At 44.3% G+C, this 121896-nt stretch overlaps 3 protein-coding genes across 13 annotated transcripts in view; 2 read left to right on the forward strand and 1 right to left on the reverse strand.

Moving 5' to 3' along the window:
- Nucleotides 1-6826, forward strand: part of CFAP144 (cilia and flagella associated protein 144) — an 8974-nt gene extending 2148 nt beyond the window's left edge. For 3 of the 4 annotated variants that reach the window (XM_017974617.4, XM_078333005.1, XM_002750705.6), the window contains exons 2-4: nt 926-985; nt 3612-3715; nt 6638-6826. In XM_017974617.4, the coding sequence (XP_017830106.2) occupies nt 926-985; nt 3612-3715; nt 6638-6748 (275 nt within the window). In that variant the 3' untranslated portion in view covers nt 6749-6826. The remainder of the gene's footprint in view (nt 1-925; nt 986-3611; nt 3716-6637) is intronic. The other variant, XM_017974619.4, reaches the window with a different exon arrangement.
- Nucleotides 6827-13035: 6209 nt separating this feature from the next.
- On the reverse strand, nt 13036-121626 carry EBNA1BP2 (EBNA1 binding protein 2). 4 transcript variants are annotated; one of them, XM_078331434.1, is made up of 19 exons: nt 121383-121626; nt 66354-66522; nt 65486-65589; nt 63274-63855; nt 62757-62884; nt 57891-58024; nt 55704-55812; nt 55390-55435; nt 31935-32088; nt 23008-23125; nt 21417-21972; nt 21046-21129; nt 20644-20816; nt 19646-19769; nt 17855-17944; nt 16114-16189; nt 15784-15877; nt 13368-13530; nt 13036-13217 (listed from the first exon to the last, which is right to left on the reverse strand). In XM_078331434.1, exons 11-19 carry the CDS (start codon nt 21486-21488, stop codon nt 13167-13169), a joined length of 927 nt encoding a protein of 308 aa, XP_078187560.1. In that variant the 5' UTR covers nt 21489-21972; nt 23008-23125; nt 31935-32088; nt 55390-55435; nt 55704-55812; nt 57891-58024; nt 62757-62884; nt 63274-63855; nt 65486-65589; nt 66354-66522; nt 121383-121626; the 3' UTR covers nt 13036-13166. The 4 variants fall into 4 exon arrangements, with proteins under 4 accessions (XP_078187560.1, XP_078187561.1, XP_078187562.1 ...); XM_078331435.1 differs by lacking the exon at nt 63274-63855; XM_078331436.1 differs by lacking the exons at nt 23008-23125; nt 31935-32088; nt 55390-55435; ... (5 more) ...; nt 66354-66522; nt 121383-121626 and adding an exon at nt 21214-21302 and having other exon boundaries at nt 21417-21462.
- CFAP57 (cilia and flagella associated protein 57) lies at nt 21496-107096 on the forward strand. Of its 5 annotated transcripts, none has more exons than XM_017974620.4 (24): nt 21496-21604; nt 21844-22019; nt 31838-32154; nt 34177-34463; nt 35681-35888; nt 36904-37056; nt 44866-45005; nt 45776-45941; nt 46674-46787; nt 55735-55947; nt 57902-58075; nt 62746-62907; nt 66977-67132; nt 68875-68968; nt 69609-69799; nt 70587-70760; nt 71851-72009; nt 75040-75183; nt 80567-80656; nt 80993-81109; nt 82764-82898; nt 82979-83122; nt 91145-91277; nt 106716-107096. In XM_017974620.4, the coding sequence occupies exons 2-24, from the start codon at nt 21863-21865 to the stop codon at nt 106928-106930; spliced, it is 3843 nt and encodes a 1280-aa protein (XP_017830109.1). In that variant the 5' UTR covers nt 21496-21604; nt 21844-21862; the 3' UTR covers nt 106931-107096. The 5 variants fall into 5 exon arrangements, with proteins under 5 accessions (XP_017830109.1, XP_035106971.1, XP_008999296.1 ...); XM_035251080.3 differs by lacking the exon at nt 80567-80656 and adding an exon at nt 106552-106610; XM_009001048.3 differs by lacking the exon at nt 80567-80656 and having other exon boundaries at nt 21841-22019.
- Nucleotides 121627-121896: the final 270 nt, after the last annotated feature.

The raw sequence follows: 121896 nt of genomic DNA on the forward strand, positions 1-121896 counted from the left end.
GTGCATGCTCTAAAGTTCTTTTACTGGTAGGAGTTTGAGACAAGCAGCATGGAGACCACTGGTTTCTACTGGTGTCTGCTCGTTTCCCACTACTCTCCATCCAGCTCACTCCCCTGGACCCACTCTGGCTTTCTTGATGTTTCTCAAACTCCCCAGGCTCACACTCCTATGTTTCCCACACCACAGCATGTTCCCTCACTTCGTTCAAAACTCTGCTCATATGTATCTCCCTAGAGATACATCGCCCATACCCCAGCCCTGACGCCAACTCTCCATCCCCATAACCTGCTTTACTGTTCTCCATCACACTGATATTTGCCTGGTAATATATACATGTTTATTGTCTGTCACCACAAATTGTGTTAAAAGCTCAGGGGTTACAGGAGCTCTGTCTTGTTTACAGCCTGTTCTCCAGTGCACAGCAATTACGAGCGGAGTGGATGAATATGGGTGCTGCTCCTCTGTTACCACGCGCCCTCCTGAACATAGATCACTGCCTGGCAAACCTCTTTGGCCTTCCTCTTAGGCCAGCACTGTCCAAGATAATTTATCAGTGATGAAAATGTTCTCTATCTTGGCTGCAGTCAGAACTGTAGCTGTTAACCGCATGTGGCCATTGAGCACTTGCAGTGTGACTACTGTGATTAAGGAACTGAAGTGTTCATTGTATTTAACTTTAGTTATTCAAATTCAAGGAGCCACATGTGGCTGGTGACCACTATTCTGGGCAGTTCCACTCTAGATTGTGAGGTTCTTGAGGGCCTTATCAAATTGTGTATTATCCTAGCACCCAGGATAATACCTGGCATGTACCAGAAATTCAGTGAGTGCCAAATGGGTGCCCTGTTTAAGGTGGGTCTTAGAGAGGGCAGGGAATTCATGTGTTAATCTGAATCTGTGATGCTGTTTTTTTTTTTTTTTCTAGTTCATACAGTCACCAGGAAGCCCATGTCTTGGCATGATAACCTGGAGGAACCTGCAGATGGTGAGTCCTGGGGTTTGAAATGCCATTGAGTTAGAGCCCAGAGAGGCAGACTGGCTGGGGAGACTTCTCAGGATAGCGATACTTTGGAGCAAGCATGAGAGTCCTCTGCTTTGATCCTGGAAATGGGACTCTCACTAGCCAAGCTCGAAAAAAGACAGACAGACAGTCAGACAGTCTGTGGCAGATAGAATAAAAAAGAATTTTTTTAAAAAATTAAATAAAATTGTTAAAAGATGGACATATTCAACTATAACTGTCAAGCCAACTAATGTTTCTGCTGGCCTTAACATTGCTTTCATTCATTCATCAAACACATATGTGTTACAAGCACAAGCTCTGAAGCCATACTAACTCAGTTCAGATCCTGGTTCTGCTACCCATTAACTGTAGCACTGAGTAGGTTTTTCACCTCTCTTAGCCCATTTCTCAGGGATTAAACAAGACAATGCCAGTGCACAGAACAGTAGCTGGTACATGGTCCTCAGGAAATATTAGTCCCATGGTTATTTTCATTATTGGATAGTCTCTATGCTGGGGCTGGGTGGGGTGATCTTGTAGAATAACGAAGAAGAGAAGTAGACTTGGAAATAAGTAGACAAGTAAACAGGGACCATGACTGGTGTGAGAACAGCATAGGAGACAAGTGCCTCGGTCAGGCAGTGGAGTTCTGGGGAGACATCTTGGAGGAGGTGACCACAGGGTGAGGTGGAGAAGATTGCAGAAGAACATCCTGAGTTCTATGGAAAGGTACAGAAATGGGAAACACGACTGCAAGTAGTCTGGCATGGCCATAACATACAGGTGGAGAGAGGGCCCTATTTTGGAACGAGGGAGGAGGGATATTTGGTGAAAAACCTGATCCCTCTTGGAAAGCTTTCCTTCTTCCTCTCTACCTTCCTTGAGCAAAATTTGGTGAAGGAAGGATGACCGTGGCTGGGATGGGAAATGGGGGAGCCAAGGATCTCAGAGCATTATGAAGGAGGCAGACAAGTCAATAGACAGATGGAGGGGTCGTCACAGGCAGTAAGGTGCTATCTGTAGTGCACTCTCCTGACTAGGGTAAAGGGTGCAAGCTGAGAACCTGTAGCAATAAGAAATAGAACAGGAAATGAAGGTCCTGAAAGCCAGGCAGGAGTTAGCTGCTCTCTCCCTTACGTACAGGATGTGCCAGCCCAATGGCAGTCCCTTGAGTCACCTTCCTTCATTTCATTCCCAGCCATCTTGCTGAGTAGACATTTTCCTCCCATTTCACAGATGAGTGAAGTGTGGCCCAAAGAAGTGATGCCACCTGATAAGCCAATAGTAGCGCTGACTCCAAAGCCAGGTTCATTCCACTGTCTGCCTGCCTTTCTCTGGTGGAGACTTGATAGGGCAGGAGAACTACGGAGCTGCAAATCCATCTGGTGTCAGCAGCCACGCTTATTTCAATACATAAGGATTTGACCTCACCTTTTTAAAAAAATACTTTAAGTTCTGGGGTACATGTGCAGATCGTGCAGGATTGCTACATAGGTATACATATGCCATGGTGGTTTGCTGCATCCATCCCCCGTCATCTACATTAGGTATTTCTCCTAATGCTATCCTTCTCCAATCCCCCCACCCCCAACAGGCCCCAGTGTGTGATGTTCCCTCCCTGTGTCCATGTGTTCTCATTGTTCAACTCCCGCTTATGAGTGAGAACATGTGATGTTTGATTTTCTGTTCTTGTGTTAGTTTGCTGAGAATAATGGTTTCCAGCTTCATCCATGTCCCTGAAAAAGACATGAACTGATCCTTTGTTATGGCTGCACAGTATTCCATGGTGTATATGTGCCACATTTTCTTTATCCAGCCTATCATTGATGGGCATTTGGGTTGGTTCCAAGTCTTTGCTATTGTAAACAGTGCGGCAATGGATATACATGTGCATGTGTCTTTATAATAGAACAATTTATAATCCTTTGGGTATATACCCAGCAGTAGGATTGCTGGGTCAAATGGATTTCTATTTCCAGATCCTTGAGGAATCACCAGACTGTCTTTCACAATGGTTGAACTAATTTACACTCCCAACAGAACTACGAACCACTGCTCAAGGAAATAAGAGATGACCTCACTTCTTACAACTCTCTGTTGCGCTACACTGGCCAAACTCGCTCATGCCTCGGGGCCTTTGCTCTTGCTGCCTGTGGTGTGCTCTTCCTCCACTTCTTCCCAGGGCTGGCTCCTGCTTGGCCTCTGGAAAGGCCTTCTCTCGCTGCCCCATCTGCAGCAGCTGCCTGCATGTGACCTTTTCCTTTCTTCACAGCGAATATCCCTGTCTGCCACCATCGTGTCATTTTGTAAACCTGCGTACTGTGTCCTCTGCCCCATCTAGACTATGAGCTCTAGGAGAGCAGGGACCATGCTGTCACTCAGTACTGCATTCCCAGCACCCAGAACCATGCCTGGCACAGAGTTTAAGCTCACCACATATTTGTTGACAGATGAGTGGAGGGACCAGACACCCCGGTCTCGAGGCCTAGGCAAACCTCCAAGGCCCAGATGCTCTGCCTGAAAGGAACAATGTGGACGCAGGAAAGGGCACAGACCAACCTCTGGTCCCAAAGCCTGACTCCTTCATAACTCATACCTCGTCTCCCAGCCAGGTTTCTGAATCTCATTCACCATGCTGCCCAGGGACCAAGGAAGAAGTACCCAGAGACACAGACTGAAAACCAGGAAGTTGGATGGTACTTAGAGCCCTTGGTAAGCGTGGCTCCTTCCTCAGAAAACACAAGGAAACACAGTGGCAATGTAGGTGGTGAACATAGAATAGGGCAGGGCCCGACATCCCTGGGCTTGAATCTGGCTACTCTTACCAGCTGGGCGAGTTACTAAGCTTTCTTATGATTCAGTTTAATTGTTGTAAAATGGAGCTATTACAGTACCTATCTCATAAGCTTGTTATGAGGATGAAATGAGGTGATATTGGTGCAGTACCTGGAACGGTGCCTGGCACATGGTAGACACTGCATCTTTGCTGTTTAAATAAAGGTGTTCATGACAGATACCTGAGTCAGCTCGATCAGGTATCAGCAAGGTGGTCTTGGGTGTGCCACTCAATATCTCTGAGTTCTGCTTCCTTATCCATCAAAAATGGACAGATGGCTGGGCACAGTGGCTCATGCCTGTAATCCCAGTGCTTTGGGAGGCCGAGGCAGACAGATCACCTGAGGTCAGGAGTTCGAGAGCAGCCTGGCCAACATAGTGAAACCCCGTCTCTACTAAAAATACAAAATTAGCTGGGCAATGGTGGCCCATGCCTGTAATCTCAACTACTGGGGAGGTTGAGGCCAGAGAATCACTTGAACCCAGGAGGCGGAGTTTGTAGTGAGCCAAGATCGCACCATTGCATTCCAGCCTGGGCAACAGAGTGAGACTCTGTCTCAAAAAAAAATTAATTAATTAAAAAAATATAAATACCATTTAAAAATTTAAAAACATAAAAAATGGACAAGTGAGTAAGGGTCCTCTCCTTGTTCGATTGGAAGGGCACAATTAGCCACTTTAGCACACAATTACCCCGAGGAATACAGGGCTTCTGTTTCTAAGGGAGAAATGTACCATATGGAATAGACAAGTCAAAGAAGTTTCTGCCATATGTTGGACAAGTCTTTAAATCGTATGACTTTGATCATGCAGAAGGTTTTTATTTTTACGTCCTCAAATTCATCACTCATTTTCATTATGGTTTCTGAGTTTTGTGCCTTGCTTAGGAAAATCTTCAACACTGACATTACCAAGCAACTATTCTATATTTTTCCCTAGCTTTTTTTCCTTACTTCTTCTTCTCTCTTTTTTTCTGTATTTACCTATATATGTGCATATACACACCTACAAGGAGGACCTTGGTACAAAGGGAGAGATGTGGTTAGAGAGCTGTAGAAGATAACCACTCAAAGAGAAAGAGGAGGTGGGGAGGTCTAACATGAATAAAAGGATTAAAACATGTATTCAATGACAGTTATTGAATATAAATATGAATAATGGACCAATGGTCAATGATTATTAAAAACCAGAAGGAATAGTACTGGAAGTGCTAGTGGAAAAAAATAAATTTTAAATTTAAAAACCAGAAAGAAGACTTTTTCAAGTGGGGAAACTACTGTGAAAGGCATCGGCATCACTATAGGGTTTTGCAGTGAGGGAGAAAGGGAGACTGGCCTCAACCCTGATAACAGCATGCGCAACTGTGAGTGTGTAGCCAAGGAGCAAGGTCAGGGTCGGTGATGGAAAAATACTAGGAGGAAACACCAGGGGGAGGGGCAGATTCTGGCTAACTTCCACCTAACAGGGTGCTTGCTGAAAGCAGGCCAGCAGGATCAGACATCACCTGGAGAGTGGTGGAGAATGAGGAACCCAATCAGATATCGATGGTGATCAGATATTAAAGGTTGGGGGGCTCTGGTTAAATCACCTTAGCAGGATTTTTGCTAGAATTGGACAATGCAGAGGAAATGGAAATCCCAACATCAGACCTAGTTGAAAAGTACTTCAGGGCGCCTGAGTAGAGTTTGTTCAAGGAAAGAATCTTTGCTGGGGAGAAGAAAGATTGTGAAGGAAGGAGTGTTGGCGTGAAGATAGAAATCAGCCAAGATAGATCATGAAGCAACTTAGAAAAATACTGCAACACACAAGTAAATTAACTCACCATTCTTCACTTTGTTAAAGAGTAAAGACCTGGCTCACACAAGTACGAAGTGTGCATGTGGAGATGTTGCATTTTGACCCTCCAGGACACATCTCATGCTTACGATGACAGGAAAGACAAGTGTGGCCTGCCCTGCTGGGACCTTCGTAGGCTCTGCAGATCACAGACTGCATGTGTGTCCAGATCAGGGGGCACTCTGGAGTTGCAAAGGGTCTGCAGATACTCCTGCTGTTCATCATTATAAACCTGGGGACACTGCCATCAAAGGGCACTGCTAGCATAGTAAGAAAGTGTACCCCAAAACCCATTAGATGCAGGTGTTGCACAACCAAAAGAGGTAATTGAGTTGGGGCTACAGAATGAAGTAGTTGGGGCAGAAGAGGCTTGATCAGCCACAACCTGAAGCTCCCTGCTCACCTTGGATAAAAAAGATACCTCCATCCTCAGTACTGGCACACTGGCAAAACCAGATTCAATGACCATCACTCAGCCTCTCGCCTCCTGGTAACATTTTCTGGAAATACATTTTTTAAATTATTTGCATGGTGTAACTTCTATAAGACTGATGTGTCAGAGTGCTGACTTTTACTCAGGTTCTACGTGACTCCTTCAACAAATTCATTCTTTCAACAAATATACATTGAATACCTAGTGTGCGCTGGGTGTTGCTCTAGGCGCTGCGGATACACTAAGGCAGGTACAGCACCTCCCCTCATGTAGTGTTCATTCTAATGGGGAAAACAGTCCGCAGGTGTGGCCTCCAAGTCGGGCAGTGGGACAGGAGGGGGTCATAGCTGTGCGCAGGTTATTCTCCTCCCACTTCACAACTCTTCTGATGAACATGTGGCCATCTCCCCCCACAATGCAACAACAGGTTGGGAGGGTGGAGCCTGATAGAAGCCAGGTCTGTCGACTCCAAACCCAGGTCCTCCTGCGTCGTCACAGGCTTCATTCTGAAGCTACATCCTTCTTTCTAGGTCAACCCAGAACGCCATGACCGCAGGCTGAATCACTTCAGGGTCTGCAGTGACATCATTCTGTACAAAGCAAAAATGTGGGGCTTCCGAGAAGATGATCGCCACAAGTAGCATCCCAGCTGAGGAGCCCATCTGTGGATCTAACGCCCTAAGTGTGCACAGCCCAGAGAAATAAAATATTACTTTAAAGCCGAGTCTCACTTTTCTCATTTCCGGTGGAGTCCACTGGTTGAAATCCTTGTGGTGTAAAGCAATGTGAGAAATCAGATAAAGATGGGGAGCTAATTGCATACAATTGTTTGCTCTGCCTTCCTAATACTAATAGAGGATCACAAAGGGATACAAAACCCACCACTGAGAGAGTGGAAGGAAAATGTTACCAATAGATACACACTGGAAGTGTGTTTAGGTGATAGAAAGTTGATAGAAAAGGATGGCAGGAACCAAAAAATGCAAGCTGATGGAATGCCTCTGAGCACGGGGTTTTCCAGAACTCTAGATAGAGGTTCAGGACTCTGAGACAGAGTGGGATGTGAAGCAGAGAACTGAAATTGGGCATGGGTAGGACTAATCCCACCCACACACACACCAGGAGCCAGGTTTATAACATCTACCCCGCACTAGGGGCTGGGGGGTTATTCCTGGGGGAAGAGGAGAATCCCAGGGCTCAGAGATACCAAAACACAAGGTATGAGTCAGGCATGGAGCTGAAAACAATCTGTAAAAATCTACAAAAAGAAGGCTGAGCGCCTAGCCCAGGTGCCCACCCACGCACATACTACATTATTACCCTAGGTTTCAAGATGGAGTGTTCCCCTCTGGAAAAATAATAAAACTTCTTTAGAGACCCCCCCGACCATAGTACCATCTGAGAGACCTTTAGGGAATGAGACAGGGAAGTCAGTTTCCGTTTCCCCTTCCTGCCGTGAACCATTCTTCCTAGACCTCAACCTGCTGAGCCAGCACCTGCTTCAGAGCTGCAGCCATCTCAGCTTCTGCTTAGCCTCTGCATCTTCTGTCCCACCTCTGCATAGCCACATGGGTCACAGAACTCTGTAGAGTGAGCAAACGACTGGGTGGGGCTATGTTAGCAGAAAACTGGTCTCCTGCACCCCTAAGTGCTGCACGTCCCTAAGGAAAGGGTAGAGGGTACGAGGAATCCAATACCATCTCTTCCTCACGGAGCCTTAGCTTCTTAAAGAGAATGCCAGGAAGGGGTGGGGGTGGAAGGAAGGAAGTCAAAGGAGTCCTTACAGAAGAGCCAGCAGGTAAGGAAAGTGATCTAGGAACTGATCATAAAGATGTCATTGAGCCAGGCACTGCAGCTCAAAAAGAGGAGAAATAGTCACAGAGGCCACTCACAAGATAACGGAGCAGGCAAATGAAAAGAAGCATGCTGCCTCTGAAGCACCAAATGATGAGTTCCAGAAAGTGAGACTTGTTCCCAGCTGCCATCAAGCTAGATCCTTTGTTGGCCATTCTGTATGCCAAGGGAGTTCTTACCTTTGTAAAACTGCAGAGGCCAGTGTTGTCGTCCTACATTGCTATTTAAACCACAGAAAACCAGAACATGAGCATTTTGGCATTTTTTTAAAGCTAAAAACTTAGAGAAACTAAAAGTTAATGTCTAAATTTTAATATATAGTGACCACTTTGGCTTTTTCTTTGACCTGGGTGGATAAAGAAGAAACTGTTGAAGATCCCTTATTCCTGGCTGGGCACAGTGGCTCACACCTGTAATCCCAGCACTTTAGAAGGCTGAGGCAGGCGGCTCACAAGGTCAGGAAATCAAGACCATCCTGGCCAACATGGTGAAACCCCATTTCTACCAAAATACAAATAAATAGCCAGGTGTGGTGGTGCACGCCTCTAGTCCCAGCTACTCAGGAGGCTGAGCCCGGGGAATCACTTGAACCTGAGAGGCGGAGATTGCAGTGAGCCAAGACTGCGCCACTGCACTCTGGCCTCGCAACAGAGCAAGCCTCCCTCTAAAAATAAATGAATAAATAAATTAACTAATTAAATATCTCTTATTCCTGAGTGAGGGAGAATGCATCTAATGACAATAAATCATTGCTCATTATTTAAAAAGAGTTAGGTATATTTTGTGTTGGGATGTTGATGTTTATTTTAATTCTTTGTTTTGCAAAGAAAGGCCACGGACCCTCCAATATATAATAGGGTTTGGTTAAGGATGGAAACCCTGAGGGCAAGTTTCAGCAAATTCACCCCATTTTATATCACAGAAGCACAGATACAGAAATTCAGAGTACATTGGTGGGGAGCAGTGAAATCCTGCATTGTGATACAAGGTAAGATACTTGTAAATGCTGCATATGATCTTGATTCTGTTTTTTAAAATGCAAGTGAAATACTGTGCACCATTTTTATGTCAGAATAGAACAGGTTCATTTTCCTTTTACACATCAGTTGGAAATTGCCTTTCTATGAGCAGATGCATAACTCTTATGTATCCATTCTGCTTGTTTTCAACGTTCTTTTAAAATTTTTCTTGGGCTAAAAAGAGCCTTTTCTCTGGTGTCATCGTAGCTACCATCATCTACAACAAAACCATATATCTAGTACTGAGAGTAATTCAACCAGCAATGTGTAAGTAATATACAGTATAATGATCAGATATAATTTCTGATTGGCCAGAAGAGTTAGTTTACATGTGTGCAGTTGAGATCCAATGACTTCCAATTAAACATCTTAGACCAGGCACGGTAGCTCACATCTGTGGTCCCAGCACTTTGGGAGGCTGAGGCGAGTGGATCACCTGAGGTCAGGACTTCAAGACCAGTCTGGCCAACATGGTGAAAACCCATCTCTACTAAAACTACAAAAATTAGTTGGGTATAGTGGCACACAGCTGTAATCGCAGCTACTTGGGAAGCTGAGGCAGGAGAATCAATTGAATCCAGGAGGAATTGAAGGGAGCAGAGATTGCACCATTCAATTTTTATTTTTCGAGATGGAGTAAAACTCGAAAAATAAAAAACAAACAAAAAACCATCTTATACCAAAAGATTCTGGAACATTATTTGACATCTAGTTTTCAATGTGAAAAATGTACCTATTGTAATTATACTTGAATTCATCATAATGAATAAATTTTCACAACAGCATAAAAAGTGGATTCGTTGAGGCCAGGCGCAGTGGCTCACTCCTGTAATCCCAGCACTTTGGGAGGCCGAGGTGGGCAGATCACGAGGTCAAGAGATCGAGATCATCCTGGCCAACATGGTGAAACCCTGTCTCTATTAAAAATAATAAAAAAATAATAAATTTTTAAGTAGATTCATTGATATGAATAAAGGGTGAGTCTAGTTTTATAATCTGGTATAAATTATAAAATAGATTAAATGCCTGAATGTTTTCATCACAAGGTTGTGCTCTGAAAGCAATCAACGTGCTTCCGCAGCTCTGCTCCTGCAAAGCGAGCAACCACATTTTCTGCTTTCATCTTCTTCCCAACTCTGCCCAAAAAAGAGAAAGCTGTTACTTTGTACACTCAACTAAAAAAGTGCATGTAGTCAAGTCTTCACTTTGCACAGTAGTGCAGGACCACAAAAATGTCCTGCTTGCTGAAACTATGCAAAGTGATCTTAATAATCGTTGGGGGAAAATTACAATTGTTCTGTGACCTTTAAAAAATGTGTCCAAAAGTCCTTTTAAAGAGTATGAATCTTTAAGCCTTAGAAACAAAAACTGAACAATGAAAAAAATTGTGTGAAAGTATTAAAAACTCTGTTCAATGCATAACAAAAAATACTAATATTTAGTAGACTAAGACAGTAGAAACATTGAGAATCAAGGGTTTTGTTTCTGAATGAAAAAATATGCTTCTTTTTCTCCTTCTCTAACTTACGATATAGAACAAGCATCTTTTCCATTCCTTGGCAAATTGTCTTTACTCCTAAGTTTGGATTCGGTTCTAGCATTTTATCACTTGATCTTCCAATGTCATTAGGTATCTCCAAGAGTCCCTTTAATGTGAAGTTTTTCATTAGTGTCACTCCCTGGAGACATCTTCATCCTTTCCATCTCTTTCCTCATTTGTAAGTTTGCCTTCACAAGGTTTACCTGGCTATATATCTAGTCTCTAGAATGGCAACAGCACTCACAGTCCAACATCAGCTATTTCACCTACAATTCCATTTCCATTGCACTCAAATTTTACTTCCAGCCTTATAATTTAAAAAAAAAAATTTTTTTTAAGACAGGTTCTCACTCTATCACCCAGGCTGGAGTGCAGAGCCAAACATGGCTCACTGCAGCCTCAAACTCCCAGGCTCAAGAGATTGTCCCACCTCAGCCTCCCCAGTAGCTTGGACTACAAGCGCGTACCATCAATGCCCGGCCAAGTTTTAAAAAGTTTTTGTAGACAGGTTTCACTGTGCTGCCTAGGCTGGTCTCAAACTCCTGGGCTCAACTGGTCTCCCAAAGTGCTGGGATTACAAGCATGAGCCACTGTGCCTATTCTTTTGTTTCTTTGGTATACATTCATCCCTGGTGGTCAGTTCCCTCTCAGGTATCTACTTCTGTAAAATGCCCATCAGTTTATTGCTAAAGACAAAGAAGCCACACAACTACACACTTTGCTGTGAATGTGCGAAATAACATATTATTCTCTTTGTTCTACATCACAATCTTAGCAAATGAATCCAGAAATATCCTTTTTTATGTGCCAATAATGCTACAAGAAGAAAATGTGAAAATAAGTTATCCTTTCTGCTTAAGATACTATATGGCTCTCAAGCATTTCTAACTACCTTAAAAATAAAGTATGGTTTCTAAACTGGAACGGAGAGAGAATGGGCAGGTAAAACGGCTTACCATCCTAACAACACAGAGTAAAAGCCCAACAATCAATATGGCCTGCCTACACAATGTACCACCTACACAGAGCTTCCATTGATGCTAGTACTTCTCAAATATGAACAACCAAGGCTCGCCAGATATTAAGAAACCCCAGCAAGATAACCCTAATCAAAGGAATATGAGAGGATTATCAGATTACACCACATTAAGATAATGTTCTAATTATATGGCAGGCAATGTTCTAAATGTTTTACGTTGATTAACTTAATGCTGATGGGAACCCAATGAAGTAGATACATCTATATTTATGCCAGAGATGACAAAGCAAATGTTAAAATCCCTACGGTCAAACAGCAAGTAAGTAACAGAGTCAGGCCCCAGAATCCACGCTTCTTAACTTTTACAATACTTTACTGTTCAAACATGGGAAAGGCGAGATCAAAATGCATGGGCTGCAGAAACAGAGGGTAACTTTATCAAAAAATTAAAACTATAATCATATCCTGAGAGATATAAGATACTGCATCCAGACAATGAGTAAAATATGAAAAATGACCAATTAGAGAATAAGGAACTCTTGGGGGATAAATGAAAGCTAAAATACATATTCAATAAAATGAATGTAGGCTGGGCGCAGTGGCTCACGCCTGTAACCCCCGCACTTTGGGAAGCAGAGGCAGGTGGATCAGTTGAGGTCAGGAGTTCAACACCAGGCTGGCCAACATGGCGAAACCCTGTAGCTACTAAAAATACAAAAATTAGCCGGGCATGGTGGCACATGCCTGTAATCCCAGCTACTCAGGAGGCTGAGGCAGAATCACTTGAACCCAGGAAGCGGAGGTTCTAGTGAGCCAAGATTGTGTCACTGTATTCCAGCCTGGGCGATGGAGTAAGACTATGTCTCAAAAAATATATAAGTAAATAAATATTTTAAAAAATAAAGAAATCTCTCTCCCCCAAATTAGAACTGAAAAAAACCTAGAAACAGTGCCTGCAAAATTCTAAGGAGGAAATTCCTATCAGCCAAATTAAAGGCAATTTCAGAAATGCAAGGAGATAAAAAGTTTACCTCTCATCTTCCTTTTCTTAGTAAGATACTAAAAAATGGTACACAGAAAAAGCAGCATATGCCAAGATGGGAAAATATGGGATTCTGGAAATAATGATGCCAACTTAGAAGGTCCAGAAAAAAGGTGACAGTTGTGTGGCATATCTAGGTTATAGGAGAAAAATTATACAGTGGGTAAAATGACAAAGCATCTGGAAAGAACGAAGAATATAAGAATACAGAAGGAAGATTAGGCAAGCAGAAGAATGCAAGGTGAAGATTAACTGGAGGAAAAGCCAAAAGCTGTACCACAAAGGAAATCTTACCACAATGCACTGAGCTCTACAGGGACTGACTGTAATATCACTATTTAGAAGGATGAGGCAAAGGAAATGAGGGAGGTGTCAGTTAAATCATCATTTATCATAACATAAAGGCAATCTGAACTCAATGTCTAAATAGATAGCAATGTCATTTAATATCTAAATCTTTTAGTCTGGACTATTTTACCAAAAGGTATGTGTTCGTTTAGTAATTTTTTTTAGTTTATTGAAAGAAACGTTTACAACATGATACCAACAGAAGGGATAAAAATGTGCTGTGAAACTGCAAAGTCTTCATTCCTTTTTCTTGGTTCTTTGTATTCAAAGATGCTGTTCAGTGCGTTCTGTTCTTCATCTTCTCTCTTGTTCGTTTTCCAGGTCTCTTCTACAAAAAAAGAAATACCACATCTGGTCACATAGCAGCTTGCCTTCTGCCCGAGGGTGAGGATGAACAGAAGAGAAGGGAAAGGGGAGGGTTGGAAGTGGGATGGGGAGGCTGAGCCTGCTCTTCACCCAGGCACCTGGGCTCACTTACATTTGATCCTTTCTTGCCAGGCCTCTTGAGGCCTCTGCCATGAGCTGTCTTGGCCCGGAAGCTAGATATATCATCATAGCTCTCCCGAGTGTTCCACTTTGAGCCTTTCTTCTTTCCACCAAAACCAAACTTCTGGTTTTTATACCGTCGTTTAGCACTGGGCCTGGAAAAGAATGTTCGTAGACATCACCCGCAGCACTGTTAAGTCTGATGAATCTGATGGCCCAGCAATACTCTTAGTTTTCTTTCTATGAGCAAAGCCCCTTAGGCACTACTGTGACCCAGAATCTCATCCTTGGCCCCACAATCCTATGCTACAGCCCCTCGAGATACACTCGTCTAGCTCAACTATTTACAGTTCTAACCACCAGGGCAGGAAAATAAAGCAAGAAGCAGGGAAGGCTCCACATGCATCATGTGGCTTCCTAGTGTCTTTGGAAAGCTTTCTATTTTAACTAAATCTTGTTAAATCATCCTCAGTTGTGTCTATTCCTCTTAAGGGTAAATATATGCAGTTAACATTAAATGTAATACAGGTCATCCAATAGGGATCTCAAATTCAGCATCCCCAAATTCACATCACCTCCTGCACTGGCTCTACTTCCTGTATATATGAGCTCACTTGAGACTGGCACAGGTCCTGCCAACCCAGACACACAGGCTAACATGTGGGAGTCTGCCTTGGTTCTTCTCTCACTTTATACCCAATTCAATTGCTGAGTCCTGCTCATTTCACCTCTTAAATGTTCCTGCAGTCCATCTTCTCTTCTCCCTCAGTTGCCACTTTCAGGTTATTATCATTGCACATCTGGACTAGTCTCCTTGTCAATTTCCCAGCTTCCCTCAAGTCCCTCACTTATACAAAATCCACTGTAATCTTTTTAAAAGCATGACTATGACTTGCTCATTATTGTCAGTACAACCTATAACCTAGTCTCCCCACTGCCTTCTGGACAAACCCCAAGCTCCTCAACAAGGCAAACCAACAGCGCAGGTCTCCCAAGCCACATCGCACCCCTCCTTGCCTTGCACTGTAGTCCCAGTGACACCAAGGGCTTACTGTTCCTCACAAAACCCTGAGGTTTCACATCTCTATGGCTTTGCTCTTTCAAGCTCTTCCTTCTTCCCAAACCCAGCTTCTCTCCTATTCTTGTGGTTAATTCTTACTCACGCTTCAGGCAATGCTCAAGTCAAACCCTCCTCCAGAAATCCAGAAATCCATCTCCAGACCCTGTCAGGTATTTTTTTTTTTTTTTTTTTGAGGCAGAGTTTCCCTCTTGTTGCCCAGGCTAGAGTGCAATGGCATGATCTTGGCTCACTGCAACCTTCTCCTCCTGGGTTCAAGCGATTCTCCTGCCTTGGCCTCCTTAGTAGCTGAGATTACAAGTGCCCACCACACACCTGGCTAATTTTTTGTATTTTTAGTAGAGACAGAGTTTCGCTATATTGGCCAAGCTGGTCTCCAACTCTTGACCTCAGGTGATCTGCCCACCTCAGACTCCCAAAGTGCTGGGATTATAGGCATGAGCCACCATGCCCAGCCCATATCAGGTATTTCTAAAAGCTGCCTCAATACTACTCCCCAAATGCCTCTATCATAGATAGCACTTACTACCTTACACGGAAATGATCATTTCCCCTAGGCCTGGTATCCAGGTATGCAAAACACTGAAGAGCCTGCATTCTTCTTTCAATCTTCATACTATGAGGCAGATACTCTTTCCTCAACTTAGCAGATGAGGCAATTAGCACTTAGAAAGGTATGGTAACTTGTTCAAAACTGCCCTACTACTAAGTGGCAGAGCCAGGGTCTGAGTCCTAGGCCTGAACTCTCAACCATCACACCGTGTGATGGGGACTCAACTTTTACTCAGCATCTACTTAAAGAGTACCACATACTTAAATGTACCTTCTTAGGCTGGGTGCAGTGGTCACGCCTATAATCTCAGCACTTTGGGAGGCTGAGGTAGGCAAATCACTTGAGCCCAGGAGTTCAAGACCAGCCTGGCCAACGTGGTGAAATCCTGTCTCTACTAAAAATACAAAAATTAGCTGGGTGTGGTGGTGGGCGCCTGTAGTCCCTGATACTCAGGAGGCTGAGGCACAAGAATCACTTAAACCCAGGTGGCAGAGGTTGCAGTGAGCCAAGACTGTACCACTGCACTGCAGCCCAGGTGACAGAGTTAAACTCTGTCTTAAAAAAAAACAAGTTTAAAAAGGGCCTTCTTTTATGCCTCAAAGACTGACATGGCTAAAATTACCCATCACACAGTGCTAGGAGTCTTGGCCACAGGCAGCAGCTGCATTCTCTGGACTCACAGCTGAGCCAGTAGGGGTGCTACGCCTGTCATCTTCGTGACCTATGGCCCCACAGCACCTCCCAGAACCAAAGAAACCATACCAAAATACTTCTCACCCCTTCTTCATCTGCTGGCCTTTGGCTCCTGCCTTCTTGCCCTGTGTTGGGGGTTTCTGATCTCCCTCAAGGAAATCCAGTTTATCAGAGAAGCCTGTAAGTGAAGAAGCAGTTCTGATCAGCACCATTGTATTTTAAAAGTTGAAACCACCATATAAAGCTGTTATTTGCCACACTGATTTTAAAAGTGACATCCTGCTCCCCAACACCATTTCCAAAACTTAGATCCGATAGGTCCACATCAACCAAGAAGGCTCCAAAGCACTAAGTGCTCAGATCAACTCTAAAGTACCTGCTACCCTTGTTCCCCCAGCAGAGAGAGGTACCAACCTTTCTGATATTTCTTAATAGCGTTCATCATATGTGCTTTCTCCTGCTGCCTCTTCTGAAGAACCTCTGTTTGCACCTGTGATATGAACACCAGGACAGTTACAGCCATTCCACACCATTACTCCAGTGTCCACATTCTCTTAATAGCAACACCATGATTAATACTGCTACCCTTTGACATTTACTATGTGCCAAAAACTATGTTAAGGGCTCTAAGTATATTCTCAGATCTAGGTATATTCTTCATAGACGAAGATATATCTATTTCATAACAATCCAGTGAAGTTGAAATTTGTGTTATCCCCTAAACTGAAACACGCAGAATTTAACCTGCCCAAGTTGCACAGTGAAAAAGTGCACAGCTGAGATGACCCAAGCTGTTTGCCTCCAAAGCCAGCATTCACTCTATTATAGAATCCTCCCTACTAAACTGCAGCAAATCATGTTTAAGCCGACATCCAATTTTTCCCATCATATTTGGACAGATTAACTATCTAACTTACTGTTACTAGGCATGAAAGTACCAAAAGGAAGAGAAAAAAACAATGTCCCCAGGTAAAGAAAAGAAAAAGGTTTTAAGAATAAAAGGAGAAACTTTATAATACTCTAACAGAGTTTCTCAATCTTGATACTGCTACACTGTGGACAGACTGCTGGGGGGAGGGGCCTGTCCTGCACTGTGGGACATTCAGCAGCACCCTTGCCCTCTACCTGTAGATGCCAGTAGCACCCTCCCTCCCACATTTGACAACTAAACATACCTTCAGGCAGTGACAGAAAACTCCTGGGGAGCAAATTCACCCCAGCTGACAATCTCTTCCTCAATGTTTCCTCAAAGTAGAAACAGTGAACTAATAGGCCCAAGTGAGTTTGTCTTTGCTTTTAATAACTTTGGTTAGGTTAAATTAATTATTGGTGTCTTTAAGATAATCTCAGCCATCTGCCTCCAGATCAAAGAAATAATAAATCCGTGGCAGGCCCTTTGTAGAGACAGGATCCCGGCCTATTCTTACTTTGTTCAGAATGCATCAGTGAAACGACCCCACATGTGGACAAGAGTTCTGCAGCCCAGATCACAAATGCTTATGTCCGAATGCTGACAAAGTCTCAACACCCACGCCCATCTTCCTCACATTCATTTCTTCCCATAATTCTAACTTTAAAACCCATCATCTTCTTTCTTAGATGACCATGAAATAAAAAAGGAAAACCAAGAAAAGTATGCCTGATCTGGTGTTACATAAGAACTCAGACGTTCATAGTTCAAACACACAGGCAATCTTTCAGATTGGGTGACAATCATTAAAATAACCTCTTCAGGGACTGATTATCACACAGGCCAGTGAATCCCAAACCGGGATGCATTTCAGAATCACCTGGAAAGTTTTCGGGGAAGAGGGGGAAACATGCACAGATTCCCAGGGATTGTGAAGTCTAGAATTCTGTTTTGAAAAATTTGCCCTGGTGATTTTGCTATAAAGTCAGGTTTGGAAACCGCTCATCTGAAAATTTAAATTAAAGCCCAGAGAAGTGAATGGCTCGCCTGCAGTCACCATGCTACTCCTGGTGAAGCGCTCATGTCCAGGCAAGATGGTGCTCATGAATACCAGCACATACACCGAGAGATGGTAAACACATGATCAACACACAGTTCAGTTCAGGGGACCAAGTCAGAGCACAGCAATCTCATCAAACACACAGGCTCCGCCTCTTCCTATTCCCTGCACACTTTCCTTCTCACCTTCTTCCCGTATTTCCTAAGTGCTCGCAGCTGCTTAGCCTTTTCAGACTTCTCCATGGCAGCCTGTTTAGTCTGCAGCTTCTGTCGAATCTACAACACAAAATGCTGTCAGTTTATGGTATTTGAATCTGGAATGACCACTGCTTAGGATGCACTAGAGCAGGGAACAGATATTCCCTAAAACTGTGGAACTCATAAATCATTGATTCCAACCCCTGAGGACAACGTGGCCCAAAGGTTGAACACTTTACCAAAAGTGTCACAGTGAAGCCAGAGATGGAAAGTCACCTTCCCACTCCCAGTGTGCTGTCTGTTTCATTATACAAACTGCCTATTTGAAGTCCAGGAAAGAAGACAAATTTCTCCTCACTTCTACTGTCAGTAGACTGAAGCTGGAAACCAGTATGCAGCCTGAGCACTCTTTTGTGGTATACCACATATACAATAAAAACCCAGGCAGATTATCAGGTACCTAGCCTTTTCAGTCAAACATACACATTTTAGTTAAAGGATGAGAAGTTGTCAGTGAGAACGAATACAGAGTTCACAGCGAGAAGGGGAACTACTACCAAGACAAAAGCTCCCTAAAATCCAGCATGAGACCCAAGGGTACTAATTAAATACAGTCATCCCTCAGTATCCGTAGAGGATTAGTTACAGGATCCACTATGGACAACAAAATTTACAGATGCTCAAGTCCCTTATATAGAAATGGTGTAGCATTTGCATACAACCTACACTTACCTCCAGTATACTTTAAATCAGGGGACCTCAATCCCTGGACCACAGACTGCTATGAATGTGCTATGAATCTGTGGCCTGTTAGGAACTGGGCTGCACTGGAGGAAGTGACTCGTGGGCAAGCAAGCACTACCACCTGAGCTCCACCTCCTGCCAGATCAGTGGCAGCATTACATTCTTATAAGAGCATGAACTCTAATGTGAACTGTGCATGCAAGGGATCTAGGTTGCATGCTCCTTATGAGAATCTAATGCCTGATGATCTAAGGTGGAACAGTTTCATCCTGAAACCATCCCCTCCTCCAGACCAGTTTCATCCACAAAACCAGTCCTTGGTTGCCAGACTCTGCTTTAAATAGTCTCTAGATTACTTATCATACCGAATACAATGCTACGCATCACCTCATTCTCATGGATTCAATGTAGTTCTCAGCACATGGCAAATTCAAGTTTTCTTTTTGAAACATTTTCAATTTTTTTACCAAATATTTTTGATCCGAGTTTGGTTGAATTCACAGATGCAAACCCATGGCTATGGAGGGCCGAGTATATCTTGGATTACATTTTGGCAATCCCCTCCTCCAAAGTTAAATGAGGTCCAAGTTCTACCCAACTCTTTACTGTACTACATCTGAGCATCTAAGAATCCCTCATTTTATAGAGGAGAAAACTGAGGCCCAGAGAAAAGTAATTGTCTACAAGTTCTAGCACTGTCAGTGGCAAAGGTACAACAAGAATGTTGTCTTCTCTGCACACCATGCCATGACCAAGCCAGCTAGGAAATGCAATGGGCCATCTTTATCTCAGGAACCACACTTCTCACAGTACTGTTCCGCTCCATAATTGCTGATTTTAGAAAAAATGTCATTCTTATATGCATCTAATTGGTGGTAACTGGCATGACTCTGAAGTAGCCCATCTCTGGAAGAGGTAATAATTGTTCTCTGACAACGGCTCCCCATTATTGGACCCATACCTATCTTTCTAAGCCAGCTGAATATGCTTAAGTACAAAATTTTGGCTTTCTAGAGGAAAATTTCTATTTCTTACCTTCTGCATCTGCAGATCAGACTTGGCCATTTCTGCAAAATAATCAGTGGGCCGCTTGGTAGGAACTTTGAGCTGATGGAGGCGGGGTAAGACTGCAAGCACTGCAGCCTGGGCTTGGCGGTAGCTGAGAATTGTAGGACAAAAGGTGTAATGAAGTGAAGGAAAAGGGCCTTACGTTCCTTTTCACCGGACTCTCAAAATCTGACCTCCATCAGCAAGAACAAACAAACAAAAACCGTAACCAAACTTCACTAATTTAGTATCTAAAAGAAACATAGGCCGGGCACGGTGGCTCATGCCTGTGATCCCAGCACTTTGGGAGGCTGAGGCGGGTAGACAACGAGGCCAGCAGTTCGAGACAACCCTGACCAACATGGTGAAACACCGTTCCTACTAAAAATACAAAAATTAGCCAGGCGTGGTGGTGGGCACCTGTAATCCCAGCAACTCAGGAAGCTGAGGCAGGAGAATTGCTTGAACCTGGGAGGCAGAGGTTGCAGTGAGCCAAGATTACACCACTGCACTCAAGGCTGGGCGACAGAGCGAGACTCTATCTCGAAAGAAATAAATGTAGCCATATACCATTTTTTAAAAAGGGGACGGATGTTGCTAAAAATAAATTAGTTTTAGAGAATGACTACTCTAAAGGTACCCATTAACAAACTAATGTCAACTATGGATTCTTAATGTAATTACTAAAGCAATTCCACACAAGAACATCCCATAAGCAATGGTTTTTTTTTTCTAATAACTGAAGCATGCACAAAAAACTTTAACATGAGTATTTCAAATTAGCCCATAAACTGGACTTTGAATCGTGACCATGGACCAAGGAGCTCTTTTCTCAAACAGGGAGAATCTCCTAGCTACTCTCAGTCAAAAGAAGCCATTCTCCCTACTCTTCTGCCTCTTCTGAGTGCAGGTTTATTAATTTCTCCTCTTTCTCACTCTCCTGCGTAAGAATACTCAACTTCTCCAACATTTTAAAACAAACATACAAACTCATCTCCCGCTGGAAGTCGTCTTCTGGATCAACAGCTTTCTGGTCCTTGTTCTGAAGTGTTGGCGCCTCAGATTCACCGATCTCCGGCACCGGACCCAGTGTCACATCGAGCCTTTCAACCCATTCCAGATCCCGCTTGAACTCTGCCAAACACTGCTTCAGGCCATTCTAGGAAATCCAGACACTGAACTCATAAGAAGGGAAACTCTTGAGTTTGTCTTTGACAAGCACAGGGTGCAAGGCCAAGGGACAAACCGCTAATCCCCAATACCCGGACAGGTAATTGACCCTCTTGGCAAGGTGCAGGGTGCGTCTTTCCTGGGACAAGAATCGGTCTCCCAAGCCCAACAGCGCCTGGTGCGCATCCCATATCCGAGTACCCAGCACCCCAGCTCACCACGTCGTTCACTGCCTTCTTCGGCCCCTCTAGCACGACGTTGAGGCCTGGCTTCAGAAGCCCTCGGGAAAACGCATCCTGCAACTGCAGGACAGAAGCACGGTCACTCCCAGGGGGGTAAGGCCCCCTCTCCCACGCCCACCCACCGCGAGCTCGGCTCACACCTACCTCTCTGTCTGTGACTAGGGAATCATCGGACTCCGACTCCGAACCCGAGAGCGGGGGAGTGTCCATCTAGCCGCACGCCCGTCCCACACCTACCGGAAGAAGCCGGGTATCCCAAGCGGCTAGCAGAGGGCGGCCCTGGCCGCTGTTGCCTGCCTTCAGCCCCCTACTCCCACGGCTTGGCTCCACGTGCCACCAAGTCTCACCAGCGCCAGTAACTCAAAGCTACTGCTCAACTCTTTGATTGGGACTTCCGCTTCCGGCGGCAGACCATACATCCGGTTTGTCGTTGCTATAGGAACCGCTAAGGCGTTTGAGCGTTCCCAGGTCGCTTCGGATCCGTTCAGGTAGAGCCTCTGGATACCTGGTCTGCTGACCCAGAGAGAAGCTAAAGGTAGGAGGGGGTACCTGAGGGTCGCCAGAAGGAGCTGATAGCAGTGAGCGTACAAGGAAAAGGGAGAAAAAGGAGCCGCGGGGGCAGGGGTGGCTCGGAGGAGGACTTCGGGGGCGGGAAGGGGAGGAGCAAGGGGCGGGAAGGGGCGTGTCCTGGAGGCCGGGTCGCTTCCCGGCCGGGGGCGGGGCCGAGGCGTGGCGATGCTCTCCACTCTCAAGCTCTGCCCCGATCTTCAGCAGAGCTCTTTGGCGCGAAACCATGTCAGCCGTGGTAGCTCAGTCGCTGCATGTTTTTGGTCTTCGATCCCACGTGGCCAACAATATCTTCTACTTCGATGAACAGATCATTATATTTCCTTCAGGAAATTACTGTGTGAAGTACAATGTGGATCAGAAATGGCAAAAATTCATTCCAGGTAAAACCCTTTCCATTCTAACATATACAGGAATGGTATGTGCCACATATAACCCCATAATCCCAACAAGATGACTGGAAAGAAAGATTTTGGCCAATTTGAATATATATGCAGTTTTATAAATGTAGAGGAAATAAATGGCAACTTGTATTATGAAACTAGATTAATCAGTCACGTGTGCGTAGTTAAAAATCACATGTAAAATATTAATTTAAAAGTACTTTTTTCACTGTAATTTCATGAAAATGTTTTATGATATTTTGATATTTTCATGAAAATATTCCTCTTTTCGTATCTTCAGTATCATTGTCTTTGTCATCACCAGAGCCACTTTTTGAGTTGTCTAACAGTTTTCGAGCACACCACCTTCATTACATCACCTTTTGAATCCATGTATGAGGAAGACACTGTAAACTTTATCCCAAGTCGCAAATAACCATTTGTATAATATTACAGCCCTTATTTTTGTTCATATTGGTCCTGTTGATAATGTAAATGATTTCAACAACGGAATCCATTTTCCCATTCTTGATTGCATTGACACCTTCTATTGTAACATATACATACAAAAGAATATGCCCTACATATATGTAATATTTAAAGAATTACAATAGAATGTAGATCTGTGAACCCAGCCACCCAGCATAGGAAATAGAATATTACCAGTTCTAGTGTTTCTCCCTGTATTCTGTATCTTGCTGCATCAGTTCAATATCATGCTTTTGAGATTCATGCATCTTGATACATACAACCAAGTTCATTTTATTGCTATGCAGTGTTCCCTCATATGAATGTAATGTCTCAAATATATGTATTCATTCTAGTGTTGAGGGACATTTGGGAAACAACAGCCATTTTCTATTACAAACTATACTACTATGAATATTCTTGCATGCATATACATTCATCTATTTGTGCAGATTCTCTAGGGCACACAGACAGGACTAAAATTACTAAGCAATATGATAGTACCAATTTACACTCTTACCAGGAGTGCTTAAGAGTTCTCATTCCGGGGTCCAAAGTGGCTCCGGCCGGAGGTCGTGGCGCTTGCAAAGGTGAGGTCATGAGTTCAAGGCTAACCTGAGCAACCTTATAAGCTCAAACTGATTGGGAAAAAAAAAAAAAAAAGAGTTCTCATTCCTCGCCAACCATGCCAACCCTTGGTATTGTCTAATTTCCTAATTTTTTGCTAATCTGGTGGTTGAGAAAAAGAATTGTGGTTTTCGTTTGCATTTCTCTATCATTAGTGATGATGAGTATCTGTTTATGTGTTTACGGGCTATTCCTATTGGGTCATATGTTAAATGCCTGTTCAAGTCTTTTACTTGTTTTTTATAGTTTTTTTGTGCAGGGTATTTTTGGGCAGTTCTATTGATTTACCTGCACAATTTATTCTCTATACCAATAATTTGTCAGATATATGTCTTGCAAATAAGTTTGGGGCATTTTCTCCCTTCTTACGGTATCTTTTGATGGACAAAAATTCTTAGTTTTAATAAAGTCAGAGTTATCAACCACATAATATTCTGTTGGAATAAACTGTATTAAATACAATTGACTTATTTATTTATGTTTGTTTCCAGCATATTTGGTAACTTATTAATTCTAATGATTTATCTATAGATTATGCAGGGATTTCTACATAGACTATCATATTATCTACAAATATCAATGGTTTTCTTTCTTTTTCTTGTGTTACCTGTGCTGGTAACCACTTCCAGACAGTGTTGAATACGGGCAATAAAAATGGACATCCTGTTGCATGTTTCTGATCTCAAAGAGAATTCTTTTAACATTTCCTTAGAAAGAAGGATGTTTGTCGCAGGCATTTGTTAATGTCCGTTATCAGGTTAAGGAAATTCTTTCTTTTTCTAATTTGCTGTGCCTCATCCCCTGCCCCCGAATAAATACAAAATTTTATTGCTGCATATTCTGAGTTTTATGTAAGATTATATGACTGGCCAGCCATGGTGGCTTGCGCCTGTAATTCCAGCACTTTGGGAGGCTAAAGTGGAAGGATTGCTTGAGCCCAGGAGTTCAAGGCCAGCCTCGGCAACATGGAGAGACTCCATCTCTACAAAAAAATTTAAAAATTAGCCAGACGTGGTGGCAGATACCTGTGGTCCAGCTACTTGGAAGGGTAAGGCACTCCAGCCTGGGCAACAGAGCAAGAACTTGTCTCAAAAACAAAAATGAAAACAAAAAAGAACATATGACTTTCCAATATCAATTAAATGATGGTTTTATGCAGACAACATTAATTTATATTTGCTCTCATACTTACTAAACTCTTTGCCTACCATTACTCTTTGCAAATCAGATATTCCTGATAGGATCATTTTCCTTCTGCATTTACTGATAATATGTTGATAAACTCTCCCAGTTTTTGTCTGAAAATGACTTTGTTTTATCCTCACTTCTGAAAGATAGTTACAACAGGTATACAGTTTTTATTCAGCACATTATAGATCAGAGTCCATTGTAGTTTTTTGGCTTCCATTTTGTTGCCATGGTTAAAAAATTAGCTTATCACCGTCGTCTGTCTACAGATGATCTTTTTTTCTGGATGTTTAATATCTTCTCTGTCTATGTGTATATATGATGTGTATATACATATACATATATATGTATAATATACACATCATATATACACATACCATATACGTATATGTATTTGTATATACACCATATATACATGTGTATATACATATGTGTGTGTATATATATATAAATATATATACACACACACACACACACACACACACACACACAGAATATAGTGGGGTGTTTTTTTTTTTCATTTTTTATCCTCCTAGGGATTCTTTGAGATTCCTGCATCTAAGGACAGGTATCTTTTTTGTTCTGTCATCTCCTTCTGGAATTCCAAACCATCTCAGCTCCATACTCCACAGTTTTTTTCTTTGTTTCTTTTCTTTTCTTTTTCTTTTTCTTTTCTTTGAGATGGAGTCTCGCTCTGTTGTGCAGGCTGGAGTTCAGTGGCGCAACCTCGGCTCACTGCAACCTCCACCTCCTGGGTTCAAGCGATTCTCCTGCCTCAGCCTCCCGAGTAGCTAGTATTACAGGCACCTGCCACCATGCCTGGCTGGTTTTTGTATTTTTAGTAGAAACGGGCTTTCACCATATTGGCCAGGATGGTCTTGAACTGTGACCTCATGATCTGCCTGCCTCGCCTCCCAAAGTGCTGGGATTAAAGACATAAGCCACCATGCCCGGCCTCTTTTTTTTCTTAAGAAACCAGGTCTTGCTCTGTCACCCAGGCTAGAGTGCAGTGGCACATTCATAGCTCACAGCAGTCTCAAACTCCTGGGCTCAAGCCATTCTCCCCACCTTAACCTCCTGAATAGCTAGGAATACAGGCATGCACCACCTTGATCAGCTAATTTTTTTAATGGAGATGGGGTCTGGCTGTGTTACCCAGGCTGGTCTTTAACCCTGGACTCAAGCCTCCCAAGTAGCTGGGATTACAGGTGCAAGCCACCACACCTGAAGTTCATGTTTTGTTTTGTTTTGAACTCTGACTTGGATTTTTTATGTTAGTCTCTCTGTATTGCATTCCAGATAATTCCTTTGGTTTATCTCTCAATCTAAATTTATCTCAGTGCTTCTCTTTCCTGCTGCATCTAACTTAATGTTTAATGTATCCATTGAGATTTTAATTTCATTTCTTATACTCATATTCTAACACCTCTGACTTGTACCACTTCTCTTCTGCTCCTAACTCCATCTTATATCACCAGGGGCCTTGTACACATGTGGGTGGATCCTCGCAGCCCATATTTTCAAATTCTATCCATGTATTCTATAAACAACCACCCTGTGCCCATCCTGCAGGTCCAGGTTGAGTAGAGGCAGCCTGGGAAGAAACCAATGTTGGTCTTGTCAGCAGGCTCAGGACCATCTGGGCACGGAACTCCAGAGTCCTGTGAACTTAGAACATGATCTAGAGGAGGCAGCACAAACTCCAGGCAGCCCCTGTATCCCACATAATGGTAAGGGGTACAGCCAGAGAAGCATGCTCTAAAATTTGAGGCCCAAGGTAGGCTCTCCACTGACCAAGTCTAAGGATATTACTGGTAAAGGGAAAAATATAAAGTTCATGACATTGGGAGATCTGGATTTGATCTGGCTTTCCATTTTATAAGCTCACAGAACCTCAGTCTCCTCATCTGTACGAGGGAGATGATGCTCAGCTTGCTCAGCTCACAATCATGATAAGGCTTGACATATTCATTTGTTCATTCAACAAAAATATATTGAATACCCCTTGTGTTCCAGGCACAAAATAGACACACACACGTGCACACAAAACACTGTCCTCACAGTGCATCCATTCTAGGAGGGGAGAATGACAAACAAAAAGACGTACTTAATGGTATGTCTACATGTTAGATAGCCAAGAAAAAAATGAAGCAGGAAGGTGAAACTGTCGGGGGAGTGTGAAATTGTAGATAGGGAAACTGGGGAGGGCTCACTGAGCAGTGATTTTTGAGTGAAGACTGAAGGAAGGGAAGGAGCCAGCCATGCTGAAGTGGGAGGGGCAGGGGAAGTAGCAGAGAATAGCAAAGGCTCGGGTTAGGATGGTGCTTATTGTGTTGGAGGAATAGCTGGGAGGCCAGTGTGGCTGGAATGGTAAGAACTAGAGGGTGAGGAGCAAGAGGGGAGGCAGAGAAAGAATGGGGAGCAACACCACAGAGGGCCTTGCAGCTCATGAGCTCTTACTCGGAGTCAAATGAGAAGCTATGCAGGGTGCAGTCTGAGCAGTAACATGATCTGTGTTTCCCCAGGTTCATTCTGGCTTCTGTACAGTGGACAGATTTAAGGAGGGGTGAGAAAGGAAGCAGGGAGACCAGCTGAGGGATGATTGCTGTAATCCAAGTGAGAGGAAATGGCACTTAGAGCAGGTAGAGGCAGGCAACAGGGTGGTGTGAAGAGACCAATCCTGGATCTGCTTTGAAGGTAGAGGGGACAGATTTCTTCATAGACCCCATGTGGGGAGGAAGCAGAACGGAAGAAGCAAGATTTTGGGCCTGAGCATGGAAAGGATGGAGTTGCTGTTGATTGTGATGCAAAGGACTAACAAAGGAGCAGGTTGGTTTTGGACCTCTTAAGATTGAGGTGCCTGCTAGATATTTAGATGGAGATGCTCAGTAAGCAGGTTGATTTCAGGTCTGGATTTAAGGGAAGGGAAGTCCAGGCTAGTAATAGGAATTTGAGGGTCATCAGCCTAGAGGTAAAATTTAAAGCTGTTAGAGTGGATGAGGCTTCCCTAGGGCAGTGGTCCCCAACCTTTATGGCAACAGGGGTAGGTTTTATGGAAGACAGTTTTTCCATGAACGCGATGGAGAGGGCACAGGGAATGGTGTCAGGATGAAACTGTTCCACCTCAGATCATCAGGCATTAAATTCTCACAGAGAGCATACAACCTAGATCCCTCACATGCACAGTTCACATTCGGGTTTGTGCTCCTATGAGAATCTAATGCTGCCACTGATCTGAGCTCAGGCAGTAATGCTTGCTCACCTCCTGCTGTGTGGCCAGGTACCATCAGTGGCTCAGGGGTTCAGGACCCCTGCCCTAGAGCGTGAATATATTTATAAAAGGGAAGAAGCTGAAAGAGTGAGCTCTGAGCACTACTGCATTTAGTGCTGGGGAAGTGAGGAAGAATCAGCAAAAGAGGCTTTGGAGGAGTGGCCAAAAAATCACAGGATATCTATGTGAGAAGTGAAAATATTTCAAGGAGGAGAAGAGAGGCATCAGCTGGGTCGAAACAATGCAAAAGCGTTTTATAAACTCTAAAATCAGTCAGCATATATCAAGAACATACTGTATACCAGACATTGGTGATTGAATGAATGAACGAATGAATGAGCAAGATAGTCATGGCCTCTGCCCTCCAGGAGCTCTTAGTATTGTAGTGGAGGCAGGTGTGTATTCAAACGAGTAGGACTGTGTAAATGAGCAGGACAAATGCTATGCCAGGTAGGAGCCTGGCACAAAAGCACAATAGGAGTGAGCAGTGTGCCTTTGCCTCCTCTAGGCTTTACATTATACTTTTTAACCTCAATTCTGTATTTTCAGCTTCAACCCTCCCCTAGCTTTAGAACCATATCCAACTGCTGGACCTCCATACCCAACTGTTCCACAATGTGTACCTCACACACATATTTATGAGATTGATTTATCTTTTCCTTTCTTCTCCCTCTCTTTCCTTAAGACACTACCTTACTAGATATTTAAGCACATGATAAAGATATGATTACGAAAACAATGTGGTCCTGCCAGGCATGTTGGCTCATACCTGTAATCCCAACAATTTGGGAGTCAGAGGCTGGAGGATCACTTGAGCCCAGGAGTTTGAGGCAAGCATGGCAACATAGTAAGACCCCATATCTACAAAAGACTTAAAATGTTGGCTTGGTATGGTGGTGTGTGCCTGTAGTTCATAAATATCGCAGAAACCCAATAATATGTCTATAAATATGTAACTTCAGTATCTTTTTTTTTTGAGATGGAGTCTCACTCTGTTACCCAGGATGGAGTGCAGTGGTGCAATCTCAGTTCACTGCAACCTCCACCTCCGGGTTCAAATGATTCTCCTGCCTCAGGCTCCCAAGTAGCTGGGATTACAGGCACCTGCCACCACACTTGCCTAATTTTTGTACTTTTAGTAGAGAGAGTGTTTCACCATGTTGATCAGGCTAGTCTTGAACTTCTGACCTCAAGTGATCCACCTGCTTTGGCCTCCCAAAGTGCTGGGATTATAAGTGTGAGCCACCATGCCTGGCCTAGTAACTTTGATATCATAAAGATGGCCTTACTTGTCAGTCCTGGGAAAACCAGTCAGGTATTTGGGAAATGGAAATCAATTTAGATCCTCACTTCATGCTTTATATCTTTTACCATCATAAACCCTAGCTGGACTAAAGATGGAAGTATAAAAATTTCATAAACAAATATCAAATACTTGGATGGGCTATTTTAAGCAAAAGATGATGGACATACTTTCCCCCATCACTCCTAACTTTCTGAGCCTATGTTCCCTCACAGGTGTCCCAGTACCCCCAGTCACCTAAACTAGCACCCTGAGTGTCATTCACTCCTCATTTCTCCCCCTCACCCAGGTGGTCACTGAGTCCTACTGATGTTACCTCTTAGCATCTCTCTAACCTCCCCTCCTCCCCATTCCTATTGCCCCTGCTGCCTTCTCATTGCATCTTTCTGCCATCCCCTTTCAGTTTTGAAATAATCTACTGACCAGTTTCCTTCCCTCCAAGATTGTATTCCAGACAGCTGCCAGAAGGATCTACAACACACATGTCACCCTTCCTAAAATTTTTCAGTGACCTCCCAGGTGAAGTCCAACCTCTTGTGCAAGGCTCTCGGTGACCTAAAACCTGGGATCTTCTCTGAGCCACAGCTATTCTCTGCATCCCTTCCGGAGAATTCCCATGGGCTGGGCACACACGCCTGCTGAGCAACTTGCTGCATCTCTCCTTGGCATGTTGTGAAGCAGCAGCAGGGGGACCCATCACATGGGGACCCATCACAGCACTCTCTAGCTCATCTTCCCTTGCCTCACTCATGCTCCCTGCCCTGGGCCTGTATCCACCGTCCACTTATCCACTAGACACAGTGCCCAGGACCCACAATACTTTTGAGGACCTAAGAAAATGTTTTACTATTTTTTTTGAATATCAGAAAAAACATGAATATGTAATAGTGAATCCAGTCTGGATTATATTTCTCTTTATACCAATACAGTCATAAAGTATATTACTGTATATATTTTAAAATAATATCTAAATATATTTTTAAACATTTTTTAATGAGGAAGGGGGCCATGAAATCAGAAGTACCTATAGCCCATAAAAATCATAACGTGTCCCTGACTGCACTTCCCAAATAAAGCATTTGCACTTTAATCTTCGCCTGAGGATCACAGCTTTCATTTTCATTCTTACTCACAGTTGCAGGATGAGTGCTCTGTCTCCACACATCACCTCTAGATTTCAGGGAAAAGGGGATAGAATGCATCTGTCTCGTTTTCAGGGAAGCACTGGCTTTATCATAAAGCCACTCCAGAAGACCTCTGCATCCATCTCATGGCCAGAATGTCACACACGTCACCTAACTGCAAGGGAGGCCAAGGAATCTAGTAGTTGGCATCCCAGCCTCTGGAGTAGAGGAGGAGTGGTAAGCTAGCCACTCACGGAATAAAGGCCTCTATGATCTGACCCTGTTCCACCCCTTTAAGCCCATCTTTGGTCACCTCGTCTCAAATGCTCTAGCAGCATCCACTGCCTGCCATTCTCTCACCATGCTGTACACTTCATCACATCCACCCCTTGGCTCAAGCTCTTCCTGCCACCTTCCGCCCAGCCCCCATCTCACCTTGCCCCCTGCCCTCCTTCAGGAATGTTTCCCTGACTTCTCCTCCCACCTCATCCTCAGAGGCACCTGCCCTAGTCCTTTTCTTTTTGAGACAGAGTCTCGCTCTGTCTCCCAGGCTGGAGTGCAGTGGCACGATCTCAGCTCACTGCAACCTCCACGCTTCCAGGTTCAAGCAGTTCTCCTGCCTCAGCCTTCTGATCTCAAGTGATCCACTCACCTTGGCCTCCCAAAGTGCTGAGATTACAGGTATGAGCCACCACACCTGGCCCCTAGTCATTTTCATAATGCCCAAACACAGCTATACCAAGGCCGCCTTTCTTCTTTGTGTCTACCACTGTCCACTACAGTGCCCACTACTGTAGGGTCCACTGCCACGTTGGGCACCAGATATAGGGTCCAGCCCTACAGGGTTCTGTGAGCCGCTCCCTGCTGGTGCAGAGACAAGAAATTGTAGAAATAAGAGACACGAGATACAGAAATCAAGAAAAGAGAGTTTGGGCCCAGGGGTCCACTGCTACCCAAATCACAGAAACCAGCAGTGGCCCTAAATGCTGGGATGCTCTCACTTTTATTGAGTTGCAAATCTGGGGGTAGGTAGGGCGTGGTCATGGTGGTCAGAGACTGGGGGTACATCACGTGTCACTCAGGTAGGGGCTCAGGAATTTCTGGCACCCGAAGTGAAGTAAGGAGCATGATGCATCAGCACCTTTTCCATACTTACCAAGAAAGAACAAAAACATTAACATTTCTATTACTATTACTGATTATCTTTTCCAAGAAAAAAGGAACCAGATCCAGAAGCAGAACATGAGAGTCGACATGGAACGTGACCGCTGAAGCACAGCATCACATAGAGACAGTTAAGCCCCGGATGTCTGTGGGTTTACCTGACAGCCATCAGGTCTTGCCACAAGAGCTTGGAGAAGCGGAGTTTTCTCCTAACTCCTCCAGGGAAGGAGACGTCTCAGCTATTTGGCACGTCTTCTTCCCTAGCTGGCTGAACAGCGGGCGCTTTCACAGCACTGGCGCTGCTGCACAGCCAAGGTGCCCTCCAGCAGCCCTTATGTGGGCGTGACAGAGGGCTTAGAGCATCTTGCCTTAGTGTCATTGATTTCACAATGTCACCCTAGGTTCACACTTCCGACCTGAGAGGCATTAGAAAAAGAATTAAGATCACCTATGAATAACTAAGATCATATATAAATAACTAGTAACTACTATGGATATATTTCTAGTTACCTTCTTCTTCATTATTTATATGGAAACAGGCCGAGGCTTTTTGCTCCTGCCTGGGCACTTATGGGATCTCCCCGCTACACATTACCGTGCCTTTTTCCTGTTAAATCCTGGTGAAAGTGTGACCTCCCCTCATTATTTCCCTTTTCCTTTCCTCTGTTTGCAGGCTCAGACAGGAGTCAGGCCATGTTGGCCTTGTCCATCAGCCCCAATCGGCGGTACCTCGCTATCTCTGAGACTGTGCAGGAAAAACCTGTCATTACCATTTATGAACTGTCATCCATCCCTTGCCGGAAGCGAAGAGTTCTTAATAATTTTGATTTCCAAGTTCAGAAATTCATTAGCATGGCTTTTTCTCCAGACTCCAAATACCTGTTGGCCCAGACATCCCCTCCAGAGTCAAATCTTGTCTACTGGCTGTGGGAAAAACAGAAAGTAATGGCCATTGTTAGAACTGACACTCAGAACAACCCTGTCTACCAGGTACCTAGTAGCTCGACAAGTATCGTGAAAATGTTTAAAAAATAGAACTACTTTTTATTGAATGCTTTCTATGTACCACAGTTCTGATTTCCTCTATGCATTTTAAAATTTAATCTTATAGTAACCATACAAGGTATGCACAATCATTATCCCCATTTTACAGATGAGAGAACTGAGGCTCCAAGAGGTTAAGTAATTCGCTCAAGATCACAGAGGTAGTGAGTAGCAGAGCTAAGAGTTCCCCGACTCAGCTCCTGTTTTCTTTTCTCTGGCCCAGAACCGCATTCTGGTCACTGGTTTAGCCCAGAAGTAGATGCTGGCCAGGCAGGGTGGCTCACACCTGTAAAGCCAGCACTTTGGGAGGCCGAGGCAGGTGGATCACGAGGTCAGGAGATTGAGACCATCCTGGCTAACACAGTGAAACCCTATCTCTACTAAAAACACACAAAAATAATAATAATAAGCCAGGCATGGTGGCGGGCACCTGTAGTCCCAGCTACTCGGAAGGCTGAGGCAGAAGAATCACTTGAACCCAGACGGCAGAGGTTGGAGTGAGCCGAGATTGCACCACTGCACTACAGCCTGCACAACAGAGTGAGATTCTGTCTCAAAAAAAAAAAAAAAAAAAAATACCTGCCTTCTCTCCCTGGTCCTAGTCTCTTTCCAGCAGCATTGCTGGGCAGTAGGAAGATTTCAGAAACGTGATTTAAAGTGGTAGCTCTTTAAGGAAACTGTGGATGAAGTTGCAGTTATTTAAGGAGCAGAACCTTCCATTGTGGCTTGAGGGCAAACAGAAGATTCCTCAGGAACCTGATTGATGGCTCAGGCAGGGGGTCCCAAAGAGGTTTGATCTTGGATCAGTCACCCTAGTCTAGGATCTAGCACTCAATTCCACAAGTTCAACGACTCAGTTGTGTTCATGTTTAGAGATTCCAGCTAATCAGTGTCTCTGACATAGACTCAGCTATTCATCTCACAAGACACATGTGAAAGCCAGCATATTACAACCAGAACGCTTACATCATTTATCCAGTGTATTCCCTTCCTAGTAATAGAGAAGTTGAGAGGTGAGATTATAATAGTAATCAGAAAGCTGATTATTCCAGAATCAGACCAAAGGCAGGTATAACCAGAAGGGTATTTCAACCAGGCCACAGTGAGACCTGACCAAACACCTCCTGCTCTGAATAAGTAGATTCAGCAACTATTTATTGGGTGCCCATGATGAATCACCACTGGGAAAACAGAGACGAAAAAGTCATAGCCCCTCAAGTTCCTCACTCTCCAGCCAGGACAGCAGGTTGACTGCCTATTACTATACAGGTAGTCCTCAGCTTACTATGGTTCAACTTAAAATTTTTGTCTTTACAATGGTACAAGAGCGATATGCACTCAGGAGAAAGAGACCAAGCAATACGCTTTCATGGTGCTGGGCAGCAGCCGCAGACACAGCCCCAGTCAGCCACTCAGTCACGAGGGTAACAACCACAGTACTGTACAGTGTGGTGCTGTGTGGCCACATGGCTTTGCCCATTTTCAACTTACACTGTTTCAGCTTATGATGGATTTATCAGGACACAATCCCATTGTAAGTAGAGGAGCACGTGTGCATTGGGATAAGAGCTGTGGTGGAAGGATATTCAGTCGGCAGTGGACAACATAGCATCCCTTGATGTGCTTTCTTTCCTCCTGGACAGAGTTATGTAAACCTGACAGACCCTCATTTTTTCTGTTTCCAGCTGAGCTTTATTCCATTTTGTTGGCACTGGATGTGGCTGTTGTCAAAAGCTGCTCCTTCTGCTCTTTGGACTTTATAGATTTCCTAGTTTGACTCATATCCCTATAAATATAATGGATTATAGATGCGTGCCCTTATCAAATGCAGCATAAAATTACATGATTTTATGATGTTCAAGAGATATTCTGAGCAGCCTGAGATAAATATTAATGTGTAAAATGGAAAGTAATTCCATCTGGATTAGTTTTATAAATCCTTTTCTTCAATTCTTTCCCACTTTACAGGTGAGCTTCAGTCCCCAGGATAACACTCAGGTGTGTGTGACTGGAAATGGGATGTTTAAGCTTCTCCGTTTTACGGAGGGAACCCTGAAGCAAACCAATTTTCAGAGGGGAGAACTCCAAAACTATCTAGCGCACACCTGGGTGGCCGATGACAAGATTATCGTTGGCACCGACACAGGCAAACTCTTCCTCTTTGAATCTGGAGATCAGCGTTGGGAGACCAGCATCGTGGTCAAGGAACCCACCCTTGGCTCAAAGAGCCTGGATGTCATCCAGGAATCAGAGAGGTAATGGTGCTCCCACATTCATTCTACTGACAGTATTATACAGAAGACAGCATTCTCTAGAAACCACTCAGAACCCCTCTACCATAAAAGTCAACTATGCCCATTTTCCCTCTTCCTTTGTAGTTTTCATCTGTATTCAAGCACAGAATTTAACAGTTATAACTGTAGGCTAGATATAATGCTTTTCATTTTTTTATACCTAACCTCATTATGTAAGCATTATATTATGACTAGTCTTCAAAACCATAGTTTTTAGAAAATATATTTTCCAGGGGCTAATTTAATGAATTGATTCATGTCCACCAAGCCCTTGCAGTGTACAAAAGCATCTCTTGCTAAATGCTGGGGACACAAGTCCTCAAGGAACTTACAGTTCAGCAGAAGGCAACAGACCAACAAGTGCAAGGAAATGTTTTAGGTAAATCTGACAGAGGATATGGGTAAAGTACGGTCTCAGGAAGGAGTGGCTATTGACCACTGTAATAGAGATGCCATGTTACCTCTATGACAACCAGTAAAAATCATATCCCCTGTGTATTGGGATGTACCATTGCATGCACCAGACACTGCTTTATACACCTTATAAATACTTCCATTTGATTCTTACCTTATATCATTCATACTATTACCATGCCCATTTTGTAGACAAGGAAACTGAGGATCAGAGAGGTAAGTGGGCTACCCAAGATCATTGTGCTGATAAGTGGCAGGCTCAGGAGTCAAACCCAGATCTCTCTGATGCCAGAGCCTGAGCCCTCAACCCCAGTGGCATCCTGTAGATTCTTCTTCCTCAGTAACCTTCAGTCCTCCCATTTTCACCACCATTTCCCCCCATGCCAATGGCATATCCTTTTTCGTTGTTGTAATTATGTAGGAGCCTCCTAAAAAGTCCCCCACAGCCCTTCAGCCCTGGGGTCCAGGCCTCCCAGAACAAAGCCCAGACTCCTTGGCTTGGCCTAAGCATACCTGCGGCTCTCTTCCTCTACAACTCTCGCCTTCATCTACTCCACATGCCCCAAGCACTCTCTTGCTTCTAGGCTTGGCTATGTGCAGTTTGTGTACAGTTCCCAGGCCAAAGGGTAGCATTTGGCTCTGGAAAAGGGGATCATTGGGTGGTTTCTCGCACAGCCAGTGACAGCCTTCTTTCTCCTGCCTAGCAGAATTCATCTCCTTGAGATTGTCTCTGTATATTGCGTATGCTGTTTCTTTGTTTCCAGCCTGATTGAATTTCCACCGGTCAGTTCCCCACTCCCTTCCTATGAACAGATGGTGGCGGCCAGTAGCCACAGCCAGATGTCCATGCCCCAGGTGTTTGCCATTGCAGCCTATTCAAAGGGATTTGCCTGTTCTGCGGGGCCAGGGAGAGTTCTGCTGTTTGAGAAGATGGAGGAAAAGGATGTTTACCGTGAGAGCAGAGAAATCAGGGTAAGGAGGGAAGAAAAAAGCAAAACGGGTGTCCTGTTGGCATTTGTTCCCCAGCAGCAGTGCTCTGAGAAGGCATCTGATGGGGAGGGATGGGATGGGATTGCTGAGCAGAAATGGCGAAATGATGACTTACCTGTCCCGAAAGAGGTTTTGAATGAGGTGAACAGAATTGGAGTTTAAAATAGGAAAGCTGACCAGTCATGTTGGCTTATGCCTCTAATACCAGCACTTTGGGAGGTGAAGGAGGTGTATCTCTTGAACCCAGGAGTTTTAGACTAGCCTGGGCAACATGGTGAAACCCCATCTCTACAAATAAAATACAAAAATTATGAGTTCAGGAGTTTGAGACCGACCTGGCTAACATGGCAAAACCCCATCTCTACTAAAAATACAAAAATTAGCTGCGCATGTTGGCATATGCCTGTAGTCCCAGCTCAGGCAGGAGAATAGCGTGAACCCTGGAGGTGGAGGTTGCAGTGAGGCAAGATCATGCCACTGCACTCTAGCCTGGGCAACAGAGTGAGACTCCATCTCAAAATACACACACACACACACACACACACACGTAGCCAGGCATGGTGGCACGAGTCTGTAATCCCAGCTAGAATTGCTTGAACCATGGAGGTGGAGGTTACAGTGAGCCAAGAGGTTGGTGTACCCTGCACTCCAGCCTGGGTGACAGAGCAGGAATCTGTCTCAAAAAAAAAAAAAAAAAAATAGTGGGGCATGGAGTTGTGCACCTATAGTCCCAGTTACTTGGGAGGCTGAGGTGAGAGGATGGCTTGAGCCTGGCAGGTGGAAGCTGAATTGAGCCAAGATCATGCCACTATATTCCAGTCTGGGTGACAGAGCCAGCCCCTCTCTCAAAAAACAAACAAACAAACAATAGGGGGATCCCAGGAAGCAGCCTAGTCTGAGAGTCTGTATGCTAAAGTTATCCAAGAAAACTCTGAAAGCCTGAGGACACACTGACACCACGGGAACATTACTGATAGCTGTTTTGCATCTTGAGCAGCTTCCTGTGGACCCACAGAGCAGTGACCCAAGTCAGTCTGACAACCAGGACATTCTCTGCCTGTGCTTCAGCCCCTCAGAGGAAACTCTGGTCGCCAGCACCAGTAAGAACCAGCTCTACAGCATCACCATGTCCCTGACAGAGATCAGCAAGGTGAGTCTTCCCAGCAGGGGTCCTTCCAGACCAGGTTCCGTGTGCTTGGCTGGGGTTCTGGTCACCATGTGGACAAATTTTAATCCAAATAAGTTAGCATAAACTCATGTACCCTCTTCATACAAAGCAAAACAAAATTCTAATTTTAAGATGTCCACACAGAAGCATGCAGATAGACTCAGTGGGACTGAGATTGCTACCGTAACTTTGGAGGACACAGTGGCATTGTCTATCAGATTTAAATCCCACATATCCTTTTACCCAGAAATTGAATTTCAAGGCACCTAATCTACTGCTCTCTTTGCTCACGTACACAAATACGTATATATAAAAATGTTTCTTTTTCCTTTTTATTGTTTTAGAATAACAAAGAAGCTTGATATAAATACACTGCAGACATTACAACAAAAAAGCGCTGTTAAAGACAGAGATCATATTGTACTTAAAATGGCTCAGTACCAAGAAGATACTACATTTTAAGTCTGCATGTACCTAATATCATGGATTCAAAACATATAAAGCAAAACTGGACAGAACAATAAGGAAAATAGACCATCCCACAATCACAGTAGAAGATTTTAATGTATCTGTCTCAGTAATGGTGCTCTTTAAATAACAGCTTAATTGAATTATAATTCACATACAAATTGCCTATTCAAAGTATACAATTCGGTGGTTTTTATATATTCAAAGTGTTATGCAACCATTATCATAGTCAACCTTGGAGCATTTTTATCACCTCAAAAAAAAAAAGCCCAAACCCCATAGCTATTACTATTCCTCCATCTTCCCAGTTTCACCCCTCTCCATCCCAGCCCTAGGCAACCACTTACCTACTGTATGTCTCTCTATGTAGATTTGCCTATTCTATTTTATACAAACAGAATCATAAAATTTGTGGACTTTTATGACTGGCTTCTTGGACTTAGCATAATGGTTTTTGTTGTTCTGAGACAGGGGCTCTCTCTGTCACCCAGGTGGGAGTACAGTGGTGCAATCATGGCTCACTCCAGCTTTGACCTCCTGGGCTCAAGCAATCTTCCCACCTCAGCCTCCCAAGTAGTTAGGACTACAGGTGCACGCCACCACACCCAGCTAGTTTTTGTATTTTTAGTAGAGACAGGGTTTTGCCATGTTGCCCAGGCTGGTCTTGAGCTCCTGAGCTCAAGCAATCCACCTGCTTTGTCCCCCCCAAAGTGTGGGGATTACAGTTGTGAGCTACCACACCTGGCCAGCATAATGTTTTCAGTGTTCATGTTATAGTATGTATCAGTACTTCATCCCTTTTTTATGGCCAAATAATATTTAATTATATGGATATAATATATTTTATTCACCAAATTTGCACATTTGGGTTGTTTCTACCTTTTAGCTTTTATGAATAATGCAACTAGTTTTTATGTGGACGTGTTTTCCTTTCTCTTCCTAGAAGTGGAACTCTGCTGAGTCATATGGTAACTTCACATTCAACTATTTGAGGAACTGCTATACTGTTTTCCAAAGTGGCTGGACCATTTTATATTTCCATAAGCAGTGCATGAGCATTCTGATTTCTCTCTATCCTTGCCAAAACTTGTTATTATCTTTTTTATTGTAGCCATCTTAGTGGGTAAGAAGTGGCATTTCATTGTGGTTTTGATCTGCATTTACCTGGTGATTCATGATGAACATCTTTTCATGTGGATTTGATCATTCATAATTCTTCTTTGAAGCAATGTCTATTCAGATTTTTTTTGCCCATTTTAAAAATTGAGTCATATGTCTTTTTATTATTGAGTTGTAACAGTTGTTTATATATTCTAGATATAAGTCCTTTACCAGATATGTGATTTGCAATTTCTCTCTCCCATTCTGTGGGTTGTCTTTTCACTTTCTTGATGTTGTCCTTTGATGAACAGTTTTCAATTTTGATGAAATCTAATTTTTCTATTTTTCTTTTTGTTGGCTGTGCTTTCGGTGTTATATTTAAGAAGCCAGTGCCCTCGCTGAGGCCATGAAGATTTACCTCTATATTTCTTCTAAGAGTTTCATAGTGCTAGCTCTTACATTTAGGTCTTTAATCCATTCTGAATTCATTTGTGTATATGGCATGGTATAGGGGTCCAACTGTATTCTTTAGCATGTAGATTTCCAGTCATCACAGCATCATTTGTTGAAAAAGCTAGTCTTTCTCCATTGAGTAGTCTTGGCATCTTGTTGGAAATCAGTTGACACATGGGTTTGTTTCAGGACTCCCAATTCTGTTCCGTTGATCTATCTATCTATCTTTATGCCAGTACCACACTGTCTTGATTACTGCTGCTTTGTAGCAAGTTTTAAATTTGGGAATTGTAAATCTTGCAACTTTATTCTTCTTTTTAGAGATTGTTGTGGATAGTTTGTGTCCCTTACAATTCCATATGGATTTTACAGTCAGCTTTGCAATTTGTACAAGAAGCCATCTGGGATCCTCATAGGGATTGCATCAAATTTGTAGATCAATTTGGGGACTGTTGCCGTCTGAACAATGTTAAACCTTTCAATTCTAGAGCATGAGATATTTTCCATTTATTTAGATAGTTTTTATCTAAATACTTTAGTCTTTCAAGAATGTTTTATAGTTTTCAGAGTATAACTTTTGCACTTCTTTTGTTAAATATATTATGAAAAATTTTCTTCTCTTTGATGCTATTGTAATTTTCTGAATTTCATTTTTGGATTGTCCATTCCAGATGTATAGAAATATAATCCATTTTTGCATACTGATCTTGTCTCCTGCAACTTTGCCAAACTCACTTATTAGTTTCAGTAGTTTTTGTATTAGGTTATTTTGGCATTGCTATAAAGAATACCTGAGACCAAGTAATTTATAAAGAAAAGAGGTTTAGAACGATCCAAGATGGCTGATTGCTAACATCTCAGGATTGCAGCTCTCAGTAAAAGCGCAGAGAACTAGAGGATGCCACACTTTCAGACAAATTCTGGTCGCTCACGGAGCAGAAGATCCCAGTGGAGGGGTCACACGGGTCGCCAGCGCGACTCTTGTGGCCGGCTCAGTGGTTTCGGCAGCACCTTGGCGCGGCAGCTCTTGGAGCAGAGTAAACAGGGCTGGCTCCCCTTCTGACCGAGGTTTGGAGGACCCACACGGGTCCCCAGCATGACTCCTGAGGCCGGCGCAGCGGCTGTGATGGCACCTCGGCCTGGCAGCTCTCGGCGCAGAGTAAACGAGACTGGTTCCCCTTCTGACCGAGGTTTGGAGCCCCAGGAAGGCAGAGTCGCCTATTATGGACACAGGAAGGAAGCCAGACAGGAGAATCCTGGGCAGAAAAGCACCATCAGTCTTAACGCCGCTGATCTGGCCCTGGGAACTAACAACTTGGACGTCCACTCAAGAGACCTAATCTGAAAGTTGGTAATTTCAAAGACGACAGGAGGATAAATTTACAATGACGGGAAGAAACCAGCGTAAAAAGGCTGAGAATACTCAAAATCAGAACGCCTCTCCCTCTAAAGATGATCACAGTTCCACATCAACAATGGAACAAGGCTTGACGGAGAATGAACGCATCCCAATAACAGAATCACGCTTCAGGGAATGGATAATAAGAAACTTCTGTGAGTTAAAAGAACATGTTGTAGCCCAATGTAAAGAAACTAAGAACTTTGAAAAAAGTTTTGATGAAATCCTATTGAGAATAGACAACTTAGAGAGGAATATAAGTGAATTAATGGAACTGAAGAATACAATACAGGAACTCCGAGAAGTATGCACAGGTTTAAACACTCGAATTGTTCAAGCAGAAGAAAGGATATCAGAGGTCAAAGTCCAACTTAATGAAATAAAACAAGAAGACAAGATTAGAGAAAAAAGGATAAAAAGGACTGAGCAAAGTCTCCAAGAAATGTGGGACTATGTGAAAAGACCAAATTTACGTTTGATAGGTGTACCTGAATGCGACGGAGAGAATGATTCCAAGCTGGAAAATACCCTTCAGGATATTATTCAGGAAAATTTTCCTAAACTAGCAAAGCAGGTCAATATTCAACCCCAGGTAATAGAGAGAACACCACAAAGATATTCCTCAAGAAGAGCAACCCCAAGGCACATAATTGTTAGATTCACCAGGGTTGAAACGAAGGAGAAAATACTAAGGGCAGCCAGAGAGAAAGGTCAGGTTACCCACAAAGGCAAGCCTATCAGACTTACAGCAGATCTCTCAGCAGAAACTCTACAAGCCAGAAGAGAATGGGGGCCAATATTCAACATCCTCAAAGAACAGAACCTTCAGCCCAGAATTTCATATCCAGCCAAACTAAGCTTCACAACGGAAGGAAAAATAAAATCTTTTATGAAAGCAAGTACTCCAGAGATTTTATTGCCACCAGGCCTGCTCTGTAAGAGCTTCTGAAAGAAGCATTACACACAGAAAGAAACAACCAGTATTAGCCTTTCTAAAAATATACCAAAAAGTAAAGAGCACCAACATAAAGAAGAATTTACATCAACGAATGGATCAAACAGCCAGTTAACATCAAATGGCAGTAACCCTAAATTTAAATCGACTAAATTCCCCCAATCAAAAGACACAGCCAAAACCCAATGGCATGTTACATCCAGACCTGTTTCACATGCAAGGATACACAAAGACTCAAAACAAAGGGATGGAGAAAGATTTACCAACCAAATGGAGAGCAAAAATAAATAAATAAATAAATGAAAAGCAGGAGTTGCAATTCTCGTATCAGATAAAATAGATTTTAAAGCAACAAAGATATAGTGGTAAAAGGATCAATGCAACAAGAAGAGCTAACGATCCTAACACCCAGATACATAGAGACTTAGACTCAATGAGACAGAAAATTAATAAGGATATTAAGGACTTGAACTCAGATCCAGAACAAGTAAACTTAATAAATATTTATAGAGCTCTCCACTTCAAATACACAAAATATACATTCTTGTCAATACCACATCACACCTACTCATAGGTTTAAATGAAACATTGATTGGCCATTATTAATACCCATTTTTTTTTTCAGAATAAAGCAATATTTTCGTTCACCCTCCCTCTTTCTCTTCCTCTTTCTTCCTCTCTTTTACTCATTTTTTTTTCTTTCCTTAAAAAGAAAAGAAAAGAGGTTTAATTGGCTCATGCTTCTGCAGGGTGTACAGGAAGCATGGTGCTGACATCTGCTTCTGGTAGAGATTCAGGAAGCTTACAATCATGGTGGAAGATGAAGGGGGAGTGGGCACATCACATGGCAAAAGCAGGAGCAAGAGAGGGAGATGAGGTTCCACACACTGTTAAACAACCAGATCTCTCATGAATCACTCATCACCCAGGGGATGTCACTAAGCCATTCATGAAAGATATGCCCCAATGATCCATGCACCTCCCACCAGGTCCCACCTTCAACACTGGGGATTACATTTCAACATGAGATTTGGAGGAGAGAAATATCCAAATTTTATTAGTTTTTTAGTGAATTCCTTAGGATTTTCTTTATATAAGATCCATTATGAATTAGTTGGTATGCTTAATGGTATCTCACATTTTTCTGAGGCTCTGTAAATTTTTAATTCTTTTTCCTCTCTGTTCTTCAAATTGCTTAATCTTTATTGATCTATAAAGTTCACTAATTCTTCTGCCAGTTCAGATCTACTCTTGAGCACCTCTACTGGATTTTTCATTTCAGTTGTACTTTTCAACTCCAGAATTTCTGTTCTCTTATAGTTCTATCCCTGTATTGATGAGATCCTTATATTCTTCTCTATTTGATGCACATCATTTCTCTCTTTACTGCTTTATATATGGTTTCCTTTGATTTTTTAAAACGCACTTGGAATGGCTAATTTCAAGCCTTTGGGTGCTGTCATAGGGAATTTTGTTGCCTAAGAACAGAAAAATGCAAATTAAAACAACTCTGAGATGCTTCTTTACAAGAAATTTCATGATTATATTGTCAAAAATTAAAAATCCAGTTATCACCATAGATGTCTAAGGATGGGGAGAATGACAATCCTAGCATGGTGATAATGGGAGTGTAAACTGATACAGCGATTCTAGCAAGGAATCTGATAGTTCTTGGTCAAATAGAGAATGCATGTACCTTGTCATCTAGTAGTCTGCACTGGATACATACCAGGAGTCTGATCCTACAGAGCCATTAAAGAACATGGACAAAGATATTCACTGTAGTGTTTGTAGCAATGGGGTGAAGATAATCCACATGTTCATCCCTAGTGGTAATGGAGAAGTAAAGTAGCTGGATGCGTACTGTAGAATATAAAACACCAGTTAGAAGCAATAAATTATACATACCGCAACATAGGCAATTCCTTAAAAATATAGTGATGAGAAGAAAGTAAAAAAGTACAGAATGAGATCTGAAGCACAGTGTCATTTATAGAAATATAAAACACATATGTATATAGTCAATGACATACATGAAATCCATTTGTTGATGCCTACTTATAGTAGGGAGGAACAGAAGTGAAAACTGAGAAAGAAAGGAGTGAAATAAAATAAAATTTGTCTTATATGAATTTATGATGAATCTCCGCAAGTCTGCTTCTGAGATGCAAAATAAAGCAAACAAAGACACAGAAACCAAGGAAATAAGAGATAATGTCATCAGATGAGATTCAGGATTGGAAGAAAAAGGTTGGAACGTTTGAAAACAGAGAATAAATAGTATGAAATACTTATCTTGGATGTTTAGAGTGTGAACTTATTGAAAAATATGGTAGAGTTACCAGGCAGGGTTAAATGCCCACTGGAGGTTTGTGGTCATGCGTTTGCAATGAAACCAGTAAGTCTGCTTGTGTGATTCCCCATCATTACATGACTCCTCAGGCAGAGGGGTAAGAGAGAGCATTCCTTTTGTTTTTAAGACAACAGAGATCTGAGTGTATAAAAGCTCATAGGAATGTGCTCATAGAGACAGGCAGGTTGAAGATATTGGAGAAAGAAAGGGTAACAGATGGAGAAGGATAACAATAACCTGTGCCTGCCCCCCATCCAGGATAGCATCTCTTTATTTGAGGTAGTAGGGTCTATAGCCTACCATCCTGAGTGCACCTGATCTTGTCTGATCTCAGAAGCTAAGCGGGGTTGGGCCTGGTTAGTACTTGGATGGGAGACACTAGGGTAGGACTGAGTGGATGCAGATAAATTTATAAGTGGCAGAGGGCCAGGATTTGAAAAAAATCTTAGCCTTTATCTTGGCTTGTGAACAGACCTAAATATGTACATCTCATTAAATTTCCCAACTGTCATTCCTCATTCAGGTGTTCCAAAAACAATGCCTCTGAAGACAGACATCTGTAACCTACATAATCAGTGCAGCAGGATGCATGTCAACTTAAAATCATCCATCCAACTCTCATTTGCTACTGGTGATAATTAGTACAGTCTCTCCAGGGAGAAACTCGGCATTACTTATCCAGATCCTTGAAAATCATTCATACAATTTTTCCCAGTTTTCCACTTCTAGAAATGTGTGCTAAGGAAGTAATGAGAGAGAGACACAAATACTCATGCAAGGATATTTAGTCTAGTATCATTCCTATAATAAATAACAAAAATTGGAAGCCACTTAAATGTTCCTACGGTAGAGGAAGAGCTAAATTAAATTCTAAGATATCCATAGAAGAAAATATTTTACTGGCATTAAAATAATGTTAAAAATAATATTGGCTCAGGAAAATATGCATAATAGTCACACAGTTTACAGCCTGATTCCTGTGCACCCAGTCTAATTAATGTTTATGGGAACCAATTAGAGCTGACATTGCTTACTCTGTGGATCTTGTTATGCTTTCTCTAGAGGGAGGCTGCTCACTTTGAGTATTTGACATGTCCATTACACTCAGCACCCATCACCGGTCTAGCTACCTGCATCCGAAAACCCTTCATAGCCACCTGTTCTCTGGATCAATCCGTCCGCGTTTGGAATTATGAAACAAAGTAAGGAGTGAGAGGCTTGCCTACTTTCATATGCAAGATTCCAGATGTTAATTTGTTTATGTGAATTATTTTAATTATAGTGTTCCAAAATTTAATTACTTAAAAGCTTTCAGTTGGAAAGGAGTTTTTAAAAATCAAGTCAGCCTACCTGTTTCTCACTCTCGCATGGGCTAGAAAACTACTTTGTGGTTTATTTAATGCTTACCACATGCCAGACACGAAGGGGACATGAAGATAACACTCAGTCTCTCACCTTCTTACATAAACTCCTGTGTCCCTCCAGCTCTCCTATCCCCTTGTTTCCCACAGGAACTGCGCTTTGCTTCATGGAGCCTTTCTTCCTCCTCTTTCTCTGAGGACATCACTATCCCAACCACCCCCAGCTCCTTCTGATTTTGCCTTTTGGCACAGCTTTCCTGGGAATCTCCAACCCTAGAGAGACCCCCAGCCCCCACTGTTTCCTTTGTTCTTATGTACAACTTCTGGGGCTTCTGGGGAAAAAATACTTAGACAATATTCATGAATTTTGGAATCTAAACAGAGCTTTGTCTTCAGTATTGCTAGACAACACCTTGGCCAGTCTCCCTACCCACCAAACTCCATGCTGGACATTATCCCCTAATAACCAAAATCTAGAAAAGAGAGGAACCAATCATTGCAAACAGTAGTATATTTCAAATACTCTGATGACAGTATATATCAGATACAGTGGATGACTGGAGGGATTTAGTGAGCTAGGTTTATAATTCAGTAATTGATCTTTTTCACAGCACTCTGGAACTATATAAGGGATACCAAGAAGAGGCATATTCCATCAGCCTTCATCCATCTGGACACTTTATTGCAGTAGGGTTTGCTGACAAACTACGCCTCATGAATCTACTCCTTGATGATATACGTTCTTTCAAAGAATACTCTGTTAGGGGATCCAGAGAGGTAAAAAATCCGCTGGAGACAAAGTCCAGTTTCTTAGAAAGCCATAGCTGAAAAATTAGGAACTAACATGATCTGGGGAGGTGGGACCAAAATCTGTCTTGGAGAACTATAGTGGCTTAAAAAGACAGGGAGGGGAAATCCAGTTCTTTTCCCAGCGACCTTATTGAGTATATGGTTCCATCCCCATTTCTTATGTCTGCCAGAATATTTCACCGAACCTAAAACCTTGTGAGATCCCCCATGATAAGTCCTGTGTAACTGTGGAGCATTAACAAATATTTTAAAGGAAAAGTAATTTCAGAATCAGTCACAACTGGGGAGGTGAGGTTGGAGATTGGGAGGAGCCAGGGCAAACGAAGCATGAATGGTGGGAGGCAGTGAAGAGCTCAGGAACTTTCCCCGAGATGACTTGCAGAAACAAGGCAATGATTTCAGGAATTACTTCCCCAGCTCTGAAATGTGCTTCTACAGGCGAAATGATTGCTTGTGGTCCAAACAGCTTCATGATTTGTGGGCCTGGCAGCGTCAGCATCTGGCCACTATGAATTGCAGGAATAGTGAAAGTGTCTGAAATTGTCAGCCACCCCTCAGTCTCATTTGTACCTTACCCCCCACTCCCACCCCTCACACATAGTCTCAGCCTGAACTCATTAGGAAAAGCGACTCTTGACTGTAGCTTCTAATTAGACTGCTCACTTCCCACTTGCTTGCTCTCTTGCTGTCTTTCCCTAGTGTTCCTTTAGCAACGGAGGTCACCTGTTTGCTGCAGTCAATGGAAATGTGATTCACATTTACACCACCACGAACCTAGAGAACATCTTAAGCCTGAAAGGACACACAGGGAAGGTAAGTAACTGAACAGTGTCCGGGGAAACAAGGGGCACAGGGCCAAGCATCCAGCCAGCCAGTGGGATACAGGTGAACAAAAGAGGTGGTTCCTTTCCTCATGGGTTCACTGTCTGTTTGGGGAAAGAGACATTAAAACAAATGCACAGACAAATGTAATTACTAATTGCAGTTCCACTGAAAGAAAAACCTGGTGTTGTTATATGAGAAATAATGGGCCGGGCGCAGTGGCCCATGCCTGTAATCCCAGCACTTTGGAAGGTTGAGGCAGGTGGATCACCTGAGGTCAGGAGTTCAAGACCAGCCTGACCAACATGGAGAAACCCCATCTCTACTAAAAATTCAAAATCAGCTGAGTGTGGTGGTGCATGCCTTTAATCCCAGCTACTCAGGAGGCTGAGGCAGGAGAATCACTTGAACCCTGGAGGTGGAGGTTGCAATGAGCCGAGATCACGCCATTGCACTCCAGCCTGGGCAACGAGAGCAAAACTCCATCTCAAAAAAAAAAAAAAAAAAAATAGGAAATAATGAAGTGGGTAGCATACTTTAGGTGGCTGTATTTGCAAAGGGTTGGTCCTATAAGAGTGAGTAGGAGTTCATCAGACAAAACTGGTGGGGATAATCACTGTAGATGAGGATCCAAAGACCTGAGATGTGTCAGAGGAAGTGAAAGTCTGTGGGCCTGGAACGTGGAACCAGTATAAACCATAGGGAAAGAGGGACTGAGATTGGAGAGGTCACAGGGGCGCAAATGCATGGAAACTTGTAGGCCTTATGAGGATTTTATACTTTATCCTTCTTGTTCCTTGAAATCATTGAAGACTTTCAGGACAGAGAATGATGTGACCAGATTTGCATTTTAAAGGATTATTTTGGCTGCAGAGTGAACACTATTAGAGGGGGCGAGGGTAGAAATGGTAAGGAGGCTATTGTGGATATCTACACCATAGATAATAGTAGTGGTGGTACAGTTAGGGAGAAGTGGATGGATTCAAATGATTTTAGAAAGTAAAATCATGGTGGCTTATGCCTGTAATCTGAGCACTTTGGGAAGCTGATGCAGGAGGATCACTTGCACTCAGGAGTTCAAGACCAGCCTGAGCAACATGGGGAGACCCTGGCTCTACAAAAAGTAAAAAGTATTAGCCACGTGTGGTGGCACACACCTGTGGTCCCAGTTACTTGGGTGGCTGAGGTGGGAGGATCACTTGGGCCCAGGAGATCAAGGATGCAAGGTCCGTGATCACACCATTGCACTCCAGCCTGGGTGACAGAGTGAGACCCTGTCTGAAAAAAAAAAAAAAAGAACAAAAGAATATAAATCATTAGGTCCTAGAGTCGTAGATTAGATGTGAGGCATGATTAAGAGGGATAGGCGTGAAAAGGGTAAGAAGAAGTCAGCAGATGAATTTGGAGAGAAGAGGCCACTGGAAAAGAGAGACATTCTAGGCAGAAGGACTTGTTGGCGATGATGAAGTGGAGGCATGAAGTAGGATGGTGCTCTTTGGTTCATATGGCTGGAACACTGGACACATTTGAGTGATGATAAAGAGGGAGTAGGAAAGATGGGCTGCATCGTAGAAGGTAGTGTGTGCCATGCCAAGGAATTGGACTTTAGCCTCTAGGTAACGAGAAACAGTGAAAAGGAAAGGATTTAAGCGAGAAAGTAACGAGATCGGAAAAGTAACTCTCTAAACAATACTGAGGAACGATTAGAGTGGAAGAAAATTGGAGTGATGGAGAGCAGCTAGGACATGAAGGTGAAAGTTGGGTTAGGAACTAAACCATGACTTTAGTAGCGGAGGCAGAGAGAAGAAAGAGATTGAGTTCCATTTTGGCCATGTTATATTTGATGTGCCCAGAAGTGTGGTGGTGTGTGTGTGTGTGGCAGTCATGAGAGAAGTCAGGGCTGAATATGAAGATTTGGGGAATTAGAGAGTAGAGGATGTCAGAGGCATACATTAGATCACCAAGGGCCGATGTGGAATCTGAGAAGAACATTGGACAGGAGAGGGGAGACCAACATTTAAGAGACTGATGAAAGAAGAGGAGCCAATGAAAGACTGAAAATGAAGATACAAGGAGAACTTGGAATCAGATAATTGTCTCAAAGAAGCCAAGGAACTAAACAATTTCTGAAAGGTTGAAGTGGTCAGTGGTACTAGATATCAGAGGGAGGTCATGTAAAGTCCAAAACCGACCATTGACTTTAGCAAATAGTAGGTCATTGAGTATATGGTTCCGTCCCCATTTTCATATGTCCACCAGAATATTTCATTGAACTTCAAACCTTGTGAGATCCCCCCATAATAAGGAAAAGTAAACATGTGTGGGAAGTGAAAGTGCTAGGTAAACACAAGCATTCTTGTTTGTTTTTGAGTCGGAGTGTCACTCTGTCACCCAGGCTGGAGTGCAGTGGTGCGATCTCGGCTCACTGCAACCTCCACTTCCTGAGTTCAAGCAATTCTCCTGCCTCCTCTCAAGTAACACAGGCATTATTAATGAAAGCTCCTGAGCCTCCTTCACCTTAAACAGTGTGATTAGTCTTTAAGTGACTGTGGAGATGCAAATGAAAGCCCAGAAAGTGATTCTGATGCCCTACCTCACCAGTCCAGGAAACAGCCATTTGTTTCATCACTTTACAAGTACTTAAAACACTGGTTTCTAATTAGGGGTATGTGTTAGAATTACATGTATAACATTTTTTACAAATACGGATACAGGATGAAGCTAAAGCCGTGCATACAGGGAAATTTATAGCTTTAAATACATATACTGCGTTGGAAATGAAAAAAAGATACATAAGCATCCATCTCAAGAAGTTAGAAAAAAAATAGCAAATTAAATTCAAATAAAATAAAAGGCAGGAAATAGTAAAGATAAGAGCAGAAGTTAATGAAATAGAAAACATACAAAAGGTCATCAGAAAAAAATTTTGATTCTTTAAAAACATGAAATGGACAAACCTTTGGCATGACTGATCAAGAAAAAAGTAAAAGTGAGGAGATACCAATAACCAATAAAAAGGGATATTAATAAAGGTCTTATAGACATTAAGAAGATCTGAAAGGGGGCTGGGCATGGTCACTCACACCTGTAATCTCAGCACTTTGGGAGGCTGAGGCAGGTGGATCACTTGAGATCAGGACTTTGAGACCAGCCTGGCCAACGTGGTGAAACCCCATCTCTACTAAAAATACAAAAATTAGTCAGGTGTGGTGGTGCACATCTGTAACCCCAGCTACTCAGGAGGCTGAGGCAGGAGAATCACTTAAACCTGGGAGGTGGAAGTTGCAGTGAGCTGAGATTGCGCCACTGCACTCCACCCTGGGCTACAGAGTGAAAAAAAAAAAAAAACTGCAAGGCTATTAAAAATAACTTTATGCAAATACAGTTGAATGTATAGATGAAACTGAAAAATTCCTATAAAAATTGAATCTGTAACTTAAAGTGTTTCTACAAAGAAAACTCTAGGCCCAGATCTTATCACTGGAGAATTTTATCAACATTTAAGGAAAAAAAAAAATAACACACTAATCTTGAAAAACACTGTTTTAGAGAATTGGAGAAAGAAGAAATACTTTCCAGTTCTGTTCTATGAGGCCAACATAATTGTAATAACAAAAATCTGTCAAAGATACCACAAGAATAAAACTAATAATAAGTTAGTCTTTTTCATGAACACAGATAGAAAAGTCCTAAATAAAACATCATCAGACCAGTCCAGCAATATGTTAAAAAGATAATACAACATGACGAAGATGGGATTATTTCAGGAATGCAAAGTTGTTTTAGGTTTTGAAATCAATTAATGTACTGTACCGCATAAACATAAAAGAATAATCAGATGCTTACCTCTGTAAATGCAGATACAATAAAAATTGAAAAAAATTAACATTTATTTGCTAAATAAAGTAAAACAAATATTGAAAAAATGTTTTGGAACAATTTTTCAACAAATTTTTGTTCTAAAAAATTTTAAGAACAAATTCTAGTCATATTCATGATGTTTTTAAAAAACACTTAACAAACTAGAGATAATGGGGAACTTTCTAAATTTTATATGAGATATTTACAGAAAACCTACAACAAGTGGTATACTTAATCATGAAATTATGAAAGCATCCCTCTGAGTTGAGAACAATGTGGTGCTTTCTGTGAGCCTTTTACTGAGTCCTAAACGAGTGCACTAAAGTAAGAAAAGGAAATATAAGGTATAAAGATTGGAAGTGAAGAAATTAAACTGTTAACAGACAACATGATTGGGTATGCAGAAAATTCAAAGAATGTTCAGAAACACTAATGAAATCAGTGAATCTAGGAATGTTGTTGGAAATAAGTTCTCTATATTTTTAAAAGTGCATTTTTTATGGAATGGTTACAAACAATTAGAAAATGCCATTTAAGAGGTGGGGATGGGCTGACAAAGGAGCTAAAGACATGGCTGACAGGGTTGGAGTCATGGAGATACCCAAAGGGGTGTCCAGTGGGTTGGGAGATTGGTTATTTATGGGTAGAGTGAGAAAATAAGCAAATATATCAAAGATAATGGGAGGTAGGTCTTTCACAGTTGGAGAAGGGAGTTACAAATATGTAAAGGGGCAGAGGCAACAGTGAACATTGTGGTTGAATTGCAATTGGAAGTATCAATGTGAATTTATGGTTTTTGATACATAGAGATATAGAAAACTACAGATCAATATTCCTCACAAACATAGACTCAAAAATCCTCAGTAAAGTATTAACATATTGAATCCAGCAATAGATGAAAAGAACTAGACCTCACTACCAAATGGGATTTATTCTAGTAATGCAAGGCTGGTTTGCCATTCAAAAAGTATTGTAGTTCACTATATTAACAGGTTAAAGAAGAAAAACAACTTCAAAAAAATGGACTTCAAATATTTACTGACTTAGTTCCAGTGAAATGTAGAAACTTTACTCTTACATAGCTCCATTTAGTCCTACCCTTTGTTGTACTGTTGTTACCCCCGTTACATCTTTATCTGTTACAAACCCAGCAATACATTGTTGATAATTATTAATTTATATAATCTTATTAGGTCTTTTAAAGAAGCTGAGAGAAAACACTGAGAGCAAGTGTACATTTCTAAACCTTCTTGCTTACCCTTTTGGTTCTTTTCATTTCTTCTTGTGGATCTGAGCTACATCTGGTGTCATTTTCTTAACCCAGTAAAGCTTTACTCCTACATCACCTTTGTACTGTTCTGGTCAAATATATTCTATTTATTACATTTCTACATGTTATAAGCCAAATGATAGGCTCTATATATAGTACTTTTGCATATATATGCAGTTGCTTTTTAAATCAGCTTAGGGAATAAAGAAGGTACAATATGCAATTATACTATTTCTTCATTACCTGCATGATTACCTCTACTGTGCTTTGGATTGTTTGATATGAATTCACGGTACTGTCTGGTTATCTGCTTTCAGCATGAAGGACTTTCTTTACTATTTCTTGGAAGGCAGATCTTCTAGTAAAAAATTTTGTAAGATTTTATCTGAGAATATCTTTATGTTCATATTTATCTTCATGTTTAAAATATGAAAATATGGTTTTGCTGGATGTAAGGTTTTTTTTCCTACTCTCAGTACTTTGCATATGTCTCCTACTGCCTTCTGGCCTCCTTTGTTTCTGAGAGAAGCTAGATGTTGTGTGATTAATCATTTTTCTCTTAGGGCTTTTAGTATTTTCTTTTCTTTCTTATTTTTTTTGAGACAGAGTCTTGCTCTTTTGCCAAGCTGGAATGCAGTGGCGCGATCCTGGCTCACTGCAACGTCCACCTCCCAGGTTCAAGTGATTCTCCTGCCTCAGCCTCCCAAGTAGCTGGGACTGCAGGTGCACACCACCATGCCCAGCTAATTTTTGTATTTTTACTAGAAACGGGGTTTCACTATGTTAGCTTGGAGGGTCTTGATCTCTTGATCTCATGATCTGCCCACTTTGGCCTCCCAAAGTGCTGGGATTACTGGTGTGAGCCACTGTGCCCAGCTGGCTTTCAATATTTTATCTTTGGCTTTCAATATTTTATTTTTGATGTGTCTGGATCTAGATTTCTTTGCATTTATCCTACTTGGAGTTTATTGTATTTCTTGGATGTGTAGGTTTATGTTTTTGAACAAATTTGAGATTTTTCAGGATTATGTATCTTAATATTTTTTCAGTTTTTCTTTCCTCTCCTAGTGTTCCCATTACATACCGTACACATATGTGGGTGCATTTAGTGGTTGCCCACATTTCTCTGAACCTCTGTTGATGTTAGTTTTTCTTAATTATTGTTTCTCTTTGTTCTTCAGATATTGCACAATCTCTGTTGATCTATTTCAAGTTTGTCAGCTTAAATGTACTGTTGAGCCCTTCTGGTGAATTTTTCATTTTGGTTATTGTACTTTTCAACTCCAGAATTTCCACTCGATTTTTAAAATATTTTGTCTTCTTATTGATATTCTGTATTTGATGAGACTTGTCATCATACCTTCCTTTAATTATTTAAGCATAGTTTCCTTTAGTTCATTGAACATATTTGTATTAACTACTTTGAAGTCTTTACAAAATCTACCATCTGGGCCCCTTCAAAGGCAATTTCTATTGCCCGAATGCTTTTTTTCTTTCTTTTTCTTACTGGTCACATTTATTTGTTTGTTTATGTTTCAATTTTTTGTAGGCTGAATATTTTAGACAATATGTTGTAGCAGTTCTGATATGTGCCCCCGAAAGAGGTTGTTGTTGGTTAGCTGGCTGATTATCTGTTTAGTGACTTGGCTGAGATAATTCTGTAGTCTGTTTCCCTGTAGTGTGCAGCCTCTCATATCCTTAAACGCAGATATTTTTCATTTTTTTCTTTTGGCCTGGCTACCTAGGGCTGCCCATGAGTTGCCTAAGCTGCTTATTATTTACAGATTGTACATGAACTCCCTCAGCCAATTAGAATTTTACCTTTTTCTACCAGATTTATGTGTGGCTTGGAAATTGCTATCGTAGTTCAGAGAGTTAATGGCTTTTGCATCAAGTTCAGCTAGAGACTGGTAGTTTGGATGTCCCCTCTCTGATTGTACATAAGGGGGTACAGCCTTGGGCATGCACACAGTCTTCCAGGCTGCGAGGGCTGAATATGATTTCATTTTTAAGCCTGACCTCCTAGGAGATGCCCCTGGGTCGGGAGAGCTTACTGCTCAGCGTTTGGTAGGCTGTTGTGTTTGGTAGGCCCATTGTGCCAGTGAGACTCTGCCCTGTGTTAACAGGTCTTTGTGTAAGCTTAGGAGATGCTTTCAAGTTTTCCCCACATCCCACTCTGCACCTGAATCAGTACAACCTAACACATACACAAGGCCTTCCAGCCCCTAGAGTTGTCTGTTATCCCTGAAGAGCTCTTTTTCACTGTCTCTTTTCCATGTTATCTCTGTCAAAATTCCACTGCTCTATATCATTTTGCTTACAGCCTAGAGTTATCAGCCTCCTCTTAATCACTTTCCGCTAAGATCTCCATTGTTTTAGAAAGTGTCCACAGGCATGGACTTTTCCATGTTCTATTCCAAATAAAGTCAGTCCCCTCAAGCAGAGCTCCCTGTCTTAGCACCTGACTTTCCCATGGGCAGAATGTTTGCCTCACTGCACCAGAGCTGATGCAGGGACCTGCTTTTCCAGGAGTAACATCCTCACTTCTGTCAGTGACACTTGAGGTGTGTGTATGTGCGTGTGTGTATGTGCGTGTATATGTGTGCGCACATGCGTGCGCCTGCCTGTGTGTAAGCCCCTGGTCTTTCTGGCTTGCCCTTCATGGCTTGGAACTTTCATCCTTTGAGCAAACTGGGTCAGGAATAATTGGGCCACGGTTATTCTCAGTATGTTGAACTTGGAGTGGAGCTTCTTCCAACAAGTGAGGATGGGCGGTGGGGAAGAGAATCTGGGCTCTCTTGGCCACACCTGCTTGGAATAGAGCTTCTGCCACATGGGGCTAGGGTAAGAATAAGAAATCCCAGCAGTTTGCCTTTCTGGACTGAAACCATAGCCCAAGCTATGGGGAGAAGGAGTCCCTTGCCTTGGCCACACCTGCCCCGTGTGCACAGCAGCAAAGTTTCTGGAGCTAAGGCCGTAACAGAGTAAATCATGGCTCAAATGCTGCAGACTCTGTTCTTACCGGGATTGAGTAGATTTTCTTGAGTAAATGTTTTTCTATTTGCTCTGTTCCCTGAGGACAATTTCTAAAGACATTTTATTTATTTTAGACAGGGTCTTACTCTGTCACTGAGGCCAGAGTGCAGTGGTACTCTCACAGCTCACTGCCACCTCAGCCTCTCCAGCTCAAGCCATCTTCCTGCCTCAGGCACATGCCACCATGCCCAGCTTATTATTTTTGTTTTTATAAAGACAAGGTCTCACTATGTTACCCAGGCTGTTCTCAAACTGCTGGGCTCAAGGGATCCTCCCACCTCAGCCTTCCAAAGTGTGTGAGCTACAGGTGTGAGCCGCTGCACTCAGCCTTCTAGAGACTTTAAATGAGTGTGTGTGTGGTTTTTTTTAATCATATTTACCATTTAACCTACATTGTCGGAGAGAAAGTCAAATTGAGGTCCTTACCCATCCATTCCAGAAGTCCACTCTCTCTGGGCTATTTTCGAAGATTCTGTGAACATATAATTAAATAATTTGTTGGTTCTAGCATTAAGAAACCTGTATGATTCAGTCTTTAACATTCATAAAGTGAAAAAGATTATGGGAGTGTTTCATCTTCAGTAATTTGCAAGCATCATAGAAAACAGAATGTTAGCATTCCCAAGAAGCTACATTTTGTGCTGACAGAAGGTTCTACAGCAGGAAAGGACATTCTGCTCCATCTAGGGGAGCACCTGAGGAGTCTGCACCCTTTTAAATGTTAGGGGGTGTGTGCATACCTTCTGCACTGGGTATCTTTGTCTCCTGCAGATTCGCTCAATTGCGTGGAATGCAGATGATAGCAAACTGATTTCTGGTGGCACAGATGGTGCTGTGTATGAATGGAATCTGTCCACAGGAAAGAGAGAGACAGAATGCGTGCTCAAGTCTTGCAGCTACAACTGTGTTACTATCACCCCCGATGCCAAAATTATCTTAGCTGTTGGAACAGACTACACCCTCAAGGAGATTGCGGATTCTTTGGTGAGTCTGCCCCTGTCCCGCCTCTGGGCTGCTGCATGGATATGCAGGGACAGCCTCCCGTGTTTACAGCAGAAAGTAGGCACGAAACGAGGGCCTCCGCTTACAGGGCCCCTTCTTTCCAGGATAATATCAGGCTCCTTATTCCTTTTGGATTAGCTCAATTATCATCACTTCCTGAATTTCCTGCCCAGTTCCCTTCCTGACTGGGTGAAACTGTAGATTGTGGGGCTCTTTTTCATTTCCATTTTACTTGCTGTCTATAACTTCCACCTTCCAGGCACGGAGGTCATGTCATCTCTAAACTGCACTCTTACCCTTGGTCTGCACTTACTTTCCTGGGGTAAAAACCTAACTACAGCATGCACTGAGTAACACCAGGGACGAACTGCAGAGACTCTAAGATTATAATGCCATGAGATTATAATGCCACATTTTCATTGCACTTTTCTGTTTAGACACACAGATACTTTCCATTGTGCCACGGTTGCCTACAGTATTCAGTATCATCACATGCTGTTCAGTTGCAACCTAGGAGCAGTAGGCCCTACCACATAGCCTAGGTATATAGTAGGCTGTCGCAGCTAGGTTTGTGTAAATACACTCTGATGTTTGCATGACAAAGCAGCCTAACCATGTATCCCATATCAAGCGATGCATGACTGTGCAGTCAGCTGCTATCACCTAGCCTTGCCACTGTATTCTTTTGAAATCCCCAGACTTTGAAACTGTACAGTTATCTTGGGCTCCAAATAGTGAAGGGAAGAGAGAGGAGCTTAGCAAGGATGCATCACATAAACACGGCCTGTGCACTTCTCCAGCTGGCTCCTCCAGCTTTTCCCATGACTGGTGCCTGGGAAAGTGCATAGATACCACAGCAGCAAACCAGCCCAAGCAGGTCTCCCCGTGGTTGGAACACGGCTGAGAGTTTGGTGACTCTCCTATGTACCCCCAAGTATCCCAGTCCTCATTCAATAGCAGCTATCAGTGCTGTGCCAGAATAAAGCCCTTTTAGCTGGCACACTGCGTGGTACACAACGTTCAGTAAATGTGTGTGTAGCTGGGAGGGTGGAGGAGTGCGTGGATGAGCGGCGGAATGAAGTGGTGTCTAAGAGTACGGTAGTCCCCCTTATCCCCAGTTTCAGTTACCTGTGGTCAGCCAAGGTCTAAAGACAGGCAAGCACTATACAGTAAGGTATTTTGAGAGAGAAACCTCATTCACATAGCTTTCATACAGTATTGTTGTAACGGTTCTATTTTATTAGCTATTATTTATCTCTTAACTGTGCCTAATTTATAAATTAAACCATATCGTAGTTATGTATGTACAGAAAAAACATAGTATATATAGGGCTCTGTACTATCTGTGGTTTCAGGCAGCCACTGGAGATCTCAGAACATATCCCTCGAGGATAAGTGGAGACTAACGTATAGTTTTGTTTATGTAATGGGCATTAATAAGTGCTTACTGAATACGTTTATGACCAATATCCCATTCTCATTTTGAAATGCACCCAAGCATAGCAGTCAAAGCAGAGACTGGAGCCCACCTAGGTACATGAGTTGAAGCAAGTCCCTTGTCACACAGATGGTCCATCATCTGTAGACTAGGGGTAACAGTTACTGCCTCGGAGGGCTTTGTGAGGATTGAAGGAGGTGCAACGTGGAGAAGGCACAGAACAGTGCTTGGCACAGAGTCAGTGCAATATGAGGTCTCTCTTTATTACTATTACTCCTAACTCATGAAACTGGTTATTCACCAGCAACACAGCAAGAATATCTAGTTTGTGCCTTTTCTGTGCTTGGCACTATTTCAGATGGCAAAGGGATAGAAAAAGCATTTTTTAAAGACAGGCCCCTAGGGATGCTGTTAGAGGAGAGGAAGGGGGAGAATGGCACCGGGACCCGGGGGCCACAGCTCGGCCCCTCACACTGAGCAGAGCTACCTGTGTCCCAGATCCTTCGAGAGATACCGGCGTTTGACGTCACCTACACAGCCATTGCCATCTCGCATTCCGGACGCATGATGTTTGTGGGCACCTCGGTGGGAACCATTCGTGCCATGAGGTACCCTCTGCCCCTGCAGAAGGAGTTCAATGAGTACCAGGCCCATGCTGGTCCTGTCACCAAGGTGAGCAGGGCCCTGTCCCCAGGAACCCAGTCCCACACCTGCCTGTCATGTGCCTGCTTCATCCCTTCAACTTCCCAATGGCTTTTCTGTGTCCTTCCTCTCTCCTTGTTTATTCACCATCGTTCATCGAAGCAACATCTGTTGACTACGAATAAGCTCTTTGTTTAAACTACTTCCAGGAATTTAGCCTAGGAAGTCCTCAGAGATACACCTAAAAATGTATGTATGGCGTTTTCGCCACAATATCCTGCATACTAAGGGGCCGTTTGGTGGATGCCGTAGCTGCCGTGAGTGTGGGCTGCGCTTGACCACAGCTGCCTCCTTCTCCAGAAAATGACCCCAGGCTGAAAGGAGCCATAACCCAGAAGATTAGCCCCTACCGCTCCCTGAGGGTACAAAAGGCCACCCCGGGGCAATACCATGAGCACACATTTGTAAATTGTCCTTCCACTCCCCCTTCTCATAAAGTCAAGTCTGTGTTCACAACAGTCAAAATGTGGAAGCAACCAAGTATCCATCGAGAGATGAATGGATAAGTAAAATATGGGATGTCTATACAATTGAACCGCATCCTGCCTAAAAAGGAAGGAAATTCTGCAGTGTGCTGCCACACGGATGAACCTTGAGGATGTTATGCTAAATTAAGCAAGGCCCACCACAAAAAGACAAATACGGTGTGATTCCACTTTTAGGAGATACTTAGAGCAGTCAGAATCACAAAGACGGAACACTGTTGGCAGGGGCCGTGAGGAGGGAGGAATGGGGAATGATCATTTCGTAGGTACAGAGTTTGGGTTTTACAAGACGAAAGGGCTATGAGAGTGGTTGGTGGTGATGGTTGCACAGCATTACAGATGCGTTTAATAACTCTGAACTGTACACTTGAAAATGGTTAAGATAGCAAATTTTACAGAATGTGTATTTTACCACGATCTTAAAAATGAAATAAAAAAAGAATGATCTTGCATGCAAAATGGTTGCCAAGATATCATAGCCAATAGTAAATTAAAGGTTATTCATAATCTGAAAAAAAGTAACGTCTGTACCTACACTGACCCGCTGAAAAACAGGTGCTGGGAAAGTGCCTCTTTCCACAGATTGAATGGCACAGCACCTGAGCTTTTTAATTATGTCCCAAACTCTGTAGTGGCTTACCTACAACACTAGCAGTATTAAGAAAAGATTTTCCTTTATAAAACAGAACATTCCTGTATCAAGCCTGGGCCTTGGGTCCAGAGGAAATTCCCACAACATATTCCCCCTCTTCCTTTCAGATCTACCAAGTTTTGTGGATGAGGTATTCATTTTTCCGATTATAAAAACAATGCTATTTATTTTAAAAATAAAAATCCTCATAACAGCATCATCATTATTTTGATGCGTTTCCTTCTACATTTCCATATGGGTGTGTTTTAAACAAAATGAAGATCTTACTGTAAGGCCACTCTCATGACCTGCTTTTGTTTTACTTCATGCTACTGTAAGCATTTGTCCATACAATTAAATATTCCTTAAAAGCATGATTTTAGTAGCTATACAAATATCCTATCATATGGTGGACTGTAACTTACTAACTCTTCTCTTGCTATTAGGCATTTAAATTATCTTATGCTCTATAATGAATAGCCCAGTTTACAAATTCATGTGCGCCTCTCTGATTCTTTCCTAAGACTAAATTCCTAGAGAGGGAGAGAATTCCTTAATGCAAGAGTATTACCATTTTCAAGATTCTTGACACATACTGCTGATTGTAAGAAGACATTTTCATAGTTAACTCTTTGAACTTGTTATATTGAAATACTTACAGATTTCAGAGGAAATTTTAAAGATGGTACAGAGGTCCTATGTATCCTTCACTTAATTTCCCTCAATAATTACATCTTATCAAACTGTAGCAAAATATCAAACCAGAAAATTGACACTGGTACACTGTGTATATCTAGTTCTATGTTATTTCTCACATGCATAGTTTGTGTAGCCACCACTAAAATCACAATATCGAGCCATTCTGTCACTGCAAAGATCTCCATGCTACCCTTTATAGGATACAGTGGCTCACACCTCTAATCCCAGCACTTTGGGAGACCAAGGCAGACAGATCACTTGAGGTCAGGAGTTTGAGACTAGCCTGGCCAACATAGTGAAACCCCCATCTCTACTAAAAATACAAAAATTAGCCAGCCATGGTGCTGCACACCTGTAATCCCAGCTACTCGAGAGGCTGAGGCAGGAGAATTGCTTGAACCTGAGAGGCAGAGGTTGCAGTGAGCTGGGAGATTGTGCCACTGCACTCCAGCCTGGGCAACATAGTGAGACCCTATCTCAAAAAAAAAAATGAAAAGTTATTTCTTCTATCTAATGTTTGTTCCTGTTAACCAGTCTCTCTTTATCATCTCACCCACCCATACACTCATCTCTGGTATCTGTCATGCCACTCTCTACCTCCATGAAATCAACATTTTTTAGCTCCCACATATGAATGAGAATATACAATATTTTTTTCTGCACCTAATTTATTTCACATAACTTCTGGATGGAAGTTCCATCCACGTTGCTGCAAAAACATGATTTCATTCATTTTTGTGGCCAAATAGTATTTCAGTGGGTATATGCACCACATTTTCTTTATTCATTCATCCATTGACGGGCACTTCAGTTGATTCCATAACTTTACTATTGTCAATAGTGGTACAATAAATATGGGGAGAATTCAAGCAATTCTCCTGCCTCAGCCTTTCAAGTAGCTGGGATTACAGGCAGGCACCACCATGCCTGGCTAATTTTTGTATTTTTAGTAGAGATGGGGGTTTCACCATGTTGGCCATGCTGGTGTCAAACTCCTGACCTCAAGTGATCTGTCTGCCTTGGCTTCCCAAAGTGTTGGGATTACAGGCGTGAGCCACTGTGCCAGGTTGAAGAAGAAATGAGTTCTAATGTATCCTTTCAATACACTGATTTCCTTTCCTTTCAATAAATACCCAGTAATGAGATTGCAGAATTGTATGGAAGTTCTATTTTTAGTTTGGTTGAGAAGTCTACATACTGTTTTCCATAGAGGTTGTACTAATTCACCTTCCCACCGACAGTGTCTAAGAGCTCTCTTCTCCACGTCCTCACCATAATCTGTTAGTTGTTGTCTTTTTAATAATATCTATTCTAACTGGGGTAAGATGGTAACTTATTGTGGTTTTGATTTGCATTTCCCTGATGATTAGTGATGTTGAGCATTTTTTCATATACCTGTTGGCCATTTATATGTATTCTTTTGAGAAATGTCTATTCATGTCCTTAGCCCACTTTTTTTTTCTTTTTTTTTTTTTTTAAGAGAGAGCTTCGCTCTTGTCGCCCAGGCTGGAGAGTGCAATGGCACAATCTCGGCTCACTGCAACTTCTGCCTCCCAGATTGAAGCAGTTCTCCTGCCTCAGCCTCCCAAGTAGCTGGGATTACAGGTGCCTATCACCACGCCCAGCTAATTTTTGTATTTTAGAAGAGATGGAGTTTTGCCCTGTTGACCAGGCTGGTCTCAAACTCCTGACCTCAGGTGATCTACCCACCTCGGCCTCCCACAGTGCCGGGATTACAGGCAATGAGCCACCACTCTACACCCCTTAGCTCACTTTTTAATGAGATCTTTAGGATTGTTTGTCTGTTTAATGTTGAGTTGTTTGAGTTCTTTGTGTATTCTGGATATTGGTCTTTTGTCAAAGTAATAATTTGCAAATATTTTCTCCCATTCGACAGGTTGTCTCTTCACTCTGTTAATTGCTTCCTTTGCTGTGGAGAAGCTTTTTAGCTTAATGTCCTGAATGTGGCTTTTTCCATTCAGCTTAATGCCCTTCAAATCTGTCTGAGTTGTGTTGTATATCAAAAATAGTTTATTCCCTTTTATTTCTGAATAGTATTCCATGAAAAACAAATCACAGTTTGGTTAGCCATTCACTATTGTAGGATATTTTTAATTTTTTCCAGTTTTCAGCTATTATAAATAAGGCTGCTGTGACCTATCATATACAGGCTTTTGTGTGGAAATAAGTTTTCATTTCTCTGGGATAAATGCCCAGGAGTATAACTGCTGAGTCATATCGTAGGTGTATATTCAGTTTTTTATTTTTTAAACTGCCAAGCTATTTTCCAGAATGGCTGTACCATTTTACAGTCCCGCCAAGAATGCTGAGACCCAGTTTCTCTGCATCATCGCCAGCACTTGGTGTTGTCACTTTTTTATTTTAGCTGTTCTAACGGGTGTGTAGTGATATCTCATCATGGTCCTAATTTTGTATTTTCCTAAATGACTAATACTGTGGAACATGTCTTCATGTGCTTACTTGCCATCTGTGTAGTTTCCATATCTTTTGTCTACTTTCTGATTGGATTGTTTCGCTTTTTTACTGTTGCGTTTTGAGAGTTCCTTATACACTCTAGATAACAGCTGACTCTTCATATTCCAAATCCACAGGGAACATAGACATAACCTTGCTTCTTCTATTCATTAACAGATGACTGTGAAGGCTCCTGTCTCATTCTCGCCCAGGATCAGGTCTACCTCCCTGTGAGGCTGTGCCCAGGATTGCATGGGGGGAATCCTCAGCTGCCTTGCATGACAGCTGGCTCAGCCCTGATCATCTGTGGCCTTGAAAGCTTCCTTGCCCCATGGCCTTTTTCTCTTCAGATGTTGCTTACCTTTGATGATCAATTCCTGCTGACCACTGCTGAGGACGGCTGCCTATTCACCTGGAAGGTCTTTGATAAGGATGGCCGGGGAATCAAGCGAGAGAGGGAGGTGGGCTTTGCTGAAGAGGTGCTTGTGACTAAAACAGACATGGAAGAAAAGGTAAGAATTGGATCCAATGAAGAGGGACATGGAATTCCTTACCAGTCTACATTCAGTTGGGGGTCCCACACCGGGGCCCTCTACAGTCTGGCTACACCCCGTACCCAGTGCAGACCCCACAGCTCCCTGCACACCCTCTGTCCACAAAACCAAGCTGTCCTCCTCACTGCCACTGCCCACCCTACTCTGCCTGTCTTCCTGCCATGTGATTATCTTTCCTTACACTGTGCTTAGCTTTTATTCTGTGATCTGGTTTTCCTCTTCCTACTCTTTGAAACCAACAACAACGAAACATACAATTCTCTTATATGAACAACAATTTCTAGCACATGCTGGGCACATGGAAGACAATCAATAAATACTTACAGAAGCAAAGTACGTTCTCATTTAAATCTCACAGCATCTCCACGAAGAAGATACTGTCATTCTCCACGTTTCGAAAAACAAGTTAGGAGAGTCTGAGGGACGCGTCCAAAGTCAGTGTGCTGATAAGTAATAGGACTAGAGTTCTAATCCAGATTTAATCTAGAGCCCCTCCCTTAATCACTATACAAAAGGGACGTCCCTTCTTTCCTGTTGATGCAGTAAACATTCCGTAGAGGTGTGTTTTGCAGAGATCTGAGTGCGTAGCTCTGTGCTGCTCCCTAAGGGAGAAGCTGAATGGATGATAAACACACGAGGCTCATGGAGGATCGCAAAGCTACACAGCCATTCTGTTCATCCAAAATCTAAGTGTGTTTATTGAATACCTACCATTTGCCAGGCACTGGGGATGCATGTCTGTCTGAAAAGACAGGCATGGGCCCTGTGACATGACCAGGAAGCTCACAGTCAAGTGAGGGATAGAAAAAAGTAGAGCCACAGAGCAGCAATGCAACAGTACCACGAAGCAGGGTGACAAGTCCCTGGCATTTGCTGGAGATCCCTTCTAGAGCTCCCTAGAATTTTCTGCAGGAAAAGCAAAGAGGGAGAAGAGGATGAGGGAGGGCCCATGAGAGTGGGGGCCTGACCTGCTGCAGAAGGAGGCCTTCCTCCTCTCTCTTATCTCTTCTGTTCTTCCCAGGGGGTAGGAGAAGAGGCCAAATAGGAAACAGCAGGCTGAAGCAAAGGCCTGAAGGTGCCTAAGCTGAGCGCAGCCCCGCATGGACCTGACAGTACTGCTGCCAGGCTGGAGATGACTCACTTCTTGAAGCTCCCTTCTGTCTTACCATCCATGTGACCACACTCTGTCCCCTGTAAACCTTTCTGACTCTTCCTCCCCACTCCTTTGCTGGCTCCTCCTCCACCTGTCCCTAAAAAACATGTTCCCAGAATTCCCAGCTGTCTTTTCCTTTATATTCCATTATAGTCTATGTAACTCTCAGGCCATGCTTTACTCACTTATTATTCATTCTCTGCCTAGGATTTACAGAGGGGTCTGCTATGTACCTGACACTATACTAAGGTCTGGGATTACAGAGATAAAAGACATAGAGCATCCTTTAGCTTATAGCCTGGGAGGAGGGCAGAGTATCATAAAAAAGGGAATTAAGCGTGCAGTGGGATAAAGTGTCATGAAAGAACAATGCTGTGGGAGCCCAGGGGAAGGACCTTGGCTCAGGCCAGGTGGTGCCAGAGGACATGAGTCTTGCCCAGAGCTTTCCAGAACAAATGGACAAGGGCCACTGAGCGATAAGCAGTGAGTGTGTACGAGGGATGAGGGAGTGGTGGTCTGCAAAGCTGCTCCTAGTTAGGGTGTGCCAGAGAGAAGGGATGAAGACAACACTGGAGAGAAACAGATAGGTCGGGGGGCCTTTTACACCATACATGAGGTGCGTAAGGACCGTTCATAGATTTAAGCTGGGGAATAACTTCATATAATTCGCATCTCGGAGAGATTACTCTGCAGCAATGTGGAGAATAGTTGGAGGAAGGATACTGAACGAGGACCTCAAACACAGCATGTCAAAGGCTGGGTCATCCCTCTGGATAAATGTATCCCACAAGCCAAGGCAGACCCCTGGGGTCATTGGTAAGTCTTCATTCAGTGCTGACCAGCTTGCTAGTCTTATTCTAGGTTCTGTGGATAAAACAGCGAAGCAAGACAGGCCAAGCCCCACCCTCAGGTACTGGCCCTTCTACCTGGGAGACAGCCTTCATCCATGATCCTTACCTCTCCACCCCACACCCAATCAGGCACCACTCTCTCTAAATTCAGTCTCTCCAACCTCTCAATTCCTCTCCAGTCCCCTCCCTACCTCATTCCAAACCCTCCATCTCTCACCTGGTCTGTGCAGTTCCCCCCGACCCGCCCCAGCAACTCCTCATCCTGCCTTTGGTCCTTTAATCTAATCCGTGCTGCATACCGGCATTGGAGAGGTGTTTATAACCCCAAAGTCAGCCTGATCGGGTTCAGTGAGGACCTCTGAAGCCCTCTAGGATAAAATCCAAACTTCCCAGCATGGCCTGCCGGGCCCTTGATGGTCTGACGCAGTCTTGGCTGACTCCTCCTGTGCCTCCCACCTGCACCATATCACATACCCTGGCCGGGCATTCGTGCTCCCACCTCTCTGACTCTGCACGTGCAGTTTGCGCTTACCCTTCATCTCAGTACTTCCTGTGCGCCTCATCCACAGTAGTCTGCTGGCCAGGAATGCAGAAATGGACGTAATCCGTTCCTTGACGTCAGGTCGTTCACAGGTACTAGAGGAGACAGACCAGAAACGATGAGATAGGGATGCAAGGGGTGTCCCCATAGATAAGCAAGAATAAAACACTGCATTCGGACCCACTCTGTCGTCAACAGTAACTTTTTTAGGAAATGAAGGGTGTGTGTATTACAGTATTTTCAGAAAACTTTGGCATCAGTGAGTACGATGGGAGAAGACACTAGGCTAGGCACAGTGGTTCAAGCCTGTAATCCCAGCACTTTGGGAGGCTGAGGCAAGAGGATCACTTGAGCCCAGGAGTTTGAGACCAGCCTGGGCAACATCGTGAGACCCCCTATCTCTACAAAAAATATAAGAATTAGCCATGTGTGGTGGGGCATGCCTGTAGTCCCAGGTAGTTGGCAGGCTGAGGTGAGAGGATCACTTGAGCCCAGGAGTTCGAGACCAGCCTGGGCAACATTGTGAGACCCCGTCTCTACAAAAAATATAAAAATTAGCCATGTGTGGTGGGGCATGTCTATAGTCCCAGGTAGTTGGCAGGCTGAGGTGAGAGGATCACTTGAGCCCAGGAGGTCGAGGCTACAGTGAGCCGTGATCACACCACTGCACTCCAGCCTGGGTGATAGAGTGAAACCCTGTCTCAAAAAAAGAAAAGAAAAAAGTTAGAATAAGTAGACACTAGGCATAAAAACCAGCAAGACAGAAGAGTTAGGACATAAAGTAATAAAAGTGAGTCTAAGAAGACATCAAGAGGGACAGATTGGCAGTACCAAGAACTCTCCAGCTTTGGGCACTTACCACGATTTATAATAATGGGTTTATCTGGCTGCCTTGGTAGACTCTAAGTTCCACGGGGACAGGAGTCATTCTTCAGTAAATATCTCCTGAGCTCCTACTCCGTGTTAGACACTGTTCCAGAACTTGGGATATATCAGCAAATAAATCTGGCCAATGTGGAGCTTAAGTTCTAACGGGGAAAGAAGAATAAAAACAATAAACAAAATAATCAGTAAATTATAGAAAGTGCAAGCTCTAAGGAAAGAATAGGTAGAGCAGAGTAAGAGAGGTGCTGCGTCCTGGGAATGGGAAGGGGTTGCAGAATTAGACAGGGTGATCCGAGTCAGCCTCATCAGGCAGGACACATTTAAGCCGACTTGAAAGAGATGAGCGCATTACTAACACAACTATATGTTGTGTTATTTTTATATTTTTTGTAGGATATTTGAGGATAGAGGAGGAAGCTCATCTCTCTTCTTGTTTTTAGCCAGTGTATTGCCTGGGGAAAAGATGACAAGTTCTAGTTGAGACACATTGAGTTTGAAGCTAGGCAGAGCTGCAGGTCTCACGTGAAGGCCACCGGTTTAAATATTCTGATTCACCCTCACTGTCAGTGTTGTTGATTCTCTGTCCTTCTCCCAAAGGCGCAGGTTATGTTGGAGCTAAAGACTCGTGTGGAGGAATTAAAAATGGAGAATGAGTATCAACTCCAACTCAAGGACATGAACCATTCTGAGAAGATGAAGGAGCTAACAGAGAAGTTCCTCCAGGAAATGGAGTCCTTGAAAACAAAAAACCAGGTCTGTTTAAGAGACTGAGCAACAACCACAAATAACCAGAAATTTCCACTTTCGAGACAGGCCTGGCATATGTTGTCCAAGCTATGCTCAAACAGTAAGATAAATGAAAATGTCCAATTTTAAAGCACAGTTGATGATGTCAGAAATGCTTATAACTGGCCAGGCACTGTGGCTGATGCCTGTAATTCCAGCACTTTGGGAGGCAGAGGCAGGTGAATCACTTGAGGTCAGGAGTTCAAGACCAGCCTGGCCAACATGGTTAATCCTCATCTCTAGCCAGGCATGGTGGTGCACGCCCATAGTCCCGGCTACTCGGGAGGCTGAGGTACAAGAATCGGTTGAACCGAGGAGGCGGAGGTTGCAGTGAGCTGAGATCGCTCCACAGCACTCCAGCCTGGGTGACAGAGACTCCATCTCAATAAATAAATAAATAAATAAGCTTACAACCAACTGCTAAGTGAAGAAAAGCAGAATATAAACCTCTTTATGGTGAATGGCATTAACTGGCATTAATGGGATTAAAAGATTAATTTATCTGATCTATAGTAGTAAAAAAGTATAGAAAATAGATAACAGTATAATTACCTCTGGAAGTTGGGATTATAGATAATTTAAATTTTCTTTTTTTAAACTTTTTGTAAATTCTAACTTCTCTAGGAGAAATTTATTTAAAAACAAAATGAAAAGATAGGAAAAACATAAGAATATCAAAGCATAGATGGAGAATAACTAGCAGAATACTGATTTATTGTCAAGAAGTTAAATAAAATCAGTCTACATGGCCTTTACATAGTTAGATTTGGTCCAGGACTCTCCCAGATTCTTTTCTTTGTTCTACACAAATCTGGACTCCTATCTAAACATCCCCGCTGGGCAAGGTGGCTCACCCCTGTAATCCTAACACTTTAGAATGCTTAGGCAGGAGGATCGCTGGCATCTGAGAGCTTGATGCCAGCATGGGTAACATAGTGAGACCCTGTCTCTACATAAAGTGAGTCTGCCATGGTGGCGTATGCCTGTAGTTCTAGCTACTTGGGAGGCTGGGGTGGGAGGATCACTTGAGCCTGGGAGGTGGAGGCTGCAGTGAGTCATGATCTCACCACTGCACTCCAGTCTGGGTGACAGAGTGAAGCCCCATCCCCCACCCCCTAAAAAAAAAATCCCAATTATGTGCTTGAGGGATATTTGTTTCTTTAATGTCTATGGGTCAGAAAATTTGGCTTAAAAAAACAAACCTTGGCTATTAATTGTATTAACTCATCTTGTAATTTTATTCATCTAGGCAACAAACATTTATTTGGTGCTCTATATGAGCACAAAATTAGGTCCTGAAGATGGCACACCACCCCCAACTCTCCCCTACCAAGCCCGAAAGCTTTCCTGCTTAAAGAAAACACTTCCTCAGAAGCTTACACTTGAGCACACCCAAGGATTTCCTTGACAGCAACATGCCGGCAATGGAGGATTCCAATGAATCCCTTTTTCACCCAGAAGTCCTTTTGACATGTGTCCAAAACTGAAGTCATTGACAAACCCATTTGGTAGCAAGAATAGAAATAGGAGAAGTATAGAGCTTTTAGAGCAGAATATAACAAATAAAAAGTGATCATGTGGTTGTGCTTCATAACACGGTACTTGGTACATGTTTGTGAGCAAAGGAGGGTGCTACTTACAAAATCAGTTCTCGCCCTGGAGTGCTTTCCGCAGATGTGTGTAAATGAGGAAATGTGACTCTGTTTTAGGTCTTAAGAACAGAAAAAGAGAAGCAGGATATATCTCACCGTGAGCACATAGAAGCGCTCCTAGACAAGCAGAGCCGGGAACTGCAAGACCTGGGTGAGCCCAGAAGCAGAGGCCTTGTTGGTTAGGGTTGGGAAGAGTCAGGTTATGGGAAAACGCTTGAGAGTCCTCCAGACACAAGTAGAAGTCTCAGGGAATACGGCTTTGTCTAAAGAGAGGCTACATGCATCCCCTGGAACTCACCATGGTTTTTACTTCTGTGTTTTCACTCATTCACTAAACACACATCCATGGCAGGGAAGTAGGAGACAAGGAGAAGTTCAAGTTTGGAACCTGACAGTCTTGCCTTGGGTCCCAGGCTCACCACATACTTACCAGGTATTCTAAGGAGTCGCCTAACCTTACCGAGCCTCACTTTACTCTTCTATAAAGTGGGGGTCCTAATACCTGTGTTTCACACTCAGGACATTCTTCTTGGCCCTGAGTCCCCAAATACCCCTCTAGGCTTTCCTAGAAACTTTTCTTCCCAGAGCAGGCAGGGAGGAGTTTGGCTGCCTGGTGAGATGATGGGATGAGGGGGTGGTGGCGAGGAAGCCAGGCAGGCATTTGAATCTTGGCTCTGGAGGCAGCTGCTCCAGCTGGTGCTGGAAGGGATGGGAAAGTGCCCAAGGCTCCCGGGTGTCCCTGAAGAGGGTGCTGCTCTCCAACCTTAAATACCTTCTTTGTTTCTCTCCAGAAAGTTCCAACAACCAAACGTTGCTTCTAGAATATGAGAAGTACCAGGAGCTACAGCTCAAGTCCCAGAGGATGCAGGAAGAGTATGAAAAACAGCTCCGGGATAACGATGAGACCAAGAGCCAGGCCCTGGAGGAGCTGACTGAGTTTTACGAGGCCAAACTGCAGGAGAAAACCACCCTTCTGGAAGAGGTACTCACAGGAAACCATGCTGTGCCTCCCTTTCACAAAGAAAGGCCACCCGTTCATTCAGATTGTCACTGCATAGCCACTGTACACTGTATGCCAGGATGTCTGTACACTGGGAATTCAACAGTGGCCACAATAGACAAGGTTTCTACCCTCAAGGAACTTATATCTAATGGGAGAGACAGCCACATAAATAAACATTAGGACTGTCACAAGTTTTGTAGAGAATGTAGGAAGCCTGGGTATCCAGTGAAGAAGACCAAAGGAGATCAGGGATGGGGTGTTGGTAAGATCAGAGTTGTAAGGTCAGGAGTTTGAGACCAGCCTGACCAACATGGAGAAACCCCATCTCTACTAAAAATACAAAATTAGCTGGACATGGTGGCGCGTGCCTGTAATCCCAGCTATGTAGGAGGCTGAGGCAGGAGAATCGCTTGAACCCGGGCGGGGCAGAGGTTGCGGTGAGCCAAGATCATGCCACTGCACTCCAGCCTGGGCAACAAGAGTGAAACTCCATCTCAAAGAAAAAAAAAGAAGATTGAGTTTGAAGTGGTGGAGCATGAGGCCTGATTTGGTAGGAAAAGAGGGGAGGCAGGAAGACGGAAGGACAGACGGGAAGAAGGTAGACAGGTCAAGGGCCCCGTGGCCCTGGTCTCCATTTCTGGAATGACACTCATCTCCTATTCCCTGGGTCAGGTCCCCATGCTCATCTCACCTCAAGCCCTGTTGGCACTAAGGTGCGTGAGTCCCTTCTCCCCTCACCACACATCCACTCTCTCCTCCGAGCCAGGCACAGGAAGATGTCAGGCAGCAGCTGCGGGAGTTTGAAGAGACCAAGAAGCAGATTGAAGAAGATGAAGACCGGGAAATCCAAGATATCAAAACCAAGTATGAGAAAAAGCTTCGGGATGAAAAGGAATCAAACCTGCGGCTCAAGGGAGAAACAGGCATCATGAGGAAGAAGGTATCAGGCTGTTCTCTGAGAGCTGGGGGATGGGTGAAGGTGTCTCGGAGGAAGCCAGGGTGGGTGGACTGACCGCCCGGGGGGGCCTGGCCAGCTCCTGCCTGTCCTTGTCTCCAGCGAGCAGGCTGAGAGAAGAGCACTGGCCAGTGCACCTCCAAGCAGATGGACCCTCCCCACCACATCCTCGGAAAGGCAGCTGCACGGGCTTCTCCTTTCCACAGGATGTTGGGGTCCCCATGTGCAGATAGAGGCTTTCTAGTTTTCACTTATTGGCTAGTAGGATTCAGTCAGTGTTTTCAGAGCTAACCCTCAGATGGAAATGGAAGTGGAGATAAGATCTTCTGGGGATGAGACAGATGAAGTCTTAGCCTGGAAGCATCCTTGGGCTCTTGGTCCAGGGAGTCCTGGCTGGCTCCTGTTCAGCGCCAGGGGTGGGAAAGGGAATGGGGGTGTAGGATGCTTAATTTACAAAGTGGGGAAGATGTTTTTAGTTCACTCATTGTCGCAGGTGAGGAAGGCTTCAATTCAGTTTCCTCAAAATATTTAGCCCTGGAGAAGCCAAGTTCAAAGCAAGCTCAAGTTTCTTCCTATTATAAAGCACACCAGTAAATCCAGGGGACAATCAGTCTTCCCTTCTGGCTCATGGCGAAGATGGCTCATCAGTCAGAGCCCACTTTCTGTGACCTTGATGGCAGTGAGGATCATAGCCTTTCCAGATCAGTGTGGTCATGGGAGTCTCTGGTCCACTTGGCATACTGGTCTCTGGAGCCTCCTGTGCGGACAGTCAGTCTTACGCGGGGAATGTGCCCGGCCGTTATGGGACAGGATACTACATCATCCATTTGGCCTGGGAATTTCCTGAACTGTCCCAAATTCTCCAAATATTCACTCCTAAAAGCCCAGAAATGTCAAGTGCTAAGAGTTTTCCATTCATAGAAGGTGGGGCGGTTGGGTTCAACTGGTGGGGAGCCAGCGGTGGGGAGCCCCTCGCAGTTGGCCAGCGGTGGGGAGCCCTTCGCAGGAGAGAGTGGGAGGAATGGAGATGAGTTCTGACATTGGTGGCCTTTGTTGCTGCTGTTCACTCTTCTAGTTCAGCAGCCTACAGAAGGAGATTGAAGAACGGACCAATGACATCGAGACCCTAAAAGGAGAGCAGGTGAAGCTGCAAGGAGTCATTAAGTCTCTGGAGAAGGACATCCAAGGCTTCAAGCGAGAGATCCAGGAAAGAGATGAGACTATTCAAGACAAGGTGACAGCCCTCCTTCTGTCCTCCATCAGCTATGGCCCAATGGGCCAAGGCGAGGAAGACAAAGCTCAGGGGAGAGAGGGTCCCTGGCTTCTCAGGATGCATTGTTTTAACTTGATGGGGGAACCAGCAGTCAGTGAAGTGCCTGTTGTGTGCTTGGCTGTCAACACATCACATTTAGTTCTGCCAACAACCCAGGGGGGCCTGAGCAACCCAGTGTTATGGCTGGGAAGCTGAGCTCCAAGAGGTTGGGTATCTCACCCAGGGTCACATGCTTTAATAGGTGAACCTGAGTCAGCTGACTCCACTGCTCCAGGCATCCTCGGAGACACTTCCCCATGGACTGGGGGCGGCTCACCTGCCACACTGCCCACATGGTCCCCCCATTGCAGAGGATTGGCTCTGTCCAGGAGGCTGCTTCCACTTTTTGGGATGCCTTTCTTGCAGAACACTCAGACAACAGAAACATCACATTCTGTGGGGCAGACACCTCAATACCCAGCATTTAGTATCATCCTCCTGGGGACATCCGGATTCCATGCCGTCTTCTCCATCCCCTCTGCCACTACGGCCTGAGGCCGGCAGAATTCTCCAGGGGCCGAGGACGCAGGCTTCAGTGTTTGGGAACCAGGTCCAGCACAGGTTCTGTTCACTGGCCATTGCACCTTGAGCAACTTCTCTAAGCCTTCATTTTCTCACCTGTAAAATGGGGACGATTGGCCAGGCACGGTGGCTCACGCCTATAATCCCAGCACTTTGGGAGGCCAAGGCGGGCAGATCATGAGGTCAGGAGTTTGAGACCAGCCTGGCCAACATAGTGAAACCCCATCTCTACCAAAAATACAAAAATTAGCTTGGCGGGGTGGTGCACATCTGTAATCCCAGCTACTCAGGAAGCTGAGGCAGGAGAATCACTTGAACCTGGGAAGCAGAGGTTGCAGTGAGCTGAGATCATACCACTGCACTCCAGCCTAGGTGACAGAGCAAGACTCCATCTCAAAAAAAAAAAATGGGGATGATAACCACCTCAAGGGGTCTTGTAAGAATTACGTGGGATCATGCCTGGATGTCATTTCTGCGTGTGAGTGTTGATATACATATCTGGGCTTTTTTTTTTTTTTTTTTTTTTAGGAAGGATCCAAAGGCCTGTTCAGATTCTCAAAGGGGGTTTTGACAAGAAAGAGATGAGGGCCTCCTCGCCTAGACAATGGCAGCAGCCTTCTAAGCAATCTAATGGCCTTGATTCACACCTCCTAACACCATGCACTGGCAGGGTACAGGCGCAGTGCTGCCACTGTCCTGCCCAAAGCCCTTACAGCTGCCATTGCTACAGCAGGGGTCAGCACGCTCTTGCTGTAAAGACCTAGGTAGTAAATATTTTTGGCTTTGCAGGCCATGTGGTCTCTGCCTTAACAAATCAACACCGCTGCCGTAGTGTGAAACCACCCAAAACAAAACACGAATGAAGGAACTTGGCTGTGTTCCAGTAAAGCTTTACAGAAATAGATGGCAGGCCAAATGTGGCCCACAGGCTATAGTTTGCCAACCCCTGGCCTCTGAGATAAATTCTGAACTCGTTCCCCCAACACGAAGACCCTCACTTTCCTCCTCTATTTCCCCAGCCTCGCCTCTCACTTCCCCCATGAACCGCCACATGGCTCTCAAGCCAGTCATTCTCAGCATCCTCTATTGATACTTTGCCTTCTGTGCTTTCCTCTTTTACAACATTTATCACATTTTAGGCTTAGATTTGCTTCTGTATCTTCTTTCCCAGCTAGTATTTTCTTTTAAGGGCAAAGGGACTGTGTTGTATTTATATTTGGAAACTCAATACTTGGCAAAAGATGTTCATTGAGTGAATGCTTGATGGATGGATATACTCACGTTCCAATTACTATCCCCATGCAACAAATTACCTTAAAACTTAGTGACTGAGGCCGGGCGCAGTGGCTCATGCATGCCTGTAATCCCAGTGCTTTGGGAGGCCAAGGCAGGGTGGAAAACTTGAAGTCAGGAGTTCAAGACCAGCCTGGCCAACATGGTGAAACCCCGTCTCTACTAAAAATACAAAATTAGCCAGGAGTGGTGGCACATGCCTGTAATCCCAGCTACTCAGGAGGCTGAGGCAGGAGAATCACTTGAACTTCAGAGGCAGAGGTTGCAGTGAACCAAGATCCTGCCACTACACTCCAGGCTGGGTGACAGAGTGAGACCCTGTCTCAAAAAAAGAAAGTAAAAGAAAAACTTAGTGATTGAAAATAACTATTTTATTCTGCTTACGGGTCCTACAGGCCTGGAATCTGGACAGGGTACAACAGGGTGGCTTATCTCTACCTCCGATATCTGGGGCCTCAGCTGGGATTACTGGAGGTGACTCAAAACAGCTGGAGGACAGAAGATCAACATCCAGTGTGGCTTCTTCAGTCATGTCTGGCACCTTGGCACGGATGTCTGGGAGGCTCGGCTCAGCTGGGTCTTTTGATCAGAGCCCCTAATGTGCCCACCAGCCTGGATGTCTCAGTTCAGTTGGACTTCTTACATAGCAGATGGCCTCCCCCAGAGCGGGCATCCCAAGAGAGCCAGATAAAAGCTGTGTGGCCTTTTTTGGCCTAGCCTTGGAAGCCACACAGCCTCCCTTCTGCTGCAGTATTTGGGTTATGAACAAGTCACAAGTCCAGGCAGATGCAAGGGAAGGGAATTGGCTTCTATCTCCTGATGGAGAAGCAGCAAGGGCATGCCGTAGAAGAGCTGGAATGCGGGGCGGGAGATGCTGTGGGGGCCATCGTTGAAAAATACAGTCGTCCACAACCTAATATGAATGAGTGAGTGAGTGAATGAATGAGAGTCCTGGCACAGAAACTAAGGAGTCTGTGTGGCGGCCCCGTGGGGAGAGTGCCAGCCTCTGTACTGACGACAGGAGAGGAGTCTGCTGGGTGACCTCTTCAACCACAGCCTTGATGCTCTTTGCCCTAAAGGGCTGCAGTATACCAGGGCCTTATAATATCTCTCACTTTTCTCTCATCTCATCCCCAGGAGAAGCGAATTTATGATCTGAAAAAGAAAAATCAAGAACTAGGGAAATTCAAGTTTGTGCTTGACTACAAAATAAAAGAGCTGAAGAAGCAAATAGAACCTCGGGAGAATGAGATCAGGGTGATGAAGGAACAGATTCAGGAGGTGAGATGCCATTTGCAACACTCTGGCCTCTCAGACCCTTTGTCTCTTCTTCCATGATAAGCTAGCTTGCCTCAGGGACTGAGAGGAAGCTCTCCTCGAAGTCCTCTCTGCTCCCAAGGTGTGTGCAGCCTCCAGTCCTCAGGGGTGCAACGGGGAAGGCAGTGGCCCAGCTGCTGGTTCAGTTGTCCAAAAGGAAGTCGCTTGGGAGTTCACTTGCCACAGGACCTGAGGATGAGCTGTGCCACAGTGTGCAGCGCTCTGTGCCCTCCTGAGGGAGATGTGGCTATTGGGCATTTGGCCACCAGAGGGCAGTATGTACTCAGCCAACAGGCTATCCCGCCAGCAAGCACATTTCTTCTCAAACTGGAAATGCTAGCTGCGACCCTAGGTGAGGCCATGGTGTTTGGACTTCATCTGATAAGGAATGAGAAGTCATCAGAGACTCTTGAGCAGAAGAGTGGCATGATTAAGAATATGTTCTGGGAAGCAAACAGGATGAAGGTAGAGAGGTGAGATTAGAAGCAAGATCAACTGGACAAGGGTTTCTGAGTCCTGTGAGGTCCCCCGTGTCCCCCACACCCCACCGTTCCCTGCAACATCTGTTTCCCCGTTAGCCTCCCCTGCTGGGCAGCAAGCGGCCGACAGGGGAGTCCCTGTTGACCTAAAACCGAATTATTGATTTTTCTCTCCCCTTTCCTCTGATTTTCCATTTCTCAGTTAGTGGTCCATGATCCATCCAGTTACTTAATGCAGGAATGTAGAAGTCTTTCTTGATTCTTCACTTCTCTTAACTCCTATATCCACATCATCACCAACATCTATCTGATCAGTTTCCAAAAGATATCTCACATCCAACCCTCCTTTCCTGCTGCTGCTATCACCCCGGTCCACGCAGCCGCCATGTCTTATCTGGACTAGACTCCAGCCTCCAGTCTGGTCTCCACATAGAGGCCTGAGTGAACTCCCCACTGGGGTCCCATCCCACCTACAATAAAATCCAAAGTCCCAATCAGGCCCACAGGGTCCTGCGTGACCCAGCCTCATCTTAAAGTTCCCTCTCCCCGCTCCAGCCCACTGGCTTTCTAATGGTACCCAGAAGTCACACTTTTCCATCTCAGGGCCTCTGCAGTGCTGCTGCCTCTGCCTGGAAGGTTCTTCCCCAGATGGCTACATGGCTGGCTTCTTTGCATCTTTCAGGTCTCAGCCTATATGCCACTTCTGCAAGGAAGCCTTCCCTGACCACCTAGTTAAAATAGGCTTCTGCTCCCCCTCCATCTTCTCTCGTTGTTTGTGCTGAGCCAGGATAACAGATACGAGGGTGTCAGAGAGCACTGATGACCCAACTAGAACTGGATGTGCAAGAGCCATGGTGCTGCCTGTCTCCCCAATGATGCCTTTACTCTGGGAAGCCCAGTGAAAATGCCAGGTCTCCACCCTCCCCATCAGTTCAGGGCCAGGGAGCCCAGGGAGGGCATGTCCTTGTGACAGTGACTTTTTCTGTGGTTCTGAGATGAGAAGGGCCAGGGGAAAAGTCATTATCAGGCCACTTCTGGGCAGCCCTTTCTAATGGGCACATTCTTCAGCTGTGCAAATGCCCACACCCGATGTGTGTCCTCTACAAGGTGGTTCTGCATAGCCACCAGCATCGCCCTCTTAGCTTATGTGCCCCCAGCTGACCACAGACCTGCCTCCATGGGGCCTCCTGCCATTCTTGAGTGACTTCAGGGCCCCCAGATGGCAGCTGTCAGTCATTTGGGGTGCTATAACAAAACGTCATAGAAGGTTTAATTTATAGCCAACAGAAATGTATGCTGAAGGTACTGGAGGCTGGGAAGTCTAGGACCAAGGCTCCAGCGGATTTGGCGTCCAGGCCTGCTCCTCATAGATGGCACCTGCTGTGTGTCCTCATGTGATGGAAAGGCAAAAGTGGGCAGACAAGCTCCCTCCAGCCTCTCGTGCAAGGGCACAAATCCCATTTGTGAGGGCTCTGCCCTTGTGACCTGATCACCTCCTAATCCCATCACTTTGGGGGTTAGGTTTCAGCCTAGGAATTTGGGGTTGGGGGCACCAACGTTCAGACCATAGCAGCCTGAGAAGATGAGAGGAAGAGCAGAGGCCCCACCTACCTGAAGGGCCAGCACACCACAGGACCCTGGAAATCACGGCCCCATTTCTCCCTCCTTATTTGACACATTTATCAGCTGGATTTCAGGTGAGGTCCATTGTTTGCTGATGGTCAGCTTAGGTCCCCCACCAACACACCTGGGGGGACCATTCACCTCTGGCAGTAACAGGGGCCACCCATAGCCTTGATGCTCAGCAGGGAATACACTCGCACCTTGGGAGTGATTCCAGCAGGGCCCCTCCTACCTCCTCCTGCTGCTGCAGGTTGCTGTCAGGGATGATATCTGGGCCTGGGTACTTCCAGGAGCCTCTGACCTTAGGGCTTCCCTCTGGGAATGCACTGGAATACCTTTGGTTCATGCACCGTGGATCTCTTATAAAGATCCTTCTCTCCCAGGAAGCCTCAAGCCCTCAGCTCAACTGTAGAGCTAAACCTCTTGTGACACTCCCCGATTCCGGTGCCTCCCCTCACATGCTTTTCCAGCTTTGCTCTGATGATTCAAGGGTCCCTTTGCCCTGCCTGAGGGAGCGGTCTCCTGAGCCTTGTTGTTTTAGTTCACACTCATTTAGGTACTCATGTAGGGCAGGGTTTCTCGGGCTCAGAGAATTTTTTGAGGTAGGTAACTATCGCGGCGGGCCTGTGCTGTGTGTTGTAGGATGTTCAGCAGTATCCCTGGTCTCCACCCACTAGAGCCCAGTAGCACCCCCTGCCCAAGGTGTTACAACCAAAAAATGCCTTCAGACCTTGCCAGATTTCCCTGGGCGAGTGGTGGGGGAGGGGCAAAACGCTTTCTACCCTCCTCCCTGAGCCCCATGGAGAATCTCTGAGTGTGATGAAAAAGTAGATGGAATTTCCACACTGGGAAAGAGATGCTTGTTTCCACATAATGGGCTAGGCTTCTGGGTGTCCAGCCAGCTACTCACATCTGACATACTTCCCAGTGTTTCTGTAAACAGATTATTTTTATTGTCAGCGTAGTATGAGTCTTTGTTGGGGGGCAAAAATGAATGGAAGTAAATAATATACTCCTGTATGCCCTCCATGCTCACCTAATCTGTCACTGCTGGCCTGAAATTTAGAGAATGAGGACTCAGACATGACCTTTGGGAGCCCCACAAATAGAAGCCCCTTTCTCTCTTCCAGCTGCCATGGCCTTGGCCTAGGACGCCATCATCTGTCTCCTGGGCCACAGTGGCAGCCTCCTGACTGGGCTGCCTGACCCCATCTTGCTCTTTCCAGAAGCACCTCTGCATCAGGCCCTCTAAGATGCAAATTACGTCCTTCCACTCCTGGTCAAGCTCTCTGGCTCTCTGAGCTTTCATGATAAAGGCAAACTTTTCACCGTTTGAGCCTCTGCCCTTGGTTCCTGCATGACCTAGCTCAGCCAGCCTCACCGGTCCCTCCCATCTCCCCCTTCTTCAAATCCCCCCGCCTGCAGCCACCCTGAGCCACTTGTAGCCTGCAGAGATGTGCCAGTCTGCCCGTGCCTCTGGTCCTCTCTGTGCGGGCTGTTCTCTCTTCCTGGAATTCTCTTTCCCCTTTTGTCCGCTAATGCTTATTCTTCCTCCTGAATCCAGTGGACGCATTCCTTCCTTGGGCGCTGCCTGCTCACCTCCTCTGTGTACACACAGTGCTTTCTGCTTTGAGTGCAGTGTTTATCCTGCTCCACCTTAACTTCTGACTGACTTCTTTCTTACCCCTGCAGATGTAAGGCCTCTTGAAGGCAGAAACTACCTCTTCATGAGCTTTATATCCCTAAGTCTACAACAAGCTGGGCGGCCCTTTCCAATGGGCACATTCTTTTTTTTTTTTTTTTTTGAGACGGAGTTTCACTCTTGTTACCCAGGCTGGAGTGCAATGGCACAATCTTGGCTTACCGCAACCTCTGCCTCCTGGGTTCAGGCAATTCTCCTGCCTCAGCCTCCTGAGTAGCTGGGATTACAGGCACGCACCACCATACCCAGCTAATTTTTGTATTTTTAGTAGAGACAGGGTTTCACCATATTGACCAGAATGGTCTCGATCTCTTGACCTCGTGATCCACCCGCCTGGGCCTCCCAAAGTGCTGGGATTACAGGCTTGAGCCAGCATGCCCGGCCCATCCAGTGGGCACATTCTTTAGCTGTGCAAATACCCAAATTCAATGTGTGACCTCTGCAGGGTGGTTCTACATAACTGTGCCAACACCACCTCCTTATCTTATCATTCCTCTTCCAGAAGCAGGTTGTTCCAGGTTCTTCTCATGTCCCTCACTATTGCTCTCCTTTGCCCACCACACTTGCCCTTCATTCATTTGTTCATTCATCAAATATTTGAGTGCCACCTTTATGCCAGACTTTGGGTCAAAGGGCTATTGTGTCTATACAAAATGCTTCCAACAATGAGGAAAACATTATTCTAAAAGCTGCCCCTTTGTGTCTAGAACATGGATATGGTTCATTAGGGCCTCCTGGTACCCCCCAGAAGGTTGCCAAGAGTCTTGAAATTTGACCAAAGGGCCTGAGATAGACTTGGGAGTGGTCTGCTCTACCCAGCCATGAAGGAACCCAGTGAACCATCCCATTCTCCCAAAACAGTCAGAAAACCTCCCTATTAACAGAAACACTAGTGTCCACCAGATTTAGTCCGTAAGTCAAACATCACTTCTTTGCTTTGGGCAGGAATTAGGTCAATGAAAGCTCATGCATAGCTAGTCTCATTCTAATTGGACACTCCAGTTATCGTTCTCATGACTTGGTTAATATAAATGCAACAGTGAATTTTTAAAAAATATTTCAGGCCAGGCGCAGTGGCTCACCCCTGTAATCCCAGCACTTTGGGAAGCTGAGGTGGACAGATCACTTGAGGTCAGGAGTTCAAGACCAGCCTGGGCAACATGGTGAAACTTCATCTCTACTAAAATTACAAAAAAAAAAAAAAAAATTAGTTGGGCGTGGTGGCAGGTGCCCGTAATCCCAGCTACTAAGGAGGCTGAGGCTGGAGGATTGCTTGAACCCAGGAGGCAGAGGTTGCAGTGAGCCAAGATCAAGATCACGCCACTGCACTGCAGCCTGGGCAACAGAGTGAGACTCTGTCTAAAAAAAATATTTCAGAAGCTCATGGTGGTTTTTTATATTTCTTGTGAAGACAGGACAGTACTTTTTAAGACCTTTCGACAGAATGATGAGGCTGAGGCTCCTTCTCAGCTTTCCCCTTGCTGTTTTATGCCTTACATGGGTGGTGCCCACATGTTGGTCCCTCAAAAAAATTCTGCTTTAGAATGACCCGTGGCCCCAGAGGGTCGAGATTGGCTCATACAGCTTCACAAAGCAGGCGAGGAAGGTGCTTCTCTGGGGAACCCTGCATCAGGTTAGAGTTGAGGTTCCGGTACTTGGGTGACATCAATTTATAAGGAATTCAAGGAAATAAAGTAATTGGCATGCATGGTTGAAGGAAAGGGAAAGTGACTCAGAGAGAAACCTTCCCAGCCTGGCCATGGAAACACATGACGCTGGTGTAGCATATCAGTCGGGGTGGGGAGCTGTTAGGAAAGCAAGTAGAAGAAAGGTTTTGATCCAGGGGACGCAGAAGGGAGTGAGAAAAGAGACGCCTGGGAGTCGGGTAGCGTCCCCACAGAAAGAGTACAGTTCTCAGATAGAGTTTTCATTCTCTTTCTTCTTCCTGACTCTTCCCTTGTTCATACAGATGGAAGCTGAACTGGAGCATTTCCATAAGCAGAACACTCAACTGGAGCTGAACATCACAGAGTTGTGGCAGAAACTGAGAGCCACCAATCAGGAGATGCGCAGGGAGAGACAGAAGGTGTGAGGGTTTCAGAGTCTGCCAGTTCTTGGATTCGGGATCTGGCACCTGTCTGCAATGGGCAGCTGGCTTCCAAGAGACAGAGCCAGCCCACTGCGAGGATCTGTTTCCCATTTTAACTCACATTCTTTACTTGCTCCCAGCCCTGCCTGATTTCAGGCCCATGTAGATTTACATCATTGAGCCCATCTGAGACTATAAAATGACTTTGGGTAAGTGATCAAGGAGGTGGGAAGCCAGCGTGGTAGGAATATTCGTAGCATTTAGCTTCTTTGGCAGAGGAAAGTACGTGCTCAGAGAGGCAATTTGTCATCACTGGTTTAAGGCTTTGACTACCCAAAAATTGCTGAGGCCTAGGGAACCTCAAAGATCATCGATTCCCGTTTCTCTACGTTATAAATAAGAAAAATTAGGCCCACAAAATTGGGAGGTTAAGAAACTTCACCCAGCACCCACAACTAGGTAGTACACACAGAGCTGATAATGGAATCTAGGTTTTCTGGACATGGGCCAGGACATGGTTGTGCCCTCCCCTAGCAGAGACCACTCCCTTACATTTATTGAATAGGATTGGAACTTTCCGGCCAGGCACAGTGGCTCACGCCTGTAAGTAATCTCAGCACTTTGGGAGGCCGAGGCAGGTGGATCACGAGGTCAGGAGTTCGAGACCAGGCTGGCCAACATAGTGAAACCCTGTCTCTACTAAAAATACAAAAATTAACCGGGCGTGTGGCACTCACCTGTAGTCCTAGCTACTTGGGAGGCAGAGGCAGGAGAATTGCTTGAACCCAGGAGACGGAGGTTGCAGTGAGCCAAGATGGTGCCACTGCACTCCAGCCTGGGTGACAGAGTGAGACTCTGTCTAAAAGATTGGGACTTCCCCTCCTCTGCAGTAAGCATTAATTAACTTTGTAGTAGGTAACACTAGCAGCTGCAGGGCCATAAACATGAAGCGATACAGACCCTGCCCTTTCCATGCTGAAGAGGCCGATCGGGGATTTACGGCATGTGCATAATCGTTATATCAAGAGGTAGAAAACGACAGAATGTGTAGAAAGGGCCATGGGGAAAAGAAGAAAGGAGAGACTTTCTCCAGGTCAGGGTTGGGGAAGAGACAGGCAAAAGCATGATGAAGATGAAGAGGGGACGCTAGCCCAGGTGTGAGGATGAACCAGCCTGCCCATTCACAGCAGCACTCCTGGCCATCGGGAAGGGTACACCCTGGGTGAGCTAATGTGGGGGACATGGAAGCCCAGGCCAGGGATCTGCGAGAGAGAAATGATGCCACTCACCTTGGCTCTAAAGGGATATGGGTGGCCATGTGAGCCTCCTTTCATCGTTTAAGGCCTGTGGTCCTGAAAGGAATCCAGAGCCAATAAAGGAGCCCTATGTGGCCTCTTGAGGATGAAGCCCCATGTAGGCTGTTGAGGCCGGTGCCCAGCCAAGGGCAGGTACATAAGACTTTCAGTGTCTCCACCTGTTGGCCGTGTGCCTGTCTAGGTCTCTATGCCCAGTGCGGCCCCTGGCAGTCAGCTGTAAGTCCCAGATGAGGTGTCTCTTTTCCCTTTCTGGTCCATTAGCCTCTGCCTACAGCCCCTGCCCCTCCACCTGGTAGGTACCCCATAGCACCAGAAGGAAATGTCTCTGGTTGCAGGAGCGGGACTTGGAAGCGCTGGTCAAGAGGTTTAAGACAGACCTCCACGACTGCGTGGCCTATATTCAGGAGCCGCGGCTGCTGAAGGAGAAGGTCCGAGGTCTCTTTGAGAAGTACGTGCAGCGAGCAGACATGGTGAGCTCAGCCTCCCCTCCTGCCACGCCCTGCCCTCCCAGGGTCTCCTTCCCCTCGCTGACAGTCTCCTGGTCTGTCAGGTGGAGATCGCAGGGCTGAACACAGACCTGCAGCAGGAGTATTCCCGGCAGCGGGAGCACCTGGAGAGGAACCTGGCCACCCTCAAGAAGAAGGTGGTCAAGGAGGGCGAGCTGCACCGCACCGACTACGTCCGCATCATGCAGGTACCTGCGCTTTCCCTCCACCCCGGGTCCCAGACGAGAGATCCCATCAAGGCTCCCTCTGGGACCACCTGTCTTTAGGGCTCCCCAGGCATCTGGGCACCCAGTAGCTCCCCCTAGTCTTATTTTGACCCCTCTCCTCTGACCTCCCAGAGCTCATCCTTACTGTGACTGTGGCTGAGAGCTCACCTAGGAGGTTTGCTAGGCACTTCCGTGCTGCACCCTGCCCTCTGCCCCACCAATGCCCACCTCCCTTCCCCAGGCACCCCGTTCCTTTTTTCTACCCAACCTTTATCCAGAGCACACCTGTGTCCTGCCTCGCTCCTCTCGTCAGCGCTGGGCCCTCTAGACCCTCATCCACATCATCTTAGCTCTCCTGAGCACTCCCTTCTCTCTTCTGTTCCCAACTCTCATTTTGCCTGACTTGGTTTTGCTCTTTTATTCTGCTACTGGTATCTCCTGGCCCTGCCTCATCTGATTTCTCTGGTACCTCAGGTCCCTACCATTATCTCTTGGGTCCCAAGTTAGCCACACCCCCAGAGCTGGCCTCACTCTGATATAATACACGCCTCACACCCACCTCCCTGGATCCTTCATAGGCTCGGGTTCAGAGCACCTGACCGCATTACTGCCGCCTCCACCCAGGCACGTTATCAGGACTGCCAGTCGGGATTCTTCTGCCAGATTTCTGTTTGGCTATCAGTATTGTCTGAGGCAATTAATGTGCATTAGTATCAAAAGGGAACATCAGAATCGCATTTATAAAGCACGTACCTTTTTATGTTCACATTTCTTTAATGCCATAATTAAAATACTGGAATGAGAATAGGTGGCAGTTAGATTGAAACAAAGCAGTTCCCAGCTTGGCCAGTTCATGCACAGCTGGGCAGAGCACACTGTGATTCAGGCCAGGCCCAGGCATGGCTGATCTCATGACATCTTACAACCAGTCCCCGCTGAAAAGCAGCCAGGTCCATCTACCCATTGCCCTACTCCTGGGCCAGGAAAGCCGTCGGAGTCCCAGAGATAGAAGTGCTTCCAGCTGATGGAGCCCTGAGACACCAGCAGCCGCACACTGAGCCGCTGCTAAGGGCCTGGAGTGCAGCAAGCAGGAAGGGGAACCAGGGTGATGGCAGAAGCAGTTGTCAGCTGCTGACATCGCTGAGACCCCTCTGTGCCCTGTCACCAGAGCACAGGCCTGAGGGGTCCCACACGGACTGGGTCCCTCTCTCCATCCCAAGCAGCCAAAGCAAACATTGGTATAGGAGGAGGAGGACCACAGGCTAGCCAGAGGGTGCGAGTGTCAGCATGAGGCTGCTGGGCGGGCATCCTGTCTTGTTCTGCTTCCCCATACTCTGGAGGATGCTGGGCCAGCATGGGGTGGAAAGCAGAGGAGACCCAAGCAGGGCTCCTGCTCAGCCCTGCCACTCCGAGATGGCTGGCAGAGGGAGCCATCAACAAGCGAAGACCCTCTAAGAATGTTTTCTCCAGCAGTACTGTAATCTATGTGCTGGGGAGTCCCGTGGATCCAAACAAGTAACTCCAGCAACTGCAGGGAGCCCATGGGGCCCACGGCAAGGGGGTGTGGAAGTGGCAGGGGTGCAGGTCTCCGGGTCCCCACTCCTTCAACCAGAGACTGCTTGCTGATAACAGTGGGGCTCTTTTTATTGGCAAAAAGTTTGGAAGTGTTTTTTAAAAAACAAGTTTTCAAAACCACTATGCCAACCCTGGTTTACCTTGGCACTCTTTTGCCAGGAGACCTTGGGTAAAGTGCCTAACTGAAGGAACCACCCTCCCTCTCTGCAAAATAGGGAAGAAAACACCAACTTGAAGGGGGGATGTTTCTGCAAGATCGAATGGGATAACTATATAAGGCACTAGGTACTGGCCTGGTACAGAATAAGTAAATGCTCAAAAAGGCAATTTCCATCCTCATCGTCCAAGCAAAGGACCTATTCAAGAACCAAGGTAGAAATCCGGTGGGAGAGCCTAGGAGCCTGTCACGGGATGGGCCACAGGCACCTATGGACTGCAGGTGGCGGGGGTGGAGGGTGGATGGCATAACCGATTCCAGACCCTCAGCTGGTGGCCTTGGTGTGTGCTGGTCAGGAGCTGGCTGGACCTCATCTTCAGGTTGCCAGGGCCCTGGCACTTCAATCCAAAAAAGCTGAGGAAGGTCGTGGCAAACATGGCCTCTAAGAGTAACTCGTTAGAAAAGAACAGAAAATGAGGTCACTATCTCATTTGCATATTCAGACAGGAGCTCAGCCTCCCCACTCCATTCCTCAGCACACTGGCAGATATGAAAATAAGAGTTGCTATGAGATACAAACATCTAGGACACACATTTTATTCATTCAGTACACATTTTTTGAGGGCTTCTTGTGCAGCAAGCTCTCTGTCAGTCACGGAGAATTCTAAGATGAATGTGATAGTGTTCCCGCCCTTGAGGAGTTCATCATTGGGAACCTGGACCAGATACAACTCATTACTGCCCAGTTCATTGTATGCCGTGTGTGTGGGCTCATCCTGGAAATGGGGTTCAGTGATGCCTCAGGACTTATGGGAGGTTTCTGAGGGCAAAGGGAATTTGAGCCAGGCCTTGAAGGGTGAGTAGAGGGTCATCATGGAACAAGTGGGGGAAGAGCCTTCCAGGCCGAGGGAACGACCTGAGAAAAAGCAGAGAAGAGTGAGGCCTGTGGGGTGCTTGGAGACCCCGAGTCCAAGAGAAGAGAGAGCAGAAGAACCCATAGAAATGGCTGGTGGCTGAGGGTCATGTTGAAAAGGGCCTCCATGTCATGCCAAAAAGTACAGTTTGTCCTGTAAACAGGCTCCACCCGAGGTATCTTAGGTAGGGCTGTCTTTGTTTTGAAAAGACAAAACGCTCCATTGGCAGGGAGGGAAGACTGGTGGGGAAAGAGGCAGGTGACAGAAAAAATCCATTAGGAAATGACTGTCATGTCAAGGGTGATGAGAAGGACTTGGAAAGGGGAAAGCTGTGGTGTCCAAAGGCATTTCAGAGTAGGAACGACAACTAAAAATGTCAGGTTAGTCATGGGAGGGAGGTTGGAAGAACGGAGAAGGATTCCAGGATGGCTCATTTGTGCAGTTAGGCAGATGGTGAGCCCACTAACTGTGGGTTCCAGAAAGATGTCACTGATGCAAGGATTCCAAGTCCATGGAATAAATCTGTTGCCTGCTTTTTCCAGGCTGTGAGGTGCTGCCATATTCTAAAGGTATCGACTCAGGCCATGCCATTAGGGGGCGCTGTAGCCATTCCCTTCCCTTCTCTGCTCAGTACGGAGGTCGGAAACACCTGCCAGGCCCATCAGTCAGTTCCAAAGGCCAAAGGTGACTGCACTCCTCGGCAGAGCCCCTTTGCTTAAAAAGCTTTTTACATAAACAGCCTCACATCTCCCAAGATTTGGCACTGGTACCCCAGATCAGAGTTCCTCTGCAGCTGAATAGACCTGGGTGGGAGCCTGGAGGACTGGAGGCGCTTTGGGAGGCCAATTTGACCAGTGAGAGATCAGGAAGAGAAGGCTCAGCAAACCCATTGCCTTCACATTTTTAATTCACAAAGCCACCCAGAGCATTTTAATTCAGTTGACCTCAGTGTGACCTCGGGACCCCTCAGAACACCGGCCATCCCAGAAAACATTTTGCGGGAAGCCCAACACTTATGGGAGGGCCCTTCACCATCATACTATATGAAGTATTAGAATGGAGGTGACGTAAATGCAAGGGGGGAAAGCAGAGCCTGGAAAGCAGTAGCCATGGAGGAACAGGGCACTCTGGATGGAGGCTGTACCGCTGAGGTACGGCCTCAGTTTCCTCATGAGGCTGGTGTAAGGATGAACTGGGGGACTGTATGTGCGGTGCACTGTTTGATACACTGCAGTGATCCAGTCAACCCTTGCAATTGTGGTTACTCTTATTACTGTTAATGATCAAGCTCTTGCTGCCTTACATTCTGCTTGCTGCCTCCAGGCTCCAGGCCTGGAACACTTCTCTGTCTCCCCGGGAGCCCTCCTCACACTGGGTTGGGCCCCTGCTTCAACCTCTTATGGCAGCAGCTCTGCACTGAAACTGAGCGGGACCTCCCACGTCTGGCACAGTGAGCAGTGTAAGCTTTCAGGAACTGGTTCTTAGATGACTTTTCTTAAATGAGTAAGTGAACGAATGAATGAACAGAACAAGAGAGTCAAGCTGCACTGAGTGGTGGGCCTCAATCATACTCCAGCAAGGATCGAGCCCTGGAGACCCGTTTAGGTGAGGGAGCATCATGAGGATGTCAGAGGTTGGCAGGGGGGTGCTGGGAACCAGAAATCCCAATCACAGTGACAGGGCTGTAGAGGGTGGAGGGGTAGGGAGAAGCCAGGGCAGGGCTCCACTTTGGGCGGGCCTTTATAGCAGAACAGGGGAGAGCACTGAGAGCTGGTGACAGACCAGAAAGAAGCATGAACAGCAGAATCAGCTCAGACACAAAATCAACAGGACTCAGTGACAGAATGAATGGAGATGACCAAAAAGAGGAAGCAACTAAAGATGCAAACTGAGAGAACTTGAATTGTGCTTTCAGTTTCTAGTGCTTATTCTGATGATTGATGCATTATTTAATGAGGATCGGGAGAAGTGAAGCTTAGCGAAGCCTAATGAAAGGAGAAGTGGAGAGACACCTCAAGTGAGCAAGCTTGCCCCTGTGGCTCTAAGACCCTCCCTCCCTTCTGTTCTGGTCTCTTTCACTGGCCCTTACCCCTTGGCTTGTAACTTCCTTATTAGTAAGAATCTCATCTTACTCGATTTGGCATCCACTGCATTAGTTATTCATTTGCTCATCCATTTCACAGATGTTTACTGAGCACCTCTAACATGCAAGGCAGGGTCCAAGGTCTATAACTTGATAAATATGTATTGAATTGATCGTGTCATGATATAAAGTCTGCAAGGAGAAGGTCCATGGGAGGATCTAGCAGTTTTACCAGGCAGCATCTGGAAGGGGAATGTGGGAAATCCATCACTGTTACGAGAAAATTTGGGACTGTAATGTTCCCCACTTTTCCTCCCAAACTGGGGAGCCCAAAGAATGTTAAGTCCAGCTTGATGAGCAGATGAGTTTATTTAGGTCTTCCACGTGGGGCACTCCTGAGCAGCAGCGGGACAGCTGTAGAGATCTGCATTGCCTCACATCTCTAAGCTGCTTTTAAGCTAATTGCCTGGCTCTTTGCCTAGCGAAGATATTTGCCATGGGGCTGTTTTCCTTGGTAGGTTATCAGTTATCTTTCAGGATGTTTGGGTTATCATGGACACCTACTCCTCAGTTGAGCACTATGGTCTTGGCTAACTGCCTGGCCTTGAGGGTTAAGACAGTGAATATACACCATTAAGTAACCTGGTGGGGGACCCATCACACTGAGATCACCAAGGCCTGGGTTGGCTAAAAGGGTCAAACATTCAATGGAGAGAACATCTGACTCATAGAAACACAAGTACAAATGCTAGCATGGAGAATGAGGGGTTGACAGTGAGGACTGGGCATTTCATCCAAGAGAGAGAATTTCACTGCTATCCAGGAATACCTGAGGCTGGCTAATTCATAAGGAAAACAAGTTTATTTGGCTGACAGTTCTGCAGGCTGTATAGGAAGCATGGCACCAGCATTGCTTCTGGTCAAGAACTCAGAAAGCTTTTACTCATGATGAAAGGTGCAAGAGGAACAGGCACGTCACATGGCGAGAGAGGGAGCGGGAGAGGAGAAGGTGCCAGGTTCTTTTAAAGCAATTAGTTCTTGCATTAACGAATAGAACAAGCACTCCGAGGGAATCTGCTCCCATGACCCAAATACCTTCCTCTAGGCCCCACCTCCAACACTGGGGATCCGTTTTGAGCATGAGATTTTGAGGAGACAAATATCCAAACTGTATTGTAATGAATACTGAAATTAAGTAATATACTGGAAGTCTGAAGGTATAGATCTGTGCTTTAGATGAAGTATCTCTGGGGGAAAAGAATCTGTTGCAGTGTCTCTAGCTCGACCCCTGCTCCCTCTTGGGCTCCACAGGTACCTCCCCACAGCAGAGAACTGTTAGTCACAGATCAGGGAGAACAGTGCTTAAGACCATCCTGTTCAAGGCCAGGCGCAGTGGCTCATGCCTGTAATCCAGCACTTTGGGAGGCCAAGGCAGAGACAGATCATGAGGTCAGAAGTTCAAGACCAGCCTGGCCAGCAAGGTGAAACCCCGACTCTACTAAAAATACAAAAAAATTAGCTGGGCATGGTGGCAGGCACCTGTAATCCCAGCTACTCAGAAGGCTGAGGCAGGAGAATCACTTGAACCTGGGAGGCGGAGATTGCAGTGAGCCTAGATCACGCCATTGCACTCCAGCCTGGGCAACAGTGTGAGACTCCATCTCAAAAAAAAAAAGACCATCCTGTTCTCTGGGCTCAGACTCCATAGCTACCACTCCTGAGATAATGTCCCAAGTAGAAGCACAGTTTGTTCCTGGCACAGGTCCACTTTGTGTAGATTTGGCCTGCAGTTGCCTTTTCTGGTATGCAGACCGTCAAGGGCTTTGCAACTGAAAGTGTGGTCTGGCCTGCAGACCCGCAGCAGCATTTCTTAGGACTCCAGTGCAGGATTTCAGGGCCCATTCCAGACCTATGAGTCAGAGTGGCATCTAACAAGGTATTTAGGTGATGTATTTGTATGGTCATACACAAGGCACTACTGTGGACAAGTTGACTGCTGTGGCTGTGGGCTCTATGAGCAAAGTGGCCAGTCTCTTTGGGCCCTTAGGGATGGGCCTCCTCCTTGGGGTACTTGTGCTGGGTATGAAATGGAAGGCAGAGATTTGAGGTGTGGGGAAAGAGGAGAGAAGAGACTGTGTGGATCCTGCACCACCAGGCCTCCAGCAAGTCTCATCATCACTCCTGTCGACTCCCCTCCTCACTCTGCATTCCAGTGATGCAGAACTGCTGCAGTCTCCCCCACCCCCATCAGCTGTGTCATATCCTGTGCCTTTGCTCCTGCTGTTCTAGTTGTCTGAGACACCCTTTACCCTCTCTTTGGTGACTCCTTCAAGCCTCAGCCCAGGGGTCAATTCCTAGGAATCTACCCTGGTCATTCAGGCAGAACTAAGCATCTTTCCTCTAGGCCCTATCCTCCATCACAGCAAGGTGGCCACCACACTAAACTGCCCACTCCCCTCACTAAACTGTAAACTCCTCAAGAGCAGAAGCTAAGGTCTATTCTCTATACCCTAGAATCAACACAGTAGCTCCATAATACTGGATGACTACATTATAGATACTCAAAAAACATTTATTAGATGGATGGTTGAATGGATGGATGGATGGGTATTTTATTTGTCAAACACAAATAAAATAAGTGCATTCCCAATGGATGCAGCAGATATTAATTATCCATTTACTTTTCTGTTTTACTCACTAAACAACAGCATGCTGAGAGCAGACCATGTCCTATTCCTGTTTGCATTCCATGGACTTACCAGATAGCCTATAAATGTGGTTTCAGCAAATGAATGAAAAATGAGTAAAATATAGCACAGTGCTTATGAGCTCTGGAGCCACACTGTTGGGGTTGGACTCCTGGCTCTATCACTTGCTAGTTATGTAACTGAGCAAGTTGCATACCTCTCTCTGTTCCTCACTTTCCTCCTCTGTAAAATTGAGATTGTAATAAGAACCCAGCCACAGGGTTATTTTGATGCATTTAAACTCATATAAAAAGTGCTAAAAGCATTGTTGTTGCTGTTGACTTTGCAACAAGCATGGATGGATGGATGGGAATGGTGCTGAGTCCACCTGAAGGTAAGTTAGCTGGTTCCTTAACTGAACAATAGGCTGGAATAAAGGCTCAGGCCCCAATAGAGGATCCAGAGTTCTGGATACAGACCTAACCCTGCCCATTCCCCACCTACTCAGCCCCAGGAGGGCATGTGCTATGCCCACTAACCACTCATCCATCCACTCCACGCTCCCTCTCTCTTCCTTCTTTTCTGCAGGAAAATGTCTCTCTGATCACGGAAATCAATGAGCTCCGCAGGGAGCTGAAGTTCACTCGGTCCCAAGTCTATGACCTTGAAGCAGCTCTGAAACTGACCAAGAAAGTCCAACCACAAGAAGTTTCAGAGGGAGGTAATGTCACCAGTGGCCAGGGGAGATGGGCACTGGGATTAAGGAATGGATGGCAGCCGCAGGCAGGTCTCCCTTTGGCTTACTTCTGTATCAGGTCACATCTACATATGGCCCTCTGGGATCCTCTCCAGGCCACATGCCTACCATCTGAGGAATCTGTGAGGGCTTTCGCACATTCATATACACACAGATCCACAGTCCCCCAGCTGACATCCTTGAGGTTAGCTACAGTTCAGGATGTAGAATCTTTCAGATTGTAGAAAGTGAACACTTTATATAACATTCCCAGAGGGGTCTGGGGCAGTGCCCTGAAATCAAGCATTTTAGTTTTTCTGTAGTGACGTATGAATATTCACACTAAGCTTCCTGAATTTAAAAAAGCACTCCGTTTTTAGCTCTTCTTGCATTTTGGAATACTGAATAAGGGATTGTGAACCTGTACAATTAAAATGAAGACAAAAAGAAAGATGAGAAGCTATTTAAAGGGAGAGGGGAAATAATTACATAAATATTAAATGAGTCAGTTACTGCAATTATATCCTAAAGTTCCTCTAAATTTCTTTGACAGCCAAGGCAAAAAGAGAAACAAAAAAATATGACAGTTTATATCATTCTCATTGTATGGCAAAAGGGAGCTTTTTCTCTGGAGAAACAAACGTTTCCCTGACAATAAGTTCTCTGAGAAACTTACCACATGGATCCTTAGGAAAGGAATGTGGAGTAACAATGGGCGGCCTTTAATTATAGATGCAGGCTTTCAGGCCACAAAGAAGCATTTTTAAGTATCTACTGCTTATCTGGACAATCAGTAAAAACCAAGAGACTAAGGCATCTCTATGGCAAATTAAGCCAACATGGTTCAAGTTTTTGTTTTCTGGTGGTTTACATTCAGGAATAAAGATTAGAGGCTTGAACTGAAACATCCCATAGCTATGGATTGGGTGTCTGAAGTGTCAGTTGTCTCTTGCACTGTGGCCACATAAGATTATGATGGGGTAGGGTGGCTGAGAGGTACACAGGAAACTTGTACTATTTTTGCAACTTCTCGTTAGTCTTCAACTATATAACTACATATATTTAATTACAAAATTGAATACATATGCAAGAATATATATTTATATAATTTGCTTGTCTTGTGCATTTTTGGATAGGGTTGAAGTTGAGGTAAGAGTAAACCCTGAGTAGTACTTGAAATGGCAAAATAAGACCTACAGAGTTGATGGGAGAGCATAGCCTGTGTCATAAAGACTGAGATACTTGACTTCTCAGAGGTGAAACCATCTTCTCTTGAAAATTAAGCATAGATGTGAACAATTTCAAAACTTCTGTTTAAAATGTTTCAGGCCAGGCACTGTGACTCACAATTGTAATCCCAGCACTTTGGGAGGCCAAGGCAAGCAGAACACTTGTGCCCAGGAGTTCAAGACCAGCCTGGGTAACATGGTGAAACCCCATCTCTACAAAAAAATAGCTGTAGTCCCAGATACTTGGGAGGCTGAGATGGGAGGATTTTAGAATAAAATTGATGACCTGAGCCTGGGAAGTCAAGGCTGCTGTGAGCCATGATCATTTCACTGCGCTCCAGTCTGGATGACAGAGCAAGACCCTGTCTCAAAAACAAAAAACAGTTTTAAATATGTCCTGGTATCCTAACAAATATTCAGTTGAGACCTCCTCAGGATGCCATATGATATAGCCAGATACTTCATATTACTATCATGGAGATTTCCAGACATAAACAAAAATTGAGAGAGAAGTCTAATGAATTCCTGTGACCCCAGTCCCCAGCTTCAACAAATTTCAACTCCTGTCACTTGTGTTTCATCAGTGTATCCTGATCCCCACCCAGAAGCCAAAGTGGGGAACCTAGAAGAAATCTAATGTATCCCATAAAACCCTCAGAAGGCTCAGGAATGATCAGGAGCAGATATCTCTGTAGGTGGAAGTAAAGGTAGGGCTGAAAATAGAAAAAGTCTGTTTAAGAAGCTGTTAGATCCACCTACCATCCAACACAACAGCTAAAAACAGACGCACATCAAGTCCATCATCTTGAAATTTCAGAATATCAGGGTATAAGGAAAAAATAATGCTCCAGACTTCCAAAGGAGGTAAGGAAAGTTTTTATACAAAGGATCAAAAATCACAATTACAGGATACAAAATCAACACACACAAAAAAGTTGCAACTTTTATGTACTAACCATGTACTATCCAAAAAGGAAATTAAGAAAACAATTGCATTGGCGTGGTGGCTCACGCCTGTAATTCAAGCACTTTGGAAGCCAAGGCGGGTGGATCACCTGAGGTTGGGAGTTCAAGACCAGCCCGAGCAACATGGTGAAACCCTGTCTTTATAGAAAAAGAAAATAATAATAAATAATAATAATAATAAAGAAAACAATTGCATTTACAATTACATCAAAAAGATAAAATACTTGGAAATAAACTTAACCGAAAAGGCCAAAGACTGAAAACTACAAAACATTGCTGAAAGAAAATTAAATACGAATTAGTGGATTGGAAGACTTTTTGTTAATATGTCAATACTACCCAAAATGATCTGCAGATTCATCACAATCCCTATAAAAACCTCAATGGCTCTTTTGAAGAAACAGAAAAATCCATTCTAAAATTCATATGGAATCTCAAGGTACGCTGAATAGCCAAAACAATCTTGAAAAAGAACAAGGAGGTCTCATACTTTCTGATTTCATAACTTGCAGTGAAACTATAGCAATCAAAGCAGTGTGATACTGGCATAAAGACAGACATACAGACCAATGGAATCGAATATAGAGCCCAGATATAAACCCTCAAATATATGGTCAAGTGTTTGTCAACACAGGTACCAACACCATTTGGTGGGAAAAGGACAGTCTTCTCAACGAGTAGTGTTGGGAAAACTGGATATACACATACAAAAGAATTAAGATGGATCCTTACCTTACAGTATATACAACAGTTAACTCATAGTGAATCTAGGATTTAAACAGAAGAGCTAACACTATAAAACTCTTAGAGGAAAGGCTTCATAATGTTGGATTTGGCAATTATTTATTTGGTGAATGACACAAAAAACACAGGCAACAAAATAAAAAACAGATAAATTGGACTACATCAAAAGTTTAAAGTTTCAAGCATTAAAGACCATTATCAATAGCTGGACATGGTGGCACACACCTATTATCCCAGCTACTTGGGAGACTGAGGCAGGAGGATTGATTGAGCCCAGAAGTTTGAGGCCAGCCTGGGCAACATAGCAAGACCCCATCTCTTAAAAAACAGACACAAACATACACACTATCAACAGATTGGAAGGGTAACCCAGCAAATAGGAAAAAAATGTTTGCAAATCATATAGATAAAGGATTTATATCCAGGCTATATAAAAAACTACAACTGAACAACAACATTTTTTTTTTTTGAGATGGAATCTCCCTCTGTCGCCAGGCTGGAGTGCAGTGGCACAATCTCAGCTCACTGCAACCTCCACCTCCTGGGTTCAAGCAATTTTCCTGCCTCTCAGCCTCCCGAGTAGCTGGGACTATGGGCACGTGCCACCACACCCAGCTAATTTTTGTAATTTTAGTAGAGATGGGGTTTCACCATTTTGGCCAGAATGTTCTCGATCTCTTGACCTCATGATCCACCTGCCTTGGCTTCCTGAAGTGCTGGGATTACAGGCGTGAGCCACTGCACCCAGCCAACAAAAATTGTAAATGGGCAAATTACTTGAACAAACATTCCTCTAAAGAAAATTTGTAGATGGCCAATAAGTATATAAAAAGATTCTCAATATCAATAATCAGTAGGAAAATGTAAATCAAAATCACAATGAGATGCTACTTCTCACTCAGTATGGCTATTATAAAAAATAAAAACAGAAGACAGAATATAGCAAGTATAGGCAAAGATATAGAGAAATTGGAACCCTTGTGCACTGCTGGTGGGAATGTAAAATGGTACAGCTGCTATGGAAAATAATATGACAGTTCCTCAAAAAATTAAAAATAGAATCACCATATGATCCAGCAATTCCACTCCTGGATATATATGCAAAAGAACTGAAAGCCAGAAACTCAAAGATGTATGTGTAAATTTTTGTTCATAGCAGCATTATTCACAGTTGCTGAAAGATGAAAGCAGCCCAAGTGTCCATTGATAGATAAGAATAAACAAAAGGTGGCATATACATTCAATAAAATAGTATTTAGCCTTAAAAAGGAAGGAAATTCTGATACATGCTGCAACATGGCTGGACCTTGAAGACAGTATGCGAAATAAGCCAGCCACAAAAGGACAATATTGTATGATTCCATTTAAATAAAATGTCTAGAGTACTCAAGTTCATAGAAAGTAGACTGGTGGCTTCCAGGGGCTGGGGAGTAGAGAGGAATGGGAAGTAAGTGTTTAATGGGTGTACACACTTTTATTTGGACAAGATAAAAGGTTCTAGAAATGGATGGTGGTAATGGTTGTACAACAGTGTGGATGTACTTAAGGTTACAAAACTGTACACTTAGTAGAATGGTAAAATTTTGATATGTATATTTTACCACAATTTAAAAATATTTTTAATTTTAAAAATGATTGTATCATCTACCTATCTATCACCATGAAAAAAATGGTTTCTTCATTTAGCCTTTTGGCAGTAAAGGATCTGAAACTATCAAATGACAGCAAATCCCAATTTCATTAGACTTCTCAACAGTAGCTGCAAGTTAGAGAACAATGAACGTATATCTTTAATTTTCCAAGGTAAAATGATTTTCAATCCAAAATTCTATACCCAGGCAAACATTCAATCAAGGGAGAGGGTAGAATTAAGACATTTTTAGATATACAAGGGTCTCAATAAATTTACCTGCCATGCACTTTCTCAGGAAGCTACAAATGAATGCTCTTTGCCAAATAAAGGAAGTAAACCAAGAAGAAAGGCATAGGATTTAAATAAGACTCAAATAAGAGCAGGAAAAAGAATTCCTACAATGATGGTGAAGGCAGATAGCCAGATAATAGCTTTGCCATAGGCCTAGAGAGTAATCAGTCCAGACTGGGTAGGTCAAAGACACTTGGAGAAGATGAAATTGATATAATATCTAAGTATCTAATGGAAGAACATTTACACAACTGCCAAAGAGTTGATATTGAATTGGTGTTACCAAAATATCTGAGCTTTGGCCTAGGCCCTGCCACTACTCACTGCACAGAAAGCCAGTCACTGAGACAAGTATTGCCAAGGAAGAAGGCTTTAATCGGATGCTGCAGCTGAGGAGATGGAAGTTCAGTCTCAAATCTATCTCTCCAAATGACTAAAACTAGGGGTTTAAATAGCAGGGTAGAAATGTAACAATACGTTAGAAACAGAACTAGGGAGAGGCAAGGGGGCATCTGGTGCCCTGATCTGGTGAGTTTTGGTTTTTGATACTTTTTTTAAGAGAAGTGAAGGTCCTTTCTTGAGGAAGGAACTCAGATAAAACAAATACAAGTTTCAAGCTATAATAGCAGAAGGGTCAATTTCTGTGTTTATCCAAAAACAATGGTCTATGGGAGTACTGGGCCTACTGGGCTGGTTTCAGTACCCCCTTTCTATTTATCAGTTCCTCAATCATGAGGAATCTGGTTGTCGATCTTTCTGGCTGCTTCATGCCGAGGAGGGGTGTTGTAGGCAGCTCCACACCATGGGTGACCATATGGCCACTGAGGAATCAAAAGGTTAATCTAACATAGAGTTTTCTTTTAAAACAGTCTTTCTCTCTCCCGTCCCCCACTTCCACCAAAGACAAATCACAGCAGAACCAGTCTACCGCAAAATTAAGCTTCAGTCCCATGTACTTGGCTTGATTACCCACATAAAGTACAAGAATCATTGTCCATGGCCAGGCACGGCGGCTCAAGCCTGTAATCCCAGCACTTTGGGAGGCCGAGGCAGGTGGATCACGAGGTCAAGAGATCGAGACCATCCTGGTCAACATGGTGAAACCCTGTCTCTACTAAAAATATACAAAATTAGCTGGGCATGGTGGCGTGTGCCTGTAACCCCAGCTACTCCAGAGGCTGAGGCAGGAGAATTGCTTGAACCCAGGAGGCAGAGGTTGTGGTGAGCCGAGATCGCGCCATTGCACTCCAGCCTGGGTAACAAGAGTGAAACTCCATCTAAAAAAAAAAAACATTGTCCATATAGACTCTCCCAAATTGGCTTTGCCGGAGCATCTCGCAAGGCCATTTCAGTCAAAGCCCTGAGAAAATAACCAGTTCCTTCAATTATGTTCCATTACAAAAGAAAACATGGTTATTAACATACGCAAACAAACATATTGCCATGAATTAAGAGTATTCACAAATAGTTTACAGATTCTGGAGAAACTAGGAAGAAAGAGAACTACGACTTAAAATGTGTTATAAAAAGTATACTCAATACACTCAAAGTATATTCCAAAGCTATAAATAGCTCAAAAGAAGATTCTCCAGACTCTTAAAAATGAAACAAAAAGAATCAGCAATATTTCAAACAACAGAAGCCATAAAAAATTATTTATGTCCTCCATTAGTTCAGTCTATACAGTTACCTCCTGCAATGCTTCATACTGGGTTAGCAATCTTTTATGAACACATCAGCCTTTCAATTAGTGCCCTGAAAGTTTTCTCTAATCCAGTAGCACAATGTACAAAGTTATCCAAAACCTGCATTCAAGAGTCTTCTTCATGAACTCCTAACAGACAGGCCTTGGACTGTAGCTAATTATAAGTCACTTCTTTTTTTTTTTTATGAAAGATCAAAGCAAAACATCAATTGTAAATGACAAAAGTCTTAAGATAGCCATAGTGAACTAAAGAGTTGATAAGGTAATTTGGTTATTTCTTGTCGTACAACAATTTAACACAACAGTAATTACTGACAACATACACTAAGACATATCAGAATTGCAGGAATGTCATGGAATACATATTAACAACATATTTACATAAATATAACCCCAATAAAGTTAAATGCCACCTCACATTTGACAGTGCTTCTTGTATAATTCTAACGTAACAAAGAAGCCTAATATAGCTCTCTTGGACTTCAGGGAACCCAGTATCCAAAAAAAATTATTTTGATGTCGAGAAGACTGAATTTAGAACTTGAAATTTTGGTGCTGGAAAGTCTGCTAGATTTCAGAGGTTTAAGACACTTGTTATTGTCCAAGCACAGTGGTCCATGCCTATAATCCCAGCACTTTGGGAGGCCAAGGTGGGCAGATCACTGGAGGTCAGGAATTCAAGACCAGTCTGGCCAACATGGGGAAACCCTGTCTCTACTAAAAATATAAAACTTAGCAAGGTGTGGTGGCACACACCTGTAATCCTAGCTACTTGGGAGGCTGAGGTGGGAGAATTGCTTGAACCTGGAAGGTAGAGGTTACAGTGAGCCAAGATCATGCCATTGCACTCCAGCCTGGGCTACAGAGCAAGACTCTATCCAAAAAAAAAAAAACCAGATACTTGATATCTAAAAAAAAAAAAAAAAACACACACTTGATATCACAAAATAGGATTACAAGATACTATAAAATAGTGATTCTGGTAACTAAAATTATGACACAAAAACATTTACTCTTTGATAGAGAGGAAACAGTTTCCCAAACAAGAAGGCCTAATACTTAAGACAGCATGAGGCCAACTAAATCTGTCCCTTCCCCCTCTGTTTTCTCCCTTGCAGTTTACTCAAAAGGTAAACAAAATCTTTTATCTTTTAATATTTAAAAAAATCTTATTCAAAAGAGAAAATCAAACTTTTAATTCTGTATGGTGTATTACTAATGTTAAAGCTAGTTTTAATAAAATATTATAAACAAATCTATCCAATTTTAATCAGTTTGACCCTAAGGTAAGATTTCTATAAAGTTTTTATATGCTTTTCCAATTTTCTGTTAAAGAGCAGATCAATCCTCCAAGAAAACCCTGTTATTCCAACATATGAGCCCAGATGCTGGCCTTGCATCACTGTCCTTTTTATATTAACGTTTTATTTATAGAAAATATCTGAACTAATCTAATCCTCAAAATCAACCCTTACAGTTTCACACACCCACCTCTTCCGTGATAGTCCCTGAGCCTAGAGGGATTGAGTAATTTTAATTTCTGGCCCAGTGTCTCATGAAAGCCGTTCATTTTGAGTGTCACCTTCTTCCAAGTCTGAAGACAAGGATTCGACTGGTGTCAGTGCTCAAAATTTAGCAAGGATTGGTGCCTTCTTCAGACTGAAGAGTCAAAGCCCTGTAACTTTAACAGCACAAGGATTAGTTAATAGGATATTTATACTACAGAAAGTTTTATCATTCTCTCTAACATGTTACAATTCAAACTGTGTAATTTGGTGTTTAGGAGTTACTGCCTGCCCCACTTTAAACTACTGTATTAAAGTAGTTAGATTATTCATTGCATATGTCTAATTGCTAGTATTGTAGTGACAGAACTGTCACCAAGAGCATCAAAAATGTCATAAGCTGTATGTCAAACTTCTCAAACTAAGACAGCTAACGTTTTTCTCCATTATCGAAAAATGCTAAATGCAAATGTCAATTTTGGAAATTCAATATGAGAAATAATCTCCTTTCACTTATATACTATACAACAAGGACAAAGTAAGAACAAGCACAGAACAATTTCTTTTCAGCTGTTTTTGTTTTGTTTTATTTTTTTGATTGTTGTTTTTGGTTTGGGGGTTTTCTTGAGACAGGGTCCCACTGTGTAAACCAGGCTGGAGTGCAGTGGCGCAATCTCAGCTTACTACAACCTCTGCCTCCTAGGGTCAGGCAGTCCTCCCACCTCTGCCTCCCCAGTAGCTGGGCCTACCAGCTTACGCCAGCACACCTGGCTCATTTTTGTATTTTTTGTAGAGATAGGGCTTTGCCATATTGCCCAGGGTGGTCTCAAACTATTGGACTCAAGTGATTTGCTTGTCTAGGCCTCCCAAAGTGCTAGGATCACAAGATGTGAGCCACTGCATCTAGCCCTCTTTTCAGCTATTCTAAATGCACATCATCATACATTTCCCAGATTGGTTTGTAGACAACTGAGTAGGTAACTTTCGCCACCAAAATCTTCAGACTAGTGTTTGGGAGATTTGCAGTAATGCAAGCAATGCAGGCATGTATGTGAGATTTGACTCCACACTAAATCTGGCATCATGCTTAATTGTATTAAAAACCTGCACATACTTTGTTTTCGAATACACACATGAAGGACCATCAGTGATACACAGCTTGCGATTAAAAATCACTAGAAAGTCTCACCTTTTTTTATTACTACTTAATCCAAGTGAATGCCGCTTTAAATTAGTTTGAGAGAAATTCTTGTCAATATAATGTCCTTAAGGATAAGGCCAATGTTTCCTGAACATTAAAACTTTGTACACATATCACAGTTTTTCTTCATTAAAAGAAAAGATCTAAAACCAACCCAAACTGCTGATTCAAGTGACTCACACTAGAAACAAACACCACTCAGACAGTTCTACTCTCATCCACTCGCCCAGCAACACAATGTATAATGTACTATTTCTGCTCGGCACTTATACCAGCCTTCCAGTAGAAACTAAAGAACATGGATGGTTTTATACAAACGCATACACAAGCAAAACACAAAGGAAAACAAACAGCAAACAAATAAAAATTAGAAGCAAAACAAACAGGAAACCAACCCGAACATTTCCCCACTCAGTCTACTCTGGAGACTACCATGTTACCCAGAGCCCAAAAAAACCACGTGATCAATATTTTATTTCTGATAAGTCCACCAATGTCACCATACATCCTGGGCAATCAAGAAATTCGCTCTAGGCACATGACCAGTAAGTACTCCAGTGCCAGCACTCATGTGTAACAGCAAACATAGTGTGAAGCAGTGCAGGCAGGTATGTGAGATTTGGCTCCACCCTAAATCTGGCATCATGCTTAACTGTATTAAAAAAAAGTTACCGGGCCCGGCGCGGTGGCTCAGGCCTGTAATCCCAGCACTTTGGGAGGCCGAGGCGGGTGGATCACGAGGTCAGGAGATCGAGACCATCCTGGTTAAAATGGTGAAACCCTGTCTCTACAACAAAAAATTAGCTGGGCATGGTGGCGTGTGCCTGTAATCCCAGCTACTTGGGAAGCTGAGGCAGGAGAATTGCCTGAACCTGGGAGGCGGAGGTTGCGGTGAGCCGAGATCGCGCAATTGCACTCCAGCCTGGGTAACAAGAGCGAAACTCCGTCTCAAAAAAAAAAAAACAGTTACCAAACTGGCAATGCATGTCTTTACAATATATCTTATTTTACCTTCATCAAGACTAAGAACTTCATGAAAATGTTAGTTAGCCAGATTTCTCCAATTCCCTATCAGGTTTTAAAGAATATTTTCTTATCTAAAGTTTCTATTTCCTCTGTATGTGCAGAGAAAACAAAAAAATTCCTATGTATGACCTACACAGGCCATGCATCACATCCCTGGGCTTTCCATCCAGTCCCAGATTTTCTTCTTCATTTTTCTTTAAAGAACCAGTCATTTTACTGAGGACAAAAAACTCATCAGACAAAATTCTTTGTCATACGAATGTATTATCTTTTCTTTATAACCTTCCTTACCAAAAATATATCTTCATGTCCATAACTTTCTTCACATCTCTCTCCCCTACCTTGTTTCATAAACAACCATTTTTAAGTCCATAATTTGAATTAACATTTAGATAGCTTCTAAATTAGACAAAATTATTTTTTATCTCACTAATAACATATCCTTTGGCCCATTTTATATACAGAATTATAGGTTAACTATACTTCTTATCCTTAATAACCTTAAATTTTAGTGAAACCCTGAAAAGCAAGAAATCTTGAACTATCAGATATGAGCATTTTATAGAAGAAAACAATTCCACAACTTTTAGAAACATATGTCTCCATATCAAAACCTTTTCTTAATTGAAAATGACTCAGATAGCCAATGAACATCAAAAATGATTTTAAGATTTTAAATTGCACAAAAAAATTTACCTCAAATGTTTATCCCTTGATGTGTATACAGCTTCTTCATTTTAGATTACTTCTGAAAATGGAGGTATTAGGCACAATCATATAAAGTTAGTTATTTCCTTGTTAACCACTTTCTTCATAGCCAGTAAACATCAGGTGCTCACCTAAATAAGCGCCTCAAAGTTAAACACATAGGTATTTTTGCCAGTAACTAAGAAGATTCACCTAACATTAGTCTAATCTGTCAAAGAAGGCATACAAACCAAGATCATTAATAGCTTTATAACCTTCTGTGCCAAACACCGAAACCTCAAAATATCTAGCAAAGACATATATAAAAGCCAAGCAGAAATGTATTCTGACAATTCTGAAGACATCTCTATTTTCATTTTACCAATAATTTTAAAGCCAGCTTGTTTAGTAAAAGTTTACTTAAGTCACGTAAACTTGAAAATTGCTTGGACTTATTTACTTAATATATGAGAGCTCTTTTGCTTATAAGCCAATTTGGTAGACACAATATATAATAATGAGTGTTCATACAAATAAACACATCTAGACATGTAGACACACAAACAATTGAAAATCTAATAGCTTTTACCTTGGAACTCTAGCCATGAAATACCAATACAAGCTCACTGGTTTTACATGGTTATACTTTGTTTGCCTCAATAGTTAATCCAATGAAGGCTGTGAACCAAAATTTTAAGTAATGCAGTTTCCATGGCAGCTTGATTTTTAGAGGCCAAACCTCCACAGACTACAAAGAACACTGGGCTAAACAGCACCAAAGGAAAACATCACATATCAACCAGGCCCAACTTTGCCTAGAACAGCAAAAAAAGCCTGGGTACATGGGTACATGCAGCTCCATCCCACTTTCCCATTCAACAGCAAACTCCAGATTCCAAACAATATTGGGGCCAGACATTATTGCACAAGAATATCAAGTTGGCTGAATTCTGATTTCCCATGACTGTATCAAACACACACAATCACCAAAACTATCCAACTGCTGCAGCAAGAAACAAACCCCTAGAGTGTCCAAACTGAAACATTCAGGGTGCTTCCTCTCTCTACTGGTTGAGCCTGATCGACCTGCAAATGGAAATTCCTTAAGGAATTTACCAAATTGAGAGGAGCTGACCCCACCGTCTGGTACCCAGAAAAGATGCTCACTTGCCGGGACACAACACAGTTACAAACAAGTCCCCAAGAGTGTCCATACTGAAACAGTCAGAGTGCTTCCCTCTCAGTCAATTGGGCTTGTTCCACCTACAAATAGAAATTCCTTTAAAAATTTCCCAAATTGAGAGGAGCAGATCCTGCTGTCTGGACCCACAAAGAACACTCACCTATCTGGGTGCAAATGTTGAATTTCAAAGGCAGTTCTTCTAAGGCAATCAGGAACAAAGTTTGGTCTGGCTATGGCAGGGCCAGAGAGAGACGGAAAGTTACCACCAGTCATAATTGGGTGGGGAGCTACTTAGGAGGGCTTCTGAGACTCCCAGCCCACAGCAGCCAAGCTGCCACAAGCAAGACATTTCTGGTCAGGGAAACAAAATCTATTACTAAATCACCAGGGGTCTGGTCTAAGTCCTGCTGCTCACAGCACAGAAAGCCAATCACTGAGAGGACAAGTACTGCCGAGGAAGAAGGCTTTCATCAGGTGCTGCAGCCAAGGAGATGGGAGCTCAGAATCAAATCCATCTCCTTGACTGACTAAAACGGGTGGTTTATATAGCAGGGAAGAAATGTAACAATGGGTAAGAAAACAAGAACTAAGGAGGGACCAGGGGCCATCTGGTGCAATGATCTGGTGAGTTTCAGTTTGTTGACACTTTTTTTTTGAGGGGCATGAAGGTCCTTTCCTGAGGAAGAAACTCAGATAAAACAAATACAGTTTTCAAGCTTTGACAGCAGAAGGGTCAATTTCTATGCTTATTCAAAAATAACTGTCTATGGGACTATTGAGACAGTTTCATTGGCAATATGGACATAAGAAATTTGACAGATGAAAAAACAAAGCAATTATTAACTTTAAGGAACACAAATTATTGTATGGAAAAGAGAAATGAATTATTGTATACTACATGGCTCAACTGTCACCAGCAGTTATATAAATCATAATTAAATTCTGACTATTGATCTCAAAATTAGGAGGATGAAAGGATGGGAAGTATGTGGGGGTAGGGAGGGTGCTGAAGGAAAGCTAAATCCTCATCTTTCATAGATAGACATCAGTAGATAATGCCTAAAAATGATAAGTCAAAGAAGCAATGTAAGCACATTAATCAAAGCAGACTGTGGAAGTAGATATCAAAAGAATTAGCTAAAATAATTGAAACTGTTGCCTCTGAGGATTGAGAAATGGAGTGAAATATAGAACAAGAGATACTGTTATTTGTAATAAGCCTTAGAGGGTTGACTACAGTCATATATAACTTTGATAAATAAATTAAGAAAATATTAGGAAAAGCATGCTTTCCTTTCAGTTTTCTGTTACAGGCACATTCTTATTTTTCTTCCTTTGTGCATATGGGAAAACTGACAAAGATAATCTTTTTTAAAAGGAGTCAAAGCAAAATAGAATGAATTAGAAAACTAAAGGTCGACTAGAGCAGAAAGCTTACCTTGCATAAGAAGATAGATGAGAAAGTGTTTGTGTCACTCTTGACTCTGGATGAAGGAAAGAAAAATCTGAGACAATGTCTCTGCATGAGAATTTCTAACAAAAAGTCCCCACTCAGACAAGTTTTAGTCTAGAATTTGCATTCGATTTGTGCCTCAAGGCAATCTCAGCTGAAAATTTACCTTAGAAGGACCCCACAGTAGTAGTGCCCTTAGGCCCCAATCAGAAGCAATGCACATTTTCTCTGGAGGAGTAAAGTTTAAATACAGGCTTCGTGGTGGCTCATGCCTGTAATCCTAGCACTTTGGGAGGCCGAGGTGGGTGGATCACATGAGGTCAGGAGTTCAAGACCAGACTGGCCATCATGGTGAAACCCCATCTTTGCATAAAAAAAAAAAATACAGCCTTTAAAGAATTCCCATAGATAGTGTTCTGAGGAACATGAGCTCATAATCAAAAGTCCTAAATACTTGAGAAAATAAACCACCAGGAGTGAAAATCAACAAAAATGTCAAACTACAGAATAAAACCAACAAAGACTCATAGCTAGTACAATTATTAAAATAAGAAAATTTCATGTCTGATAAAATAAAAAAGGAATTTGAAAAATAAGACAAAAAAGCAAAAGTCTTCCAAAACTACACAGGCAAATTTGAAAAAGAACCAAATACTTCTAGAAATGAAAACTATTTTAATTAGAAGCTCAATGGACAGATTGAACAGTAGATTAGACACATCTGAAGGGGGAGTTTGTGAGCTAAAAGAATAAATTGCCCAGATTGCAGCCCAGAGAGATGAAGATATAGTAAAAGACAACGAGGATAGAGTGGGATAATGCAATGTATTGCTTAATTGAAGTTTGAGGAAGAAAGAGGAGAGGCAACATTACACTAAGGAACAGCCAAGAGTTTTTCCAGAATTGATGAAAGATGTCACTTATCAAATCCAGGAAGCCCAGTGGATCCCAAGGAGAGCGCACGGGACAGGAGGGCAAGGCAACTAGAAAACTGAGGGCACTGCTGGGAAGATGGAGGAAGAAACTCACTGGGGTCCCGCTGGCCAGAAAAGGGAGTGAATCTAAAATGAGCGGATTTGGTAGGCAATAAATGGAGTTGTCCAGGAAGAGGGGGTCTTGGTTCAGTCCATGTGTGTCACACATAGAGCAGTGACAGCGGATATGGTCAGAGAATGGAGGACAGTGCTAGAGTGAAAGGGGAGGGGAAGCCACAGGAGTGGGTGCAGGCATGGCATGGAGGCCAAGGTCACTAATGCTGCGAGCTTAGCCTTGTGGGACAAGGGTGAGCTGTGGACACTGCCATTCCCCAGCACCTGAGACAGGGAAGATGACTCGGGAGAAAGTCCTCAAGGACCAGTGAGTGGACACACCAGGAGGGGCAGCAAGGGATCTTTCTCCAGGAGCAGGGTTTTGCCCAGGGAGGAAGACTAGCAGTTCAGAAGCCAACATAGGTCAGCAGAAGAGTGCCACCCTGCCTAGGATGTGGGGAATAGGAGAAGGGGCAGCCTCTATGGGTGGGGACCTCCGTACAGGCAGATCTGGGGCTCAGGAGAGGGGCTGGGCTTGGGTAGTTCTCAGCATTCACCGCATCACTCTGAAGTATATCGCTTCATGTCTCCATCTCTCTCCACGACAGATGGACAAAATGGCTTGTCTCTGTACCTCTAGCATCTGGGATTGAGTGTCTGCTCCACAGTAGGTGCTCAATAAATGTTTGAGGAAGCAGAGGGAGGAGGGGAGGATCGGCTCTGTACCAGTGCAGTGGACAGGCCCACATGAGTCCTGCTCTGTCCCTCACAGAACCCAGCAAGGACATGCCCAGCAAGGCTCCCACCACGAGGTTAAATGAGCAAGAAGAAACTGGGAGGATCATCGAAATGCAGCGCCTAGAAATCCAGCGCCTCAGAGACCAGATCCAAGAGCAAGAGCAGGTCACAGGGTTCCATACCCTCACTGGAGTTCGGCTCCCTTCCCTCTCCAACTCGGAGGCAGACTTTGAGGTGAAGACCAACTGACCACCTCTGGTGAGCCATCTCCGGCCACAGCCAAAAGAAACATGGTGTGTCTGTTCCCCGGCCAGACTTGTGGTTAGAGTCTGTATGGTTCCTGCAGCACTGACCCCACCAACTCGTTCTCTTGCCCTGGGGAATTTGGGACACAGAATAAAGGTATTTGCCCACACCTTGTCTAACATCTGCTTAGCTGGGGGCCAAGGCCAGGAGAGGGAGACAAGGAAGCTTGAGGACTGGGGGCTCCAGCTCACCCAAAGCCACCTCTGCTTGTCCCTATGTGGGCATAGGACTCCCTGGCACTGAGAAAACCAACTGGACTTGGGGCTGGCTTCCTGCCATCCTTTCTTCCAGGTCTCAAGGATGGAGCTTCCTGCTGCTCCTCACCTGGACTCTCCTCTGCCAACTCAGTCAGGACCCAATTCTGCTCATTCCTGTCTCCTTCAGGAAATGCATCGAGGCAGTCTGAGGATTTTTTTATTTTTGTATTTTTTTTGAGATGGACTGTGTCACCCAGGCTGGAGTGCAATGGCATGGTCTCAGCTCACTGCAGCCTCTGCCTCCCAAGTTCAAGTGATTCTCCTTCCTCAGTCTCCTGAGTAGCTGGGATTACAGGTGTGCGCCACCACACCTGGCTAATTTTTGTATTTTTAGTAGAGACAGGGTTTCACCATGTTGGCCAGGCTAGTCTGGAACTCCTGACCTCAAGTGATCTACCCACCTTGGCCTCCCAAAATGCTGGGATTACAGACATGAGCCACCGTGCCCAGCCTCTGAGGATTTTTTTTTTTAATCTGTGTAAACAGGGAAAAGATGACAGTAAAATAACAGACATGGAAGTGTTGCAAGAATTCCCCAAAGTCTTACGCTATCTGCAGACCCTGTTCTTGGGACTGTAAGCAGAGCTCTGCCCTCATTTCTCTTGCCTCCATGTCATTCTAGACTCGTCATCTTTGTTCTGCAGGGTCCTGCTCTGCTCCTCCATTTCTGGGGTAGGAGGGGATGCACTCCTCCCTCTAGTTATTCCCCTCAGGCTCCATCCTGGGAGACCAGCCACACACAGGTACCAAGAGAGATAGCCTTTTATGCACTAAAGAGCAAAAGATTATAATCCAATGTCCTTGTCTTCTCCCATCTGCAGAGGCCAGACACCCCTCTAATACCCAAATAAGAAATGTTTAAGCCTACAGTCCCTGCTGGTCCCTGCTGGTCACCTCTGGCTCTCTGAAACCTGGCATTGTCCCATCTTCCCCCAATCACTTGACTGAAACTCTGGGCACTGCTCATGGGTTGACTTTCACAGAGAGAGCTGAGGCTTGGCAATCACATTTGGCAAGGTCTCCCAAAGGCTGGGGTAGCAGAATTATGCAGGCAAAGGCCATGGAGCAAAAGGCTCCACAGGGTCTGCAGGAGACTTTCTGCTGAGCAACAACCCCCACCCAGCCTGCACCCTGTCACAACAGCCAGCTCATTCCCCAAAGCTGGCATGTTCTTCACATGTCCTTGCCCGACTGGGAAGCCAGATCCAGAGAGCAGGAAAGGATCCAGGCACCCCCGTGAGAGGTTCAGCTGCAAAGATGACATTATTATGACGGGTAGGTGGGATCTTCTGGGACCCAAACTTTTCCACTCCAAACTAGCATGTTGGCTTCACCTTTGCAGAAAAAATGGACTTGAAATGAGATTGGGGGATGGGGGCCAGCAGGCGCAGGTTGTGCAGGACCTTGAAGGCACACAGAAGCTATGGGCCACCCAGAGGCCAATGCTAATCCACTGGGAGTCACTGCCACTGCTCACCAAGCTCTTGCCACACTGGCTTCCTTTCAGTTCCTACAAGAGGCCAAGGTCTTTCCTGCCTTCAGCACTTTCCACGTACAATTGCCTCTGCCTGAAATGCTCTTGCCCCCACACCTCACTTTGTGGACTTCTATTTGTCCTTTAGATCTCAGCTTAAATGTCACTTCCTCAGAAAGGTAGTCCTTGACTCTCTCCCATCTAACTGCACCCACCACATTGTTTTTCTTCATAATCCTCACTGTAACATGTCTGTTTAGTTGCTTAATATCTGTCTCTCCTGCTAGGAGAGTTCTACAGGGTAAGGGACCCAGTAGTGGACACAGGGGATGTTGTGGGTGCCCAGGTGAAACAGGACAGTGGCTTGGGAACAGGATGGTGGCAGTGGGGAGGAAGAGACATGAACTCTACAGACTCAAGGACTGGTGAGAGCCAAGCCAAGGGGCATGGAGCATGGGGCTCAGAAGAAGAAAAATGCAGTAGAAACTGGGGCTTCCCTGAAGACCAGAAGGAAATTCTTAATAGCTAGGACATATCAATATTCAAGTGATAGATTTTTCAACTGCAAAATGTCTTAGAATTGAGATGTCACATTTCACGTACAAGATGGACCCTGGTTCCTAGACAAGGAAATCAGAACCAAAGAGTGGTAAAGTGACTGACATGTAGTCACACAGGCAGGGGTGGGGTTGCAGTCGAGTCTGCCCAGTGACTCCAAGGGTGCTGTTCTTATGCACTGCACTAGAGAGACGCCCAAACAAACACCGTAGGCCAAGTGAAGGTTATAGGAACTTGACACCCTGAAAGTCTAAATCGGAAGTTAAAGGAGTGGAAACTCCCAGGCTAAGCTAACCTAAGTCTGGATGCTGTCCAGTTGGTGAGGAGGAAGTCTGGGCCAAGGGAGAGCCCCACCCTATCAGAACCTGGCACTTTGGCCAGCAAGTCAACAAGGTGTTTTCGTGGCTGCACAGGGGTGCACACAGTTTCTTGTTAGTAAACGTAAGGCCAAAGGTTCAATCTTGCTTATGTCTCCATGTTCTGTCTACAATGCTTTCTCCTACATCCACCCATCAGGAGGCATTGGTTCTCCAGCACCCGAGACCTCCTTCTCCTTTGCCTAACCAGACTCCATGGGGAAGCTGAAGGCACTCACCCCATTGGTGCCCCTCCTCCTTCATGAGTCTCTTCATCCAGTTTACTGCTTCAGCTCCTTCAGTGCTGGAGTGGGCCTGACAGTCACCTCCTCCTGCAGCTACTACAGGAGGGCCCCTGCTGGTACCCCAGGCATTGGCACACAGACTCCACTCTTGCTCTTGCAGTCCATCATTGATCTCTAGGGACTCGTTCAATTCTGGTGTGATGGCTGGTGCCTTTGGGGAGTGCTGTACCACTTTGGTATAATAGCCTCTGGAATTCCTCACTGGGCCCCCTCACCTTCCTCTAAAGTTTTGGCATCAGCTGTGGCCAGGCAGTGTGAGCTGAAACTCTCCTGGAGTCCTGTTATCTCAACACTGAAAAGCCTGACCTACAAAAGATTCTAGCATCACTGTCCTGCTTCTTATACAAAGTATGGCCAGCCACTGCTGGTTCCAGGAGGTACCTAAGGGCCTGGGAACATCTGTGTGCCCAGGCAGGACCCCCTTATAATCATTGCTCTGGATTTGGAGTGAGATGTAAAAGGGAAGGTATCTTAGGGCCAGGAATGTAGTTCACTCTTTCTGAACTCCATTGAGGTGAGCTCTCCTAGACCACTGGAGGTTCAAGGGCCTGCTTATGCTTCAAGCATGTCTAAGATGCATCCAGACTGCCCTGAGATGAGCTAGGCTGGGAAGCAGATTTCCAAGGAAGTAAGCCTGCTCTGTGTACCTGGAAGCAGGAGGAACTAGCATTACTAATCACTTACTATGACCAGTGCATAGAACAATTTTTATGTATTCTCATCTACTTTGTGTCACATGGTGGGATTTGGCAAAGGCTACAAATAAGAACTAGTGCGAAACACCTACTGCGTGTATTAACATATTAAGTGTATTGTAAGTGGGACTATGAGAATGTTAGTGAAACGCCTGAGGTTTGGTCTAGGGCTGCTCACCACACAGAAAGCCAATCACTGAGAGGACAAATATTGCCTATGAAGAAGACTTTAATCAGGTGCTGCCGCCAAGGAGATGAGAGCTCAGTCTCAAATCCATCTCCCTCACTAAAACTAGGAGTTTATGTACCAGGGAAGAAATGTAACAATGTGTAGGAAAACAAGGAGTAGGGAGGCATCTGGTGCAGTGATCTGGTGAACTTCAGTTCTCTGATACCTTTTTTTGAAGGTCCTTTCCTGAGGAAGGAACTCAGATAAAACAAATATAAGTTTCAAGCTTTAACAGCAGAAGAATCAATTTCTGTGTTCCTCCAAAGAACAGTCTATGGGAGTATTGGACCGGTTTCAGTACTTCCTATTTATCAACTGCTCCATCATGAGGAATCCAGCTGTCAGTCTTTCTGGCTGCTTCATGCTGAGGTGGGGTGTCGTAGGCAGCTCCATACCATGGGTGACCATATGGCCACTGAGGAATCAAAGGTTAATCTAATATAGAGTTTTCTTCTTATGAAATACAATTTTTCTCTCTTCAGTCTGCCACTTCCACCAAAGGCAAATCACAGCAGGACCGGTCTACCTCCAAAGTAAGCTTCAGTCCCATATACTTGACCTGATTACCTACATAAAGTGCAGCAAGCATCATTGCCAACATAAGCTCTCCTAAATTGACTTTGCTGGAACCTATCACAAGGCCATTTCTGTCAAAGCATTGGGAAAATAACCAGTTCCTCCAAGTGTGTCCCATTATAAAAGAAAACAGGTTCTTATTAAATGTATGCAAACAAACACATTCCCATGAATTATGAATATTCACAAATAGTTTCCAAATTCTGGAGAAATTAGGCATAGAGAGAGAAACATGTTTCAAATTCTGTTTACAAAAGTATACTCTACTTAAAACACTTAAAGTATATTTCAAGGCTATAAATAACTCAAAAGAAAAAAATTCTCCAGACTCTGAAAAACAAAAACAATCATCAATATTTCAAACAACAAAAGCCATTAAAAAATTATTTCAGGGCCAGGCGCAGTGGCTCAAGCCTGCAATCCCAGCACTTTGGGAGGCCGAGGCGGGTGGATCATGAGGTCAAGAGATCGAGACCATCCTAGTCAATATGGTGAAACCCCGTCTCTACTAAAAATACAAAAAATTAGCTGGGCATGGTGGCTTGTGCCTGTAATCCCAGCTACTCAGGAGGCTGAGGCAGGAGAATTGCCTGAACCCAGGAGGCAGAGGTTGTGGTGAGCCGAGATCGTGCCATTGCACTCCAGCCTGGGTAACAAGAGCGAAACTCCGTCTCAAAAAAAAATAAAAATTATTTCAGTTCTTTATTAGTTCAGTACATGCAATCAACTCCTGCTCTGTTTCATACTGGGATATGGACACATCACCCTTTCAATTAGTGCCCTGAAAGTTTTCTTTAATCCAATGGTACAATCTCCAAAGTTGTCAGAAACCTGCATTCAAGAGTGCAGTGGGGCACCATCTTGGCTCACTGCATCCTCCACCTCCTGGGTTCAAGAGATTCTCACATCTCATCCTCCCAAGTAGCCGGGAGGCATGCGACACCATGCCCAACTAATTTTTGTATTTTTATTAGAGACAGAGTTTCGCTATGTTGGCCAGTCTGGTCTAACTCCTCACCTCAGGTGATCCACTGCTTTGGTCTCCCAAAGTGCTGAAGTTACAGGCATGAGCCACCATGCCTGGTCCCAATTTTCTCTTAAGGAGCAGATCAATACTCCAAGAAAACCCTGTTCCTCCAACACATGGACCCAGACGCTGGCCTTGCATCACTGCCCTGAGGATTCGACTGGTATCAATGCTCGAAATTTATCAGGGGTTGATGCCTTCTTCAGACTCAAGAGTCAAAGCCCTGTAACTTAACAGCATAAGGATTAGTTAATAGGATATTTATACTACAGAAATTCTTATCATTTTCTCTAACATGTTACAAATTCAAACACTGTGATTTGGTATTTAGGAATAACTGCCTGCAGTACTTCAAACCACTGTATTAAAGTGGTTAGGCTACTCATTGCATATGTCTAATTGCTAGTATTCTAGTGGCAGAACTGTGACCCACAACATCAAAAATGTGATAAGCCCGATGCCAAACTTACCAAACTAAGACAACTAACTTTTTCCTCCATCACTGAAGTATGGTAAATGCAAATATCAGTTTTGGAAATTCAATATGAGAAATAATCTCCTTTCACTTAAATACTATACAACAAAAAAAGGACAAAGTAAGAACCAACACAGCTATTTTAAAAGCACATCATCACGCTTCCACGACTGGTTTCTAGACACACGGCTGACAACTGATTAGGTAACTTTTACTGCCAAAATCTTCAAACCAGTGCAACACCTGCACATATTTTGTTTTCAGGTTACACACATGAAGGTCAATCAATGATAAACAACTTGAGGTTAAAAAAAAATCACTAGAAAATATCCCCTTTTTATTACTACTTAATCCAAGTGAATGCCACTTTAGATTTGTTTGAGAGAAATTCTAATCAATGTAATTTCCTTAAGGGCAAGGCCAATCTTTCCTGTGTATCCATATCACAGTTTTTCTTCATCAAAGGAAACGATCTGAAACCAACCCACACTATTGATTCAGGTGACTCACCCTGGAAACAAACATCACTCAGACAGTTCCACTCCCATCCACCTCTCCAAACAACAAAATATATAATGTACGATTTCTGTTCAGAACTTTAAAAAAAGTTAGTCTTTTATTTTTTAACTCCAGATCATCAGAAGCAAGCAAAACCAACCAAATCCCAAAAGGCTGGTGTACTCCATCAATTCCTGCAGGCCCAACAAAGGCAGCCTAGGAATTCCAGATAAATAGAACAAATGATGACTGGCTAGAAATGCACAGAAAACAAAATAACTATTCACAGAACCAAATAAAAACCTAAATAAAAGAAATTGTTTCATATATATATATATATATATATACACATACACAAGCAAAACCCAAAGCAGAACAAGCAGAAAACGAATGAAAATTAGAAGAAAAAATGAATAGGCAGCCGACACCAATGTTTCCCCCAGTCAGTCTCCAGACCCTGGAGGCCACCATGCTGTCCAGAGCCCCCACCACACACAAAAAAAAGTGATAAATATTTTATTCCAGATACACAATTCAGTATCCATAAGTCCACTAATATCACCCCATACATTCTGTGCAATCAATAACACTAGACACATGACCAGTAAGTACTCCAGCACTGGCACTATTCATGAGTAACAGCAAACATAGTGTGAAGCAGTGCAGGCAGGTATGTGAGATTTGGCTCCACACTAAATCTGGCTTCACGCTTAACGGTATTAAAAAAGAATTGCCAAACTGCTAATGTATTTCTTTATAATATTTATCATTTTACCTTCATCAAGACTAAGAGCTTTATGAAGATGTTAATTGGCCAAATTTCTCCAATTCTGTTTTTTTTTTTTTTTGAGATGGAGTCTTGCTCTATTGCCAGGCTGGAGTGCAGTGGCGCAATCTCGGCTCACTGCAACCTCCGCCTCCTGGGTTCAAGTGACTCTTCCACCTCAGCTACCCGAGTAGGTAGGACCACAGGCACGTGCCACCATGCCCAGCTAATTTTTTTGTATTTTCAGTAGAGATGGGGTTTCATCATGTTGGCCAGGATGGTCTCGATCTCTTGACCTCATGATCCGCCCACCTCAGCCTCCCAAAGTGCTGGAATTACAGGCATGAGCCACCACACCTGGCCTTCTCCAATTCTCTATCAGGTTTTAAAGACTATTTTATTTAGGTTTTAAAGAATATTTTATTATCTAAACTTCTTCAACTTTATTTATTTATTTTTTTTTTTTTTAGACAAGAGTCCCACTCTCTCGGCCAGGCTGAAGTACAGTGGCACGGTCTCAACTCACTGCAACTTTCGCCTCCTGGGTTCAAGCAATTCTCCTTTCTCAGCTTCCCAAGTAGCTGAGATTACAGGCATGCACCAGCACACCCAGCTAATCTGTATTTTCAGTAGAGATGGGGTTTCACCATATCGTCCAGGCTGGTCTCGAACTCCTCAAGTGATCTGCCCACCTCAGCCTCCCAAAGTGCTGGCATGAGCCACCACACCCAACCTAGCCAGTTTTTTCATAGCCAGTGAACTTCAGGTGCTCGCTTAAGGGCCTCCAAGTTAAAAACTTAGGTATTTTAACCAATAACTAAGAAATTTAGCTGTTTTCACCAACAGCATTCGTTAGTCTTACTTATTAAAAAAATTGCAAAGAGCGTTTTGTTTGGGCTGGGTTTATAGCTTTGTAACCTTCTGTGCCAAACCCTGACACCTCAAACTACCTAGCAGAGACAAATACAGAATCCACACGGAAATGTATGCTGACAGTTCTGAAGACATTTCAATTTTCATTTGACCAATAATTTTAAAGCCAGTTTGTTTAGTAAACATTTACTTAAGCCACAGGAACTTGGAAATTGCTTAGACTTATTTACTTAATTTATGAGCACTCTTATAAGCCAACACAACATATAACAAAAACTGTCCATACGAATGAACACATCTAGATATGTAGACACACACACAAATGAAAATCCAATAGCTTTTACCTTGGAACTTCAGCCATGCCATAGCAATACAGACTCACCAGTTTTACACAATTACACTTTGTTTGCCCTGATAAGCAATCCAACAAACGCTGTGAACCAAAATTTTAGGTAAAGCAGTTTCCATGGCAGTTTGATTTTTAGAGGCCAAACCTCCCCAGACTACAAAGAACACTGGGCTAAACAGCACCAAAGGAAAACATCACATATTAACCAGGCCCGACCCTGCTTAGAACAGCAGCACAAAAGCCTGGGTACATGCAGCTCCATCCCACTTTCCCATTAAACAGCAAACTCCAGATTCCAAACAATATTGGGGCCAGACAGTATTGCGAAAGATTATCAAACTGGATTCTAATTCCTCATGACTGTATCAAACACACACAATTACCAGAATGCTTTCCAGAGGCTGCAGCAACAAACCAACCCCTGGAGTGTCCAAACTGAAACCGTCAGGTGCTTCCTCTCTTCTGTGTTTGGGCCTGATCAACCTGTAAATGGAAATTTCTTAAGGAATTTCCCAAATTGAGAAGAGCTGACTCCACCATTGGTACCCAAAAAAGATGCTCACTTGCTGGGACACAACACACAATTACAAACAAGTCTCCAACAGTGTCCATACCGAAACAGTCAGGGTGCTTCATTCTCATCAGTTGGGCTTGTTCCCCCTACAAATTCACTGTAGTTAATAGTTAATTATAGGCTTGTTCCACCTACAAATGGAAATTCCTTTAAAAATTTCCCAAATTGAGAGGAGCAGATCCTGCCTTAGGAACTCACAAGGACACTCACATATCTGGGTGCAGATGTCAAATTTCAAAGGCAGTTCTTCCAAGGCAATCAGGAATGAGGTTAGGGCTGGCTGTGGCAGGGCCAGAGAAAGACAGAAACTCATCTCCAATAGTAATTGGGTGGGCAGCTGCTTAGGAGGGCTTCTGAGACTCCCAGTCCACAGCAGCCAAGCCATCACAAGCAATGTGTTCCCAGTTAGGGAACCAAAATTTATTACAGAAACACCAGGGGTTTGGTCTAAGTCCTGCTGCTCACCCCCAGAAAGCCAATCACTGAGAGGACAAGTATTGCCGAGGAAGAAGGCTTTAATCGGGTGCTGCAGCAGAGGAGATGGGAGCTCAGTCTCAAATCCATCTCCCTGACTGACTAAAACTGCGGGTTTATATAGCAGGGAAGAAACATAACAATGGGTAAAAAAACAAGAACTAGGGAGGGGGCCAAGGGACATCTGGTGTGGTGATCTGGTGAGTTTTAGTTCTCTGATGCTTTTTTTGAGAGGCCTGAAGATCCTTTCCTGAGGAAGGAATGCAGATTTAAAAAAATATAAGTTTCAAGCTTTAAGACCAGAAGGGTCAATTTCTATTTTCATCCAAATGAACAGTCTATGGGAATATTGGGCCTGTTTCAAAAATAGCCTGAAGTAGGAACATAGCAGAAGCTGGAAGACAGCCCCACAAGTACTGGGAGTACTGGGGAAGTTGCTCCATGTATTAACCTGTTAAGTATATTATAAGCGGGTCTATGAGATTCTAGTTCTGTACAGAGGCACAATGGTGTCCTTCTACTGCTCTAAGTAACAGAAACCAACTCCAGTCAGTTTAAGCAAAAAAGGATAATTTTTGCTTTGTTTTGTTTCATTTTGTTATTTGAGATGGAGTCTGCTCTGTCACCCAGGCTGGAGTGCAGTGGCATAATCTCAGCTTACCACAACCTCCACCCACCAGGTTCAAACAATTCTCCTGCCTCAGCCTCCCGATTAGCTTGGATTACAGGCATATGCCACCATGCCCAAATAATTTTTGTATTTTTAGTAGACAGGCTGGTCTACTAAAAATGTTGAGGCTGGTCTCAAACTCCTGACATCATGATCTGCCCGCCTTGGCCTCCCAAAGTCCTAGGATTACAGACATGAGCCACTGCACCTGGCGAGAATTTTTTTTTTTTGGAGGCAGTCTCTCTCTGTCACCTAGGCTGGAGTGCAGTCATGTGATCTTGGCTCACTGCAACCTTGGCTTCCTGGGTTCAAGCAATTCACCTGCCTCGGCCTCCTGAGTAGCCACCCAGCTAATTTTTCTACTTTTAGTAGGGACAGAGTTTTGTCATGTTGGCTAGGCTGGTCTCAAACTCCTGACCTCATGTGATCTTCCTGCCTTGGCCTTACAAAGTGCTGAGATTACAGGCTTACACCACAGTGCCCGGCCAAAAAAGAAGAATTTGTTATCTGGCTCTAGGTGTGTCTCATGGAATCTCCAGACAGAAATGCAACCAGGTCTCAAGGAGAACTTGAATCAAGGCCTGGTTCACTCCTGGAGTCCTTCTCTCTCTCTCACATCCTTGCCCCTTTCTGCAGACCAGCTTCCTCTTGCCAGTTCCGCTGGCAGAGGGCACCTTAGCACCTCTCATTAGTAGAAGCCCCTAAGCCGAAATGAAATAGTCCAATTTTACATTGCCAAAATTGCCAAAAAAGAATTTTTTCAGCCTACCTTGAGTCTGAGGCTCTATCTAATCAACTATAGCCACAGTGGTGGGTCACAAAACATGATCTGGTTGCTGGGATTCTTCCTTGCAGGAGGATGGTCCTGGTGAATGGGACCAATACTTGGAATAGAAACAGCCTCATTCATTCATTCATTCAACAAATGTTTATTGAACACCTACTCTATGCCAGTCCTATTCCAGGACAGTGAACAGACAGACACAAACCCTTTCCTTCATGAAGCTTACAATCTAGGAGATAAAATTCCAGATTGATAAGAAAGATCCATAGCATGTCAGAAAGTGATAGTCCTAAGGAGAAACGTAAGGAAACAAAAGAAATAAGAGCAGAGGACAGGAAGTACTGGGGAGGTTGCAATTTGAGACAGGGTGGCCAAGAGGTCTCCCTGAGAAGATGCCATTTGAGAACATTCCTGAAGGAGGGAGGGTGGGAGGGAGGGAGCTGTGTGGGTCATAGCATTCCAGGCAGATGAAGCTGCAGGTGAGGAGGCTCTGAGGTAACAGGAATTAAGCCAGAGAGGGCCTTAAGGCAATGGGCGGACTCTGTTCCCCTGAGGAAGGCGGGCAGCTAGCTGGAGGGGCTCTCCACCTCCCGACTGGATCACGGGCCACTGAGTTGAGAACAGCCTGTGTTGGCAACATGGCACAGAAGCCTGGAGACAGCCCCACTGCCTCTGCATTCTCCCACAGTACTCCCATTCACCACCTTCTTGTGGATCTGCGTGTGGTTCATCCACACCTTCCACTCCAGGCGTGCAGCAACATCCTACTCCTGACCTTCACCGTCGTCCATGTGAATTACCCCAACAACCTCTGCTTGGAGGACAGAGTTCAACAGCCCTGTGAGGAGCCTGCCTTTCCACCTGACTCCACATTTCCTGATAAGACCCAGAACTAGAACAGACACTTGCCCAATATTTATACCAATGAAGCTTTTAGTCTTTTTTTCTCCCATCCAAAAAGTTCCCTTCAAATCCCCAAGGGAAAGGGAAAGGGAAAGGGAAGGAAAACGTCATCGGTCACCTGCTGCAGCTCTGCCTGAGACAGCTGGCCCATGGGTCTGGCTGGGACTGGACCCTCCTGGGGACCAGGGTGGGTAAATAAATGTCAGATGTGTGCAAGCGGAATCTGCAGCCAGCAAGCCCTGTGGGGCCCCTGGCTCCCTTGCTCCTCTGAGTCAAGCCCCTTTATTATAAAGGGGATACCTTTATAATGCTCTGCAAAGTGGCAGCATGAACACCTGCAATGCCACACCATTGTCTCCCCACCCCACTCCTCCCAACCATCCTCTGATCCAGCCTGCCCTGACCTTCTGGAGGGAAAGGACATCTAAAGCTGTGCCACCCAGTAAGGACACAGCCACGTGACAGATGTGGTACCTGGGCATTTGCAATGTGGCTGGGATAAATGAGATGCACTGTAAGTGTAAAATAATACCCACCAAATTTTGAAGACTTTCGGTTCACGCCTGTAATCTCCACACTTTGGGGAGCCAGGGCAGGAGAATCGCTTGAATCCAGGAGTTTGAGAACAGTCTGGACAACAGAGCAAGGCCCCCATCTCTATTTTTAAAAATAAAAATAAAATACCCTGTGCAAGATAAACTGTAAAATAGCTCAACAACATATAATGTGTTTTGGAATTAAATAAAATATATTAATTTAACTATATTAATCTTGTGGGTTTCTTTTTCATTTTTGAATGCGGCTTTTTGACAAGTTTAAATTATATATGTGGCTCACGCTATATTTCTAGTGGACAGAGCTGTTCTAGAATTATGACTGGCCCCCAGTCATCCCCACGGAACAAAGCAAAAAGATGCAAAAGCAGGTCAAGCACAATTATTTTGTGAACTGATAATTGCAAGATAAGTGTGATCTTGTTTTTCTTTTCTAGTTCACACATCAGGAGGAGAGAGCAAGAGACATCACAGGGACTGGTCCAGGAGATGGGGGGCAGCTTATACCCACTCCAGCCAGCCTGCCCTTCGCCGGTCCAGAGGGTAGTGTCTGCAGTGCCAGATTTGCCTACTAGAAGCTCCAATGATGTCCCTGTTAAACTTCAGAACTCTCCATGGGCACCTTACACAGTCCAAGTGCCTCACTCTGGCCTTCAAGGCCATGAACAGCCTTAGCCAAACTTGTCTTTCCAGCTTCATCTCACATGCTTCCTGCTCAAAACCCCCACACCTGTCCGTTCACACTTTCATTTCATCCACTAATCAATCATTCAACAAATATGTATTGATTACTTCCTACATATTAGCTACTGAGGTCATGATGATTAGCAAGAGGCACTGTCCCTGTACTTGCTGGAGACCACACATCTAGCAGGGGATGACAGGTAAGTACACAAAAGGCACTTAAGCACGTTGCAGTAAGAGTAGTTGTTGGGGAAGCACAGAGGCCATGGGTACACCAAAGAGGCACCTAAACCAGCCTGCGAGTCAGGGAGGGCTTCCTGGAGGAGGTGGCATCTCCATTGAAGAATGCAAATCACGCAGACTGAGGCTGGGAGTGGCAAATATCCCAGGCAAGGGACAACTCTTAAGTTCAAAAACGGGAAGAGCAGAGAGGAGAGCAGGGTGCCAGTGGCAAATGACTGGCCTGGTGCATATGGCAGGGGCTTTCTGAGCCTTGTGAAGGAGTGTGGCATTGATTTTCAAGTGTTTATTCTAGGAGCTCCTGTCTCCCACCTGAAAGGCCTTCACCCCCTCACCGCCCCCACTCCATTCCCTGTTCACTCAAATCCTGCTTCCCCAGCAGGATCCAGTCTGTGGGGTAAGCCAGGCATTTGAGGCTTGAGGGAGAATGAGCAAGGGGCTTGTGGAGGCTCCAGCCCAGGGCCAAGGAATGGAGGTACTGGGGCTGCATTTGGGGGTACGGTGGTGTTGGAATTTGGGGCTAAAGCTGAGTTTGAGGTTGGTGTTGATTTTGGGGGCTGGAATCAGGAACAGGAGTTGAGGTTCGGGCTGAGTGTGAGGTTGAGATCTAGGATCTTAGTCAGAATTTGGATTGGAGTTAGGAGTTGGGGGCTGAGGCTTCTAGCCAGATTTTGGGTTGGATTTGCAGCTGGAACTGGAATTGGGTTTGGAAACGGGGCTGGGGGTTGGGGTCGAAACGTGCGGCAGGAGCTGGGGCCGGGGTGGAAGCTGGAAGTTCTAGCTAGGGTTTGCAACTGCAGCTGGAGTTGGGAGCTGGTTTTGAAACTGGAGCTAAAGCTAAATCAGGGTCAAAGCTGGGGGCGGGTTGGCGCCCAGGCTCTGGGGCAGATAGACGACATTCCTCCTGCTGACCAGGTCTGCGAATTGTGTTCCGAGCCCTAACAGCAGCAGACAGAAGCCCCTCCCTTCCCAGGAATGCCTTTGCCAAGCAGAAGGAGCAGTGCCACGTCAGCCAATCGGCTCAGGCCCTGCCCTGGAAACGACACCTGTTCATCCTCCTCCCCCCACACTCACCTGAGTGCAGGTTAGGCAGGTGAAGTATCTCCCCGGAAACAGAGCTGGAGTGCCCCACCTGCTTGGCCCTGCCTTCTCGGATCGGATTCAGCACGTCCAGGCTTCTCGTGAGTTCCCCAATAGTCCCCCCAGGCCTCACCGTCCCCACCTTCTCCCACTAGCTTTTCCTCGGAGAACCTCCACCCCCACCCCCAGCCTGGCCCCCACTGGCTCAGCACACCTGTGCAAGCACTTTCAGACCAGCGAAGCCACAGCCCAGGGGAATGCTGGGACTGACTCCCTGGCCACGCCCACCTCCCCCACTTCCTTGGGGATGGCGGCACCAGCCCCCACCCACCTAGAAGGTAGGGATCAGCCTCTGCAGAGGAGTCTCGGGGAGGACAGATACCTCAACAGGATGTAACCTGTGCACAGCCACATAGTAATATTCCCAGAATGACCCAGGACCTACATCTTCTGCACTGTCCTGCCTTGGAGGGGGTAAATCGTTTTCATGTATTCAAAAAGCACGCTT

Source organism: Callithrix jacchus, chromosome 7, assembly GCF_049354715.1.
Source record: "Callithrix jacchus isolate 240 chromosome 7, calJac240_pri, whole genome shotgun sequence".
In the NCBI taxonomy this organism is placed as follows: Eukaryota; Metazoa; Chordata; class Mammalia; order Primates; family Cebidae; genus Callithrix; species Callithrix jacchus.

Excerpts from the sequence above, each read along its gene's own strand:
- EBNA1BP2 (XM_078331435.1), bottom strand. The coding sequence starts at position 21,488 with ATGTATGGTCTGCCGCCGGAAGCGGAAGTCCCAATCAAAGAGTTGAGC. Across the intron at positions 17,945-19,645 it reads CTGATCTGCAGATGCAGAAG|ATTCGACAGAAGCTGCAGAC; the intron begins GTAAGAAATAGA and ends TTTGTGTTGTAG. Across the intron at positions 13,531-15,783 it reads GGCCAGCAGATGAAGAAGGG|GCCCAGTGCTAAACGACGGT; the intron begins GTGAGAAGTATT and ends ATTCTTTTCCAG.
- CFAP57 (XM_017974620.4), top strand. The coding sequence starts at position 21,863 with ATGTCAGCCGTGGTAGCTCAGTCGCTGCATGTTTTTGGTCTTCGATCC. Across the intron at positions 46,788-55,734 it reads TGAAAGGACACACAGGGAAG|ATTCGCTCAATTGCGTGGAA; the intron begins GTAAGTAACTGA and ends TGTCTCCTGCAG. Across the intron at positions 91,278-106,715 it reads ACAAGAAGTTTCAGAGGGAG|AACCCAGCAAGGACATGCCC; the intron begins GTAATGTCACCA and ends TGTCCCTCACAG.